This window comes from Pan troglodytes, chromosome 8 (assembly GCF_028858775.2).
Source record: "Pan troglodytes isolate AG18354 chromosome 8, NHGRI_mPanTro3-v2.0_pri, whole genome shotgun sequence".
In the NCBI taxonomy this organism is placed as follows: Eukaryota; Metazoa; Chordata; class Mammalia; order Primates; family Hominidae; genus Pan; species Pan troglodytes.
Window position 1 is genome coordinate 55119069 of NC_072406.2, and position 128432 is coordinate 55247500.

Here is a 128432-nt window from a genome sequence, read left to right on the forward strand (position 1 = left end):
TTATAAATCATGCTGCTATAAAGACACATGCACACGTATGTTTATTGCGGCACTATTCACAATAGCAAACACTTGGAACCAACCCAAATGTCCAACAATGATAGACTGGATTAAGAAAATGTGGCACATATACACCATGGAATACTATGCAGCCATAAAAAAGGATGAGTTCATGTCCTTTGTAGGGACATGGATGAAATTGGAAATCATCATTCTCAGTAAACTATCACAAGGACAAAAAACCAAACACCATATGTTCTCACTCATAGGTGGGAATTGAACAATGAGAACACATGGACACAGGAAGGGGAACATCACACTCTGGGGACTGTTGTGGGGTGGGGGGAGGGGGGAGGGATAGCATTAGGAGATATACCTAATGCTAAATGACGAGTTAATGGGTGCAGCACACCAGCATGGCACATGTATACATATGTAACTAACCTGAACATTGTGCACATGTACCCTAAAACTTAAAGTATAATAATAATAAAATAAAATAAGATTGTCTTGAAAACAGGGATCTGAAATTCACTCATGCAAAGCAGAAATTACCAAAACACATCCTACAAAGGAAGAAAATGAAACATTTAGGGTAAATTAGGAATTCTATATTGAAGTTATCCTCAACCAAGAAGACCGGGTTTCTGTAGTTCTCTAACATCACATCGTTATACAAATTCTGCTGAGCAGCATCCAGGTATTGATACTCCTCCGGACAGAATTCTATGTGGCTACATCCCTGAATATCAGCAGTCCCTGAAAACACACACACACACTTCAAGTGGCCATGGGCAGAATTCTTAAATTGTCTCAAGATTAAATGAGTGAAGAGAACCGATTCTGACTTATACTACTGAAATTGTCCTATAAAATAATTCCCAACGAAGAAATATTCTGTGTTGTATTCTCTATCTCTGAGAAAAGAGAGCATAAGATTCACAACACCAGTGTAGTGTATTGATGATATTTTTTGAATGATAAAGTACAAAATTAACAACAGGAACATAGACATGTACATTTTTGAGTGCTCAATTTAATCATACAGTATAAGTTGTATATTTCTCAGATTAAAACGTCTGGCTTAGTTATAAAGTACCTCTCAAATTTTAATGTGTACAACAATAAACTGGAGATCTTTTTATGCAGATTTTGTTTCAAGAAACCTGAGGTAAAACCTGAGTTTCTGAATTTCTAACAAGCTCACAAGTAACACCAATCTTTCTGGCCCAAGATAAATCTTTTGTCACACATTCATTAAGTGGCAGAGCCTGGGTTTTTATGACCAGTAAACAAAGATGAGAGACTTCACTTTTTAAAGAAAGATATATGCAAAGAGAATCTAAGAAGAGAGCTTCCAGATTACATGTGATGCTTTATGCACATCAGCTGGTAAATGTCCCCAAGGTACTCAATAATAAAGAGAAAAATAACTCTACAGTGGAAAAAAATTCTCAGAGAACTATTTAACTAAGCAAATCAAATTAACACCATTGTAACAGAACAAATTTTCATCATGCGCTGATGCTCACAGAAGGACGCAATATCACTGCTGTGATACTGGTCCCCGCCAAAGAAGCAAATTATAATTCAAATTTGATCATAAAGAAACAAGTTTTATGCAAAATGCAAGCTACAGTAATCGCTCATGTTGTGTAATCTCTAATAGAGTATTTAGGCAGACCTTCCTTAGCATTCTAGAAAGCGAGTATCTCATTATTTTTTTCAAAACTTTCTGAATTATTCTGGGTAATAAATGCCATCCTGTTCAAATGTGCATATTTTAATCCTGTTCCGCATGGAGTTGATGGAGCACACAGACAGAACTTCAACATTACATATTCCCCTTTTTCATGAATATCTAAGAACCCCACCTCTTCCCCAGTAGGAATCTTGGGTATCCATACCTTTCCATGTGCACCAGCACCAGCAACAAAGGGTATTTTTCTTTTTTTTTTTTTCCTTTGGAGATGGAGTCTCTCTCTGTTGCCCAGGCTGGAGTGCAGTGGCACGATGTCGGCTCACTGCAACCTCTGCAACCTCCACCTCCTGGGTTCAAGTGATTCTCTTGCCTCAGCCTCCCTAGTAGCTGGGATTACAGGCACCTGCCACTACACCCAGCTGTTTTTTGTATTTTTAGTAGTGACAGAGTTTCACCATGTTGGCCAGGCTGGTCTCGAACTCCTGACCTCAGGTCATCCACCCACATCGGTCTCCCAAAGTGCTGGGATAATAGGCATGAACCACCGTGCCCAGCCAAAGGGAATATTTTTAATATTACGAGTCGTAAATTAATGATGAGAATTCTTCATGGCGGAGAAGAAGCCAAGATGAAGAGAATGTCGAGAAGGCTCTAGTATATAGAAAAAAAATATTTTTTCAGAGTTCCTTGACTATCATGAGAAGAAAAAATGTTTAAACAAACATATAGGGAGAAACAGCATAAAGTCAAGAAGTACAGGTTTGTAAGTTCTAAACATACAGCATTCCAGGAGGCAGGGTGAACACAGCGCCTGATCTGAGACACAGTCACCTGAGAAAGAGCCATTTTTCTCTTCATCATCCTCCTCTAGGATTTCTTCTCAGGTGATATTCTCTGGACAAGTCACACCTGCATCTTGGGAATATGCCTTTAAAGGAATCAGCACAATCCCTTCACCTGCTACCACCACAAACACAAGCAGAAAGATCCAGGCATGCAGAAAATGTCCACCCATTTATGTTGTTTATAACAGGTGAGATTCAAGGACAGTGAACTCCTCCACGAAGATCAAAATTTATCTTTCTCTTTTCCTGCCCTCAGGTGCTCTCCCCTGCCACAGATACTGCAATTTCTGCTACAGCAATGGGAATATGGGCCACACTAACTTGTCCCTACCAAATCCAACCATAGCAGGCCCTGTGACCTCCCTTTGGAATAAAGTTTGAACTCAACTCTCATGAATGTATTTTGAATTCCTCATATTTGGCCCTGGCCTCAACCTGGAGTCACGTGAGGCACTTAATTATATCAACAAGGATGCTTCCACCCAGAACAATATACAGAGCCTGCGGTAAGGGCACAAGTGAAAAGATTTCTGCAACCTGGCCATGGAATCTTAATTAGAAGCCTGGGCCAAGAACCACTTAGCTAAGTATTGCCTCTCAAGCTTCAACGTGCATATAAATCATCTGGTAACCCTGGCCCCACACTATGTAATGTGATTCTGCAGGTTTTAAGAGGGTCCATGAAAGTGCATTTTAAACACATCTCCTGTCAATGCTGATGTAGCTTCCCCAGACCCATCATTAGTAGCATTTAGCTAGAAAAAAACAGGCATGGAACAGACTCATATACTCATCACTTACCACAACACAAATACTTCTGATCAAATAAACAATCAATCTCTATCCTGAAAGACCACATTCTTTGCTAGCTCTTTAAAGTTTACAGAGACAGGAGAAGGCAGCAATGTCTGCGTAAGTCTGCATTGAAAAACAACATGTACACATATACTTATGCAATGCTTATTAAGCAGATACTACGTGCTCAGGAGTCTGTTACAGAGCACTCTGCTGGGAACATCACATTATGTGATTTAATGTTCGTAACAACTTGAGGGTTGGGTACTAAGTGTTCAATAATTCTCAGAATTTAGATGAAGGGGCCAGCATTGTTTTCTTCTCCTGTTTATCTTTTTTGAAATGGAGTTTCTCTCTTGTTGCCCAGGCTGGAAGTGCAATGGCACGATCTCAGCTCACCACAACCTCCACCTCCTGGGTTCAAGCGATTCTCCTGCCTCAGCCTCCCGAGTAGTTGGGATTACAGGCACGCACCATGACACTGAGCTAAGTTTGTATTTTTAGTAGAGACGGGGTTTCTCCATGTTGGTCAGGCTGGTCTCGAACTCCCGACCTCAAGTGATCTGCCCACCTGGGCCTCCCAAAGTACTAGGATTACAGGCATGAGCCACAGAGCCCGGCCTCTCACTGATTTTTTTAAAAATGTATAGCATAAGAGATAAATATAGACAGATGGGAGGGATACAGAAAGGAAAGGGTTAAGTGTAGTTCAGAGGGATTTTTTATTGTGTTTCTATTTACTTTCTTGTGACTAGTGGAGTAACTACTGGAATGGAATGTCTCTACAAGCATTGGTTTTAATTAAAAAGAAAGAAGTTAAGACCTCAAAATATATAGTTTATTGCTCTAATTTATCTGCTTTTGGGTTGAATACTGTGAGCGTAAGTTCTGGAAAGGCAGCAGGAGCCACCTCCCAAATCTCTGGTCTCCTCTAATGAGTTCTGTGAGGACAGACTCCAGGGTGGGACCAGACCTGAATGAGGCTCAGAAAAGGGTGAATCTGGACAGAGCTGGGGTGGAGAAATGGTCCTATGTTGAATTATGATCTCTATGCTGCTGGAGTACTTCTTGTTATGTCTTTCCTAAGCCTGTCCAAGAGAAACTTAAGAGTTTGTATAATTTTAATCCATTTAGCCACTACTGTATTTTATAACATATAATAACAAACAATTTAACCAAATTTTTTAGGGCTTTCTAAGATAATTTTATTAGAAAATACGTATTCTTAGCAAGGTAAAAGCAATAGAAATACAAATAGCACTCCTGTTTGAGAATAGCTCTTCAGGTGGTGACATCACAAGTCACAACAACATAAGAGCCATCGCCCAAGTCCCCTTAACACCCCACTGTATTGTACTGACTATATGATGCTTAATTAAACCATTTATCCAGTTGCTCTACACTGAAAGTTTTTGAATGACAGGGACCATGACTGCTTCATCTATTTTTCTAAAGACCATATGAAATGGAGGCAATTTGTTTATCAGTCTGAGTCTCCAGAACTCCTGAATTTTTTGCCAAGGAAACTGGAGAAACTCTCATCTGGGTACCAACCAAGGAGAATCTTTCTACAAAAGAAGGAACAGACACTGAATGACTCATTTCCCTTCCTCTAACATGGAAGCAGAATTAGACACTCCTGCCAGCCTGACCCAAGTCTGCACAGGACATCCTGAAATGTCTTAAAGATTCCCGGGTGACTGTGAGAGGATTCCTAGTGACCATGGACTGATGACCCTATGTTGATCCAGGCAGGAAAGACTCAAGCTGATTCTAAATAGAAAATGGAACTGCCCTGGTAGAGCTCCAGAACCTGGATCTACGTGTGATATCACCTGTTCTGTTTAGCTAGCTCTTAGGTAAGAGAAAGGACAAGAATACTCTATTCCAGTATCACATTTTACAAATAGGTAAACTTATGTCATTGCTCTGGGTATTTTGTGGCTTTGATCTCTCCTTGCTGACATGCATGTTTACACTTACAGATTGTGCAACCAGATTCTATTTACACCAGCAGCCTCTCACTTAACCATAGCAGGTCACTGGAAAAGATCTGGAAAGCTCAAAGGGATACACTCTGAAAGAAGGGCTTTAAGATTTCTATGCTGACATCTCACAGATCAGAAAATGTCTCCTATGGGTTTTCTGTACATTCTCAAACCAAAATCTGGCTCTCTCCTGTGAATCCCAGGCAGAGCTCAGCTCTTACATGCAGATTACAGGTAAGATCAACCTGACTCTTCATTCTTTGGTGTTACAGCAAGGAGAGTTAAAAAAAAAAAAAAAAGTTTCCATCATAAAGTCTCCTCTAGCACATGATATGTCAGCCTAAAAAGAAAAGGCTAAGGCAACACTCATTTAAGTAGAGAGTTTATTTGGGCCAAGCCTGAGGATTGAAACCTGGGAGCATAGATTCAAGTTGCCTTGAATGTACACTTTAATTAGCAGCAGTTACAAGTGCATTTACAAAGGCAAAAGAGAGGGACGGGGAGTGGACTGAAACAAAGTTGTTTGTCAGAAATTCTTCTTGTTCTACAGAAATAACATTGATGACTAATTGGCTATATAATTTAAGCTATAAGGTATTGCTTATAACATCTAGTGTGGCATTATTAGGTTAATTTATATCTACTTGTAGCAATAGCAAACAGTTTCAAGAGGTAAAAACGTAGCTCAAAGGAGGCAGAAGAACATAATTATGTTCTCATTTTTATGTCTCTCCGGGCCTGATAAAACTAAAAGGACTTGCACTCCTCAGATCAAAGTTATTCTTTTTCCTCTAATCTCAAGACCGAGATTCAGAATTTGGTACTGTAGATTTAGGTCCTGGATGGGTGGAGAAATGGCAGGTGTTAACTGCACATTTATGGGAACTTTGGGAGGAGGAGAAAGAAGAACGTTGAGATACTCACATTTACTCAATGCACACGTCACCCTAATTGTTCTTCTGGGCCTAACAGTCTCCAACTCAGTTTCAGGTCTGAAGACACTATGGTCACTGAAAGAGGTGAAATGGCTGATTACTGTCCTGTGAATTTTGTCAACCACTTGTAGAAAGGCTTGACCTCTCTACAAGTGGTTGTAGAGGACTATAGATGTGAAATAGGCAGAGACACAACTCTGCCTGCATACTCTGGGGGCAGTGTGCACTTTGAAGCAAAACTGACTGGGTTGACTGGAAGCCTGAGAGGGAAAGCCTTCTCTAAAGTGAAGATTGGTGGGCACCTTATACGTATATACGATGTCTGGTAATTGTGGACAGTGTTTGACAAATATAATTAAAAGGAAAAGACAGAAAATAAAAAGAAAGAATAAAAAAGAAAAAGAAAACCTTTGCCAAATCAAAAGCAAAAGCAAAATAATGGTTCTCAGGTCCTAGACAAAGACAATCTGGTAGGGAATGAGACAGAAAAAGCATTTATTTCTATGTAAAATAATTAAGCCTCTTATTCCTAAATTGTATTTTCTTGTACAACAGCCAGAACTATAGGCATGGTTTTGAACTTTTGGACATCTGAATTTTAGTATGCACTGGATTTAGGCACCTAAGGGGTGGTTCTGAACACACTGTGTGCACATGAAAGAAACACTATGGGGCAAAAAGTAGAAGAGAGAGGCCGGGAGTAGCGGCTCACACCTGTAATCCCAGCACTTTGGGAGGCTGAGTCGGGTGCGTCGCCTGACATGGGGAGTTGGAGACCAGCCTGACCAACATGGAGAAACCCCGTCTCTACTAAAAATACAAAATTAGCCTCATTACACATTACTGAGGCAGGAGAATCACTTGAACCTGGGAGGCGGAGGTTGCGGTGAGCTGAGATTGCACCATTGCACTCCAGCCTGGGCAACAAGAGTGAAATTCCGTCTAGAAAAAAAAAAAGTAGACGAGAGAAAGGAGCTTCCAAAAATTTATGAGTCGGGGAAGAATAAAAGATAGCTGGAAGGACTGGTTTGAATTAAAGTTGTGGCCCAGGAGGGACTGTACTATGAATTTTTTGTGTTCATGCAGGCAGGTGAGATTATGAACAGGTAGTCCAGAATCCTAGGTTGATGGAGAGAATGGGTTGCTGCTGCAGATTCAGTGTCTGAGGGCAGAAATAAGCTAGGAGTCCTATAGGTACTTGTGTAGGTTTCTGGCAAGAAACTCTAGCAGCAAAGGCACTGTGATGGAATTCCTGAGGTTGGTGCCTAGTCCTGGGAGGCGCATGGCCACATTAATACCCCCTAGTGGGTATGTTCATGAGTAGGTAAAAACCAAGTGATGGCAGCTGTAGGGGAAGAAGGTTTGTTCTGAGAACTCCTTTTCTCTAAGTTTCCATTCCCCTCTCACCCTGGGAGAACTGGAATCACAGGAGAATGTGCAGTGTGACGGCTCATGTGCAGGAGAACACACAGGGTCTGATCCCTAGCCCCTGTGATGTCTTTCTTCTGACATCGCATGGCTCAGGCCCTGTGACGTCTTTCTTCTGACACCTAATTTGTAGAATTTCCTGAATATCAAGCAATTCTCCAACATCAACCAGTGGTTTAACATTTTATCTCACACTACTCAAAATCAGTACAGATCCCACAAGTCCAGAGTTTAGTCCCACAATACTGTCCTTACTGCAGATGCCCGTCACAAGTCCCAGGTGCTCATCTGTACTTCTGAGTGACTGTCTAGAGCAGCTACTTTAAATGGTCAAATTATTGAACCCCTCCTGGAGTTGAATAATGTGATTAAACTACTCACAGAACTCGGCAAAACATTATACTTGTGTTCACCAGTTTGTTCTATAAGATACAATGCAGGAACAGTCAAATGGAAGAGGTGTATAGAAAAAAGGAAAGTGGTGTGAAAAGATGGGGGCACACAGACAATTTTGGTAAATAACTGTGATTAATAAAAATTTCTCATCTATTGTGTTCTCCAAGAGCAGCTTAATGAAAATAAACAACTTTCCCATTGTGACTTAGATGATGCTTGCTTTTTTCACCTATCACATAGCCAGACACAGACTCTACAAATTTTCATCATTTTCCCATAAAGAATCAGCTGAACAATTGTCTTTAGTGATCATAACAACATACTTTTTAATCCAACTTTGCTTAAGTTTCTCTCCTTCCCCAGACTCCTGAACTTTGACCCAATCTCAGTCTGAGCAAACATACAACCTCATGTTATGTCCCTGCTAAAAAGATACTGACTTCAGGGTAAAATATTCTCTGATCTAGAGTCTGATTTTGCCACCCTTCATCCTGCCCTCCCCTCCCACCTCCTTTCTAATCTTGTTTGCTTCTCCCTAGGAAAGAAAGCCCTTGTATGCCTAACCTTTGAGGTCCTCAAAGATCTTATAGTCTGTACTACCCCCTCTTGTAATACTCCTTTGGAAATTCAAAACTTTTTACTTAAATTTGACTTTTTTTATTTGACAGAGTCTAGAAACAACCCCAGGACAATAAAAATTTCATCCTCAGAAAGACCCTCCCAATGTCCTTCCATTCCAACCCCAGCTGCATCTGCCTATGGATCCCCAGCTCGCCTGGGCTCTGTAGCTTCTCTCAGTAGAAAGGCTTCTTCCATGGCTGGGGTGAGCAGGCTGGGACACCTGCAGGAAAGGCTCCTCAGGAAGAAATAACTGGACCTTCAATAACCCTTTTTTGCAGTCTCAATATTGGCCTTAGCTTGGAGTCACTGGGCTCAGGCTTCAATTCCCAGTCAGAGTTATTCACTTGGCTTTTTAATACTAAGTGTTTGAAAAATTCAGCAAAATTGCTCAAACACAGAGTTTATATAAGGGAAGAAAATTTTAGGCCGGGCATGGTGGCTCATGCCTGTAATCCCAGCACTTTGGGTGGCCAAGGCAGGTGGATCACGAGGTCAGGAGTTCCAGACCAGCCTGACCAACATGGTGAAACCCCGTCTCTAATAAAAATACAAAAATTAACCAGACATGGTGGTGCACACCTGTAATCCCAGCTACTCAGGAGGCTGAGGCAGGAGAATTGCTTGAGCCCAGGAGGCAGAGGTTGCAGTGAGCCTAGATCATGCCACTGCACTCCAGCCTGGAAGACAGAGCGAGACTCCGTCTCAAAAAAAAAAGAAAAAAAAAAAAAGAAAATTTTAAAGTGCTTACTTACATACCATGACTTAACAAAAAAAGCAAAACTATCCCTTTCAGACAATAAACATGTCATTAAATTATTTTATAACAAATCATTTAGTAAACAATTAGTCACTTGGGAACACTGCTAGGAGGTGGCAAGTCCCATCTCATAAAATTTAGCATTTAAACTCAAAAATCAAGATAACAGGATATAGAGCAGAGATAGCCACTGTCACAATTCACCCTACAAAAATCGGAACTGTTTTGATGAATCTACACATTTCACCAACTGACCTATCATATTTTCTTGTAGAAATATATTCATTATCTATAGCCATAATGGAATAAACATTTTTTCCTATTCTTTTTCCCAGTAGCACTCCCAAAGCTAAGCCCTGGGATTTTGTTTGAATCTTCCCCCTCTTAAAAAAAAAAAAAACAAAAACAAAACACTTGACAACCTTTCTACACTCACTCTGGGGAACAAAAAGGCAAATAAGAATTTTTAACAAATGGAATGTATGACTAAATATTTAATTTTTTCCTGAAACCTACCTTTTTCATGTCCTTTGTATATTTTCTTAACCTTTCAAACTCTACTGATAAAATGTAATTTACAGTTAAAAAACTAATACGTGAACAAATATCTTCGAGGTGAAAAACCTAGAAATTCAAATGCTCATTGGAATACAGATGTGTTTGATTCATGTGTCAAGTCAGGCCGTCCAACAAATGTGAGATCCTCCCACCCTCATCCTGATCACTTAAGTGCTCAATGACCATGCTCCAGGAGAAACTATGCTATGCCCCAGTGAGGGCCTCAAGTGCATTTTACTTTGCAGGTTCTTGCACCATCTCACTGGGTTGGGTAGTTTTTGTTTTTTGGACTATTTTCTTTCCTTCACAAATCTGAAAGAATCAAGGGCAAAAATTATTTCTCTCTTTTAACCTCAGTACCAGCATCTGATTAGCTGAGCAGCAATATGTCTCCAAGAAATGGAAGCTGGGTTGGATGAAGGCAAACTTAATGTCTCAAGGGGTTAGCTTTTTAGAGGAAGGGTACACCAGGAGATGTCTCTCTGACCCAGGGCATCCACCTGCTCCCTTGAGAGGCTACACTCTTTAACTCAGGTTGTCTTCTGGAAGGAAAATGACTCAGAACCTGATATTCACTGGACACTCTAGCAGACATGGCCACGGTGAGTATTTTGGGTTATCCCTAGACAGTATGAAACCCAGGACCAGGATAAAACTGGATCATATCTGAGGACACATCACCTTGTAAAGCTTCCAAAGGCAACCCCAACTCAAAGACATTCTGGGCCAGGCGTGGTGGCTCACGCCTATAATCCCAGCACTTTGGGAGGCTGAGGTGGGTGGATCACTTAAGGTAAGGAGTTCGAGAACAGCCTGACCAATATGGTGAAACCTGGTCTCTACTAAAAATACAAAAATTAGCCAGGCATGGTAGCACAGGCCTGTAATCCCAGCTGCTCCGGAGGCTGAGGCAAGAAAATCATTTGAACCTGGGAGATGAGGATGCAGTGGGCCAAGATCACACCACTGCACTCCAGCCTGGGCGACAGAGTGAGACTCTGTCACAAAAGAAAAAAAAAAAAGACATTCTGATAAGATATCTGTGCCTAGGGAAGATAAAAGGAGGCACGAAGGTTTTTTTTGTATTTTTTTTTTGTATACTTTAAGTTCTAGGGTACATGTGCACAACGTGCAGATTTGTTACATATGTATACATGTGCCATGTTGGTGTGCTGCACCCATTAACTCGTCATTTACATTAGGTATATCTCCTAATGCTATTCCTCTCCCCTCCCCACAACTCAGGACAGGCCCGGGTGTGTGATGTTCCCCTTCCTGTGTCCAAGTGTTCTCATTGTTCAATTCCCACCTATGAGTAGAGAACATAAGAGGCACAAAGGTTTTTTACAATTAAGTATCAGAAGACAACTGTGCTTTTTTCTCACGTGAAATGGTTACGAACAGAAAACAAATCTTTCTAAAAGTGTTATCCAATGCTTTGTGAAAAAATGATTAATTAAAATACTGTGTCTGAAATGTACAGTAAAGTAGAAATAACGGTAATGTTGTGAACCATGGAGGGGAAGTTAGCATTTGAGAATGTCAGAAAGAACTGGAAAGTTAGTATTTTACTACAAGAGAGGGTTAGGCTGGAGGAACGGTGACGGGGAGGTAGACTTAAGACCCTGCTTGAGCCACATTTGGAAAATGCAGGGGAAAACTAGTACCCAGTGGAGTGTGAAGATAATTAGATAGCAGGCAATTAGACCAAGGTGGCTCTGGTGCCCTGAGTTCCTAAGTTTAAAAAAATTTAACTCAAAGGCACTTCTAGTAAATTTCTGCCTTGAGGTAAACAAAATTCAGGCTTAAGCAACCACAAACCTCCAATAAACCTCTGATTACATAACCAAAACTTTCCCACCTGCATCGTACAAATAAGGCGACTACATTACTGTATCCAACCAATTATTGAATTCGATTTGCTTCCTCACTGCCTCTCGTAAAAGCGTTTCCTTCGGGCGGGCGCAGTGGCTCACTCCTGCAATCCCAGCACTTTGGGAGGCTGAGGCGAGTGGGTCACCTGAGGTCAGGAGTTCGAGACCAGCCTGGCTAACCTGGTGAAACCCTCCATTAAAAATACAAAAAAATTAGCCGGGCATGGTGGCGGGCGCCTGTAATCCCAGCTACTCGGGAGGCTGAGGCAGGAGAATCACATGAACCCGGGAAGCGGAGGTTGCAGTGAGCCGAGATTGCACCATTGCACTCCAGCCTGGGCGACAGAGCGAGACTCTGTCTCCAAAAAAAAAAAAAAAAAAAAAAAAACCGCATTTCCTTCAAGCCCCTCACAATGGACAACTACAAACAATAGTTGGGTGCTCAGAGAGACTTAAGCACAGTCACATAATGGAAGAAGATTAATGGTCAGAAAGACACAGTGACATACAGAAAACAGAAGTGAAGTACAGAAACAACCAGATTATTACAGACTGGGATTTGCCTTATTTGAACATGGTTTGAATAGCTGACCCCCTTTGATTGGCCAAAACAGTGACTGACCCAAGAGTGGGTTACAGTCTGTTTACACATTCAATTAGGTTTTAGTTTACCATGTACAGAGAAAATTTTGACCAAAATTAAACATGTAGGAAGGCAGATTTAGGCTAAACTCAATTTAACAATTCCTCCCTTTTGGTCATTCTCTCAAATTTGAAAGATAGAGCAAAATTTTAGATATTAGTATTACCCTGCCCCAGTGATAAATGCACTTCTTTGGTCTCAAATCCTACTGTGAAATAGCAGAACTGTGGGTTTTGTAAAATGGAAACAATGACTTTGGGTTATTATTTTTTAAGAGTTGGAGTAGAGGGGAACTCCTTGTGTTGAAACCTTCTGTTTACAGAAGAAAAACGAAACCTGGTATGTTTTAGAATTAATCCTTGTTTTAAGTTTCAGTTCAATTATGTTGCATTTAGCATGAGTGACTCCATTTCACCTTGGCTTGGTATGTTGGGGCTCAGTGCATGAGCTTAGTTCAAAACAATGGTGTCCACCAAGTCTGTTTAAAAACCCCCCATTTTGGCTGGGTGCTGTGGCTCACACCTGTAATCCCAGCACTTTGGGAGGCCGTGGTGGGCAGATCACGAGGTCAGGAGATCGAGACTATCCTGGCCAACGTGGTGAAATCCCTTCTTCACTAAAAATACAAAAATTAGCTGGGCGTGGTGGCACATGCCTGTAATCCCAGCTACTCAGGAGGCTGAGGCAGGAGAATTGCTTGAACCAGGGAGTCAGAGGTTGTGGTGAGCCAAGATCGCACCTGGGTGACAGAGCAAGATTCCTTCTCAAAAAAAAAAAAAAAAAAAAACCTCCTTTTAAATTTTATTTTATTTTATTTTTGAGACGGAGTCTCTCTCTGTCGCCCAGGCTGGAGTGCATTGGCACGATCTCGGCTCACTGCAAGCTCCACCTCCTGGGTTCAAGTGATTCTGCTGCCTCAGCCTCCCGTGTGGCTGGGACTACAGGCGCCCGCCATCGTGCCCGACTAATTTTTTTCTTTTTTTTTTTTTTTTTTTTTGAGACAGAGTCTCGCAATTTTTTTATATTTTTAGTAGAGACAGGGTTTTACCATGGTCTTGATCTCCTGACCTCGTGATCCGCCCACCACGGCCTCCCAAAGTGCTGGGATTACAGATGTGAGCCACCGCGCCCGGCCAAAACCCACCTTTTTTTAAATCAGGTTCTTACTTCAGTGAGAGTGTGGTCAAAACTCAGGGCCTTAGCGCCACTCTCAGTTACCATGGTTTTGGGTTTCCAGTCTCATCACATCATTCACAGGTTACTGTGTCCTCATGGTTACATATTTCTTTGAATTTGTGATTCCAGTTAAAAAGGAACTATTTGACATTCGAGAGATGGCTGCATGCAAACATTTATAGCTTTTGAGAGAATACAGTGCACCAGGGAGACTACCAAGTGAAAAATAACAAGGGTTTGGAGTATGGATTTTGGCCAGGGATCACATGAAACGAACCAACTAAAATTAAATAGATCAAAGAATGAGCTAAATAAAGGGGTTACTACTGATTTTGACCAAGTAGTTTGTTTATTAATTCCAGACAACCGAATCTCTGTAATATCCAAAGTATTCCTTTATGTGCAACTACAAGTATCAGTAACTGCACAGATACTTCTCTGTTCGTCCAGTAAGTAATCTAGAGTAATTCTATACTTAGCACAATGTTCACAACAGAATTTAAAGTCTGTTGTGTAGCCTTTACAGTAGAATATGCTACAGAGCCTATTATGGGGGTTAAATTATTAATCATTGCGTTATTTACTCTAAACCATGAAAAAAGAAATCTAACAATTGATACCCATCCAGGAGAGTGAAGGCCTTCTGGCAATGCCCTTTATACTGAAAAATTTCTAGTTAACCTATGAAGTAAGTAGGTTAAGAGCAGTGGGCCAATGTTCCTTTTCTGATATTATAAGGAAAAAAATGTCCCATTAATATTTCTCACCCACATTGGCCCTTCATCTTTCATCTCTCAAGGCATAAGTTTGTCCATGTATAAAGTTGGCTGCAAAATCCTCTGCATAGATAGTATACTCCATGAGGGGACAAAAGACTGCTTTTTTATTTCTATTGTTTGTAGGGCCATAAGCAGGAAAAAACAGAGCTAAGAGTCTCATGACAGCAGAGAAGTTTTGATTCATAATCTTGAGAAAATGCTGTGTTAAGAATGTCGTCTGCTTCTGAGGACAAATTTATCTGGTTAGCTTTACCTAAAGGTCTCTGATGTATATAAAATTCTGGCAGGGTTTAGTGGCTCATGCCTGTAATCCCAGCACTTTGGGAAGCTGAGGTGGGCGGATCATGAGGTCAAGAGATCGAGACCATCCTGGCCAACGTTGTGAAACCCCTCTCTACTAAAAATACAAAAATTAGCTGGGCATGGTGGTGCGTGCCTGTAATCCCAGCTACTCAGGAGGCTGAGGCAGGAGAATCACTTGAACCAGGGAGATCACGTCATTGCACTCCAGCCTGGCGACAAAGTGAGACTCTGTCTCAAAAATAAATTAATTAATTGATTAAGTTAAATAAAATTCCAAGAATCTGGAGAGGACCTTCTGAAATGTAAGATTATAAACCCAGGGGTTCAAGGTCCCAAAGTTCTGCTGCAATGTGGATAAAAAGGAGATATTCAGTATCTTGGTTATAGATTATAATGGGATTATTGTCCTTCAGTTGGTGGACCATTAAAAGCTTTCTTTACCTGGAAAAAATATGCCTTGACATAATGCATTAAAGCCTTGCTGCATTAAACCACATCAGAATTTAGTAACAGAAAATACATGCAGTTCTATTATTAAGTGAATGGACCTTCCAATGAGTATTTCTTAAGGGTCAACTGATGTTGTCCACACTAAGTGGATCAGATTGTCATCAATCTGCAATACATTTGACCAAGGTAATCCAGTCAATTCAGTTATCCTTGCTGAATGCTGTAGCATCTGTAATAATTCATTTTACAGTTTTACAACTTTTCCAGTGAAATAAGTACTTCTATCATTGAAGGTTTTATCAGAAATGTCCAATGAAAAAACATATTTTCTAATAACATTTTAGTTACTGTTGTAAAATCAGCCTTCTTACATGGGAAAGTTTTTATACAACCAGAAAACATGCACGGAAAATGACAATTGAATAAAACCTGTGTACAAATGTTTAAATGACCCATCAGGTTTCAAAAATATACATGAAGTTTTAATTGCCTTCCTAGAATTATAGATTTGATAAACCAAACAATGATTATAAACTATGTTAGCAATTTAAAACAATCACCATACATACATGACACACACACACACATTTAATTTATTTAATTTGGATTATTTTTTCTCTTCCATGAGTCATGAAATGCAGAGCTTTTAATAATAAAGCCTTGAAGACTCAGGAAAAACCAGGTAGCTGTCTAGCTTCTCCACAAGTTCATGTTTAACAGTGGATTCATGTCCTTTTAAATACCAGGTTTGTTTCTCCAATTTAGATGCATAGCACTAATAACTGATGGCTTATCATAGGGAATTTGACTTGAACCACAGAGTTCATTCAAATTGCATATCTAAACAATCTCAGCACTGGCTAGTTTAGTATGAAAATCTGGCAAAACATTTTCTTGGTATTCAATTAATTTTTGTCTCGCTTTGATTAGGAGTTTTATAAGTCATTCCCTTCATTAGAGTTCTGAGGGTTGTTACCCAGTCCAAATGATACAATCCTAAAGTTATCTAAAACCTGTATGCAACATGTCTGGGTTCTTACCACTCTTTTCATGACCTCCTTAAAGACATAACACTCTTATATTTTGTGTGCTTGTGAAGTTTTTAGAAACTGCATCAGAATTAAGTCAGTTAACTATAGATATGACTTAAAATGGTCATACTTAAATATACAGTTGGTGGCTGGGCGCAGTGGCTTATGCCTGTAATCCCAGCATTTTGGGAGGCTGAGGTGGGTGGATCATTTGAGGTCAGGAGTTCAAAACCAGCCTGGCCAACATGGTGAAATCCCGTCTCTACTAAAAGTACAAAAATTAGCTGGGCATGGTGATAGGCGCCTGTGGTCCCAGCTACTCGGGAGGGTGAGGCAGGAGAATCACTTGAGCTCGGGAGGCAGAGGCTGCAGTGAGCCGAGATCGCACCACTGTATTCCAGCCTGGGAGACACAGAGAGACTCAAAACAAACAAATAAACAAAAAAGATACAGCTGTCAGGGAAATTTGGTTATATCTGTGGCCTACAGTAATTTATCAAAATAACCACAATTATAACGGATAGTGTACATTCAGATATATTAGAACTTTAGAAACTCCACATAATTTTGGAACAAACATTAATAACATATTTATTAAAAGATAACTTGAGGCCTGGCATGATGGCTCACTCCTGCAATCCCAGCACTTTGGGAGGCTGAGGCGGTGGATCACGAAGTCAGGGGTTTGACACAAGCATGGCCAACATGGTGAAACCCCATCTTTATTAAAAATACAAAAATTAGCCAGGTGTGGTGGCACCCACCTGCAGTCCCAGCTACTCAGGAGGCTGAGGCAGAAGAATCGTTTGAACTGAGGACGTGGAGGTTGCAGTGAGCTGAGATCAGGCCACTGCACTCCAGCCTGGGCAATAGAGCAAGACTCCATCTCAAAACAAAAACAAACAAATATATATAAGTATGTATACACATATACATATATATGTATATGTACGTAGATACACATATACATATATATGTATATGTACGTAGATACACATATACATATATATGTATATGTACGTATATACACATATATATGTGTGTATATACGTACATATACATGTATATGTGTATATACGTACATATACATGTATATGTGTATATACATATATACATATATGTGTATATACGTATATACACATATACATATATATGTGTATATATATATAACTTGAAGAAAGTTAAACATCATTATTCATTTGACAATAATTTCCATGTAGTTTAACATATTTTATAATCCCATTTACCTCTTTTTTGGATGCTGTGGGGTCCCTCTGTAACATCCCAAAGTTGAGTAAAAGAAAAGACAATTTTGGAGCTCAAATTTGATGTTGGGAAGCCTGTCAAATATGTCAAAGGTTTAAAACATTTGACTAACATAGGATCAAAGGTCATCACAAAATAACAGTCATTCATGTAGCCGAAGGAATAATTAAAAGAATTTAGGGCTGAGCATGGTAACTTATGACTGTAATCCCAGCATTTTGGGAGGCTGAATAAGGAAATCTGGCTGTCCTGGTTTGAGCCCAGGAGTTTAAGACCAGCCTGACAAAACCCCATCAGTAAAATATATATATCTTTTCCTATATATAAAAAATATATAATATTATATAATATATATGAACATAATATATATAAATATATAAATATTACTATGTATATAAATATATATATATGGGTGTGTATATATATGTGTATGTGTGTGTATTTTATATATATATATAAATTAGCTGGGCACGGTGGTGTGTGTCTGTGGTCCCAGTTACAGAGGAGGCTGAGACGAGATAATTGTTTGAGCCTGGGAGATCAAGGCTGCAGTGAGACATGATTGTGTCACTGCACTCCAGCCTGGGTGACAGAGCAAGATCCTGTCTCAAAAAATGTTTTCAAAAAACAGAACACTTTACTCTTTGATAGAGGAGACTCAGTTTTCCAATAAACAGACTTGAGAAAAACAGCATGAAATAAAGTCTGTCTTTTCTCTACTCTCTTTTTCATTTACTCAAAAGGTGAACAAAAATATTTGCTTTCTTTTATTCATAATGCATATCAATACAATTTTGTTCAAAAATCAAATTTTACTTTTATATTAGTTTATCAATACTAAAGCTATTTTTAAATAAGAACTTATAAATAAATCTATCAAATCTGTCATCTTTTGACCACACTAGATTTCCATACATTTTTATAATTTCTTGTAATTAAATTTCTTAAACTTTTTATATTTTAGTTTTATCTGCATCCTTTTTGTGCTTTTAATTTGAAACAATCTTTTGGTAACTTTAAACTGTTACCAGATGATCCAGACCCCAAAAGAGGGTTCTTGGATCTCATGCAAGAAAGAATTAGAGGCAAATCCATAGAGTAAATTGAAAGCAAGTTTATTAGGAAAGTAAAGGAATAAAGAATGGCTATTCCATAGGCAGAGCAGTGGCATTGGGCTCTGGTTGCCCATTTTATGATAATTTATTAATTATATGCTAAACAAAGGGTGGATTATTCATGAGTTTCATGGGAAAGTAGTGGGCAATTCCTGGAGCTGAGGGTTCCTCCTGTTTTTAGACCATATAGGGTAACCTCCTGATGTTGCCATGGCATTTGTAAACTGTCGTGGTGCTGATATGAGTGTCTCTTAGCATGCTAATGCATTATAACTATCAATCATATAATGAGCAGTGAGGATGACCAGGGGTTACTCTCATCACCATCTTGGTTTTGGTGGGATTTGGCCAGCTTCTTTAACACATCTTATTTTATCAGCAAGGTCTTCGTGACCTCTGTGTCATGCAGACCTCCTATCTCATGCTGTGACTTAGAATGCCTAACCTCCTTAGAATCCAGCCGAATAGGTCTCAGCCTTAAAAACCGAGTCTGTGGTGCCTCCTTTGTTTTTCCTATGGATTTCCAGGCTGTTAGAGCTTAAATAGCCACTTTTCTTTAAGCTTTTAACCATAGTGCTCTTTAAAAAAAATCATTTTAATTTTTTTTTTTTTGAGATGAAGTTTCTCTCTTGTTGCCCAGGCTGGAGTCCAGTGGTATGATCTAGGCTCACTGCAACCTCCGCCTCCCGGGTTCAAGCGATTCTCCTGCCTCAGCCTCCCAAGTAGCTGGGATTACAGGCATATGTGACCACGCCCAGCTAATTTTGTGTTTTTAGTAGAGATGGGGTTTCTCCATGTTGGTCAGGCTGGTCTTGAACTCCCAACCTCAGGTGATCTGCCTGCCTTGGCCTCCCGAAGTGCTGGCAAAGTGCTCCCGAAGTGCTGGCAAAGTGCTCCCAAAGTGCTTGCATAGGAAAGAGCCACCACGCTTGTAGCAGCACAAGACGCAGACAAAACCTCTCAGACACCGAGTTGTAGAAGGAAGGGCTTTATTCAGCTTGGAGCATCGGCAAGCTACTGCCTTAAAATCCGAGCTCCCCGGGTGCACAATTTCTGTCCCTTTTAAGGGCTCACAACACTAAAGATTTCACATGAAAGGGTCGTGATTGATTTGAGCAAGCAAAGGATACGTGACAGGGGCTGCATGCACCGGTGGTCAGGGAGGAACAGAACAGGGAAGGGAGTTTCACAATGTTCTTCTATACAATGTAAGGAATCTATGAATAACATCAGCTTCTAAATCATAAGTTGATTTTTAACTACTGGGTTTAGGCCAGCCGGGCCTAGGCCTCGTTTCGGGCCTGGCACCCGGCTGCCTGTCTTTGGTTTTACTTCCTTGTTCTTTTTACTGAATATGAAACAATATAAAACAATGCAAGAGGGTCTTTTTCTCCTCTCACTCCCAGCACATTTAAAATCTTTTATCACCCGACTTTAGCCAGGCCAAATGGTCAATATTTCTGTGCTCAGTGAAAGGAAAATTCAAGATCATTGGTGGAGGGAAAGAGAATCAACAAATGATAAAGGTCATGCAGATGTCAAACTAGGAAGAGGTCACTCAAACCAGAAAGGAGTCATTCCCTAAGCTGGGAATCAAACCGAGCCCACCATTGTAAAACAGCAAAGCCTTCACTGCTAAGCTACAGCACTAGGTGGTTTCCATTGCTCTTCCCAGAAGGAGTCTAGAGTAGCAAATTTTGAGCTTTTAAAGGCTTTTCACTGCTCAAGATAATTTTTAGACTTAACTATGACATGAACCCCTGAATTCCTGTTCCCTGGAAGGAGGAGACCAAGAGAAAGTACTGCCACATGGTTACAAGGTCAAGTTCCCAAGGACATAACTGACCAGTTTGCTGGGGTGTCTTGAACAGTGGACTTATGGGGCCCCAAGCTCATGTTCTATCCTAAGGTACCCATCTTTCTGACAGAAAGATACAGAAAGACATAATCATAGCACAAAGTACAGCAGATCGGCTACAGCTTAACTAGCCTCACAAATCCTTCTTCTGATTAATCAACACTTTACAGAGGAGATAAACAGTGATGCTTACCATTCATTCAATCGGTTTGCACAGAGAGATAAAGGAAAGGGAAGGGAGAAAAGCATTGCCTGTGGTGGGGTGGGGAAGGCAAGAAGCTCAGGGGGGCCAGAGAGAGATTCATTCACTGCAGCAACACTGAATCAAAAGTTCAGGCAGCCACTTGTCAGTGTTGAAAAGATCTTTTCCAGCAGTTCCATCAGCTCTCAAGTTTCTCCCTTTTGGGGAGGTAAAAGCTCACCATGTTCCACAATCCTGTACATGCCTAATCCTGTCACCCACAACCATCAGCAGAGAGTGCAAGGCAGATTAATCTAAAGAAAATAGCAGTTAACATCCCATAGTGTCAAACCCATTCTTAGCCAAGAGGGACTTTACTGAAAGGGTGGCCTCTAACCCCCTAAATCGTAGGAAGGACGTTAACCTTCCTAAGTTGGGCCTCAAACCCAAGGCTGGTCAAGCATCCTTGCCTTTTTTTAAGAGAGGCCTTTAACACTCTGTGTCTTAGGAGAGATTCTAACTCCCCTAAGTTGGGCTTCTAACCCAATCCCATCCTTTACCTGGGTAAATGCACCTCACTTACAAAGTCAGCCAATCAGTGGTACAGTCTACTTTCTTTGGGTCAGGGGTCTCCTCATTATCATCCCTTTGTGGTTCACCAGAAAAATGTTACCAGAAACGGGTCTTAATCTAGACCCTAAAAGAGGGTTCTTGCATCTTGCACAAGAAAGAATTTGAGGTAAATCCATAGAGTAAAATAAAAGCAAGTTTATCAGGAAAGTAAAGGAATAAAAAATGGCTACTCCATAGGCAGAGCAGCAGCATGGGCCACTGGTAGCCCATTTTTATGGTTATTTCTTCATTACATGCTAAACAGGGGGTGGAAAGTTTCCCAGGAAAGGGGTGGGCAATCCCTGGAGCTAAGGAGTCTTCCCCTTTTTAGACCATATATGGTAACTCACTGATATTGCCATGGCATTTGTAAACTATCATGGTGCTGGTGGACGTGTCTCTTAGCGTGCTAATGTATTATAATTAGCATATGAGCAGTGAGGAGGACCAGAGGTCACTCTCATTGCCATCTTGGTTTTGGTGGGATTCGACCAGCTCCTTTACCATATGCAGTTTTATCAGCAAGGTTTTTATTACCTGTATCTCGTGCAGACCTGTCTCATCCTGTGACTTGGAATGCCTAACCACCCTTGGAATGCAGCCCAGAAGGTCTCAGCCTTATTTTACCCAGCCCTTATATGAGATAAATTTGTTCTGGTTCAAACACATCTGACAAAACTGAAAAATTTTTTTAAACACACATTTTAATGCCTTTATAACTTTCCTCATCAAAAGCACATCTTGCTTGTTTGCAAATTATGCAGAATTGTTTGTCTTACACATTACAGATGTACTTATATTTATAATTAATTCCATTAACTCTTAGTAATTCTCATTTTTAGCGAAATCCCTAGAAAGTAATTTTGAATAGTTTTGTATCCATATTTGTATATAAAATTATTTTATAATTGTTTAAAGAAATGTGTCCTCAATGTTCCTTTTACTAACAGATCTAAATATACCCAGCTTTTCTATATCACGTAAAAATAAGATACCAAAGCATATAAACTTAAGGTGATATTTAATAATTAATGTTTTAGTATTTTAATGTACAAATGACTCTGATTTTATAAACATTATTAAATTAACATAACATGTCTTTAAGATCTTAAATTATTGAAAAGGATTTTGAAACTATGACCTGGGTACATTCTCTAATGTCTTTCTCAGTCATCCTGGTGAAAGAAGAGAAAGGCCAGGGCGCGGTGACTCAACGCCTGTAATCCCAGCACTTTGGGAGGCTGAGGTGGGTGGATTGCCTGAGCTCAGGAGTTCGTGACCAGCCTGGGCAACATTGTGAAACCCCATCTCTATTAAAACACAAAAAATTAGCTGGGCGTGGCAGTGTGTGCCTGTAGTCCCAGCTACTTGGGAGGCTGAGGCAGGAGGACTGCTTGAACCTGGGAGGTGGAGGTTGCAGTGAGCCGAGATTGCACCACTGCACTCCGGCCTGGGCAACAGTACAAGACTGTGTCTCAAAAAAAAAAAAAAAAAGGGCTGGGTGCGGTGGCTCACGCCTGTAATCCCAGCACTTCGGGAGGCCAAGGTGGGTGGATCACGAGGTCAGGAGATCGAGACCATCCTGGCTAACATGGTGAAACCCCGTCTCCACTAAAATAAAAAAATTAGCCGGGCATGGTGGCGGGTTCCTGTGGTCCCAGGTACTCGGGAGGCTGAGGCAGGAGAATGGCGTGAACCCAGAAGGCAGAGCTTGCAGTAAGCCAAGATTGCACCACTGTACTCCAGCCTGGGCGAGAGTGAGACTCCGTCTCGAAAAAAAAAAAAAAAGAAGAAGAAGAAGAAGAGAAAGGAACCAATTAAGCAGATATTTAGAACAAAGTCCTCAGAAAAATTCCTTTTATAACAAGAGAATTGCCTGAAAGATCAGGCTGCAAAACAGATAAGTAAGTAAGGTCCAACATAAAAAAAAAATGCCTTCTGTGTAATCAGCAAGTTTCACATATATATGGTGGGCCTCAGTGAACACATTCCTTTCCTTTTGAGGACATACTTAGATAAGGGAACTTGCACAGTCAGGGGGCTTGCTTGGAACATGCCTGTAGTTGCACAGATAAGAGGAACCAGGCACATCCACAATGGAAAATTCTGTCACCTAACATATCCACAGTTAAGGAAAGTTAAACAACATGGAATAACTTAGACTAAGAGTTCATGTGCATACTAGAAGGACAGGGTGAAGCTGTCAGGAATTCGTGCCTTATGCAAATAAAATATATACTTCTAACCGGTTTTTTGCACCTTATGTAAATAAAACATCCTGCCCCACTATCTTGTCCATAAAAGTCTTTGTATTCGGCTGGGCGCCGTGGCTCACACCTGTAATCCCAGCACTTTGGGAGGCCAAGGTGGGCGGATCACAAGGTCAGGAGTTCAAGACCAGCCTGGCCAACATAGTGAAACCCCATCTCTACTAAAAATACAAAAATTAGCCAGGCATGTTGGTGCACGCCTGTAGTCCCAGCTACTTGGCAGGCTGAGGTAGAAGAATCCTTTGAACCCAGGAGACAGAGGTTGTGGTGAGCCGAGATTACACCACTGCACTCTGGCCTGGGCAACAGATCAAGACTCCATCACACACAAACACACACACACAAACACATACACACAAAAGCCTTTGTATTCAACTGTGAAATGGCAACCCTCTTTTGGGCCCCCTCTCCATGGCAGAGAGCTTTCTTCTTTTGCTTATTAAACTTTTGCTCCCATCTCACCCTTGCTGTCTGTGCTTCTTAATTTTCCTAGTCATGAGACAAAGAACTTCTGGTGATACCTCAGACAATGAGGCCATTTCACTGGGTCTCAAATAGCCACTGGCATACAAAATGGCTACGAAGGACAGGGCCTGATTGAATCCTAAATTGAAATAACAGGTATGAAGTTCAGCACAGGAGAGGGATCCCACATTTTCCAGAACTGTCAGGAGGCAAAGCTAGGCCAGAAAAGGGGTCATATTGCACTTGATGCTGCCTTCAGCTGCTGGTCTAGGCAATGAGTGCTTGTCCCCAGGCCTCACCATGTTCACCTATCCAGACCCCTGAATCCACAGACTCAAAACCAAAATTGTAAGACAACAGTCACATCAAGCAAGTATCAAAGTATATCTAACTGATAATTTTGAAGCCAGTTCTATTTACCAGGAATTTTAAAACATGTTTTATTTACAACATATTGTCACATACACATAGCACAAACACACAGACAGAAGCAGATTTTACAGCTTTCATTTAAAAATTCTCATTTGCTGACTTTTAAATACTTCTAATTTCCCTATTCAACATTATCAATCTTCCAATTTCCTGCTTCTTTGCCCTAAATGATTGTTAGCTAGGCAACTAATTTGCATGTCTAAAGGAACAACTCTTGGGTGAAACAAAACAAGAACACTTATATTTTTAAAGTACAAAGCTAACACTTTAGGGAAAAATATTGGTTTTGTATTTGCTTTTTTTCCCAATCCTTACAATCTGTGAAAGGCAAAAATATTGTATCATTAACTCAAACCAAGAAAAGTATGGTGTAAGTAAAAGTTTAGTTAAGACAAAATAGAAAGCACCTTAAACAAAGGTATAATGTGTGAGTTTTAAAATAATAAGAGTTTCTAACGTACACAGGCAGACACCTTACAAATGGAGATTTTCTTAACAGATGTAAATTTCTTTTACAAAATGTTTTCAAAACAACCAGTTAAACTCCAAGAAGAGTTGTTTTAGTTTAATATGTGGTCTTTTTAACTTAGCTCCTCTTTCCTAACTAAAATCACCGAGTTTAGGGTGGAGCCCATTAAAGAACAGGGCAAAGAAAGCATTCTCTTATGGCTGGAGTCAGGAAGGATAAATCTGAAAAAGGTGTGAGCCTATTTTAGCTGAGGGTCTACCTTTTTTTTTTTTTTTTTTTTTTTTGAGACTGAGGGCGGCTGGAGTGCTGTGGCGCGATCTCGACTCACTGCAACTTCCACTACCCGGGTTCCAGCAATTCTCTTTCCTCAGCTTCCCAAGTAGCTGGGACTACTGATGTGCACCACCACACCCAGCTAATTTCTGTATTTTTAGTAGAGACGGGGTTTCACCACGTTGGCCAGGATGGTCTCGATCTTTTGACCTCATGATCCGCCCACCTCGGCTTCCTAAAGTGCTGGGATTACAGGCTTGAGCCACCGTGCCCAGCCGGGCCTACCTTTTATAAACACTTTATCTAGGATAACTTTTTTCTCACCTTCAGGAAGGGCATAGTTTAAAAGTGTAGCATAGTTAATTGTCTTACCAGTGATTCACTTAAGCCTTTTCCTTTGCCTCTTATTGTCTTTTTAAAAAACAATATTGAAATCTTTTTATAAGCTTGTGCACATCAACAGTCATTCCTAGATAAGACTAATTAGAAAAACCTCATTTTCAAATATACCTCTTAAAATGCAGTATTGTTTATTTGGAACATTCCATTGTAATTTCAAATTACCTTTAGTATGTTTTTGCCATTTCTTTAAGAATTTGCTGCTTCTGGGGTCTAATACTTATACATGTAAATGTAGCCATAGCTAGGAGGTGGATTATTCAGTTCTTAAGAAATTAAGAATCCCATTTTTACCTTGAATCTTGGCTTTGGCACTGTTCTTCTTGATCAATTTAGCCAACAATGTTTCCCTGCCTAAGGTCATAAGAAAAAGAAACAAAAGCACTAAAACATAAAAAAACTCTGTCAATTTCCAAAAACCAAAGTTTATATGCCCTGTAATATTGTCATTTACTATTGGTTGATATCTGACCTATTCAGAGAAAAGGGACCTCTAACTGGATTCCATCCAGTTAATTATCAAATCCAATGGGATCCTGAACACAGTCATATTTCTGTCATAAATTTCTAACCAAGTTTGGATTAGAAATTTGCTCAAACAAACTTGGAGAGCTCAAAACACAAATCCATAATGCTTTGTGTAAGAGTTAAAGAAAGAGAAAAGAAACACAAAATGCGGCTCAACAGTTAGAGACAGATTTATTTTTGAGAAAATATAACTGTGGGGCTTCTGGCCAATTTTGGTCAGGAGCACTTTCTCTTACAGACTAAGAGTATATATTGGTTTTAGGGTGAGGGTGCCTATCACAAGCTTGGAATTCTTCTGTGTGAGGGAGAAGTTTTATGGAGGGATTGAAATGTCTCTGGGTGGAGGGGAGGTTATCTTGGGGATAACATCTTTCTGGCCAGAGAGGGGTTATCACAAGGCTGGCGTCTTTCTGGCCCGAGGGAGGTTATCTTGGGGCTAGCATGTCTCTGGTCTTTGAGGAGTTTGGAATGTTTCTGTTTGGAGATGTTATTTGTGGTTTATGGTTGTGCTGACCTTAGCCATTAGGCTGACGCCCTTTGGATTTAGGCAGTTTTTGATCAAGGTGAACTTTAGAATGAGGGGCTTGTCCAAGATGGCGACGCTCCTACTCTGTCAATCCAGACACCATAGTTATAACAAAGATGAGGGGTAGCATGTTCTTTCTGGCTACTTCTTGCTGATGAGGGGACAGAGAGTTTTCTGGTCTCAGGTTGACTATAGGAGCAATGCCGTCTGTAGGTGTTTTTGCATAGTTGTCTGTGGAATGGCCACGATCCTGCCATTCCACAAAGAGGGGAATGGGTTGGGCTTCTAACCCAATCCCATCCTTTACCTGGGTAAATGCACCTCACTTACAAAGTCAGCCAATCAGTGGTACAGTCTACTTTCTTTGGGTCAGGAGTCTCCTCATTATCATCCCTTTGTGGTTCACCAGAAAAATGTTACCAGAAACGGGTCTTAATCTAGACCCTAAAAGAGGGTTCTTGCATCTTGCACAAGAAAGAATTTGAGGTAAATCCATAGAGTAAAATAAAAGCAAGTTTATCAGGAAAATACAAAAACAAAATTAGCAGGGAGTGGTGGTGGGCACCTGTAGTCCCAGCTACTCGGGAGGCTGAGGTGAGAGAATGGTGTGAACCTGGGAGATGGAGCTTGCAGTAAGCAGAGATTGTGCCACTGCACTTCAACCTGGGTAACAGAGCGAGACTCTGTCTCTCCATTGGTAGAGAGACAAAGATATGTGTTGGTGCCACACAAAAAGTACAGGCCTTGTCGTGTATACAGGCAGAGATATGGAAGGGGAATAAGTGAACTAAAGATGGAGTGTTTTTCCTTTCCTGTCATTCATTACTCCAGATGGACAAAGAGGAGGCCACAAAGACACCTATTATAGTAGAAACATAGGAAGAGTTATTTTTTACACACTTAATTTGATCAGATGTTGCACCATTGATATTGAGCCATGGAAAAAGGTGGGCACAAGGGACAGCACAAGTTATGCAGGAGGTATTGGTTAAGGGAGAGGCCATAAAATGAGCCGGACAGAGAAATGCTCCATATGCTTCAAGTGATATTTGGTAGTTAACTTGGTTAGTTTGATGGTCAGGGAGTATTTAAAAATGATAGTATGGTTGCACTGGTTAGGTGTTAAGGATCCTACAGGGAGATTTCCCTCAGAGGCTGAAAAGCAAAGTGAGGCATGTTGTAAAAGGTGGGTGTGTTTAGTTATAGGCCCTTTAATGGGAGGGCCTTGGGGCTTGAGGCATTGCAAGGAGTTGTAATAGATTTGAAATAATTTGATAGCCTGATTGGCCCTGGAAGTAGGATAATCATCAACAAGGGTGTCAGCTCTTTCAGAAAAGGAAGCTCCTTTTTGGAATTTATAAATTAGGGTTATGCTCCCTCCTGAAAGGTCATGAAGGGGTGCAGGAAGGGCTGTGTAGGCTGAGGAAAACAGCGATAAGCACGTCCAGCATTCCAGAGCAAAGGAAGAGTTAGCTTGCAGCAAGAAGGACTGTGTAAGGTTTATAGAGTGTTCAAGCTTGAGAGCAGTGAGGAGTGGTTGTATTGGTGAGGTTGATGTACTTAGGGAATTTATACTGAAGAAAACAAGCAAAAAGAGAAAAAGGTTATTTGGGTAGGAGTAAAGTCCTGGAAAGTTCCTTGAAGCCATAGGCCCCATGGAACAGCAAGGAGGTGGGCTGGGCTCGGTGGCTCCTGCCTGTAATTCCAGCACTTTGGGAGGCCAAGATGGGTAGATCAGCTGAGGTCAGGAGTTCGAGACCAGCCTAGCCAACATGGTGAAACCTTGTCTCTACTAAAAAGTACAAAAATTAGCTGGGCATGGTGGCTGGCACCTGTAATCCCAGCTACTCGGGAGGCTGAGGCAGAAGAATAGCTTGAACCCAGGAGGTGGAGGTTGCAGTGAGCTGAGATCATGCCACTGCACTCCAGCCTGGGAGAAAAGAGCAAGACTCCATTTCAAAAATAAAAATAAAAAATAAAATAAAAGAACAGTTAAGAAGCTGATCAGGTTATATAATGGGAGTTTTGTAGGGGTACCACTGAAAGTCTGTAACATGGTTTGTTAGGAAGTGATGAAAGTTTGGGAGAGAAAGACACATAAGTGGTTTATGTGGATTTTTGGGGAGACAGACAGGTCCTGGGGAGACACAAGAGAAGGCTGAAGGGGTTTTATATTTGGTTGGTTGGGTATGTGGTGAAGGGAATTCTGTTTTCTTGAGAGCAGTATAATGAATCCAGTTAGGGAGTACCTGGAGTTTTGCTGCCGTGGGTGTGGTAAGAATGATTTGGTAAGGTCTCTTTCATTTAGGTGTGAGGGAGGAATTGGGGGTAGGGCTGGGATCTTTTACCAGGACCAATCTCCTGGCTGTAGGAAGGGATTAGAAGAGTTGGTGACGAGTTGTGGCAGGTATTTGTCAGCATATTTCCAAATGAAATGGCGTATGGTATGTAGAAGAGGGGAAACAAGGGGAGTTGGTAGAGGTGGCACTTGACCCACAGATGGAACAAATGGGGCAAGTGGTCTCCCATACATGAGTTCAAAGGGGCTGAGCATTAAGGGTTTATGTGGGAGAGCCCAAATTTTTAGAAGGGCCAAAGGTAAAAGTGTAACTCAGCCTTTATGTGTTTGGAGTGAGTACCTGGTGAGTTGTTTTTTAGAGTGCCATTCATTTTCTCACCCTTTCCTGAAGATTGAGGTCAAGAGGGGATGCATAGCTTACAGGCAATTTGTAGGTCTTGTGCAAGTGTTTGAGTAATTTGAGAGATGAATTCAGGGCCACTGTCAGATTGAAAAGAAAGAGGCACGCCGAACATGGAGATGATTTCTGTTGTTAATTTGGAGGTGACAGTAGAAGCCCATTTGTTGGTTGTGGAAAAAGCCTCGAGTCATCCTGAAAAGGTATCGACCAGAACTGAAAGAAATCAAATCCTTTTTACTGGGAGCATATGGGTAAAATCAATTTGCCAATCCTGTCCTAGAAGGCGTCCCCTGGCTTGGGAAAGAAGGAGGTTTAGTGTTGGAGTGGGGTGAAGCATTTCAGCAAATAGAACATTGATGGGAAATGGCTTTTAGCTGTTCCTTTATATCTGGGCTTATGCGTATATGGGATCTTAAGAAATATTGTAAGATAAGATCCCCATACAATAGTAGTTTTTCAGGGTCAGGTAGGACTAATTTGTTTTTTGTTTGTTTGTTTTTCTTTTGTTTTGTTTTGAGACAGAGTCTCACTTTATTGCTGAGGCTGGAATGCAATGGCATGATCTTGGCTCATTGCAACCTCTGCCTCCCAGATTCAAGTGATTCTCCTGCCTCAGCCTCCCGAGTAGCTGGGATTACTGGCGCGTACCACCAGGCCTGGCTAATTTTTGTATTTTTAGTAGAAATGGGGTTTCACCATGTTGGCCAGGCTGGCCTTGAACTACTGACCTCGTGATCTGCCCACCTTGACCTCCCAAAGTGCTGTGATTACAGGCGTAAGCCACTGCACCCAGTCAACTAATTTGTTTTGTATGAACCAGTATGGGGGCTTGAATTGTGCCCCCGCTGTGACTAGTTGTTGTATTTGGTGTTCTGGATAAAAGAAGGGATATGTTGTATAAAGGGAAATAGGTATTGGGGGATTGGATGATTGGTTGAGGCTTGTTTTGCCCAATAGTTAGCCTCATGATTTCCTAACGAAATGTTTTTATCTGATTGAAGTCCTTTGCAATGGATAACTAAAGACTTTTCTGGAAGCAAATGATGGATTAGTTTTCCACTAATGATAGGAGTTCCCTTAGCCATAAGATAGCCCCACTCACTCCAAATTTGGGCATTGGAATAGATGATGTTGTAGGCATATTTAGAACTGGTGTATGTATTAACTTGTGTGCTTTTTGCTAGGGCTCTTATTGGGGCAACTAATTCTGCTTGCTGGGAGAAGGAGGATGTGCCCAAAGGCAAGGGGGCAGCCTCTATGACTCTTCTAGGTGGGAGAGAGTGAGTATCATCATGATATCCCTCAATGATGGCATATCCTGCTTGGAGGGGAGGGTTTTTTGATGTGCTGCCATCTAGAAACCAATCTGTGGCTCCATTTATGTGAGTGGAAGTAAGGTAGTGAAACATGGTGAGACAACTTTTCTTTTATTTTCTTTCTTTTTTTGAGATGGAGTCTCACTCTGTAGCCCAAACTGGAGTGCAGTGGCGTGATCTTGGCTCACTGCAACCTCCACCTCCAGGGCTCAAGCGACTCTCATGCCTCAGCCTCTTGAGTAGCTGGGACTAAAGGAACTTGCCACCACACCCAGCTAATTTTCTGTATTTTTAGTAGGGATGGGGTTTCACCATGTTGCCCAGGGTGGTCTGTCTCAAACTTCTGAGCTCAGGCAATCCACTGGCCTTGGCCTCCCAAAATGCTGGGATTACAGGCATAAGCCACTGCAACTGGCCAAGAACTTTCAATTAAATCAGAGCATGAGTGGTGGTTGGGGTCTAAAATTCGTGCTGAAGGCAAAAGAGTGGCGGAACTAATGGGGAGCATCTATGAAGAGAGATAGACAGTTGAAGGAGAGTTGCATGTAAGGCCTGCATGAGAGAGGATGAGATGGAAGTGATCACATTATGGCTGAGCATGTCTTGCAGACTGTAAGAAGAAAATACCTGAAGGGGTTCATAGAATGTGAATTTTTGTGCCTTAGGGATAATTAGAGAGGGTATGGACAAAATTTTTAAGCAAAGAGGCCAGCCTTTCTAAATGGGGTCTAGTTGTTTTGAAAAATATGCTACCAGTTGGAGGGAATCTCCCACGGGCTGTTCTAATAGTCCAAGGGCCTGATTATAAGAACTGTGTAAATATAGATGTAAGGGTTTCAAGGGGTTTGGAAGGCCTAGGGCAGGGACCTGTAATAAGGCATGTTTCAGTGAGAGACAGCATGATAACGGTCTGGGGTGGGAGTGAGTGTTTGGTCAAGCTTTCCTTTTGTGTGTTCATACAAGGGTTTAGCAATAATGGCAAAATTTGCTGTCTATAATTGGAAATACCCAGATAATCCAAGGAAATAAAGTAAGTCCCTTTTTGTTTTAGAAAAAGGGATTTGTTGAATGCCTTGCTTTCGTGCTGGTGGAATTAATCGAGTATTTGGAGTTATGATTAATCCTAGGTATGATACTTTTGGAGAGGTTAATTGGGCCTTCCTTCTGGACACCCAGTACCCACATTTAGCCAAAAAACTTAAAAGCCTGGTAGTATGTTGATTACAATGTTCTAGAGAGGGGCTGCAAATTAAGTAAATCATCCACATACTGAAGCAAGATGCTAGGTTGTAGAGGTAGCTGGGAGAGGTCTAATTGAAGTGCCTGACCAAAATAGTGAGGGCTGTCCCTAAACCCCTGGTGGAGCACAGTCCAGGTGAGTTGTTAAGAGTAGCCTGTGTCAGGGTCAGTCCAAGTGAAAGCAAAAGGTTTTGAGAGGAGGGATGTAGAATAATAATAAAAAGGCATCCTTGAGGTTCAATACCAAGAAATGGCTAGTGTTGGGAGGAATTCACTATAGGAGGGTGTAGGGGTTTCGGACAACAGGATAAAAAGGAGCAAGAGCAGAGTTGATTTGTCACAAATCCTGAACCAGTCTATAGGAGCCATCCAGTTTTTTGATTGGGAGAATAGGAGTTTTGTGGGGCAAATGGGTAGGAATTAAAATACTGGCAGTCTTGGGAGGCTGAGGCAGGTGGATTACTTGAGGTCAAGAGTTTGAGACCGGCCTGGCCAACACGGTGAAACCCCATCTCTACTAAAATACAACAATTAGCCAGGCATGGTGGTGTGCACCTGTAATCCCAGCTACTCGGGAGGCTGAGGCAGGAGAATTGCTTTAACCTGGAAGGCAGAAGTTGCAGCGAGCCAACTTTGTGCCACTGCACTCCAGCCTGGGTGACAGAGTGAGACCCTATCTCAAAGAAAAAAAATACTTGCAACCAAAACTTGGAATATGATGGGCTTGAGTCCCGATAATCCATTAGGTTTGAGGTGATATTGTGGGGCCACTGTGTAGCACTTAAGATCCTTCAATGAAATTTAATTGGAGAATGATGGACAGCTATTATGGGGGAGTTGGCGTTCCATACTATGGGATTTACCTGGCTGATGAATTTGGGTTTTAAGACTTTTTGATGTGGAGTGTCTGAGGAGGGGTTTTGTTTTTGACATAATAAGTTAGGGTGGCTTTGATGTAGGGCCAATAAATGAATGATTCCCCCTAGTTTGTGTAGGATGTCCCTTCCTAGTAAAGGAGTGGGACAGTGAGGAATGACCAAGAAAGAGTGAGGGTGGTTCCCTGAAATAAGCAGTATGGGGCGTGGGGTTTTGCGTGGGGTTTCTTGTATGCCCTTTATGCCAACAACAGAAATGGATGAACATTCTAATGGGCCTTGATATTTGGTTAATACTGATAGGCTCACCCCAGTATCCAGGAGAGAGGAAATAATCTTACTGGATACTGTACCAATTACCCTGAGTTCTGTGGACTCACTGGACATGGGAGCTAAGGATCCTGGTCCTCAGTGGACATGGGGGCCAAGGATCTTCCATTGTCAGCACTAGCAGTGAAGACATTTCCTCCTGTGACAGTCAGGGGGCCTGATTATGAGCCGCATCCAAATGGGGAGGGTGTCCCCGTTGGGGGCAGTCCATTTTCCAGTGTCCCCAAAGACTGCAAGTTGGGCACGGTTTGTTGGAGGCCAGGGGTTAGAACAAGACTTTGTTTTAACATCTTTGTTGCCACATACAAAACAGACTCCTGGAGAGGTGAGGGAGTTTCCCTTGGGGTTATCGGGGGGCTTTTGTGTAACTGACTTTTGGACAGCAGAAGCGAGCATCTGGTATTTTAACCAGAGATGTTTGTCTTTTTTAATTTTTTGTTCCTCATCTCTGTTGTTAAAGACATGGAAGGCCACATTTAGGAGGTCCCACTGAGATGTTTGGGGACCCTCCCCTAATTTTTGTAATATTTTCTGGATATCTGGGGCAGACTGGGAAATAAATTGGAGGTGGAGAAGTTTGCCCTTCTCTAGATTCTGGATCCAGACTGATATATTTTAGCATGGCTTCAGTGAGGCATGATAAGAAAATGGCAGGATTCTCCTGGGGCTCCTGTGTAATTTCTCTGAGTTTTTCGTAATTAACTGCCTTATGGGCATTTTTGTTCATCCCTGAGAGGAGACAGGTAATCATGTCGTCCCTTCACCTGATGCCATTGTCTCCCTGTTGGTAAGTCCAATCTGGGTCTCTATGGATGATTGCATCATTGGCCACTGGATTTTGTATAGCGGCTTTGTTATGGAGTTCATCTGTGTGGGCTTCAGCTGAACACCAGATATGCTCTTTTTCATCAGGAGTGAGGGTGGAGGTTAGAATTATATAAATATCATGCCAAGTTAAATTAAAGGATTGGGTTATGTGCAGGAATTCCCTGTGATCATGGGAGGGGTTTTCAGAGAAAGATCCTAGATGCTGTTTGAGCTGCGACAAATCAGATATGGAGAAAGGGATGTGAACATGAGCAATGCTTTCAACCCCAGCCAGTTATTGGAGAGGAAGAATGGCAGAGGCGGTTTGAGTGGTAGTTTTTGAACAGGTAACAGGTGGAGGAGGAGGAGTGGGGTCTGGGGCTGAAGGCTTGGGGGCAGGAGGGGCCACTGGGGCAGAGGGTTCAGACAGTCAAGGAGCAGATGCAGGGGATGGGAATATGGGGGGAGTTCATCCGCCAGGTCAAAAGGGGTTTCAGAAGAAGGGGTTTTGATGGAAGGGGTTTTAGAGGAAGGGGTTTTCAGAGGAGGGAGAGACCCGGGGAGGGTTTTAATTGAAAAGAAGGATTTTATGAGGGGTGCAAACTTGACATAGGGAGGGTCAGGATCTAAAGTAGAAGAAAGCCTGAATATAGAGAACCTCTTGCCATTTGCTATTCCTGGTTATAAAGCTGTCAAGGTCCCTGAGAATTTGAAAGTCAAAAGTGCCATTTTTGGGCCATCAGCTGTCATTATCTAATTTTTATTGGGGCCAGGCCATGTTGCAATGCTTTGGCTAAAGACTAAATGCTTTGGCTTTATGCTTCCCCAGAAGCCAACTTTGGCAAGGTTGTGAAGGAGACAGCCCAGTGGAGAGGATGTAGGAATGTGGGATTGTTTGGCACCCATGTGGACTGGTGAGAAGAAGCCGAGGGTGTCTGTTTTTGTTCTAGGCATCCCCAGATGAAAGACAGAGACCTGGAGTCCTCTTTCTAAAGAGAATGGTCAACCTGAGAAGAAACTGGGTGTCCCCAAGATTTCTTCTAGCTTAGTCCCGCTGGTCCTCCAAGGACCAGGATAGCAGATCTGACTTTCCCAGTTACCGCAAGAAAGCCAGGGGAGGACAGATCTTACCCATCAGCTGGATGACTATCTGATGTTGGATGTTCTGGTTGGAATAGGCAAAGGGCCTCTTTGACTGGAGCTGCACAAGGAAGACAGACAGAGAGAAGGGAGGATGAGGGAGGAAGAGGAGGGAAGAGAGCAAAATACCCATTGTGGCCAGTCAGAGGTTGATTCCGGAGACCTGAGGGTTTAGAGAACTTCCTGGGGAATAGCCCCAGCCAGAGCCTTGCAGTCCCCTTCAGGTTAGTTGTCCTCCTCTTGCAAATCGGTCAAAAAGTGAAATGACAGAAAAGATGGGGTGTGTGGCCAGAAACCCTCAGGATCCAGGAATTAACTCAGGATGAGCTGCCACTGCCCACTGCTTCCTGGGTTGCAAGAGACTCTCTGTCCCCAGAACCCCTCCTGGGTTTCCGCACCAAATGTAAGAGTTAAAGACAGAGGAAAGAAACATGAAATGTAGCTCAACAGTTAAAGACAGATTTATTTTAGAGAAATAAACCTGAGAGGGGCTTCTGGACGATTTCAGTCAGATGCATTCTCTTTTACAGACTAAGAGTATATATTGGTTTTAGGGTAAGGGGGCTTATCACAAGCTTAATGTTTCTTTGTGGGGGATAAGTTTTATGGCAGGGTTGGAATGTCTCTGGGTGGAAAGGAGGTTATCTTGAGGCTGACATCTTCTGGCCACAAGGGGGTTATCTTGGGGCTGGCATCTTCCCAGCCAGAGGGGGCTTACCTCGGGGCTGGCATGTCTCTGGTTGGGGAGGGGTTTGGAATGTTTCTGGTCAGGGATGGTATTTGTGGTTTATGGTAATGCTGACCTTAGGCATTAGGCTGATGCCCTTTGGATTCAGGAGGTTTTTGATCAAGGTGAACTTTAGAATGAGGGGCTTGTCCAAGAAGGTGATGCTCCCGCTCTGTCAAATCTCACACTGACATAGCTAATATTGTCTGGTGATTTTCCAGATGACAACCGCTCTCCTAAAAAATCTACCAAAGGAACATAATGATCTCAGTTTGGATAAATGGCTGACAAAGAGACACCATATTGAAAATGAAATATAATGCTATCATGAAATAACAGCTTTACAATAAAAATTTGACAATGATAGAGAAAGCACAAATAAGTTCCACAAAACTGAAAGGGACTTAAGCCCCTACCTTTGTTGGTCATTCATGCATAATGAAAGATAATTCTGATTAGATTGCTCTTCTCTAGAAAAAAAGCACATGGCTAGTTACTGTTAGTAAGTTTTGTCATCAAATACAGTATGAATCGTGGGCATCATCTTTCCACATATGAAGAACACTACAAATATTCTAAGGGTCTAAATTATAAGAAAATACAAATAGACTAATAACTCCATGAAATAATCATAATAATGCAGCAATGTTGCATTCACTAAGTAACCATTTTTGAGATCAAGATGTTACTCTTTCATTATAGATATGGGAATGCAGCACTGTCAGTGGAGATGTATTCCTGTAAGAAATACAAGATATATAATAAAATATATTTGTAGAAATTCTAATATATTTAACTTTAATTTTAGTCACCCATAGTTTTAATCAAGTAAAACAGATGCCAGGAGATGAATAATTATTTACCTTTGTCAACATAACTATAAAAGGAATACTAATTCTCACTAATTTCCTATTTGCTCCATTATATTTGAACATTGGATAATGTTTGATACTCTGTGTCCTACTCATTTTCTTAAATTTTATTTAAAACTTTTTTTGTTTTGAGACAGAGTTTCACTCTTGTCACCCAGGCTGGAATGCAGTGGCATGGTCTTGGCTCACTGCAATGTCCACCTCCTGGGTTCAAGCGATTCTCCTGCCTCAGTCTCCCAAGTAGATGGGATTACTAGGTGCCCGCCACCACTCCTGTCTAATTTTTTGTATTTTTAGTAGAGACAGGGTTTCGCCATGTTGGGCAAGCTGGTCTTGAACTCCTGACCTCGTGATCTGCTTGCCTTGGCCTCCCAAGGTGCTGGGATTACATGCATGAGCCACTGAGCCCAGCCTATTTAACTTTAAAAGCTATTAAGTTATTAAATTGGTTTACAAAATATCTCAACACAATTGCAATTTATTGTGTATCTCATGTTTCAAAATCCTTCCCTTAGAAAGACATCAAAATTATTTAAAATCAAAATGTTTCACAAAATATGCCAACACAAAGTATTGAATAATTGACTCTGTAATAAACCTAATAATGAATGAGTAAATTACAAAAATTTTATCCCTAGCTAGTGGTGACTTCTAAAGGGGCAATTTCAGTAAAAATTTTAAGTTCAAAAAAATAGTATCTTTAAAAATACAAGGAAGACATGAAACTTGGAACTTCTAAGTTAAAAAAACTGTTGAGACAACATTTTTCAGACCAGAACATAAAATGGTTTCTTTGATTTTTTATTCCCTCACAATCATGGAGAATCAAACCAAAAATAAATATAGAAATTATTCAAGAATGTCAGATCTTTTTGAAATTATTTTTATAAGGTAGATGTAAACAAATAAAATATTTGTTTTTGTAAAGGGGGTTACACAAGTTTTCTTTAGACTATAAATAACAAGAAAGCAGGAACCATTTTCTACATATGTTCCAAATAATAAGTGCTATTAAGTGCTCAATCAATATTTCTTCAATAAAAAGCCAGCATTAGTATCAAGTGCTAGAAATAAAAACAACATTAAAATTATTTCAATGAATCATCTTGAAATAAAATTTAAAGAACTATCTTTTTTGGCTGTGCGTGGTAGCTCATGGCTATAATCCCAGCACTTTTGGGAGGCCGAGGCAGGCAGATCACCTGAGGTCAGGAGTTTGAGACCAGCCTGGCCAACATGGTGAAACCTGTTTCTACTAAAAATACTAAAATTAGCTGGGCGTGGTGGCACATACCTGTAATCCCAGCTACTTGGGAGGCTGAGGCAGGAGAATAGCTTGAAACTGGAAGGTAGAGGTTGTAGTGAGCTGAGATCTCACCACTGCACTCCAGCCTGGGCGACAGAGCAAGACTCCATCTCAAAATAAATAAATAAATAAAAACCAAAAACAAACAAACAAAAACAACTACCTTTTTTTGCTGTGGTGATTCTTTATCAGGTAATGCATGATGAGGCATAAATGACCAACATAAAACATTCCAGACTGGAAAAATTCAATTAAGGGAAACATTTTTTTCCTTTTAAAGATGTTGTAGGACTTTTCCTTAGTTCAGCTAAAGACGGGATCCTTGTCACACGGTCATGAAATATTCGGCTCATAGACACTTTGAAGGGTGAGAAAAATGGAATTTATTAAGGATAAAGAGGAACCAGGGCCCCTCAGCAGTACAAGAGTCCTGCTAGCATAGGCTTCCTGCTTCACAGATTGAATTCCAGGTTCCACTCAGGAAGGGAAGGGGCCAGGCTCCCCCCACCGCGAGCTTCCCAAGGCTCCACCCCAGTGCACACCCCTCCCAGTGTGCAGGCCGGTGGGAGGTTCTCTGATGGCCCCTTTTTACTCAGCTGCCTCATTCCTCCCTCTAAGGAAGTACATCTAACTACCGTTAGAATAAGGATACTGCTTCCTGCTATCAGGAGCAGTTTGGGGACTCAACTGTCCCCTCAGAGGCCTATCTAAGGGTCCCTGGCAGAAGGGGCCAATGTCCAAGGCTCCAGCTACCTGACCATTCAAAGTCTGATGGCCGAAGGGGGGAACAGACACAGCAGGTTATTAGAAAACATGCATCAAAACGAAACAAGAGGAGGGGTAAGGACAGCTCAAAAGTCCCAAGGCTTTTCACCAGTTTGCACACGGAGAGGGAAGCCAAAAGCCCAACTGGTAAAACAACAACAACAACAACAACAGCAACAACAAAACTTGAACTTTTTGCCAGCATATTGGGCTTCTGGGTTCCCTTCCCCTGAGCCCAGTGCTACGCCAACCAGTTTAAGGTTTGGGAAATTAACTTTTTCCAGTATGGAGAATGCATCTGAGGAAAGTGTCCCATAGTATGGAGACACAACTACCTATCTGTGAAGAGAGGACAGAGGAGGAGAAAGGAAAATATGTTTTTATCAAAGGAGTCCCAGTGTTTCAGGATGCATTTGAAAGGGTCACAGACTGAAGATGAATGGCTACCCATTTAGAAAAAAGGGAGCAGGCGTGCCTGGTTCCCTTCTCTTCCTAGCAGATATACCTGTGGTATGTGAGGGAGAGAAGGAAGAGTGTCCCCTTTCCCACTTCCATGCTTGGATCCCTGAGTGCTGGCAACTTTGGCAGATGCCACCCATAGGTGCCAAAGCAGCTTGCACCCATGAAGCAGGGAGGACCTAGAGAATAAGAATTATCTACTCTCACCCATGTCTCTAACCCACCTACTCTCAGTAGCCTTGGCATTCCCTAGACCTCATTTATGCCATGGATACTACTCATCCATGAAAAGGAACAAAATAATGGCATTCATAGCAACGTGGATGAAACTGAAGACCATTATTCTAAGTGAAGTAACTGAGGAACAGAAAATCAAACATCATGTGTTCTCACTGATAAGTGGGAGGTAAGCTATGAGGATGCGAAGGCGTTAAGAATGATACAATGGACTTTGGGGACTTCGGGGAAAGGGTAGGAAGCGGGCGAAAGACAAAATACAACACATTGGTCAATGTACAGTGCTCAGATGATGGGTACACCAGAATCTCAGAAATCACTACTAAAGAACTTATCCATGTAACCAAACACCACCTGTTCCCCAAAAACCCATTTAAATAAAAAACAAAAATAAAGAGACAAAAAAATTTAAAAGTCTAGGATAGGAAAAAAAAGAGGTCTTATGAATCTATAAGACATACTTCTGTCAGCGTGCCTAATAGGTTTACGTATTTATGTGTTGTGTGCACAATGTTTCTCTACTATAAACAGAGAGCTCTAATTCGTTGTCTTAAAGAAAAATACAAGTGCATAAATCAACCATTTTATCAATAAAAAAGACTAGTCAAATAGTTTTTCAAGTTCATGTGACTTAAGTAAATTTTTTTATAAATAAGCTGGCTTTCAAGTTATTGGCAAAATAATATTAGAAATGTTGTAAGAATTATTAGCATTTTTGTTTGCATTTGTTGATCAAGTGATTTCATGATTATTCCTGAAGAATACTGGAAGATTTGCCATAAGGGTTATAAAAGTATAAAACCCAGCCCAAGACAGAATGATCTTTGCTTGTGTAATTTTTGATAAATAGGACATGGAATATCTTGGTTTAATGAAAACAGCTAAATTCTGAGTTATTGGTAAAAATACCCTTATATTTAACCTTAAGAGTCTCACTTAAATAAACATCTGAAATTCACAGCTATAAAAATGATTAACAGGGAATTCAATTTAAATAATGACTATCAAAGTTTTCATAAATAATCTAGGTAAAGCGGGGGCAAGGTGGCTAATGTCTGTAATCCCAGCACTATGGGAGGCTGAGGCAGGCAGATCACCTGAGGTCAGGAGTTCGAGACCAGGCTGGCCAACATGGTGAAACCCCATCTCTACTAAAAATACCAAAATTAACTGGGCACGGTGGCCGGGCACCTGTAATCCCAGCTACTCAGGAGGCTGGAGCAGGAGAATCGCTTGAACTGGGGTGGCGGAGGTTGCAGTGAGCCAAGATCATGCCATTGAACTCTGGCCTGGGCATCAAGAGTGAAACTAACTCAAAAAAAAAAAACCTAGGTAAAATATTAAATCATCTGGTAAGTGTAATGGACTAAATGCTTGTAAAGAGACTTGCCATATGATTAGGGATCTAAGATTATTAATAGATATTAAGTAGGTAATTTCCAACTTAAAAACACAGGAAAACATTTTTTAAATGTTCTTATTAAAAGGTAAATATCTCTGTTTAATTCAAAGCTTCTTTAAAAGTTATGTATAAAACAAGGTAAAAGAAACCAGGAAATAAGAGATGTAAGAAAGTTAAAGCTATAAAGAGGCATTTTTGGTAAAGGTGAAAAGGAAACAATTTTACATAAGAAGACATTTTGTGTGGTAAATTTTTTGTCCTAAAATGACTAGGTTGTTCAAGAAAGAAATATTTAGGCAAAACAGAAAGTTTAAGCACGTTGTGCATCATCTACATAGGTTGTAGAAAGGTTAGTTAACAGAAACTTTGTGTTTTTTTTAGAAAATGAGGTTGTATACTTCAGTTGGGTGTGATTAAGAATTATAATGGTCTTTCTAGAGGTGGGTCTTTGATATTAACAAAATTACATGAATACAAAAAATAATTGGTTAAAACAAGATTTTATTTAAAATATTTATTTTTTATGAGACAGAGTCTCACTCTGTCACCCTGGAGTGCAATGGTGTGATCTCAGCTCACTGCAACCTTTGCCTCCTGGGTTCCAGGAATTCCGTCTATATTTCTGAGCAACTGTCCATAAATCATGGACTTCCATAACCCCCTTGCTCAAGTTTAATAATTCGATAAAACTACTCACAGAACTTAGCAGAGAAACTTTACCTATGTTTATCAGGTTATTATATAGGATACGACTCAGGAAAACCAAATGGAAAAAAAAATGTATAGGACAAAGTAAGGCGGGGAAAAAATGGGGTGGGTAGTAAATCTTGATAAACAGGCATGATTAAGAACCCTCCATCCTTTGTGTTCTGTAGGAACAGCTTACTGAAAATAAATACCCTTTTCATTATGACTTAGATGATGCTTCCTCTTTTAGATATCATAAATTCACAGACTCTCTAAATTCTCATTTTTCTTTCATAAACAAATAATTTTGTCTTCAGTGTTCAGAACAAAATACTTGTTAAACAAACTTTGCTTAAGTTTCTCTCCTTTCCTCAGGCTCCCAGACTCTGGTCCACCTTCAGTCTGAGCTAACATATACCCCACCTTTATGCCCCTCCTAAGAAAAGGCTGACTTTAGGGTGGAACATTCTCTACCCTTCAATCTGATTTTGCCATTCTCCATTCTCCTCTCTTTCTCCCACCTTCCTTCTAATCTTGTTTGCTCCTCCATATGAAACACAGTCCTTTTCTCTCTTGAGATGATTGTAGATGTGATGCTTGGTGCTTTCCCCATTGCAATACTCTTTTCGAATAAAGTCACTTCTTACCTACATCTGAATTTATTTGACAGTATCAAGAAACAGCCTCAGGATAATAACAATTACACCCTCACAGAGGACATCACAACCCGCCTCCCATCTCAACTCTCACGATGTCTGCCTGTGGATTCCCAGCTTTCCAGGGCTCTGTAGCTTCACTCAGTATAAAGGCTCCTTCAATGGCTGCTCTGAGCAGGCTGGGATAGCTCCAGGGGAAGCTCCCCAGGAAGAAATGACTGTGCTATTCATGAACTCCTTTGACAGGTCAAGATTGGCCTTAGCCTGCAGTCAATGGGCTCATGTCTCTGATTTCCAGTCAACGTTATTCATTTAGTTTTTCTTTGTTTGTTTTGTTTTTTGAGACAGAGTTTCACTCTTGTTGCCCAGGCTGGAGTGCAATGGTGTGATCTCGGCTTACCACAACCTCCGCCTCCCGGGTTCAAGCTATTCTCCTGCCTCAGCCTCCCGAGTAGCTGGGATTACAGGTGTGTGCCATCACGCCTGGCTAATATTGTATTTTTAGTAGAGACGGGGTTTCTCCATGTTGGTCAGGCTAGTCTCGAGCTCCCAACCCCAGGTGATCCACCCGCCTCGGCCTCCCAAAGCACTGGGATTACAGGTGTGAGCCACCGCACCCACCTACAGAATAGATTTATCCACTGTCACAAATACTCCACTGTACAAAAAGAGAAACTAATTTTTTTTTTGTAAATCACCAATTGACCTACCACAATTTCTTGTGGAACTATATTAATTTCTCTGCAGGTATAAAGGAAAAGAATTTTTCCTTCTCACCCAGTAATATCCCTAAAACTAAGCTCTGAGATTCTGCTTGAAACCACCCCCGGAAGGTACAGACCTCAGATATTTATTACACATTCTCAGGAGAAGAACAAATAAAAATAAGAATTTTTAACAAATTAAATATATCATTCGATTTTTTGTGATAGTCACTTTTTTTTGAGAATATTTTCCTATCTTTCAAGATCTGTCAATAAAATGCATTGAATACTTAATAAAAATGCAAGTTGAAATAAGAAAACAAGTCTTTTCAAGATGACACACTCAGGGTGTGGCAGTACTGGCTGGAATATTAATACGCCTGAGTCTAGTGTCAAGTCATGATATCCTATCATATGGATCCTCCCACCTCTATTCTGCTCACTGAAGTACTCAGTGACCACCCTCTGGAGAGCCTCTTCACTGTGGCCCTGAGTGTGCCTGGAGTGCATTTTTCTTTGCAGGTCATTGCATCATCTTGCTAGAATGGATTTTCATTGTCTTTGGGGATAGTTTTTCTCCCTTCCCAATTCTGAAAAAATCCAGATGGTAGGAATTATTTCTGTCTTTCCCCTAAGTATCACCACTCAATTGGCTGACCAGCAATGTGTCTCCAAGTAATGGAAACTGGGGTTGGAAAAAGAAAATTTTTATGCCACAATGAGTTAGCTTTTTAGATAAAGGGTAAAGCAGATTTATAATCATCTACCAGTAATAATTTGAAGATTCAAGTTGATTATCTACAAATAAAATATCACAGGCTCTGATGTGTAAGTTCTGGATTTAACATGACAGTGCATACACTGCATGGGACAGGTACTATACATATCTGGACACCACAAAGAGTATTTAACGCCTGCATTTAAACTACTGAATTAGCATGTACCTCACTTGGCTCAGTAATCCACCTGCACCAAACTCATATCAAAAGTCACTAAATCTCTCGTCTACATTATATATATTCTGTAGATACACAACTACAAAATGTACATACTATACAAATAGTTTGAATCAACATGAAGTCCCATTGTTTTTGACAATGTACCACAGATAGACATTATCATGGCTAAAGTCTATATAATATAGATGAGATTATAAATCTAAGGTTTTAACACTAACAAAAGAAAACCCAGAGCATCTTGGTAAGTCTTGTTTTTATTTTCTTCCTGAGAGTCAGTAGAATGGCAGCTGTATTTTGTTATGTTAGTCCCATATATTTCTGTTAACTTTATTATTTGCAAAAAAAGTTTTGCTTGTATTTGTAGAAAGGTAAAATGGTTTTTTTTGTTAAAGATGGAGATTAGTTATGTATGATAAAAAGAAATGTGCTTTTGTTTCTTTGTTCCCAATTAATGTACATTAATTTTAAAATGCATTAAAGCAATAGCAAAGAAAATAAAGAGATGCCATAGAAATCTCTTTCTCTTCATGTTTGCATGCAGAGATACACTGCTTCCTAAGGATATGTAAGGAGAGATGTGGATTTTAATTTTAGAATCAGATTTTTCAAATGTACTTAAAATATAAGCAGCAAAAATTTTATTAATCTTAAACTCAAGCAAATTCCAATCACAGAGGCAGAACTAATTAAAACATGTTTTAATTGAATATACTTTCTAGGTTTCTCCTAGCAATCCTGTTATTGTTTCATGATCCACTTGAAGAAATGAAGATATGTGGAAAAATAGTCATTGCCCGAGATTGCCCTCCATTTTATAAATGCTCCATTTATGCTGAAACAATCTGAATAGACACGGTGCTTTTTGTGCATCTGGTTGGAGGACAGAAACTCCCCAAACTTTTCTATTCAGCTGTTGGATCCACAACTTGCTGCTGAGCTGTAAATCCACATCAGGAAGCCCAGGTACAAACTGAGAGTTGGCTTCTCCCTGGTAATCTAAACAGATGCTTACTGAGCCTGAAATGCTATTTTCCCACCACCTTCTGCTGACTGCTGCTTTGGCAAAATAAAGATTGGCCACGAATCTACCAACACCACCTCACTTTAAGGCCTGGTATGTCAGCATTCTCCATCATACTCTGAGACATAGCCTGTGGGAGACATGACTCTGTAATTAGGAGCTTAAAGTGTTTCAGGGAGACCACGTAAATCTAGTGAGAAGTGAATTAGCAATATACGAGAGCAAGTAATTTCATGTTAAGGCGGGTGCTGTGAACTTGATTACATTAGTATGTAAGTTAAAGCAGCTGAGAGAGGCAGACCAGAAAATATAGTTGTTGAGCTGAGTCCTGAGAGAAGGGCAACTGCACCTTCCACCTTCCGCGTGCAGGACTGTCATCAGCACATCTTCCCCATGCTTTCCCATTGCTCATATTCCTCCAGTGGAAAAGAAGGGGGCCAGACACGTTGGCTCATGCCTGTAATCCCAGCGTGGCGGCTCACGCCTATAATCCCAGCACTTTGGGAGGCCGAGGTGGGCGGATCACGAGGTCAGGAGATCGAGACCATCCTGGCTAATATAGTGAAACCCTGTCTCTACTAAAAATGCAAAAAAAAAAAAAAATCAGCTGGGCATGGTGGCGGGCGCCTGTAGTCCCAGCTACCGGGGAAGCTGAGGCGGGAGAATGGTGTGAACCTGGGAGGCGGAGCTTGCAGTGAGCCCAGATCGCACCACTTCACTCCAGCCTGGGCAACAGAGTGAGACTCCATCTCAAAAAAAGCAAAAACAAAAAAACAAAACAAATAAAGAAAGAAAGGAAAGGGCAAAGTTCACATGCTGAAGCAAGAGGGACTGCTGGACTTAGAAAGGTGGAGAAATAGGTGGGCCCAGGATAATATTGGTGAGAAGGCTGCTTTTGGTTGATTTAGTTACAGAGCTTTTGAGCTCATCATGAACAGAAATAGGGTTAATGCAGAGCGACTATAAGCATAGACTTGGGAGCCAGGCTGATTGGGAATATAAGTCCCAGCTTCACCTTTTATGAGCTCTATGATCCTGGACACTTCACCTCTTACTATTCAGTTTTCTCATCTGGGAAAAACAGATAACAGTATTTAAATCCTAGGATTCAGAAGAGTTCAAGGATTAACTCAGGTTAAGTAAGTGAAACAAGGGAGAAGCAACTGTTCAGACAAGAAATAAAAGGAAATTGACAAGACAAGGATTTCAATTTGAATCTAAGAATCATTTAGGGTATCTGTTAACAATTTTAGATTCCCAGGCCTCAGCCCCAGGAATTGAGATTCATTAGTTCTGGGGCCCAAAAGGCTGTTTTATAAAAAGAAACTTAGAAAAAGTCACCAAAATAACTCAGTTTCTGTATGCCCTTACCAGTTCCCCACTAATGTGAACATCTCGTGTTGACATGGTACATTTGTTAAAACTAAAAAGTCAAGGTTGACACATTACTACTAACTCCAGACTTCATCAGGTTTTCCACTCATGTTCTTTACCTGTCCCAGGATCAAATCCAGGATACCATACTGCATTTAGAGAAGCTGCATTTTTCACAAGCTCTTTCAGCTGCTAAGAGGGAGGTGGGTGGGGATCACATCTTGAAAAACACTGGGACCTTTACAGGAATGACGCAAAATTGCTGCATCCCCAAGTTGGGGAGGTGAAATGCAATTTTGAAGAGAATTGGTGGAGGAGATGAATATAGAAGGCTGATTTTAGAGGTAGAGATGGAATCCTCTCCATTAGATGAGAGGGTGTTACCTTCAGAACAAGGCATTAATGCCACAGAAAATAGGTTTTGGAAGGAAGGGGTACAACCTCATACTCAGGCTAGATTGAGAATACACGAGTAGGGTTGTGAGTAGGTCAGAATCAGCAAGTGCAGCAAACTGGGAACAGGTGTTTCAGAGAACGCACACAGAGGGCTCACATAAGGGAATTACAAGGGGTCAGTTAGCTCGTGAGCTACATACAACCTGCATGTTCCAGAACCTGGTGCTAATGCTTTGGCAGTGGGTCACGATGACAAATATCAAGCACTGCCACATTGGAAAGTAGCAGAAAAGGTAAGGGTGAGGCTGGGATAATCAATTTTATTTAAGGAGGGTTCTAAGGGTCTTGGGTGAAACAGGGGCTGGAAGAAGAGGTGTATAAAACACTTGAAGCTCTGCTTGTGAGTCAGTTGTCACACTGAGGAGACACAGGAGTCACCAGCTTGAGGTGACAGGTAAAGGTTTGTAGAATTGAGAAGGTGAAGATGAAGCAATATATTTTTTTAAGAAGCAAGCAGCCTATTTTGGGAATCCATGGAGGTCTTTTGTAGTAGATACTACTCATATTTTACTAAAGACCTTGGGTTCTGGGACTATCACTGAGTTTTCCTAATCACAGTCCAATTGCTCAGCTTCCTAACACCAGTTATAAAAGTCACCTAACCTGTTCTTTTTTAGACAATGTTAACCATTTTCCAATGGACTCAAGATTCTTATAATGTCTATACCATTTTTCTTTCCCAGTTAGTTGTTCTTTCTGTACCCTAGAAATCCTAAACCACAAGCTGATATTCTTTAAATTTCGCATTAAGTACATGTTCTGTCACTTGCCAAATGCATTTAAAAGAGTTCAACAGACGCAAGGCGCAGTGGCTCATGCCTGTAATTCCAGCACTTTGGGAGGCCGAGGTGGGTGGATAACAGGGTCAGGAGTTCGAGACCAGCCTGTAGTGGGCACCTGTAGTCCCAGCTACTCGGGAGACTGAGACAGGAGAATCGCTTGAACCCGGGAGGCAGAGGTTGTAGTGAGCTGAGATTGCGCCACTGCACTCCAGCCTGGGCGACAGAGCTAGACTCCATCTAAAAAAAAAAAAAAAAAAAAGATAGACTTCAGTAGAAATTGCCTTAGAAACCTGTGTCCTATGGGGCAGGCTTCAATGAAGGGCTCCTAGATCTTTTGCGTTGCTCGCTGGCACATTGTTGGGCCCAACTGGGTAATAAGTGTCTGGCCATTAGACTTAAGGTCATCTAATCCTTAACTTGATAGATTCTAGGTGTTCTCTACAAATTTGCATAGAAACTAGCACTTACCTGGGAGATTTCTCTGCCAGCTGTCAAAAATGTAGTTCCATATTCAACGGTCCTGTGTGAGGAAATAATGAAGCCACAGAAATCTTAAATGTGGTTAGGGAAAGGGCTGGGTGATGAAGATTCTAGCTAACCAGCACACTGCAGCAAAATTAGTTTCCAGAAACACTGCATAACCTGAATACAGAATCAAGAGTAATTTGGCTTTTGGTTAAGATTGGCTTTGGCATTTTTTTTTTTTTTTTTTCCGAGACGGAGTTTCTCTCGTTGCCCAGGCTGGAGTGCGATGGCGCGATCTCGGCTCACCACAACCTCCACCTCCCAGGTTCAAGCAATTTTCCTGCCTCAGCCTCCTGAATACTGGGATTACAGGCATGCACCACCATGCCTGGCTAATTTTAAATTTTTAATAGAGACGGGGTTTCTTCACGTTGAGGCTGGTCTCAAACTCCTGACCTCAGGTGATCCACCTGCCTCGGCCTCCCAAATTGCTGGGATTACAGACGTGAGCCACCGCGCCCAGCTGGCATGTTTTTTTTAAACCAAGGAATAGTGTATTTGGAAATGTGGGAAAACTACATCAAAAAACTGAACCTTGAGTTGTAATAAAATCAGGATTTAGTGTTGCTTGATTTCAGTGATATATGGGTATCTAGGTTACAATAAAAGAAATGTGAATAAAAGACCAGAATAAAATTTCTCTAGAAACATTGAGCCCTAAGATTAGATAGTTCATCTTGGAATAAACTATATAAAACTGCCAATAGGCAACTGCTTTTGTGCTACAAAAATGGCCATTTCACTTGGCTCAAATACATATTTCAGATTTTTGTCTTTTCCTTGTAATGAAGATGTAAAAGTTTTAGTTCACACTATACCAGAGTAAAATTTCACCGGGGTCTGTATTACAAATGTTAAAATAACCCAAAAAGTCAAAGTAAATTTGAGCTTTGGTACTCAGATAATCGTTTTCATAGTCTTATGTTAAAGAACTTATCTTTCCCAGGTATCAAACTCTAAGAAAACTGCTATAGTTACCACCTACTAGCAACTTAGTTTCCTTGCCCCATAACATTTGTCAGAGAACCTGCCCAGTTTCAGTGACATATATATTCTTATTCTAAGTTGACCCAATTTTTCATTTATCTAAATGATTGTATTCCCTTCTAGAATTCAAGCCAAAGGACAGAACAATGTTAGTGTTCCTTATTCTATTGATTTACTCTTTTGTTGAGACAAAGTCTTGCTGTGTCGCCCCAGGCTGGAGTGCAGGCATGATCATGGCTCACTGCAACCTCTGCCTCCCAGGTTCAAGCAATTCTCATGCCTCAGTCTCCCGAGGAGCTAGGACCATAAGCAGTTGCCACCATGCTTGGCTAATTTTTGTATTTTTAGTAGAGAGGGGGTTTTGCCATGTTGGCCAGGCTGGTCTTCAACTGCTGAGTTCAAGTGATCTGCCTGCGTCAGCCTCCTAAACTGCTGGGATTACAGGCGTGAGCCAGTGCACCCAGCCCTGACTTACTCTTGAAGTCATGAATTTATGTCCAGTGTCCCTCTGTCAAACTGGTTTTTAAATCTTTGACCACTCATATATGTCAGGACTTCTACTTAGTTAATGGCATATTATAAGGTGCAAACCATCTTATAAACAAGGATTCATCATACGTTTTTTCTTCTAAGTTTAACACAGATCATTGATTCTAGTTTGCAATTTATCAAGATAAGGTGAGAAGTTGAAGATTTTGCCTTAGGTACTAAATAATTAAAATGGATAAAAATACAGCAATATTATCAGGATTTAGTGAGGATCACTGAAGCTGAGTGGCTAGAATTTTAATTCTAAAAAAAAACCAACAGTGATTTATTTTTAACTAAAATGTAAACTTGAAAACAGTGTGCTAAAGTCAAATTATGTGGTTTAAGTCACCCTCTGCACAGCAACTTTAAATCTACTTTCTGTACTTCCATTTTGTTTCTGTGTAACTGAAAACTTCACTCTCATTCTAATTCTACACTATTCCTGGAAATCCTTTCTCTTTGGTATATTTATCTAATTTCATATTCTAATGTGTTTTTCCTTTCAGACACAACAATCAACTATTCAAAGATGCTATCTAATGCACTATGCCACTAAGTATTGTGGCCAGAGAGTTATTTTAAGTGTAATAAATTATCTTAAAATTGAGGGCCAGGCATAGTGGCTCATGCCTGTAATCCCAGCACTTTGGGAGGCCGAGGCGGGTGAATTGCCTGAGGTCAGGAGTTCGAGACCAGCCTGGGCCACACAGTGAAACCCAGTCTCTACTAAAATACAAAAAATCAGCTGGCAGTGGCGGCGTGCGCCTGTAGTCCCAGCCACTCGGGAGGCTGAGACAGGAGAATTGCTTGAACCCGGCAGGCAGAAGTTGCAGTGAGCCGAGATCGCGCCACTGCACTCCAGCCTGGGCGACAGAGCTAGACTCCATCTCAAAAAAAAAAAAAAAAAAGAGAAAACAAATATTACATCTTAAATACAGGCATGAATTAAACCAACTTGTGTATGGTCAAGGCAACTTACAAAAATGCTTTAAGACATATCAAGACTGATATAAACCATTTAAGTTAGGCAGAGATGCAACACTATGTGAATAGAAGTGTTATAAACACACTAGCCACATTTTAATTAGTTTACTAGGTTTTCTTTTAATATAAACATGAGAAATGAAAACCACATCAATTGTAGCATTTATTTTGAAAATAAAACTGCAATCAATACTCCAATCTCTAAGCTCTGCATTCCATAAATGATACTTTTTCAGGAGGTAGGATTCCTAAGGTTTATGGAAGTTCTTTTTAAATAGCAGGACATGAAATATGATACCTGCATCCAGGCTAACATGTGGGATAATAAAATGTATTGCATCACCTACTACTATTAGGGTCCAATTCCTTCTAATTTGTTACATGTGAATTAACATGGATCCTCCTCTTTATCGCATCTAGGGAAAATAATCTGAGGTGATCAATGCAGATAAAAGCCTTGCAAAGAGCTACTTTACAAGAGAAAAGGGCACTTTATAAAAACACAAGAATTCCAAAAGTCTTAGTGAAATTTTAAGCTTTGATACTTGTAGAAGTAACAATGCTACAAACATTTACAAAACATCATTGAAAAGCTTGTTGTATTTCTTTTACATTTATTTAGTTTTGCCATTTTTTAAAGTGACAGTGTCTCACTATGTTGCCAAGTCTGGAGTGCAATAGCTATTTACAGGCACAATCACAGTGCACTGCAGCCTCCAAGGCTAGGCCTCAAGTGATCCTCCATTTAAGCCTCATGAGTAGCTGGGACTACAAGCATGCCTAGCTCCTGAGTATTAAGCTTTTAATTTATTGTTTCAGTCCTTCTTGAAGATAGCAGATATTGACTGAAACAAAAGGTTAAAAGTTTAACATTCAAATTCTGCAAAATAAAGCCAGAGGCGGTGGTACACACCCATGGTCCCAGCTACTTGGTAGGCTGACATGGGAACATTGCTTGAGGCCAGGATTTTCAGGCTGTCGTGTGCTATGATTGTGTCTCTGATTAATCATTGCACTGTAGCTTGGGCAATATAGTGAGGCATCATCTATTAAAAATAAAAAGAAGAAATACAATTACACTTTCAAATGATATTTTGTAAAGATTTACAGCATGTATACATATGCTGCAGTCCTCTGGAGGGCCCAGGCACACTATATTAAAGCTAAAAACTGCCCTGAAACTTTCAGGACACCTTGTATTTTATTATTTTTATATAACCACTGGACCACCACGTTGCTTGGCACTATGAAAACATCTTTGAATACATTTACTTAATAAGAAAATTTATCAGCAAATGAGAACCATTATAGTTCATAAGAAATACACCATAGAGCTTCATAAAAGTAGATAATCAATAACCAATACTTTCTCTTTTTATGACCCCCAAACATGCTAAACTGCTAATAAGAAGGGCTTACAAAGGATATGAATGGCAAATGTTATTTGGCAGCTTTTGCTTGATGATCGCCAGTAACTGTAGCTTCCATGGTAAAAGTAGGAAGAAAGAGCCCTTCCATACCTGACAATGCTGGGACTGCTCCTAGTGGCTTTAGGAGTTGTTAGACTCCCATGTTTTAACAGTGATACTGCACTGATTCCAAATGCATATGCAGGAATATTGGGGAAAAGAAAAAAACATAAAAGAAACAGAAAAGTTATCTTTAAAATCTAAAAAGTTAAACTATTGTTTTAAAAGCCTTACATAGTTCACAGCTATCAGCCCACACACTAAGCAAATATCTGTACGTGGGCAGGAGTCTTCACTTTGAAGTGGTTTTTATAACTCTGTTTACATTAAACAGGACAGAAGAGTGTAAGAGTGTGTTGTTGCCCTGACAAGGTCCCATTCTTTACTACGAAGTGCAATCTTAGTTGTCCTTGAGTTAACTTGAATTGAGGTGTTTCTTCTTTTGAAAATACCAACTTTTCTAGTTCTTTAGCAGGAGAGGTGATATTTTCCTGTCTTTTTTGATGAGGGGTTCAGATGTTACATTACTCCTCATTTCTTCCTTCAGAAGAGGATGGCCTTAGCACGCTGAAGATGAATTAAATCATCTGCACTCAGAGACCCATTCTTGGCAGCACTGTAGAAAACTTTGTCTTGTTCCATCCTTGAAAAAGCCTAAGAATGTCAAATAGAAAAGAGGTACAATTTTAAAAAGGTTTCCAATCTTTTAACAATCACCACTGATGATAAGCCACACATGCAGACTCCTTTAGATAGTTCAGTTACAGCTACTTTTTGTTTTTGTTTTGGTTTTTTTTTTTTGAGAAGGAGTCCCAGGCTGGAGTGCAATGGCACAATCTCGGCTCACTGCAACCTCTGCCTCCCAGGTTCAAGCAATTCTCTGCCTCAGCCTCCTGAGTAGCTGGGATTACAGGCGCCTGCTAACATGCCCAGCTAATTTTCATATTTTTAGTAGTGACGGGGTTTCACCATCTTGGCCAGGCTGATCTTGAACTCCTGACCTTGTGATCCACCCACCTCAGCCTCCCAAAGTGCTGGAATTATACGAATGAGCCACCGCACCCGGCCCAGTTATAGCTACTTTGGCTGAGGTTTACACTGCCAAGTTTTGTCAACTCATTAAGGTAATCTCAGGGCTAGAATTAGATTGCTGGAGCAAAGGGGAACTTGTTTTATTAAGTTACTTAAAAATTGGGCTCCCAAAGATGTCACAGTATTGTGACAGGCTTCTAAGAGCAGTATCATGTTACCTGTGCACTTGTTCCTTAAACATAATGAATGTACACTTTTGCAAAAAGTTAGTTTATTAATCTACTTAAACTCTACCCAATCTACAGTAGTTATTATATACTTTAAGCAAATTTTAACGATGCAGGCATGTGCTGGATTGTATTGAAACATCAAAGAAGTCTAATGACTCAAGCATCAAAAGGCACTACTTCACTTGTACATTAATTATGATAGAAAATGTATTATTTTAAAATACTTCCAAGGTACCACAAAACGTGCCTATTTTAAATGTTCATCCTTGTCAGCTGTAACTCTGCTGTGTACTTACCAAAAGTCACAAACCATAAATATTACTTTGTCTCATAAAAGTTATCATTTCCAGTAAAATCCCATGTATTTCCTGCATCCAGTATTTGAGATGCGCACACCTTATACAGTCTAAGTGCAGGTCTCTTGGCTTAGGCACTAATGCTTTGTCTAACAAACCCATGGGACTGACTGCACTGTGGTATATACAGTAGGAAATGACATAAATTTGCAAACTGAGTAATAAAAAATAGTCAAGAGTGGTAAGTGCATTATGTATGTAGACATTGCTTGGAATACAATAACAAGAAATCATTTATATATGATGATTTGAAAGGGTAAAAGTTCAAAAGGGAAAGATTACAAATGAATTAAATTTGACTAAAATATTCTGAATTATGCTCACAAAAGAGAAGATAATATCTATAATTTCAAATAATGTGGATCTTTGTAAAAATCATAAAAGATACAGGAAACAGAATGCCAAAAAGGTAATAAGCTCTTCAGTATGTTAGTTAATTTTGAAGCTTTCCATTTTTCTAATCACTACTTAATATGACCTAGTCACAGATGTTGGCATTGGTGTTTGACTGAAAACCCACCTTAGTAACTTCGTAGCCTTACCTCCGGCTTCCAAGCTCTTTCTCTGTCAAGAAGATAAATTGGTGAATACAGGCCGTTGTTGTGTGCCAAGGTGCGAAGATCGAAGTAGAATCTGCTATAAACACTGTTAGTAACGCTGTTATTATAATTAATTAGCTTCAAGAATTGCCTTTCCAACTCATTCCTGGGGAAGGAGAAACACAACAAAACCAACACAGGACAATGTTAGTTCAAAAACATTATTCTCGTGTAAGAAATGTGGTAAAGTCATCATGTGCTCTAGTTTATTAGAACACATGAAAGAACTCACACTGTACAGAACCCTATTGATCTAAGAAATACAAGAAAGCATGCAACTTTCCCAGTTCTCTTTGAAAACTTAGAAAAACAAAAACAACATGAATGTAAAAACTGGGTTAATAACTCGATTATCTCACGTGCTTTCAAAGACATATTTGAATTTAATATGGGGAAAAACGACTTAATCTTAAGAAACATGGTAAAGCCTTCAGCTTTTTCATTTCTTTGAAAACATGAAAGGATTCAATGGAGAAAACCCTTATAAATACAAACATCCAAGGTAAGGCCTTCAGTTGTTCCAGTTCCACATGAAGAACAGAACTCATTTCTGAAATAAAACCTGTGAATGTATAGAATGTGGAAATGCCTTCATGTACATGATATTTGCTCCAAGACCCATGATAACACACACTGTAGACAGACCTTACAAATATAAGAAATCACACTGGATTGGAACCCTAGTAGATTACCAAATTCAGAAAAGTTTTCAGTTTTAACAATTTCTTCAACATTTATATGAAAATTTCCCCTACAGGGAAATCCTCTCAGTGTTTCGAAATTGGAGAGCCTGATGCAAACTGATTATGGCATAATCTTTAAAAAGGTGCATAAGTAAATGTTATACTACTTATAAATATTTTGTTTCTCAGTGATTCTTCATTTGAAAGGGTCTCTGTCCTTACTTCTACTTCTTTTGCAAGAAAACACTGAGGTCAAAATTTTGTAGATACTCCTTAAACAATATTAAATGAATTTAATAGGCAGTGTTTTTTTGTTAAGTCAGTTAATAAAATTTTTCTCTGTTTATTTAAGAATATCACACTGAGCTACTAGAATAGCTCCAAATTCTTTTTTAAAACAAATACAGGCTATGCAGGTGGATTCCTACACTAATGTCCAAACAGGGCACAGCTGCTTGCAGTCCATTCTGCATCCAGCACCCCAAGTTTGGGATGAGGAGAAAGGGGACAGCCTTCTCTGCACTCGTGCAGCTGACTCAGGGCTCATTCTTGAGGGTTCCATTGCACAACTCAGATTCCATGGTCACTCCCAAGGCACCACAATAGTGATCAGATGACAGAAATGATGGATGCCATTTATTAGCTGTCACTATTACGGGGCAGGAATACTCTTTACACTTCAGACGGTAGAAAGATCAAAGAGAAACACCTTGGCTAGACTAAACCCATTTTATGACAAGCCTTTTGGTAGGGTGCTGGCCTTACACAGTGTTTCTCCTAAGTTGGAAATGAAACCCAAGGTGCTCAGCACCTGTCACCCCTGGCCAGAACAGAGTGTGGGGATGAACTGAATGCAGTGAGAAGGGAACAGGCTGGGAGCAGCCCTCTGCCAAATGATTGTTCAGCTGTCCCGGCCGAAGATTTTTGTTTGTTTGTTTGTTTTGAGACAGGGTCTTGCTCTGTCGCTCAGGCTAAAGTTCAGTGGCATGATCCTAGCCTTTCAAGTAGCTGGGACTACAGGTTCATGCCACTTAGCTGGGCTCTTTTTTTAAAATTATTTTTGTAGAGACAGGCTGTCACTTGTTGCCCAGGCTGGTGTTAAACTCCTGTGATTAAGTGATACTCCCACCTTGGCCTCCCAAAGTGCTGGTATTACAGACATGAGCCACTGTATCCAGCACTTTGTCAAATGTTTAAATAAATATAAAACTAGAGTAATCTTACCACTTTCATAGTAATCCCCATAAAGACTTAACTGTATAAAAGCAATTAATACCTCAACAACATATTTGGTTTCTTGGTTTTAAAGTTTTATCCATTGGCTAAGTCAACAAATGTTCTCCGGTATGGAAAGCAGTTAGGATATAAGCAGATATATGGCTTTCTCATTTGTTTAACTGAAAACCCCACTGAAACTACTTCTAACATTAGTTTCCTATTCATATAACCATAAGACTATAGGAATGTAAATCAGATAATGCTTTAATAATCAGCTAATCAGGAGTTAATTTACTATAGGAATCTATGCACTTTATAATCTCTTACGTTTTTCCACAAACATATTTTAAATGTGTAAAATACAGTATTTTATATAATTAACATGTTTATTAATAGAAGCTTAGTTATTGAAGAAAACCATTATGCCTACAGGATATGTATCTTCTTAGTTTTTTGTTGTTTTTTAAATGGCTAATAGCATACCCTTTACCGGCGCAGCAAATTTTCTGAATAGGAGCTGCTCAGTTTAACTTATATGTATGTATGTATGTATGTGTGTATGTGTGTGTGTGTGTGTATATATATATGTGTGTGTGTATATATATATGTATGTATATATACATATATATATACATATAAAATCCTCATAGCTTAGCTCCCACCTATAAGTGAGAACGTACGATATTTGGTTTTCCATTCTTGAGTTACTTCACTTAGAATAATGGCATCTAGCTCCAACTAAGTTGTTGCAAAGGCCATTATTTCATTCTGTTTTATGGCTCAGCAGTATTCCATGGTGTATATATTCCACACTTTCTTTATCTGTCCATTCATTGATGGGCATTCCATATTTTTGCAATTGCAAATTGTGCTGCTATCAACATGCATGTGCATGTGTCTTTTTCATATGACTTCTTTCGCTTTGGGTAGATACCTAGTGTGAGATTGCTGGATTGAATGGCAATACTGTTTTCCATAGTGGTTGTACTAGTTTACATTCCTATCAGCAGTGTAAGTGTTCCCTTTTCACCAAATCCATACCAACATGTACGATTTTTCAATTTTTAAATTATGGCCATTCTTGCAGGAGTAAGGTGGTATCACACTGTGGTTTTCATTTGCATTTCCCTGATAATTAGTGATGTTTCTGAAGGAAAATATATTCTAAGAAGACAAACAGATGTTGAAAAGTTTTAAGAAAAATCTGATAAACACTAATTTTTAAATGGTTCAATTTACAGTCCAAAAGAGATCTTTACAATCAACAGTAGAGGGACAAGATAAATGTACATTACACACTTTGTTGCAATGTTTTACATTTTCTAAAAATTGTGAACATAGCTCCTGTTCAGAGCATAGATCAGGGTGCTTCTGCATTCACAAACAGCATTGTGTAGAACTGGAGCTGGCTTCTGCCACCACTGCTTCTGGAGCTCACATCTGTGGAAACCTGCACATTTCTCTGGATATTCTCTGACCTTGTAACTAGAACTAGAGCCCCACCGGATTAGCTGCAGGTTTTGAGAACAATTTAGCTGCCATTATAGTGGAGCTAAGTGTTCATAATTACAAATTTTGCTGCCTTCAAGAAACCAGTTTACAGATTGATGACAGTAGTGATTAAGAGCACTTTAGCTTCTGCAACTTTCAAAGTACTTCTATTTGTTTCAAATTCATTTTCTGTTACATCCTTTGCTAAAATGGCTACTAGCAATATCACCGTGACAACTCAGTTTCTACTACTAGCAAGGCAGTAATTTAGCAGCCATTTCAAAACCAACTGACCATCACTAGTGAGTCTCTTCTTAGTCACAAGAATCCTCAATTCACTGGTAAATATACAGTGTAGTAATTCTGAATGAAAGTCTTTAAAAATGTTTTTGGGGTATATTATAAGTGTATATATTTATGTGGTATATAAAATATTTTGATGACTATGACGTGTAATAATCACATCAGGGTAAATGAAGTGTCCATCATGCCTCAAGCATACCTTTGTTTTACAAATAATTCAATTACACTCTTTTAGTTACTATAAAATGTACAATTAAATAATTCTTGAGTGTTGTCACCCTGTTGTGCTATCAAATACTAGATCTTGTTTATTCTTTCTAACTATATGTGTGTACCTATTAACCATTACCCCTTACTCCTCATCCCCCATACTACTTTTACCAGCCCTGGCTAACAGTTCTCCTACTCTATATCTTCATGAGGTAAATTGTTTGAGGCCTGGCGCAGTGGCTCACACCTGTAATCCCAGCACTTTGGGAGGCCGAGGTGGGTGGATCACGAGGTCAGGAGTTCGAGACCAGCCTGGCCAGCATGGTGAAACCCCATCACTACTAAAAATACAAAAATTATCCAGGCATGGTGGCATGAGCCTGTAATCCCAGCTACTCGGGAGGCAGAGGTAGAAGAATCGCTTGACCCCAGGAGGTGGAGGTTGCAGTGAGCTGACATAGCACCACTGCACTCCAGCCTGGGTGACAGAGCAAGACTCCATCTCAAAAAACAAACAAACAAACAAAAAAACTGTCTTAATTTTTACTTCCCACAAATAAGTGAGAACATGTGAAGTTTGCTTTTCCGTGCCTGGCTTATTTCATTCAACCTTTCCATCCATGTTCTTGCAAATAATAAGATCTCATTCTCTTTTACGGTTGAATAGTACTTCACTGTGTATATGTACCATATTTTCTTTAGCCACTTATCTGTTGATGGACACTCAGAATGCTTCCAAATCTTGGCTGTTGTGAACAGTGCTGCAGTATACATGAGAGTGCAGGTATCTCTCTGATATACTGATTTCCTTTCTTTTGGGTATATACCCAGAAGTAGGATTGCTGGATCATACGGTAGCTCTATTTTTAGTTTTGAGGAACTCCAAACGTTTCTCCATGGTGGCTGTACTTAAATTACATTCCCACTAACCATGTATGAGTGTTACCTTTTCTCTGTATCCTCACCAGCATTTGTTATTGGCTGTCTTTAGAATAAAAGCCATTTTAAGTGGGGTGAGATGATCTCTCATTGTAATTTTGATTTGCATTTCTCTGAAGATCAATTATATTGATGTTGAGTATCTTTTCATATACCTATCTGCTATTTGTATGCCTTTCTTAGTTTTGAAACAGGGTCTCACTTTGTCACTCAGGTTGGAGTGCAGTGGCACAATCACAGCTCACTGCAGCCTCAACCTCCCAGGCTCAGGTAATTTTTGCACCTAAGCTTCCCCAACACCTGAAACCACAGGCACGTGTCATCATGCCTGGCTAATGTGTCCTCTTTTGAGAAATGCCTATTCAGATATTTTGCCCATTTTAAAAATCAGATTAGATTTTTTTCTATGGAGTTCTTTGAGCTTCTTAAATATTCTGGTAATTAATCCCTTGTCAGATAGTTTTCAAATATCTTCCCCCATTCTGTGTGTTGTCTCTTCACTTAGTTGATTGTTTCCTTTGCTGTGCAAAAGCTTTTTAACTTGATGTGACCTAATTTGACCATTTTTGCTTTGGCTGCCTGTGCTTATGAAATATTCAAGAAATATTTGCTGAGTCCAGTATCCCAGAGAGTTTTCCCAATGTTTTGTTTCATATTTCAGGTCTTAGATTTAAATTTTTTTAATTTTTAATGTTTTAAAAAATAGAGACAGAATCTCACTGGTTTGCCCAGGCTGGTATTGAACTACCGGGCTCAAGCAATTCTTCTATCTCGGCCTACCAAAGTGCTGGGATTACAGCCATGAGCCACCGCACCCAGCTGAGATTTAAATCTTTAATCCATTTTGATTTGATTTTTGTATAAGGTGAGAAATAGAGGTCTAGTTTCATTCCTCTGCATATGAATATCCAGTTTTCCCAGCACCACTTATTGACGAGACTGTCATTTCCCTATCGTATGTGCTTGGCACCTTCACTGACAATGAGTTCACTGTAGATGTATAAACTGGTTTCTGGGTTTTCTATTCTGTTCCATTGGTTTATGTGTCTGTTTTTATGCCAGTGTCATGCTGTTCTGGTTACTATAGCTATAGAGTATAATTTGAAATCAGATAATGTGATTCCTCCAGTTTTGTTTGTTTTTTGCTCAGGATAGCTTCGGATATTCTGAGTCTTTTGTGGTTACATATAAATTTTAGAATTCATTTTTTATTTCTATTTCTGTAAAGAATGTCATTTTTTTTTTTTTTTTTTTTTTTTTGCAGACTTGTGGAGGTACCACATTGGTGGTCTGAGATCAGACCTGAAGGAATTCTCTGGGTTAGCAGACAGGGACTCACTTCTTCTCTTACTTTCCCACAAATGAAGTCTCTCTCTCTGTGCTAGGCTGCCTGGGGCTCAGAGAGGAGCAATGCAAGCACCCCTGTGGCCACCACCTCTGTGACAGCACTAGGTCTGAAGCTGGCACAGCACTGTGGCGGGCCAAGGCCCACTGTAACACCTACCCGCTGCCACCTATTTCACTCAAGGCCCAGGGGCTCTACAATTAGCAGGTAGTGAAGCCAGCCAGGCTTCTGTCCTTCCCTTAAGTGCAGTAAGTTCTCCTGGTCCCTGGATGGGTTCAGAGGTGCTGTCTGGGAGCCAGGGCTGGAGTCATAAACCTTAGACATCTACCTGGTGCTCTGCTCTACCATGGCTGAGCTGGCACTGAATCCACCAGGCAAATCCATTCCCACTCTTCCCTCCCCTTTCCCCAGGCAGAGTAGTCTGTCCCCACATATATCGTCAACACAGTCCCATGGGGATTACTGTCAGGTCACCACTGATTCTCACTCAATGCTCAAGTGCTCTCAGTCAGCCTGTGGTGAATGCTGCCTGGCCTGAAACTCACTCTTCAGGGCAGTGGGCTCCCCTCTGGACCAGGGTAGGTCCAGATATGCCATCCAAGAGCCAAGGCCTGAACTGGGGACTCCAACAGTCCACCTGGTGCTCTTCTCCACTGTAGCTGAGCTGGTATCTAAGCTCAAGAAAAATCCTCTTAACTCTTCCCTCAGCTTTTCTCAAGCAGAGGGAGTCTCTCCTCACAGCCACCACAGCTGGGAATGTGCTGGGCCACACCTGCAGCCAGCACATCTCTGAGTCTCACTCAAGGCCCATGGCATGTACTACCTGGTCACCACTGATGATTCTTCAGGGCCCAAGGGCTCTTTCATCAGAAAGTGATGAATCCTGCCATTACTGAGTCCCTTTAAGGCATCAAATTCCCTTCTGGCCCAAGGTTTGTCTAGATATGCTATCCTGAAGCTGGGACCTGAAATGGGGGTCTCATGACTCTGACCAGTGCCCTCTCCTACTGTGGCTGAGCTAGTATCCAAGTTGCAAAACAAAGTCCTCTTTCCTCCCCTCAAGCAGAAGAAAGAGGTCTCTGTCAGACCTGTGAGCTGCACTGTCTAGGGTTGGAGGCGGGGTGGGCAAGCACTCCCTAGCTGCCCCAGTTGCTGTCTCTGTAGGTCACATGCCCCTAAATACACTGGCTTCAAGGGCAGCACAGCAGTCCTTGTGGCCTAGACAGACTTTCAGGTTTATTAAGGACCCCAGAGTATTTTATCCCACAGTAGCCAGTAGCCTTTCACAACTCAAGTTCCAACCAGTGGCATGAACAATTCCTCCCTGGCTAGGGCTAGTCTAAATGCTTCCTCCGTGGGTGGGCATTGGATGAGCGCAGCCTTGTTTTGCTTTCTGCTATGACAAGGCAGCGCTGAATTTAGTGCAAAGTCCCACAGTTGCTGTGCTCTCCCTCCCCCAAGCATGTAGCCCCTCTTCTCACCACAGGTCCACTGCTAGGACATGGGGGAGGAGTGGCATCAGCAATTCAAGACTGTCTTTTCTACACTATTCAGTGCTTCTTTCAGTGATATGAAGTTAAAACAAGGTACTATGAATGCTTACCTGATTTTTAGTTCCTATGCAGGTGCTTTTTTTATTTAGACAGTTGCTAAATTTGCTATTCCTGCGGGGAGCACAATTGGCAGAGACTGCTATTCAGCCATCAGGCTCCACCTCTGTGAATGCATACATTCTGAAAGACAGTCTTAACTGGAGTAACAGGAAAATGTAAAAAAAAAAAAAAAAAGAAAAACAAAAACCCAAAACCTCTTGCCACTGCCTGTCATGATCTTGATCTTCATATGGTGCTCAATGTCATCAAGAGGTATTCCTTCAGATTTCCCTAAATGTCACCCACAAAGCCATTCTCGCTGTCTAGTGGACACTGTGACAGCCTCTGCTGGAAATGCCTCCCTGGCTCACTCTGCCTACCAGCTCCAAGGCCCTTCCCTTTACAACAGTCATGAGGCCAGACTGGAAGAAAGACCCCATGAAGCTTCTGTTTCAGCATCATGTTGGTGCCATCTGTGAGCAACCCCATGACTCAGCAAGATTTATTGCACTCTCACAGGTAACTCGGGGCCCCCAAAGTGCTGCTGTGGTTTTATGAGTGCCCCAGGAACCTCCTGAGTGTGGTGAGCACTGGGTGATGCTCCAGCAATATTTCTCAGACTGCCTGAGTGGAACACTGGAACTTCTAACTCATCAGCCCAATTTCTAAACACATGCAACACTCCTACTGGGATGGGACAGGGGCACAGGGATCTGTGGCTATTCTGTATCTTGAGGTTTCTATAAAACAGAACTTCAGTTAAAGCAGGGGGAACACCAGCAAAGGCAAATTCACAATGTGTAACTCAGGGTGAAACTACACAGTTTTCACAGTCCAGAGGCCTTAGACCTGTCACTGGCCAAATAATTATTTCCAAGGCCACACATGTGCTCCTTACAAACAGACTGGAACTTGCACACAGCTTTGAAAAAGCCATAAGATATTTACTGTACTATTATGTTCTGGTAGTACACTGGTAAGATAATGCCAAAAATATTCACCAGAAAAATACTTTTCAATTTATGAGCAGATTATTAAAACATCAATTTACCAAGACCTACCAGCAAACAATGAAAAATATGAACTATTGTTCTAAAGCTGGATGGAAAAATATGTGGTGTTTAGGCCCATTTTCATTATCTGCACAACGTAACCTTTAAAAGTATTTCTTAAAGTATTTAAGTTTATGGGACCACATAAAGTACTGAAAAATGGTTACAAAGTTCACAAAAACCATACAAACTCACATTTCTTCAACTGTAATGTTCTTAAAGAGCTTGCAGTAGTCCTCATTCCACACAGCCATATCACTCCAAACCTTGGAGGCAAGAAGAATGGCTCCCAAGACAATCCTCTTCCAGTTAGTTGGACAAATGTCGATATCAGCATAACTTACAAGTCTTTCTATGTAAATCTGCAAAACAGAGCACTGGCCTTTGATTTAGCACAGTTTAAGTGCTGTGTTAAGAATTCTTATGAATGACAGATTTCTTCTGGTTTTGACCAGAAAGTAAGTGCTTATGTTCTACAGAGATTTGCTTGATCAGACCAAACAAGTGGCCATATCACAATTGTAGGTCAGATACTTCTGCTACCTACTCTGCCCATAGAAATTCACAGCCCAATTTTGGTCACAAGAATGACCGTATATCTCAGCCAAGGGCATCATGAAGCCAGGCAGTGCTGTCACCTTCACACTCATAAAAGACAGCAGACATACAGGCCCAGTGTGGAATAAAGTCATTCAATAAATCCTTAAGTGCCTACATATGTAATGTCTCACACGGAGCTGGTAGGTAGATGGGAATTTTACAAGTACGTCAAGCTTGAATATGTAAAACCCATGTAATAGTGAGCAAATGTTAACCTTCTTCTCACAAAAACTCACCCTTCTGTGGCACTAGCTTTAAAAACTGCTGATCAAGAGAGCCTCCCAGCAGCTGCTGTGTAGAGCAGCATGGCAGGAGCAGGTCTGTGGGGTTGTAAAACATTCCCCATATTCAGTTGCTCACTTGGTAAGAAACACATGTGTATAAAGGATGGTCCTTCTCACAGCCCCTATTTTGCACATCTTCATGATCACTTCAAAAAATTTATTCTGTCTTACATCATCTGCAACTTAGACAATTCTGTTGGTTTTAAGGTGGAAACAGCTGCCAGTCTCTGTATCCCTGGGATTCTTCTACACCTGCCAGGCAGTTGGTGAGACAATCCCCTGAATTACTTTACATCTATCAAACATCTGTCCTACAAAGAATTGAGCAAAGTGAATAGCTGAGTAAATATTAAAGGTGAGCTGTAAGGTGTTGTTACCTCAGAGGGTGCTCTGCAGAACAGTATGTCTGTGAGCTACTTGAACTGTTTACATCGAAACAAAAGGAAAAAACTTTATATAAATAAGCAAGTTTATTTCTTGTCTGAAGGGTATCAGGTTGCAGAACACTGCCAGATCTGATACTGATCTGAACACTGCCAAACTCAAGTATGTTTTCAAAAACAAATGGCTATTGAACATGACATTTTACAGATTCCACTCCCTTTCTCCCAAACTCTGCACTCTCAAGTATTTCAAGAGTGAACCTCCCTCCCAGGGTTCAACTGCGTAGGAATCAGAGACCTCTGAAACAACATGGCAAGCCCTCTACTTACTGTCCCCTTTCCTGCTAAGCTGCTGACCTGCTGACACTCATCCATGCCACGTGCCCTTCTGGGTGAGTTTGAGAATTCTTTATTCCCACTGATGCCAACTCTTCCCTCAGTGCAGTTGATCCCATCTCACTTTTGCAGCACACTGTTCCCACAATCACCTCTTTCTGAAGATTTTCTTCCTCTCTACCAGAAATTTCCTCCAAATTGTGTTTCCTTTGTCCCCATCTCACTCCCCACTCCTCTCCAACTGTGTCCTCTCACTGATGCTCACAGCACCATACCCTCATACCAGCTCCTCATCTTCCATCTCTCCTTCAGCTACACTGCCTGCCCCTGCTGACATGACTCTCCCAAGGCTCCTCTTGCCAACAGGCACTTGTCTCTTGTGTCTTCACGCTGACAAACTAAAGCTCTGCATACATTGCCATTTGCCTAGGTGTTGGGGCCAAATACCTGCATTTCAGTTCCCCTGCTCCAATCTGTGTGCAATGCCTCTTACGTCTACCTTCACTGGTGGTCTGCATGGTTTGATGGTGACCCACAGTCTATCACTGCTCACCTGTATTACCCTAGTTGCTTCTTAACCCTCTTCACTGCCTCCACTCTGCCTCCCAAATATAGCTTACTGTCCCCAAAGCAGCCAGCATAACCTCTTCATTTAGAGCATGGCACTCCCCTGCTCAAGATCTCCCCACGAGCTTCCCATCAAACTGGAGTAAAACCTTAACTTCTTCCTACAGCCTACAAGCCAAAAGGCCCTGTGAGCTATGGTACTGCCTGAGGGGCCTCATCTCCACTCTTTCCCTCATTCTTCACTCTCACTATGCTGGTCACCTTGCTGTTTGTTCCTCAAACACACATGAAACGCATTTCTGTCTGTCTTGGCAGTCATCCTGCTGCCTGTAATGTCAGCACTCTTTCCCGTCGCGCCTTCAGTCAGGTCACTGTTCTAATGTCAGCTCTCTAGAGAGGCTCTTCCTTATCTGTCTACCTAAAATAGCCCCCAATCACTCTGTATCCCTTTATCCTGCTTCCTCTTCCTGCTGTTTCATACACTTAAGTTCCATCTTCCTAGAATATAAGCTCATAAAAGCAAGAACTGTGTTCCACCTGTCCCCTCCTCTACCCCCGCACTTAGAAGAGCGGCACAGGGTCAGCATCCAGTGAGTGTTCACGAATCAGTCACTGCTTGGCAGCATTCAGCACTGTGACTACAGCTTCTCCTATCTTGAACTCTTTCTCCTTTTATTATCCTCTTCTGCTTTTCCTCTTCCCACTCTAGTAGACACTCCTCTGGGGGCTTGTCCCTTAAATGATAATAGTCTTTACCAACCTATATTCTGTCCATTTTATCTGTTTTTGAGATAGGGTCTCACTCAGTTGCTCAGGCTAGAGTGTAGCCTCCACCTCCTGGGCTCAAGTGAACTTCCTGCCTCAGCCTGCCATGTGCCTGGTGCCACAGGCATGTACCATCATGTCCAGCTAATTTCTTAATTTTTTTTTTTTTTGTAGAAATGGGTCTCACTTTATTGCCCAGTCTGGTCTTGAACTCCTACACTTGAGCAATCCTCTCAACTTGGCCTCCCAAAGTGCTGGCATTACAGGCATGAGATACCGTACCTGGCCTTACTTTTTGTTTTCTTAAGATGCAGGGTCTCGGCTGGGCGCAGTGGCTTACACCTGTAATCCCAGTACTTTGGGAGGCTGAGGCGGGCAGATCAGGAGGTTAGGAGATCGAGACCATCCTGGCTAACATGGTGAAATCCCGTCTCTACTAAAAATACAAAAAATTAGCCGGGCGTTGTGGCGGGTGCCTGTAGTCCCAGCTACTCGGGAGGCTGAGGCAGGAGAATGGCGTAAACCTGGGAGGTGGAGCTTGCAGTGAGCCGAGATTGCGCCACTGCACGCTCCAGCCTGGGCAACAGAGTGAGGCTCCGTCTAGAGAAAAAAAAAAAAAAATACAGGGTCTCATCATCTGGCCCAGGCTGGACTTAAACTGCTGGGCTCAAGTAATTCCCCCACCTCAGCCTCCCAAGTAGCTAGGACTAAAGGCATGAAACCACCATGCCCGGCTTGTCCAATTTCATTCTACACACTTTCTTGGTATTTAAACAGCTGCCGTTGCTCTTCATTCTGTAGCTCTATGTCCAATTCATGCTCTAGTCCTGTATATCCAAATGATGACTAGACTGTGCTACTCTGCTCTCTCAAAGGCACACCAAGCTTAGCCTATGTACAAAACTCTCCCTTTTCCAATCCAGCTTTCCCTCCTGCATCACCTATCTCTACATCTGGAAACACCACTCCTGCTTCCCTCTAGCATGTGCTAACAGTTCCAAATGACTTGCAGCTTCTCGAGAGGACTGTATCTGGTCCAGTGCCCTTTGAGGGCTTTGATTCAGGTGCACAGCAGTAGCCTTCTCCCCTAGAATCTAACTGGTTGCTAAAGAAGTATTGACCTAAGTATTTTTTCATTCCTGGCCATGCAGTTGACTTTCCTCTATAGGTTTGTTGTGGGGAGGAGTAAGACTATTTTTAACAATTTGAGCAGAATTTATTATTTAAAATGATAGGTTTACAAAAGGGATTTGTAGGGATAATGTAAATGTAACGACACAGCTATGGTTTGGTAGACCAACTGGAACCACATTCCTGGGCAACTTCATGAGCAAGCACAGGTGATCAGCAGGGATAGATAAACACACATCATCCAAGGAACAAAGAATTGAGGTCAGCAGCTGTCAATGACAACATGCATCAGAATTGCCTGGGGATATACCCTGGGACTCAGCTTAGACCTACACTGGCATCCCTTCCTGCCCATCAGCCAGATGGTTTTGTTACTGCTCCCCATTCCAAGCTGTCCACATGCCCTGGATGTGTGTGCACTGTGTGTGCATGTGTTTATTGATGTGTTGGGGGAGAAATCAGAAATCCCTCCTGCTGCCTTTAATAGCAATTGTTCTGTGATGAGAAAAGCAACTGTGACATTTTAAGCCATAATGATGATTCAACTAAAATGTGTGTATTTGCTTTCAAAAGTTTCTCTTAAAATTCTGAGATAACTTCAGAAACCTACTGTATTAAAAAACAGGACCATACCACCCTGTTTACAAGAAGAATTTCTAAAGCTGCTTTATAAATAGAAAATATCTTACCAAACTTACGATTGCAAACTCAGCTGTTAGCCTCATGGCTTTAAACAGAGTACGAACAAATCTGAAAATCAATTTGTGTTCAGGATCATACTTAAAATATTCCTCCAAAACCTCTTTTCGCTGAAAGAAGAAAGGATGCAATGTAAGTATCCATTGAAGAAAAAACCTGAGGTGCTCTTAAGACAGCAGTGTTCACATTTGTGCCCATGTGTCACTTACGATAATTTTGATTGGTGAGATGTCTTTTAGTTTTTTACAATATGAACAGCAGGATCCTGAAATACCATAATGATTTAATACTCATCCACATTCACTTAAAAATAATATGAGCTTAAGCTCAGAAAATGTTTATATTCTTTTTTACCCTTTCCCTCACATAATTCCATCCAAATGTAAGCTACTCCATCCAAATGTAAGCTTTAATGTCTTACTGACTGTATGTCATACTTCTCTGCAATAAACTTTGAAAAAATATAGTTACCTGTAACCATGAGGCTCTAAGCCTGTGCTGATAAATACAATAGTCACTAGCCACATGTGGCTATTATGTACCTAAGGAAGTACATTTTTAAATTTTTACACCATGTAAGTTGATATAAACTTAAATTCTTTTTTTGTTTGTTTGTTTGATTTTTTGAGACAGATTTTCGCTCTTGTTGCCCAGGCTGGAGTGCAATGATGTGATCTTGGTGCACTGCAACCTCCGACTCCTGGGTTCAGGCGATTCTTCTATCTCAGCCTCCTGAGTAGCTGGGTTTACAGGCACATGCTACCATGCCCGGCTAATTTTTATATTTTTAGTAGAGACAGGGTTTCATCATATTGGTCAGGCTGGTCTCAAACTCCTGACCTCCGGTGATCCGCCCGCCTCAGCCTCCCAAAGTGCTGCAATTACAAAGGTGTGAGCCACCACAACCAGCGAACTTAAATTATTTTTAACCCTCTTCATAAAAATCATGCTTCTTTGTTAAAAGTATTTACATATACTTATATTGCTTGATACTATTAACAATTATCTTTTAAAAAGATATGTTTTCTGTTATTCGGATAGTATATTTACTCACATTAGCTCACTAATTAAACATACCTGCAGATCAGTTCTTATTCCAGCACGTTCTTTTTACAACACTTTTAAAATAAGATGACTAGATGCCACATGAAACGGGGAACAAGACTTAAAGAAAGATGCCTTTGACTGCGGGCATGAAACAGATACAAATCTATGATGAAAATACAGACTCAGGCTGGGCGTGGTGGCTCACCCCTGTAATCTCAGCATTTTGGGAGGCCAAGGTGGGTGGATCATGAGGTCAGGAGATTGAGATCATCCTGGATAACATGGTGAAACCCTGTCTCTACTAAAAATACAAAAAATTAGCTGGGTGTTGTGGCAGGCACCTGTAGTCCTAGTTACTCGGGAGGCTGAGGCAGGAGAATGGCATGAACCCAGGAGGCAGAGCTTGCAGTTAGCCGAGATTGCGCCACTGCACTCCAGCCTGGGCAACAGAGTGAGACTCCATCTCAAAAAAAAAAAAAAAAAACAAGAAAGAAAATACAAACTCAATAAAAGTGACACTTACTGGGCCGGGTGCGGTGGCTCACGCCTGTAATCCCAGCACTTTGGGAGGCCGAGGTCAGGAATTCAAAACCAGCCTGGCTAACATGGTGAAACCCCATCTCTACTAAAAATACAAAATTAGCCGGACGTGGTGGCGGGCACCTGTAATCCTAGCTACTTGGGAGCCTGAGGCAGGAGAATCGCTTCAACCTGGGAAGCAGAGGTTCCAGTGAGCCAAGATGGCAGCATTGCACTCCAGCCTGGGCAACAAGATTGAAACTGCATCTCAAAAAAAAAAAAAAAAAAAAAAAAAGTGACACTGTAAGTGGGTGTAACCGTTCATCAAATATGCCCAAAGATCTATCTGCATCTCTATAAAATAAGAATGTGTATTACTTCAAAAACTGTTAATATCTTAGTATAATATCTGTTTAGTAAAATAATGCTTCCTATGTGCCTATGTGCTTTGGTGTTTACTTCACCAAAGCAAACAGTTTTTACAAATTCTCCTTGATACTGACTTGCGGAGGGTTTCCTGACCTCTTCTTCCTCAGCATAGCATGTCCTGTACTGTGAAGTCTTTTATACCATAATCAGTCAGAACTGCCTGTAAGTATTGACCCTCCCTAACAGGCAATGGCAATAAACCAAACACATTTTCACTCCTTGAACCACACACTGAAACACAAGAACGTTTTACAAAGCAGTAGTGGTGGGCAATAATCTCTTTAGAACTTTAATAAATGTAAATGTGATTCAGATTTGCTAGCTTCCTTTAATTTAAACTACTAAAAATAATAAATACATCATGAGAATATACTACAGAGAACTAAAGAGAAACATCAGTTTCATTTAAAAATACAACCGGGCCAGCGCAGTGGCTCACACCTGTAAAATCCCAGCACTTTGGGAGGCCAAAACAGGCAGATCACTTGAGCTCCTTTAGGAGTTCGAGACCAGCCTGGGCAACATGACAAAACCCTGTCTCTACCAAAAATACAAAAAAATTATCCAGGCATGCTGACACACATCTGTGGTCCCAGCTACTCAGGAGCCTGAGGTGAGAGGATTGCTTGAGCTGAGATCATGCCAATGGACTCTAGCCAAGTGACAGAGTGAAACTCGGTCTAAAAAAAAGGTACAACTATCATTCTCAAAAATAAATGAAGCTGTCACTCATTCACAAGGAAATGTGTCACTCATGTCACAAGGAAAATAAGTATTTGTTTCCAGTGATAGAATTTAAGCTTTCCTGAGGACTTTGAAAAACTTGTTCCTTCTACTGTAAGCTTGACAGCTTCTCAATACTTAAGGACGTTTTAAAATAAAATTGGTGGTTAAATTAAAAAAGTCCTTTTTGATACAATAAAACATAAACCAATATTTTCCAAATAACTAATGCATAATATCATAAATGCAAGTATGTGGGGAAAGAACCATTTATTGTGCAAGAAAGATCGGTGAGTACTGAGAATACATTTGCTAATATGTAAAATGCCACTGTAACTAATTTAAGAAACTAGCACTTGTGAAGTTTTGATTTAGTATTAAAGAATACCCACAACTGTCTTAAAGCTTTAAAAATACACCTTTCACCAACTACATATTTGCATGAGGCTAGGTCATCTTATTGCTTCTTTAAAGCAAACTGCAAAGAAAGAGCTAGAGAATCCAGCTGCCTTCTATTAAGCGCAACACTACAGATTATCAATAATATAGATACATGACACACTTTTTACTCAACTTTTCATCATAGAAAAGTTATATTTTCTTTTAAAATTTTATGTTAACAATATTGTTCTCAAGGAATATTTTCTATTGTCACAACCTGGGTCATGGGTTACTACTGACATCTAGTGGGTAAAGGCCATCAATGTTGCTAAATTTTCTGTAATGCACAGGACAGTCTTCACAACAAAGCATTATCTAGCTCATAATATCAATAGTGTTAAGACTGTGAAATCTAAACTAAAAATAGATTTTGAAAAAAATCTCAAGTTTATATTTCTATCAGAGTAAATATCAATATAATCAATATAAAATCATACTCATTGGGATACTTAATCATTTAAGAATTTAAAAAGTCTCAAGGACCAAAGAAAACACAAATAATTTGCTTCGATATTTTAGTAGGCACAATACAACTTATGATGTCTAGAGCTATGATCTAACGCTGAGCTTAATATCATGCAAAGTAATTAGCCAGAATAACAAGACAGGTTTTAAAAAAGCTCACCTTTGCTTGATATGATAATATATTGCCAAGGTCACACTGTGGAAGGAAAAAAAATATTCATAACAATAAATGTTATCATTTGTTAGGCTTGAAGACATTTTTTAAGAGGGGGGCAGAGGAAACTCTCCTAGCGGCTCTGAAATTCAAATCTTATAGTTCAGAACAGTACCATAAGGGCACTTTCTTATTTTCATTTCTTGGCTTTTAGCAAAAATATGAGAACCAAAATGCAAGGCAGTATGCTTTTAGAAGACATGTTTCTGTTGTGATTATAATATATAAATAACAACATATTTCCCTGTTATATGCTCTTCTACCCACAAAACCTTTCATCCCATGCAATTTATTTTATGCATTTATCTATTTTTTGACCCAGAGTCTCACTCTGTCACCCAGACTGGAGTGCAGTGGCACGATCTTGGCTCACCAAAACTTCCACTTCCCAGGTACAAGGGATTCTCATGCCTCAGCCTCCCAAGTAGCTGGAACTACAGGTTTGCACCACTATGCCCAGCTAATTTTTCTATTTTTAGTAGGGACAGGGTCTCGCCATGATGGCCAGGTTGGTCTCAGACTCCTGGCCTCAAGTGATTCACCTGCCTCGGAACTCCCAAAGTGCTGGGATTACAGGCATGAGCCACCGCACACAGCTTCATGCAGTTTACATCTATGTGTCCCTATGTTTAAGCCATACGGTAGTGTTTTCTTTTTAAGATGTTAGGCCCTGCATTTTAGTTTAGTTCACTATCTCCTACCACCCATTTTTAATTATTTCCCTAAAAATACATAATGAAAGTGCTTTATAAAAAAATTATTTGAAATCACTTTTGCATAATTATTAAAAAATATATTAGTAAACATACGCACACAGGAAATCAATGATAGGTGCAGTGATCCCAAAATATGCAGTGCTGACAAGGCAGTATACCATGACACAGTGTAATATGAATGGCAGGTACCTTCAATTAGTTTAACTGAAATATTTATGAACAGATACACCTCTTCAGATACATGTAACTATATTCCTAAGTTACTCACAGATGCTGTGTATCACAAAACAAGAGGTTCTCTTACATAAGTTATGTGCTTCCATTTGCTCTCAGCATCTAGAATGAGACTCAAAATAACTGAGGGAAGGAAAATCCCTCAGTTAATAATAGGTCTATACAATATTAGCACTTTTTAAAAAGCCTATAACATTAGCATTTAAGATGGATATGTCTATAGTGCTTCAAGTAGTTTTCACCTCTAAAATCATTTTAAAATCACAGAATTTGAAGTTACATGCTGGAAAGGACCAATGACCTTACATGACATTTAATCCAACACTCATTTTACAGATCAGGGAAACAAACCTTAAAACTGACTTGCCCAAGGTCCCACCAAATAGGAGCAGTTTCTCATCCTAAACTCAAATTAAGCAGTGCTCTCAAACTTTGCTTTACATTAAAATCAACTGAGGAGCTTTAATAACTGCCTCATTTTCAACATGAGACTTTTTAGTTTAATTAATTAGCATTGGGTAGGACTTTAGGCATTAGGGTTGTTGTTAAAAATTTCCCTGGTGACTTCAAAGTGCAGCAAAGTTTGGAGTGATTGAGTTGGGGTGAAAATCAGAATCTTCTGGGATGCTTTTCTTCACAAGAAGATGCCTCACATCGATTCCTATTTTCCTAAAGGGCTTCTCAGTGCCTAGAGACAGAGGGAAGGTTGAGGTGGGAAGATACAAATGTTTGCAGACATGCATTTTGAAAAAAAAAACCTTGCAAAAGTGATCCCAATAAGTTCCATCTACCCCATTGACAACAGTGTACTACTAACCCATAATAAACATTTTTCAAAATCTTTTCTTGAAGCGAATTTGCCCTATTAATTTGCTCAATAAACCTTTATTTCACTAATAGTGAATATATCAAATGATAATTTCTCAAACTTGTTGATGGGAAATTAAAACTTACTTTACTTTCAAAAGTAGACTTCTAAAAATTAGAATAATGAGGAAAAAAGCGTGAAATTTGTTTGAACAAGATTAATGTTTAAAACTACTTTTAAATTGTATGCTAACACATCAAAACTTTTGAATTCAAAAGAAGCCAGGGATACAAACCAGAGTGATTTTTTCTTTTTTTGCTCAAGGATTTAGAGGCTTGGCTGAATACAGACCTTTAGTGATTACGCAATAGGTCCCAAAGCGCAGGACTTGAGACAGGGTTTGAATCCAGTTTTCACTGAAACACAATTTCATCTCTACTACTGTGATAAGGGAGAGAGGAAGTGACATTATTATGAGCGTAAACTTGCCTCTTTGTTGTTGTAATTATTAGTTTTAGAAACGGAGTTTCATTCTCGTTGCCCAGGCTAGAGTGCAATGGTGCGATCTCGGCTCACTGCAACCTCTGCTTCCTGGGTTCAAGCCATTCTCCTGCCTCAGCCTCCCAAGTAGCTGGAATTACAGGTGCCTGCCATCACGCCCAGCTAATTTTTGTATTCTTAGTAGAGACAGGGTTTTGTCGTGTTAGCCAGGCTGGTCTCGAACTCCTGATCTCAGGTGTTTAGCCTGCCTTGGCCTCCCGAAGTGTTGGGATTACAAGCATGAGCCACCATGCCTGGCCGCCATGTTTTTTTTAAATTATACTTTAAGTTCTGGGATACATGTGCAGAACGTGAAGGTTTGTTACATATGTATACATGTGCCATGGTGGTTTGCTGCACCCACCAACCCGGTATTTCTCCTAATGCTATCCTTCCCCTTGCCTCCGATTCCCCACAGGCCCTGGTGTTTGATATTCCCCTTCCTGTGTCCATGTGCTCTCATTGTTCAACACCCACTTATGAGTGAGAACATGTGGTGTTTGATTTTCTGTTCCCGTGTTAGTTTGCTGAGAATGATGGTTTCCAGCTTCATCCATGTCCCTACAAAGGACATGAACTCATTCTTTCTTATGGCTGCATAGTATTCCATTGTGTATATGTGGCACATTTTCTTTATTCAGTCTATCATTGATGGGCATTTGGGTTGGTTCCAAGTCTTTGCTATTGTAAATAGTGCAGCAAAAAACATACATGTGCATGCGTCTTTATAGCAGAATGACTTAAAATCCTTTGGGTATATACTCAGTAATGGGATTGCTGGGTAAAATGGTATTTCTGGTTCTAGATCCTTGAGGAATCACCACACTGTCTCCACAATGGTTGAACTAATTTACACTCCCACCAGCAGTGTAAAAGCATTTCTATTTCTCCACATCCTCTCCAGCATCTGTTGTTTCCTGACTTTTTAATGCTCACCATTATTACTGGCATGAGATGGTATCTCATCGTGGTTTTGATTTGCATTTCTCTAATGACCAGTGATAATGAGCTTTTTTTCATATATTTGTTGGCCGCATAAATGTCTTCTTTTGAGAAGTGTCTGTTCATATCCTTCACCCACTTTTTGATGGGTTTGTTTTTTTCTTGTAAATTTGTTTAAGTTCCTTGTAGACTCCGGATACTAGGCCTTCATCAGAAGACATTAATATTCTAAATTAGCACTTTCCAAACTGTGTTCTAAAAATCAATACTCATAATCCAAGGAAGTGATAATGATGTACACTGGACAAACCCAATGGAGCTTGTGGTGGTGTTGGTTGTTGTTCCTTTTAAAATAAACTTCATCTCAGGGTGCTCTCAAAGAGCATCTTTGTGGCCCATGAGGTTCTCATGCACAATGGGAGAAAATCAAATGCAGATACACTGTGGTGCCAGTAGAGAAAAAGCTGTTCCTTCTTCCAAGACTAATGTCCAAAGAAGTACGCATTGATTTAGGCCTGCAATGCACTGAAAAACTAATATTTCACAAAAATCATTCAATAAAGGGAACCTATCCTTCTCATTGAGTTCAGCATTGTCTTAAGGCATAAAGGCATCAAACAAATAGCTGCACTTTTTCTGGGATTGCTTATTTGCTGATTTTTCCTTCCACCATGATGTCTAAGATTAAAAGAGAAACTGATACTTAATATTTAAAATCTGGATATCAATATATAGTTGACTCCAATTTCTTAAAATGATTGCTGAAGAGGACAACCAAATGGCTGAAATAATTTTTGAATGAAGGAGTCTATCCCTTGGCATTATAGTTGTACTCACGATTTTAGTGTCATTGTAAGATGAGGCTGGCTGGCTGTGCTGTCATCAAGGAATATTGTCGAACATGAACTGTATTGTTGAGTAAAATGCTCAGTAGATACCTGAAGGGGAAGGGAAGTATAAGATAAACTTATCAAAGTATACTTTTTCATTGGTTAAAATGTCAAAATTTTCAAAGCACTAGGATATTTCTTACACTCCATGAATGCCTGAGTGTGGTATCATGAGCACTCTATAGAAAACCCATCAGAGGCTCTTAACTTCCACAGAGGATGTTTGAGATACAGGTTATAAAATGCTGCCCTTAATGTGGTACCTATCATCAAAACTAACAAGGATTTCATGAATTCCCTTTGTAAAAAATGAGAAAAGTTTAAAATAAGATTTCATTTTTTATAGTGACATAAAACAGCTGAGAATTTCTATTTCTGTTATTTATTTGCTACAGTAAAATGTAATGTATTGAATAATATTGGTATAAGACCATTTTACTGCAATGAATACAAGACTAAGACTAACACATTTACTAAGTTACTAATCCTAAATGTATTATTTCAGGCGATATTGTGACAAAACAAGTGTTTCAGATTCAGAGGCTCGTGTACCAGGGCTGCTAGGCCACCAACAAGTGAGGAAGACATAGGTTTCTCTAGTCCTGTTTTCTTATGTGGAGGATAAAAAGAGTATCACTTAAGTATTCTCTCACACCCTGAAAACAGATGACAACTTAAAAAATTTAACTTTCACTTCATGTTTAAATAAGACTGCCATGACATGACTCAAATGAGACCCTCAGAGAATACTTTCTGTTCATTTCAAAATTTGATTAATTTTATTCTATACATCATTTGACCTGCACCTAGGCATTTTCCTGCTCTACCCCTGTTCTCTGTCTGGAATAATGCTTTTCTCCTTCCTTGTTTCAACAAGCTTGACTCCATCTACCCTCTTGGATCTCTTTGCCAGTAGCCTCAGCCTCACATGTTTTGTTTTTTTGTACACTAACTGATTACAAGATACTAATTCTAGCAGAGTATTCCCCTCATGAGAAAGTACGCCTCTCCATAAGAGTAAGGGAGAGCCCTAACTGTTCCTACCTCTAGCTGCTCAGCATAAAATTTTGAATAAATCAAAAAGTTCAAGTGTTTGACAAATTAATTCAGTTATAATTTGGAAGGTAAGTCTTACTACATTTAATTACAGCAAAAACACTATTAACAGTTTACTGTTTATAGGTATTATTTAAGGTAGTCACAAAATAGAAACAAATCTAACTTCAGTCAGCATAAATCACAGAGTATGAAATTTTACAATGTTTAACAAGAAATGGAAGGGTTTACTTAGTGGTTTTAAGGTTTTATGACAAAAACTAGAAAATAATCATACCTCATATTTTAGTAAGTCAAAACCAAAGGCTTTACCATCAAAGGTCCAGTACCTGTTGGACACCAATGCCCAACCACTGACTTCTTCCGCTGTAACTGCTGCCTCTCATTTTAACCCATTAAAAACACTAAAGCTGTTTTCCTTGTAGAGGTCTTTCACCTCCTTGCTTAGTTAGATTCCTAAGCTGGTTTTTTGTTTGTTTGTTTTGCAGCTGTTGTAAAGGGGTTGAGTTCTTGGTTTGATTCTCAGCTTGGTCGCTGTTGGGGTATAACAGCTACTGATTTGTGTACATTAATTTTATATCCTGAAACTTTTCTGAATTCATTTATCAGTTCTAGGAGTTTTATTGGAGGAGTCTTTGGGGTTGTCTAGGTATACGATCATATCATCAGCAAACAGTGACAGTTTGACTTCCTAGTTACTGATCTGGATGCCCTTTATTTCTTTCTCTTGAGTGATTGCTCTGGCTGGCTAGGTCTTCCAGTACTATATTGAATTGGAGTGGTGAGAGTGGGCATCCTTGCCTTGTTCCTGTTCTCAGGGGGAATGCTTTCAACTTTTGCCATTCAATATTATGTTGGCTGTGGGTTTGAAATGGATGGCTTTTATTATATTGAGGTATGTCCCTTGTATGCTAATTTTGCTGAGGGTTTTAATCACAAAAGGATGCTGGATTAGGTCAAATGCTTTTTCTGCATCTATTGAGATGATCATGTGATTTTTGTTTTGAATTCTGTTTCTGGGGAGGAGCGAAGATGGCCAAATAGGAACAGCTCCGGTCTACAGCTCCCAGCGTGAGCGACGCAGAAGATGGGTGATTTCTGCATTTCCATCTGAGGTACCGGGTTCATCTCACTAGGGAGTGCCAGACAGTGGACGCAGGTCAGTGGGTGCGTGCACTGTGCATGAGCCGAAGCAGGGTGAGGCATTGCCTCACTTGGGAAGCGCAAGGGGTCAGGGAGTTCCCTTTCTGAGTCAAAGAAAGGGGTGATGGACGGCACCTGGAAAATCGGGTCACTCCCACCCGAATACTGCGCTTTTCCGACGGGCTTAAAAAATGGCGCACCAGGAGATTATATCCCGCACATGGCTTGGAGGGTCCTACGCCCACAAAGTCTCACTGATTGCTAGCACAGCAGTCTGAGATCAAACTGCAAGGCGGCAGCGAGGCTGGGGGAGGGGCGCCCGCCATTGCCCAAGCTTCCTTAGGTAAACAAAGCAGCCAGGAAGCTCGAACTGGGTGGAGCCCACCACAGCTCAAGGAGGCCTGCCTGCCTCTGTAGGCTCCACCTCTGGCGGCAGGGCACAGACAAGCAAAAAGACAGCAGTAACCTCTGCAGACTTAAATGTCCCTGTCTGACAGCTTTGAAGAGAGCAGTGGTTCTCCCACCACGCAGCTGGAGATCTGAGAACGGGCAGACTGCCTCCTCAAGTGGGTCCCTGACCCCTGACCCCCGGGCAGCCTAACTGGGAGGCACCCCCCAGCAGGGGCACACTGACACCTCACACAGCAGGGTATTCCAACAGACCTGCAGTTGAGGGTCCTCTCTGTTAGAAGGAAAACTAACAAACAGAAAGGACATCCACACCAAAAACCCATCTGTACATCACCATCATCAAAGAACAAAAGTAGATAAAACCACAAAGATGGGGGAAAAAACAGAACAGAAAAACTGGAAACTCTAAAAAGCAGAGCGCCTCTCCTCCTCCAAAGGAACGCAGTTGCTCACCAGCAATGGAACAAAGCTGGATGGAGAATGACTTTGACGAGCTGAGAGAAGAAGGCTTCACATGATCAAATTACTCTGAGCTATGGGAGGACATTCAAACCAAAGGCAAAGAAGTTGAAAACTTTGAAAAAAATTTAGAAGAATGTATAACTAGAATAACCAATACAGAGAAGTGCTTAAAGGAGCTGATGGAGCTGGAAACCAAGCCTGGGGAACTACGTGAAGAATGCAGAAGCCTCAGGAGCCGATGCGATCAACTGGAAGACAGGGTATCAGCGATGGAAGATGAAATGAATGAAATGAAGTGAGAAGGGAAGTTTAGAGGAAAAAGAATAAAAAGAAATGAGCAAAGCCTCCGAGAAATATGGGACTATGTGAAAAGACCAAATATACGTCTGATTGGTGTACCTGAAAGTGATGGGGAGAATGGAACCAAGTTGGAAAACACTCTGCAGGATATTATCCAGGAGAACTTCCCCAATCTAGCAAGGCAGGCCAATGTTCAGATTCAGGAAATACAGAGAACGCCACAAAGATACTCCTCGAGAAGAGCAACTCCAAGACACATAATTGTCAGATTCACCAAAGTTGAAATGAAGGAAAAAATGTTAAGGGCAGCCAGAGAGAAAGGTCGGGTTACCCTCAAAGGGAAGCCCATCAGACTAACAGCGGATCTCTCGGCAGAAACCCAACAAGCCAGAAGAGAGTGGGGGCCAATATTCAACATTCTTAAAGAAAAGAATTTTCAACCCAGAATTTCATATCCAGCCAAACTAAGCTTCATAAGTGAAGGAGAAATAAAATCCTTTACAGAAAAGCAAATGCTGAGAGATTTTGTCACCACCAGGCCTGCCCTAAAAGAGCTCCTGAAGGAAGCACTAAACATGGAAAGGAACAACCAGTACCAGCCGCTGCAAAATCATGCCAAAATGTAAAGACCATCGAGACTAGGAAGAAACTGCATCAACTAACAAGGAACATAACCAGCTAACATCATAATGACAGGATCAAAATCAAACATAACAATATTAACTTTAAATGTAAATGGACTAAATGCTCCAATTAAAAGACACAGACTGGCAAATTGGATAAAGAGTCAAGACCCATCAGTGTGCTGTATTCAGGAAACCCATCTCATGTGCAGAGACACACATAGGCTCAAAATAAAAGGATGGAGGAAGATCTACCAAGCCAATGGAAAACAAAAAAAGGCAGGGGTTGCAATCCTAGTCTCTGATAAAACACACTTTAAACCAACAAAGATCAAAAGAGACACAGAAGGCCATTACATAATGGTAAAGGGATCAATTCAACAAGAAGAGCTAACTATCCTAAATATATATGCACCCAATACAGGAGCACCAAGATTCATAAAGCAAGTCCTGAATGACCTACAAAGAGACTTAGACTCCCACACATTAATAATGGGAGACTTTAACACCCCACTGTCAACATTAGACAGATCAACGAGACAGAAAGTCAACAAGGATACCCAGGAATTGAACTCAGCTCTGCACCAAGCGGACCTAATAGACATCTACAGAACTCTCCACCTCAAATCAACAGAATATATATTTTTTTTCAGCACCACACCACACCTATTCCAAAATTAACCACATACTGGGAAGTAAAGCTCTCCTCAGCAAATGTAAAAGAACAGAAATTATAACAAACTATCTCTCAGACCACAGTGCAATCAAACTAGAACTCAGGATTAAGAATCTCACTCAAAACCGCTCAACTACATGGAAACTGAACAACCTGCTCCTGAATGACTACTGGGTACATAACAAAATGAAGGCAGAAATAAAGATGTTCTTTGAAACCAACGAGAACAAAGACACCACACACCAGAATCTCTGGACACATTCAAAGCAGTGTGTAGAGGGAAATTTATAGCACTACATGCCCACGAGAGAAAGCAGGAAAGATCCAAAATTGACACCCTAACATCACAATTAAAAGAACTAGGAAAGCAAGAGCAAATACATTCAAAAGCTAGCAGAAGGCAAGAAATAACTAAAATCAGAGCAGAACTGAAGGAAATAGAGACACAAAAAACCCTTCAAAACATTCATGAATCCAGGAACTGGTTTTTTGAAACAATCAACAAAATTGATAGACCACTACCAAGACTAATAAAGAACAAAAGAGAGAAGAATCAAATAGACGCAATAAAAAATGATAAAGGGGATATCACCACCAATCCCACAGAAATACAAACTACCATCAGAAAATACTACAAACACCTCTACACAAATAAACTAGAAAATCTAGAAGAAATGGATAAATTCCTGGACACATACACTCTCCCAAGACTAAACCAGGAAGAAGTTGAATCTCTGAATAGACCAATAACAGGAGCTGAAATTGTGGCAATAATCAATAGCTTACCAACCAAAAAAAGTCCAGGACCAGATGGATTCACAGCCGAATTCTAACAGAGGTACAAGGAGGAACTGGTACCATTCCTTCTGAAACTATTCCAATCAATTGAAAAAGAGGGAATCCTCCCTAACTCATTTTATGAGGCCAGCATCATTCTGATACCAAAGCCAGTCAGAGACACAACCAAAAAAGACAATTTTAGACCAATATCCTTGATGAACATTGAAGCAAAAATCCTCAATAAAATACTGGCAAACCGAATCCAGCAGCACATCAAAAAGCTTATCCACCATGATCAAGTGGGCTTCATCCCTGGGATGCAAGGCTGGTTCAATATATGCAAATCAATAAATGTAATCCAGCATATAAACAGAGCCAACGACAAAAACCACATGATTATCTCAATACATGCAGAAAAAGCCTTTGACAAAATTCAACAACCCTTCATGCTAAAAACTCTCAATAAATTAGGTATTCATGGGATGTATTTCAAAATAATAAGAGCTATCTATGACAAACCCACAGCCAATATCATACTGAATGGGCAAAAACTGGAAGCATTCCCTTTGAAAACTGGCACAACACAGGGATGCCCTCACCACTCCTATTCAACATAGTGTTGGAAGTTCTGGCCAGGGCAATTAGGCAGAAGAAGGAAATAAAGGGTATTCAATTAGGAAAAGAGGAAGTCAAACTGTCCCTGTTTGCAGATGACATGATTGTATATCTAGAAAACCCCACTGTCTCAGCCCAAAATATCCTTAAGCTGATAAGCAACTTCAGCAAAGTCTCAGGATACAAAATCAATGTACAAAAGTCACAAGCATTCCTATACACCAACAACAGACAAACAGAGAGCCAAATCATGAGTGAACTCCCATTCACAATTGCTTCAAAGAGAATAAAATACCTAGGAATCCAACTTACAAGGGATGTGAAGGACCTCTTCAAGGAGAACTACAAACCACTGTTCAATGAAATAAAACAGGATACAAACAAATGGAAGAACATTCCATGCTCATGGGTAGGAAGAATCAATATCGTGAAAATGGCCATACTGCCAAGGTAATTTACAGATTCAATGCCATCCCCATCAAGCTACCAATGACTTTCTTCACAGAATTGGAAAAAACTACTTTAAAGTTCATATGGAACCAAAAAAGAGCCCACATCGCCAAGTCAATCCTAAGCCAAAAGAACAAAGCTGGAGGCATCACACTACCTGACTTCAAACTATACTGCAAGGCTACAGTAACCAAAACAGCATGGTACTGGTACCAAAACAGAGATATAGATCAATGGAACAGAACAAAGCCCTCAGAAATAATGCCGCATAACTACAACTATCTGATCTTTGACAAACCTGAGAAAAACAAGCAATGGGGAAAGGATTCCCTATTTAATAAATGGTGCTGGGAAAACTGGCTAGCCATATGTAGAAAGCTGAAACTGGATCCCTTCCTTACACCTTATACAAAAATCAATTCAAGATGGATTAAAGACTTAAACGTTAGACCTAAAACCATAAAAACCCTAGAAGAAAACCTAGGCATTACCATTCAGGACATGGGCATGGGCAAGGACTTCATGTCTAAAACACCAAAAGCAATGGCAACAAAAGCCAAAATTGACAAATGGGATCTAATTAAACTCAAGAGCTTCTGCACAGCAAAAGAAACTACCATCAGAGTGAACAGGCAACCTACAAAATGGGAGAAAATTTTCACAACCTACTCATCTGACAAAGGGCTAATATCCAGAATCTACAATGAACTCAAACAAATTTACAAGAAAAAAACAAACAACCCTATCAAAAAGTGGGCGAAGGACATGAACAGACACTTCTCAAAAGAAGACACTTATGCAGCCAAAAAACACATGAAAAAATGCTCATCATCACTGGCCATCAGAGAAATGCAAATCAAAACCACAATGAGATTCCATCTCACACCAGTTAGAATGGCAATCATTAAAAAGTCAGGAAACAACAGGTGCTGGAGAGGATGTGGAGAAATAGGAACACTTTTACACTGTTGGTGGGACTGTCAACTAGTTCAACCATTGTGGAAGTCAGTGTGGCGATTCCTCAGGGATCTAGAACTGGAAATACCATTTGACCCAGCCATCCCATTACTGGGTATATACCCAAAGGACTATAAATCATGCTGCTATAAAGACACATGCACACGTATGTTTATTGCGGCATTATTCACAATAGCAAAGACTTGGAACCAACCCAAATGTCCAACAATGATAGACTGGATTAAGAAAATGTGGCCCATATACACCATGGAATACTATGCAGCCATAAAAAATGATGAGTTCATGTCCTTTGTAGGGACATGGATGAAATTGGAAATCATCATTCTCAGTAAACTATCACAAGAACAAATAACCAAACACCGCATATTCTCACTCATAGGTGGGAATTGAACAATGAGATCACATGGACACAGAAAGGGGAATATCACACCCTGGGGACTATTGTGGGGTGGGGGTAGCGGGGAGGGATAGCATTGGGAGATATACCTAATGCTAGATGACAAGTTAGTGGGTGCAGCGCACCAGCATGGCACATGTATACATAGGTAACTAACCTGCACAATGTGCACATGTACCCTAAAACTTAAAGTATAATTAAAAAAAAAAAAAGAATTCTGTTTCTGTGATGTATCACATTTATTGACTTGCATATGTTAAACAATCCCTGCATCCCTGGTATGAAACCCACTTGATCATGGTGGATTATCTTTTTGATATGCCACTGGGAACTACAAAACATTACTGAATGAAATTATGGATGACACAAACAAATGGAAAGATATCCCATGCTCATAAATGGGTAGAATCAATATTGTGAAAATGACCATACTGCCAAAAGCAATCTACAAATTCAATGCAATTCCTATCAAAATACCATCATCATTTTTCACAGAACTAGAAAAAACAATTCTAAAATATGGTACCAAACAAGACCCCACATAGCCAAAACAAAACTAAGCAAAAACAACAAAACTGGAGCCATCACATTATCTGACTTCAAACTATACAGTGAGGCCATTGTCACCAAAACAGCATGGTACTGGTATAAAAATAGGCACATACACCAATGGAACAGAATAGAAAACCCAGAAATAAACCCAAATACCTACAGCCAGCTTATCTTCAACAAAGCCAACTAAAACATAAAGTGAAGAAGGTAAACCCTATTCAACAAATGGTGCCAGGATAATTGGCAAAGCCACGTGCAGGAGAATGAAACTGGATCCTCAACTCTCACCTTATACAAAAATCAACTCAAGATGGATCAAGGACATAAATCTACAACCTGAAACCATAAAAACTGTAGAAGATAATATCAGAAGAACCTTCTAGACATTGGCTTAGGCAAAGACTTCATAACCAAGAACCCAAAAGCAAATGCAATGAAAACAAGATAAACAGGTGAGACTTAACTAAAGAGCTTCTGCACAGGAAAAGGAACAATCAGCAGAGTAAACAGACAACCCACAAAATGGGAGAAAATCTTCAAAATCTATACATCTGATAAAGGACTAATATACAGAATCTACAAGGAACTCAAACAAATGGGCAAGAGAAAAAACAAACAATCCCATCAAAAAGTGGGCTAAGGAGATAAATACACAATTCTCAAAAGAAGATATACCACTGGGCAACAAACATATGAAAAAATGCTCAGCATCACTAATGATCAGGAAAATGAAAATCAAAACCACAATGCCATACCACCTTACTCCTGCAAGAATGGCCATAATCAAAAAATCAAAAAATAATAGATGTTGGTGTGGAAAAGGTGAAAACACTTCTCTACAATGCTGGTAAAAATGGAAACTAGTACAACCACTATGGAAAGCAATGTGGAGATTCCTTAGAAAACTAAAAGTAGGCCCACCATTCAATCCAGCAAGCCCACTACTGGGTATCTACCCAGAGGAAAAGAAATCATTATACAAAAAAGATACTTGCACATGTATGTTCACAGCAGCACAACTTGTAATTATAAAAATATGGAATCAGCCCAAATGCCCATCAATCAACAAATGGATTAAGAAATACCATTCAGCCATAATAAGGAATAAATTAATTGCATTCCCAGCAACCTAGATGGAATTGGAGACTATTATTCCAAGTGAAGTAACTCAGGAATTGAAAACTAAAGATCTTATGTTTTCATTCATATGGGGGAGCTAAGCTATAAGGATGCAAATACATAGAATGATACAATGGACTTTGGGGACACAAGGAAAAGGGTGGGACGGGGGTGAGGGATAAAAAACTACAAATTGGGTTCACTGGATACTGCTCAAGTGACAGGTACACCAAAATCTCACAAATCATCACAAAGAATTTACTCATGTAACCAAATACCACCTGTTTCCCCCAAAACCTATGGAAATAAAAATATATAAATAAATAAACTACGGCATTCCTCTCAGCAAATATAAAATAAAATGAAAACTCAAGTTTACGTTTTCCTCTCTCCTTTTTGGCAGGACAAATTTTAGAAATGTTTTTAAATAATAACTTTTTTCTTTTTCTGAGACAGGGTCTCCCTTTGTTGCCTAGGCTGGAGTGCAGTGTGCAATTATAGTTAACTGCAGCCTCAAACTCCTGAGCTCAAGCGATCGTCTGCCTCAGCCTCCTGAGTAGGTAAAACTAAAGGCACATGCTACCAAGCCTGGCTAATTTGTTATTTAACTTTTTTTTTTAATTTTATTATTATTATACTTTAAGTTTTAGGGTACATGTTTTTGTAGAGATGAGCTCTTGCTATGTTGACCAGGCTAAAAATAAACAAATTTTAATTAACTTAAATATTTCTAACACTTTGGGCATTCATGAAAACAGCTCCATCTATGTTGTGAGGTATTGGGATAATATGGCAGTGAAAGTTTGAATAAAAATATTAAATAAGGCCTTAGGAGAAAAGTATAATATGCTTATTATAGATACATCACTAAAAAAATTGTCTGGGTTAATACCATTAATTATATTGAAATTAAACTTTGATTCACATGTAAATATAGGTCCCAAATTTGGATTAAGTATAATAGATTGGCCACAAATTTATTTCCTCTGCCTCTGGAAGTCTCGTTAGTCATACATAAAATACAGGTTACACACAGGATCAAGAGAGAAGGTTGACAGAGATGATTTTTAATAAATGCTGGGACATAAAAAGTAGATAAAGGAGTGGTAAATAACACAGAAGCACAACTTTGGTCCCTACAGAAAGTGACTGGAAGAGAAGCAAGCCAGTTTGTCTTGTAGAACTAAAGGCAGGCTGTGAATTTACAGGCAAATGGAACTTTGGAAAGTAGGGTAAAACATAAAACAAAAGCCAGCAAGGTCAGAAAATCTGTGGTTAGAACCCCAAGGCCACCTGTCGACCCATCTGATAAGAAACTTAGATGTGTGTTCTCTGGATATACCAAACCTGAGAATTTCTAGGTTCAGAAATACCACGGCGTAAACCTGAGATATAAAGAAAACTGCACACCAAAAATAGAACTCCAACTTGCTTCCCTAATTCTGCTTTTGGAAAGCAAGTAGCCATTCTTTTACTTCCCAGGCAGAAAAATTGGGAGATCCTTTCTCAGAAGAAACTGAACTGGCTCGAATAAAGATCCTCAGATAATACACTGAAGTCCCACAAATGAAAAGCTAGTTTGGCTTCCAAAACCTCACACTGAGTGCCACCAGTTAACAGAAGTCCTGCTTCCAAATAAAGCCAGGGACCACCACACATTGGAGGGAAGCCTCCAACAAGAGACATCAAAACAACAGAAAAAAGGGATTCATGGGACCAGTCAAAATCAGGAGCAAAACTTACAAAAAAAATCTGAAAACACTCTGAAAAAGATATAAAATTCAATAGAAATGTTAGAGTAAAAAGTCACAGAAACTGAAAAATCGAAGGGGAAAAATTAAAAACCACTGCAGGTATACTGGTCTAAGCAGCTGAGTGTCTGAATAACAAGACTATCAGAAAAAAAGGAACAGAGAAAATAAAAAAATTCTCAAGAAGAGATAGTCTTCAGACTTAGTAGCCTCAATAAAATGAAAAGATTCCCACCAAGCTGTTATGAAATTTCAGAATCTCAGTGAGAGAGAAGCTGCTAAAAAGCTTCCACAGAGACATAAAACCTGGTTACAAATAATGTATCTCACAATGGCAACAGAGTCAAGAACAACACTGTAATGAGAGCACAATTGCAAAACATCTTCAGAACCATAAAGTTTAGATTCAACCTAGAAGTTTACTCTGTATGAAAAAGGAGGAATTTTAAGACTGGCCAGATCCCTAAACATCTCTGCCCAGGAAAATGTGCTCAAGTACAACTAGTGAGGATAACAGGACAGAAGGAAACAGAATCTAGGACTCAGGTGATCCCACACAAGATGGCAGTTATGTGAGATCCCAAAAGACTTCAAGGAGCTAGCACAGAAAAGCAGACATTGAGCATATCTAGGGAAAGCCACTCTGTATTGAACTAGGATGACAAAATGCCAAAGAAAGTTACCCCCCACCCCTGGCAAAAAAAAAAAAAGGAATATATGTGTTTTAGCAGATGGAAAGTATCTCTGAAAGGCATGTGATAAATGTTGCAACACTTGGGGGGAAAACAGCTGTTAGAAAACAGGCAAATGAATATAGTCAGAAAATTAGCTTCAGGCTAAAAAAAAAAATGGATGTGAAAGCAAACAGACCAGCCAGGGGCTACTTATTGCATTTGGCTGGGTAAAGTAACATAGGCTAGGGAAAAAGAGATGATCCAGAAAAAGTGCAGAAATGCTCAGATTTCAGAACTGTTTCAGAGAAAGAATGAAGGATATATAATGCAGAGGCACAGTGAAAACATCATATGACTTAGCAGTGAATAGAATTTGCATAGTGATAATCATGTAAATATTACTGATTTAATTAAAAAGTGTGCTACAATTGGAAGAAACAGAGGGAGAAAAATAAGGTCATGGTGTAGTGAGGAAGGAATGCTTTCACCCGCTACGACAAAGTCAATAGACAGTGCTGATAGCTATTCTATTTTTGTTATTTGTTACTCTGTATTTGTTATTTTGTTATTTGTTAATTCTTAGCTATTCTATTTTTGTTATTTGATTAAGAATATGATTAAATATTTAAGGCAGATCTTTATACCACAACCAGAGTATTGAAATTTAACTTAAATGTCAGAAATTCTTAAAATTTCTAAGCTGAAGACTTCTCTGAATAAATTTTATACTTAGGAAAATACAAAAAGAGGTCCATGCTATCACCACAGGGTCCCCACTATAATTTCAAGGAATCAAGAGAGACATATTTTTATATCAAACTATCAATTTCTTAACCTTTTGACTGTTTACATACATGCTTTGCATAGTTGCTTTTTCTTTTTTCTTGTACTAAGAATGAAAAAGAAAATGGTCACTTCTGATAAAAATACCATAAAATAAGAGTAGTAGTTAATGTCTTACTAATTACTCCTAAATGAGGAAAAATTCCATTTAAAAAAATTACTTTCAACAATTTATATTTAAATTATCTGGCATGATAAATCTCATAGAGTAAAATCTAATAACTTAGTTTTACTTTTTGACCTAGTTTACTTTTTGTTTCTGTTACATACAAATGAAAGAATCCTTGTGCACAAAAGAAAAGGGCAAAAAAAAAAAATGAGGACAGATGAAAAAGTTAGCTAATAAAAAATTTAACTGTTGCATATATGAGCCGTGAGTATTTTCTCATTCTGCATTTACACATAGCTTACTTTATTTGCCAGAATCTGAGAGTTAACAGCTCTAAGAACTACTTTCTGGCCAGGCACCTATCTCTGGATGCACCAGAATTCCTGTAAGCATCTCGAACCACACTTAGTGATCATCTACTAATACGTCACTAAAAACAAAACAACTGGAAAGTAACTTATCTTAAATTTAAATTTTAAAATGACTATACAAACCTGATTGGACATGGTGTCTGCAGCACAAAAAATCATTTTTTTCTAAAAAAAAAAAAAAGGCCAGCATAATAAAAGCTCCAAGAGGACTTGGGCCATGCTTTGTTTCCTACACCGCCTCCACCTTTGATGCTGGAAGGGCCTTGCAGGCAAACATTCCTACCACTGAAGAGTGAGGGACATGAAATAGCTTTTGTTTTACCTCTTCTATGCTCTCTATGTGTGAGAAGCCCATAGCTCTGGAAGGAACTGGGAAAAACAACTCTGACATGGCTTGGATATTTTCCCCCCTCCAAATCTCATGTTAAAATATGACCCTTAATGTTGGAGAAAGGGCATAGTGGGAGGTGTTTAGGTAATGGTGGTGGATTCCTTATGAATGGCTTGGTGCCATCCCCATGGTAAGAAGCAAATTCTCATTCTGGTAGTTTAAGAGAGAAAGGGAAGTAAAGCTCTCCTCAGCAAATGTAAAAGAACAGAAATTATAACAAACTATCTCTCAGACCACAGTGCAATCAAACCAGAACTTAGGATTAAGAATCTCACTCAAAACCGCTCAACTACATGGAAACTGAACAACCTGCTCCTGAATGACTACTGGGTACATAACGAAATGAAGGCAGAAATAAAGATGTTCTTTGAAACCAACGAGAACAAAGACACAACACACCAGAATCTCTGGGACACATTCAAAGCAGTGTGTAGAGGGAAATTTATGGCACTACATGCCCACAAGAGAAAGCAGGAAAGATCCAAAATTGACACCCTAACATCACAATTAAAAGAACTAGGAAAGCAAGAGCAAACACATTCAAAAGCTAGCAGAAGGCAAGAAATAACTAAAATCAGAGCAGAACTGAAGGAAATAGAGACACAAAAAACCCTTCAAAAAATTAATGAATCCAGGAACTTGTTTTTTGAAAGGATCAACAAAATTGATAGACCGCTAGCAAGACTAATAAAGAAAAAAAGAGAGAAGAATCAAATAGATGCAATAAAAAATGATAAAGGGGATATCACCACCAATCCCACAGAAATACAAACTACCATCAAAGAATACTACAAACACCTCTACGCAAATAATCTAGAAAATCTAGAAGAAATGGATAAATTCCTCGACACATACACTTTCCCAAGACTAAACCAGGAAGAAGTTGAATCTCTGAATAGACCAATAACAGGAGCTGAAATTGTGGCAATAATCAATAGCTTACCAATCAAAAAGAGTCCAGGACCAGATGGATTCACAGCCGAATTCTAACAGAGGTACAAGGAAGAACTAGTACCATTCCTTCTGAAGCTATTCCAATCAATTGAAAAAGAGGGAATCCTCCCTAACTCATTTTATGAGGCCAGCATCATCCTGATACCAAAGCCGGGCAGAGACACAACCAAAAAAGACAATTTTAGACCAATATCCTTGATGAACATTGATGCAAAAATCCTCAATAAAATACTGGCAAACCGAATCCAGCAGCACATCAAAAAGCTTATCCACCAGGATCAAGTGGGCTTCATCCCTGGGATGCAAGGCTGGTTCAATATATGCAAATCAATAAATGTAATCCAGCATATAAACAGAACCAAAGACAAAAACCACATGATTATCTCAATAGATGCACAAAAGGCCTTTGACAAAATCCAACAACACTTCATGCTAAAAACTCTCAATAAATTAGGTATTCATGGGATGTATTTCAAAATAATAAGAGCTATCTATGACAAACCCACAGCCAATATCATACTGAATGGGCAAAAACTGGAAGCATTCCCTTTGAAAACTGGCACAACACAGGGATGCCCTCTCTCACCACTCCTATTCAACATAGTGTTGGAAGTTCTGGCCAGGGCAATTAGGCAGGAGAAGGAAATAAAGGGTATTCAATTAGGAAAAGAGGAAGTCAAATTGTCCCTGCTTGCAGACGACATGATTGTATATCTAGAAAACCCCACTGTCTCAGCCCAAAATATCCTTAAGCTGATAAGCAACTTCAGCAAAGTCTCAGGATACAAAATCAATGTACAAAAATCACAAGCATTCTTATACACCAACAACAGACAAACAGAGAGCCAAATCATGAGTGAACTCCCATTCACAATTGCTTCAAAGAGAATAAAATACCTAGGAATCCAACTTACAAGGGATGTGAAGGACCTCTTCAAGGAGAACTACAAACCACTGCTCAGTGAAATAAAACAGGATACAAACAAATGGAAGAACATTCCATGCTCATGGGTAGGAAGAATCAATATCGTGAAAATGGCCATACTGCCAAGGTAATTTACAGATTCAATGCCATCCCCATCAAGCTACCAATGACTTTCTTCACAGAATTGGAAAAAACTACTTTAAAGTTCATATGGAACCAAAAAAGAGCCCACATCGCCAAGTCAATCCTAAGCCAAAAGAACAAAGCTGGAGGCATCACACTACCTGACTTCAAACTATACTGCAAGGCTACAGTAAACAAAACAGCATGGTACTGGTACCAAAACAGAGACATAGATCAATGGAACAGAACAGAGCCCTCAGAAAAACGCTGCATATCTACAACTATCTGATCTTTGACAAACCTGAGAAAAACAAGCAATGGGGAAAGGATTCCCTATTTAATAAATGGTGCTGGGAAAACTGGCTAGCCATATGTAGAAAGCTGAAACTGGATCCCTTCCTTACACCTTATACAAAAATCAATTCAAGATGGATTAAAGACTTAAACGTTAGACTTAAAACCATAAAAACCCTAGAAGAAAACCTAGGCATTATCATTCAGGACATGGGCATGGGCAAGGACTTCATGTCTAAAACACCAAAAGCAATGGCAACAAAAGCCAAAATTGACAAATGGGATCTAATTAAACTCAAGAGCTTCTGCACAGCAAAAGAAACTACCATCAGAGTGAACAGGCAACCTACAAAATGGGAGAAAATTTTCACAACCTACTCATCTGACAAAGGGCTAATATCCAGAATCTACACAGAACTCAAAACAAATTTACAAGAAAAAAACAACCCCATCAAAAAGTGGGTGAAGGATATGAATAGACACTTCTCAAAAGAAGTGCCAAAAGACACATGCAGCCAAAAGACACATGAAAAAATGCTCACCATCACTGGCCATCAGAGAAATGCAAATCAAAACCACAATGAGATACCATCTCACACCAGTTAGAATGGCAATCATTAAAAAGTCAGGAAACAACAGGTGCTGGAGAGGATGTGGAGAAATAGGAACACTTTTACACTGTTGGCGGGACTGTAAACTAGTTCAACTATTGTGGAAGTCAGTGTGGTGATTCCTCAGGGATCTAGAACTAGAAATACCATTTGACCCAGCCATCCCGTTACTGGGTATATACGCAAAGGATTATAAATCATGCTGCTATAAAGACACATGCACACGTATGTTTATTGCGGCATTATTCACAATAGCAAAGACTTGGAACCAACCCAAATGTCCAACAATGATAGACTGGATTAAGAAAATGTGGCCCATATACACCATGGAATACTATGCAGCCATAAAAAATGATGAGTTCATGTCCTTTGTAGGGACATGGATGAAATTGGAAATCATCATTCTCAGTAAACTATCACAAGGACAAAAAACCAAACACTGCATATTCTCACTCATAGGTGGGAATTGAACAATGAGAACACATGGACACAGGAAGGGGAACATCACACTCTGGGGACTGTTGTGGGTTGGGGGGAGGGGGGAGGGATAGCATTGGGAGATATACCTAATGCTAGATGACGAGTTAGTGGGTGCAGCGCACCAGCATGGCACATGTATACATATGTAACTAACTTGCACATTGTGCACATGTACCCTAAAACTTAGTATAATAATAATAAATAAAAAATTTAAAAAAAAGAGAGTGTGACACCTTCCCTCTACCTGCCTCTCCCTCCCTTCTCACTGTGTGGAACCACCTGCTTCCCCTTTGCCTTCCATCATGACTGTAAGCTTGCTGAGGCTCTCACCAGAAGCAGATGCTGAAGCCATGCTTGTACAGCCTGAAGATCTATGAGCCAATTAAACCTCTTTTTGTTATAAATTACCCAGCCTTAGGTATCTCTTTATAGTAACACAAAAATGAACACAAATTCTAACCAGAAATAACTTACTCAAGACAGGCAAAGTCTACTCAAAACTACAAAAAAAAAGTTATAAACTCCCATAATTTACTGCACTGCATTACTTCCCATATTAATATAGATCCTCACTTGTATTCTTGTTGCTTAAATCAACTGAAAAACTTGGCTGTGTATGGCTTTTTAGCAAACAAACAAGGATTTAACATAACATTAAGGAAAATAAGCAGAAGTAGGGCATGTTTAAATTTACATCAGATGAAAAGGTTAATAACTTAAAAGTTCCGAGAAGTATAAACTTGGATGTGATAAATGCATGTGATCAGAGGACTGTGCGAGAGGAGGCCAAAATCACAGATTCAATCTCTGTTGATGAACAACAGTTTTTTTTTTTTTTATTTGTTTAAATGGAAACCAAGCTGAAGCCTAAGTTCTATCTTTAAAATGCACCCTTAGGAGCAAGGAAAAAGGGGCAAAGAATTATAAATAAAGATAAATCTATGACTCCTCCATCACATGACAAATTGTGTTGATAAAAAGATGGCAAAATGTATAAATAAAAAATGTACATGATTTCACTAACACAGTAACAACTAAAAAAAGTATATCACATATTAAAATAAGACAAGCGAATATGTGAAAATTTCAAAAAATTAAACCAATATGAGTTTTTCTAAATACTTTCTATAATACATCTGATCAAACAACAAGAGTTTTCTATCTTTTTCTTGGCAGAAAAAACAATGTTGTCTCACCATCTGTTTGAGATTTTCTCAGGAATATTGTGCTTGCCTTTGGATGGTCAGAAGGGTTGGGCTCCAAAGGTATATCTATAGAGGGAGAGAAGAAAAAAAGATGTGATCATTTATAAAAATTTATCAACTCATTTATTTGACTGCTGCATTTAGGCTATTTCACTACCTCTACTTTTATTCTTATCCGTTGAAATGAATGTATAGACATAAGATAGAGCCAGGCAAGATGGCACAGGCCTGTAGTCCAAGCTCCTCAGGAGGCGGAGATGGGAAAATCACTTGAGCCCAGGTCAGGAATTTGAGGCCAGCATGAGTAACATGGTGAGAACCTCCTTCATTTAAAAAAAAAAAAAAAAAGGTAAATTTGCCTTTAAGTTGTGTAAAATCAACTGCATAGAATAAAACAAGATGGCAATATGTTTTAAAAGACAGGTCTATTTTATAGGCAAAATATAAGATGTAATCTGGAGTTTTTTAAATTTTTAAAAAGTAAATTCAGCATATCTATCTCTTCCATGTCATTCTGAGGACACAGAACCTTAGTTCTGTTGAGTAGCTGTCTTCCATAGTCACATGAGATCTCTAAGTCCTCATTTCTTCATTAGCAAAATGTAGGGAGAACACATATAGGCCTTTATTTGTATTGCAAAGAGCCAAATGAGACATACATAAACTGTGCTGTAATCCTAAAGAATGACAATAAAGAGCCTTTTTTGGGCTCTCATCCAACACTACCCATCTATTAACTGGTGTGTAAAATCACTCAGAGGCTTTCCTTACACCACCAAGTGGAGTATGTTTACACAAGTACTTACATGCTTTGTGTATAAAAGTATAATGAATTAATTCACATATTTGTTTAAATTCTTTAATATCTTGAAAAGCGAGTACAGTACTCCAAGTTACAAAGTCACACATCATGAGTCTTAATTATTCTACCTCTGAAAAAAATAAAAGCCCAACCAAAGTTGTTTTTTTTTTTGTTTTTTTTCTTTTGTTTTTTTTTTCACTTTAAGTTCTGGGATACATGTGCAGAACATGCAGGTTTGTTACATAAGTATACATGTCCCATGGTGGTTTGCTGCAACTATTAACCCATAATCGAGGTTTTAAGCCTCACATGCATGAGGCATTTGTCCTAATGCTCTCCCTCCCTTTGCCCCCTACCCCCGATGGGCCCCAGTGTGTGATGTTCCTTTCCTTGTGTCCATGTGTTCTCATTGTTCTTTTTGCTTAGGATTGTCTTGGCTACACGAAGCCCAATCAAAGTTTAAATAGAAGAGCTATAAGACATTTCCTCTACAGTAATAAATCTCTGGCATTTAAATGAAACCAAAGAGCCAGTGGATTTAATATCTTTATGATACAATGTTTTCTATTTGGAAAAATTTAGTTTTTATTCAAGAACCATATTGTTACTCAGAATTCTTTTTACTTAGATTCACCTCTTTGCAAAATTTTAGAGGCAAACCAACTAAGAGTTTTCTCTTTTCTACCCCCTCCCATCCCCCGCCTCTCCCAGCAGTGTAGAGACTGAAAAACTCTTACGTTTCTTATCTTTGAACAAGATGTTATTGTCAGGAGGGGGAAGGACAAAGGGGAAGCCATGGCAACAAACACTCTTACACAGGCAAGGTCTGACATTTTAACCTTCAATCTTTATATTACACATTCAAAGTCTACGTTTACGTTTTATGTCTTTTGAAAGTTTTGACCACGAATCATCCCCACCTCTCTTTTAGAACGAGGAGGTAAATAATGTCTGTTAAGTCGCCAGAATAAATCTGCAGACACATTTTGTGTTAAAGTAAGAATTTTAAAGTAATCAGAGCCTCATAGGTACACTCCTTTGGGGGAACCCCCCCACACCCATTTTTCTGGAGCCCTGGCCATGACATTTCACACCTTTCCCAATTATTTTAAGCACCCTCCATTTTCTTTCCTTCTGTGTTCAACTTAGGTAGAAGAAACTAAGCAGCTTCTATCAAGGTGACTTAAAGCAACCCATATAGTCTCTCCTATGGCAACCTGCATTCTGATTTTAAATAAGAAATCCCCAAATATTTCAGTATGAATTGTCCTGAGATTTGGCTACTTTAACAAAGGAAACAATTAGGCACTTACCTGGTTCCTTCACTTAGGTACCACCTGGATAGGTATAAAGAGAATGAGATGGGTACTGGAAAGTTGGGATATTTGAGTTTTTATTGAGAAAAGGGAGAGAATATTCCAAAGAAGCCTCAACAAAGTCCCACAGGATACTAAATAGAGCTACAGACAAGAACAGCCATAAACAAATGGTCCCATGCCAGAAGGGGAGAATGAGATGAGGGAGCAAGAACTGGGAGTTTTGGAGGGAAGGAAAAAATAAACTAACTGGAGTCTGTGGGGAAAGACTAAGGGGTGGGAACGCAAGGCAAGCCAGGTTTTGTTCCTGGACAGGCCTAGGATAGCTGGCTACAGGCAGAAAGGAGCCTGAGGTGGGGGATGCCTCCCAGAGGACCCTGGGGACAGCAGCAGCCAGAAGTGTGCTGAGGGCAGAAGGCACCTGTCACCTCCTTACCTTCAGGCATCTCCCGTTCACAGATGTGGTGCATGTGGAGGCCCTCACCAGCTTCAAAAGTCACCTCACCAGGCTCTACAGCAGCAGCCACAGGCACTCCTGCTATCAGGTCCCCAGCTGCTGCCTCATAGATCTCAGACTCACAGTGACACACCGACCCCTGGTGCTGGTGCAACCCAGGGCTGGCCCTGGGGCACACACAACAGGTCAGTATGTTTCCCATGGGGTGCCTCTACTCCTGTCACCATCTGTGCCTTTGCTCACAGCTTGGGCCACACACTCCCACTGCCCTAGGCTGAGGCTATGCTGCACTTGCAGAGATGGTCTTGCCTGCTGCTCGCCTGCCCACTTCACAGCCCAGGCATGGCCCCAGCTGGGGCTGCGGGCCAAGGCCCGTGCCCTGCTGACTCCCTGAGTTGACTTGTCTGGGAGGGTGAAGACCAGCCGGCTTATTTAATAGGTTGTGAACCCAACAAGCGCTGAGAGACACAACAACTGCCTGAAGAGAGAACAGATGGAGCTCCTCCTCCTTCTGTAGTCACCTACAGACTGAAGCCCACTGGCCCAGGTGGGAGCCCAGGCTTGTGGCTCACAATGCCCCGCCCCACACTTCACAATGCCCTCCCTGACAGCTCACAATGCCCCACCCTGGCTGCCACCCCTCCCCCAAAGCTCAAAATGTCCCTGCCTGGGCTGCCCCACCCTGTGACTTATGCTGCTGCTGCTCTCCTGGCCCCTCATGCAGTGCCAGTGGGACTAAGATTTTCACTCATCACCAGCTTCCTGAGCTTTTTAGTCCTAAGAAAAGCATAAGGTGTTTCCTTACTTGAAGCCATCTTCCTCTATGAGTTCTATACAAACCCTCAGTTAGTAGAGTGGGTCCCATTAGCAACCAAGTTGAACAACTTTTATTTGCTGACTTAATGTAGACACACCTGAATTGTTGACTGCTTTTGTAACTAAATATTCCTCTCCTGTCTTCCAATGAGTGGTAGTTTTTGTCTGCAACTTGACCATAGCGGTCCCTGGGGCCCTAGCTCTACTCTCAATAAAGAATTATGGCTGTGTGTCTTGAATCACACCTTAGGACCCATCCTGCCTCCACCTCCTTCTCCATAAAATAGAAACCTAACTTGTCCCTCCAAGTTCTGAAATGCTGAAACTTACCAACTCCCTTTTCTACCCTGTTTCTTCCTTCCATGGCAAGGACTTTCAGATTTTCTCTCTTTTACTAAAAAGCATTAAGCATGATTTTGTCATACAAAATAGAGAGCTGTAAAGTGGGGTACCACAGTCCTAATTCAATAAAGATGAATATTCAATATCTGGCAATCAGTATGTGCCTGACAGTGTTCTAACTATGCTATGCTCATTTAAACCTCAGAACAATCTCATTTTACAGGTTTTACAGAAGACATTGAAATGGAGAGGTAAGTTATCTCCCCAAGGTCACACGACTGCTCAGGCTGGGGCCATGATTTGATCCCAGGTAGTATGAATTCTCCAATTACTCAAGTGTGATTATCAGAAAGTGTATTGGTCCATTTTCACCCTGCTATAAAGAAATACCTAAGGTTGAGTAATTTATAAAGGAAAGAGGCTTCATTGACTCTTGTTCTACATGGCTGGGGAGGCCTCAGGAAACTTACGATCACAGTGGAAAAGGAAGCAGGCACTTCTTACATGGTGGCAGGCCAGAGAGCGTGAGCGTGTGAAGGAGCAACTGTCAAACACGTATAAAATCATCAGATCTCATGAGAACTCACTCACTATTATGAGAACAGCGTGGGGAAAACTGTCCCCATGATCCAGTCATCTCCCACTGGGTCCCTCCCTCAACACGTGGGGATTATGGGATTACAATTCAAGATGAGATTTGGGTGGGGACATGCCCAAACCATATCAGAAAGCAAAGGTAGAAGTCAAGCTTGGAGGGAAAGTGACATAGTAGATTAGTACATTTTTAAAAGAAAAACATTTTTTTGATGTGGATTTTAAAATGCCTCCCCTTCATTCAACATTGATTAAGTCCCTTCTACATGCCAGGCACTGTATGTGTGAAACAGTCCTTTCACATCTTTTCTTTTTTTTTTAGACGAAGTCTTGCTCTGTCACCCAGGCTGGAGTGCAGTGGCATGATCTAGGCTCACTGCAAGCTCCGCCTCCCAGGTTCACGCCATTCTCCTTTCTCAGCCTCCTGAGTAGCTGGGACTACAGGTGCCTGCCACCACACTGGGCTATTTTTTCTATTTTTAGTAGAGACGCGATTTCACCGTGTTAGCCAGGATGGTCTCGATCTCCTAACCTTGTGATCCGCCTGCTTCAGCCTCCCAAAGTGCTGGGATTACAGGCATGAGCCACCGCGCCAGACCAAAACAGTCCTAACTCTTAATGCTCATAGGCAGATACAAAAACAAAGGCTTAAGGAGTTCAGTTGTCTGAGACCACACTGCTGGACAGGGTATAAACCTGGGATACAGACTCACCTCTATTTGACCCCAGATTTGATGCTGGGATGGTTTTAATTTTATTCTGAAAATTTGAGTCACTGAACCATACAAAGGTGAAGAGTCTCTGTCAGATGTGTGTATGGTGGTCTGTATAATAAGAAAGGACTGAAGGAAGTAACAAGACCAATTAAGAGACTTTATCTAAAAGAAGAATAATGATAAAGGCAGTGGCAGTGACAAAAGTCGAGGAAAAATTTTCCGTTCATTTCAGAGATGGAATAGGAAGTGTGTGGTCAAGAGATGTGAAAGAAGAGGGGAAGTAGAGGGAAAACAGAGCTGCTCAGGCTCTGCTGGGGAAGACTGGGTATGTAGCAGTGCCTTCCTCCTGGCAGGGAATGTAGGAAGTGAAATAGGTAAGGAGGAAAAGATAGTTTTTTATTCTCAGTGTCACATAAAATGGAATTCTATGGTCAAAAGTTGAATATAAATCTCTGTAGGCTAAGTTCATTTGTGACATCCCAACATATGTTTTCAAAAATAACACACATACTAAATCAAACCATTAAGAGTAACTGGGGAAATTTTCTAAAATTTGCATGCTAATAATATCACCATTTTTCATTTATTACTTTCATGGAGCAATTCTGAATCTATGGTTATAGCAAATGAGGCACCTTGTATAAAATAAAGCTACTACATGAAACAAAACATTTAAAATTCTATTGTCCTCAGAGAACAGAGAATGCAACTGAAGCCATGGGCATGGAAGTGATTACCTTGAGAAGTTGTGTACAGTAAGAAGAATTGGGAGGAAAAAAAACCTGGAGAATGGGGTGATTTCCACGGCATTAAGTGAAGCTTGCCAAAGTGAGCACTGGGAGTCAAGAGACCTGCATATAAATCAGGAATGGCTGCCTCTGTAAGTCATTAGAAAGGAGATGATGTCTGCTTTTCATTTCTATAACAGCAGCACCTAACACAGTGCCTGGTCAATAGGTACTCAACATGTATTATCTCAATGCGCAGAGTCAAATGTTGCCAGGAGGGCAGGAAAGCTACAAATTGGCTATGATAACTTAGTGATTGGGCTTGTGTGTGTGTGAGTGAGCTGGATGTCAGGTAATGGGTAAAGTATTGAACTGGAGGTGAGAAAACAATGACACAAACTGAGGGCTTCTCTTTCCAAGTATGTGGCTGAGAAGAGAGATGTAGGTAGTAGTTAAAGGGTAAATATGGTAAAGAAAGTCTTTTATTCCAAGATTCAACAAAAAGGATGAGTATACTTCTATGTTAAAGGGAAAGAGTCAACAGAGAAAATACATTTTTGAGTTTAGAAGAGAAGGAAGAACAAATGCAGAAGGGCCCCCAAAAGGCACAAGTGCATGCAATCTGGATCAGGGCAGATTAGCTTTGGATTTCTACAAAAGCAAGATGGGAGAAAGGACCATGTCATTCCAGAGATATTTCTGGTAGAGGAAAGGTTTAGGAAGAGATCTTTTGATGACCTCTATTTTAATAGACTTTTCAAAAAACTACTGTGGGAAAAAGGATACTATGTATAGGAAAGTCTACAATTCTTGATACATCTAACAACAACAACAACAAAAAAGCTTGATACACTAAACAAAACCCAAATAATGTCTTCCCTAAAAGTGGATAACTGGAAAAGCAATTTGAGCATAAACCAAGGAGTTCAATTACCAATAAGTATATCAAAAAAGTGAAACATGGGTTTAATTTTTCCCACAAAGAGTTAAAAGAAGTAACAACAACTTTCGGGGAAGAGGAAAAAAGAAGAAGAAAATTATATGCAATTCCAAAATGTGTGAATATTTACAAACTCTAACATAAGTTCACTACAAAAAGGACTAGAAGAATCATCATCATAGGAAGCAATGGGTAATTTCAAAAATCAGGGAAGAAGGGATGATTCATATGTAATTTAATTTTCTTGAAAATATTCAAGTTCGAGGACAAAAATAGGTGATACGTTGAAATGTGGGAAACCACAGTGGCAAAAAAAAGAATTCAAGAAAGTTCAGTTTCAGTAACCAATATCTAGTAAAACCCTCAGGGCCTAGTGGCTACAATCTGCGTTAATAGCATCTGAAGACTTAGAAATATCATTAGATACCATTTTGGATAATTTTTGTTGACTTGAGATGATGTCTATTTAAAGTTACAAAATAGTGCCTGCACTTAACAACAGACACACTCAAAAACAGGTATCCATGACTTTACTTTTACTTTTTATTTTTTTGAGACAATCTCACTCTGTCCCCTAGGCTGGAGTGCAGTGGCACAATCTTGGCTCACTGCAACCTCTGCCTCCTGGGTTCAAGCGATTCTCCTGCCCTCAGCCTCCTGAGTAGCTGGGATTACAGGCGCACATCACCATGTCCAGCTAATCTTTGTATTTTTAGTAGAGACGGGGTTTCACCATGTTGGTCAGGCTGGTCTTGAGCTCCTGACCTCGTGATCTGCCCACCTCGACCTCCCAAAGTGCTGGGATTTCAGGCGTGAGCCACTGCACCCGGCCCACAGATATCCATGACTTTAAAAAGGAAGAATTTTAAACTCTCTAAACAGGAAAATATTGGGAAGCATTGTTATGAAAATAGATTTTAAAACATTTTGGTTGAAGACAATATTGAAGTACATTAAGAAAAATCCTATCCTACCATGACATTGGCAAGTCTGAGAGAGCAAAGAGAAATAAGTTGGAGTACTGTGATTTGAATTAATCAGGAGCTTGATTCTGTGAAATGAGCTGAGACCTTGTTTCTTTATGGCTCAAAGTAAACTAATTCATCCATTCATTCAATACCTATTTAGTACCTGAGCCCTTAGCAAACATGCCGCACACTGTATGTAAGTTCTGGGGCTATTGCTTGGACCAACATAAACAAGGTTCTTATTCTTGTAAAACTTATCTTCCAGTAAGGGAGTTAACAGACCATGTTGCCTGCTTTACCTAGGATGGCTACTGATCTCCAGCTATTCGATCTTCATTCCAGACAACAGGGTAGAGGGAGTAAAGAAGAAGGAAGGTTTTTTAGAAGGTACTCATAGCACAGTGCTTACAAATTATTGGCTTAAAACTTAGTCACAAGACCACACCTAGCTGCAGGGGAGGTTCAAAAGACATAATCATATAGCTAGGGTAATGAATACAGAAGAAACAATTGGATATGGAAAGGAAACTAGCATGCCATTCCACAATCTCTAAAGAAAGATTAGGGAAGTTTTGGCTTAAAGCAAGAATAATCACAATAAAATTTTACAATCCTTTGCAAGCATATATGAAAACATACAAAAAAGTTTGTAATGATCTTTTCTTAAGCTGAGAGGACAGAAAAAATGAGAAAAATTAAATTATTAAGTGAAACTTCGGTTTAGAGGTAAGAAACATTTGATGACAGTCAAGAGATCAGGGTTGTACAGTATATTATGTGAATGTTGTGACTCACTGGTTTCATCTTGGATATCATAACTTGACATTTTGTAAAAGTCGTTTTTCATGAGAATTTTTCCAGGTGCCCTATAAAGTCCTGTCCCATCAGAAGTGAATAATAATCTTCCATATTCATGAGATATCTTAATGGCATCTTCTACAGTCTTCCATTGTTTAGTTTAGGTAAACCTGGGAATCACTTTTGGGTATTGTCTTATCCAACTTCTGTTACCCATCCGCAGCATAAGTCATGAAGGTCTTGGATATTTTGTGCTCTAGCAATTAATTCATCATGAATCCTGGAGTTATTTTCTATTCCAATCATTTGTCCTACTTTGCTTCCCTTAAGCATAATGAATTTACCACCATTAACTTCTAAACCATATGGAATTTGTACATGTGATTTGACTTTGTGAGCAAAAATTCTATGGATGTCTTGAAATTTGTGCCTAGTATAAAACTTATTTTCAGTAGAGATTATATTTCTGCACTCAGGCAGCTATGTAACTTTCACTGTTATTGCTGGTCGGGCTTTCCAGACATGATGATAACCTCCTAGGTTCTCTGGAAGAGGGACATATTCTTCAGGATGACATTATAATATTTTGTTAGGTAAAATCTTTTATCTATCTAAATTGATAGTTCCTAATGTCTTGAGTAACAAGACTAGTACTTTTTATTTTTGTTAGCTCTGTGAGTTAATGTGACCAATGCCTGAGGTTGAGTAATCAGGCCAGTATCAGACTGGTCTTTGCCAGAACTTTTTGCCTAATACGTTTCTCTATTGTTTTCTACAGGTCACAGGATGTTAACACGGGTTCTAGAATGCAATTTTTAAAAATGTTTTGTGGGCCGGGCGCGGTGGCTCACGCCTGTAATCCCAGCACTTTGGGAGGCCGAGGCGGGCGGATCACGAGGTCAGGAGATCGAGACCATCCTGGCTAACACGGTGAAACCCCGTCTCTACTAAAAATACAAAAAAATTAGCCGGGCGTGGTAGCGGGCGCCTGTAGTCCCAGCTACTCGGGAGGCTGAGGCAAGAGAATGGCGTGAACCCGGGAGGCGGAGCTTGCAGTGAGCCGAGATCGCGCCACTGCACTCCAGCCTGGGCGACAGAGCGAGACTCCGTCTCAAAAAAAAAAAAAAAAAAAAAAAAAAAAAAAAGTTTTGTGAATGACTAGCAACATGGTAATTTAATTTTCAAATATAATTTACAAGTGAAATGTGTAGGACTCCAACAAGGCACAATGACCTAGATCCTGAGTATGATTCCATCGGAAGAAGCAAATACTGAGTTGAACAAGCTCACTCATGTCTGCTTACACCAGTCACTTTTGAATGCTCAATGGCAGGCAGGGGGAATGACCTGTGTTTGGCAGATGTCCACTCAGTATGACCCTGGATTGGACATATAGTTACCTTGGGTCAGGCCAGCCATGTGTTGTTGGACTATTCCTTGGAGATACACTCTTAGTGACTGTCAAAGTTCCTGAGTCATTAGGTGCCTGCAGACTATGCCCACTGATATTTGCATTAGATGCAGGCTGCCTAGCTGTGCTGACACTGAGTGAAGCTGTGAGGTTTCACAATGACATGGCAGCCAATTACATATGCTCAGATGTACCATGTATCAAGAGTTATTCACATAATCAATTAGGCAATATCATTCTACACACAGGCAGTAATAAAGGGAGTAAAAAACCACAACAATGACTCGGGAGACCAATGTACCTCCAGAAGAGTCCAGTGGGTCCAGAAGCCCTTTAGATACTGGTCAGAGGTTCCTTTTGGGCAGAGATCACAGCAGCAGCCACCAGGTATGGAGAAGTCCTTAGAGTTCTCATGGACAAAGCTTCTGAAGGCATCTTGGACAAGACCTTATCTTTGCTGGCTTCATGATCCTATGCAGATGGGTCCATTCTCATTTTCTCAGCCAACTTTCACTTCCTATCAGTTCATTTCAGGTCTCTCATGATCCCAGGCAGCAGTAGTTGTTATCGTCTCAGTCCAATCATATATGTTTATCTCTTTGGGGATGAGGGGACAACTTCATTGTGGACTTAATTCTACTGGAGATGAGTGACCCCATTTTAAGACATCGGGATCACAAATTATTATCACATGTCATCAGGGCAGACAATAGCTACAACCTGGAGCTGAAAGCAGATAACTCCATTTATTCTAGAAACATTCTGTCTTGATTATGGTGCCAGTTACTGTGAGGGACTTCCTTTTCTCCACCTATTTTTTACAAGGTTTGAGTCTGAACTGCTAATATTCTACTGATTTATGGATGAAGGGACTGACTGCACCATTCCAGCCTGTCACAGCACTTGCACCAATACTTCCACTTTAAGAGTTTTCCACCTTGTCCAGAACTACAGTCCATTAATCCCCTCATTTTCTCTCTTAAGAGAATAAACAACACATCTCATGTACACACCCACACCCCTCTTCTCCCAAATACCAAATACACAAAAATCCAATCTCTCTCCTACCTAAGCAATTTTAGATAGTCACTTTCTCTTAATTACTTTAAGCTCCCTGACTCAATGCTTGTCTTTTCTCTGGCAAAATCTCATCCCTGGATGAGCACCACTTTGTGTTGGCTCAATGACACCACTCAGCTGAACCAGAAAAATATCAAAAAGTGGTCAGAGGTGTCATCATAAATTCAAATTACTTACATAACAAATTGGCCCTAAATATTTCCAAAAATCAATAAAAGTTTTGTTTCTCCAATGACATCATTTCTTCAGAAACCCAACATGTATAACCAATCTTTTCTATGTTCCTCTAACTTTTATTCTACTTCTTTCACCTGAATATCTTGCCATATCATTCAAGGAGATAATATATCCCATTAGGCAAGAGCCGATCATCTTCCCATCACCTAAGAAAATAATATGCACAGGATGCAACCACCTCATCTTTCTCTGATTCATCATGTCAGAAAAAGCACCTCTCCTTTTCTCACAAGGGAAATCTGAGATAAAAGGTTAGATGGCCTGTAATTCTAGCACCTGGGGAGACCAATGCAGGCAGACTACTTCAGCCCACAATTTTGAAACAAGCCTAAGCACCTTAGGGAAACCCATCTCTAAAACAAATACAAACAAATAAGTAGCTGAGCATGGTGGTGTGGTGGCACATGCCTGTAGTCCCAGCCACTCAGGGTGGGGAGCACTGAGGTGGGAGGATCACCTGAGCCTGGAAGGTTGAGGCTGTAGTGAGCCGTGATCACACCACCACACTCCAGGTGGGGCAACAGATATTTTTAAAAGGATCTTCTCTGTTAAAAATGATCAAATAAACAGATGGCTATGAGGCTGAGGTGGCTCCAGTATGCTCAGTTCCTCCTTCAACAAACCAAAACTTGACTCAATTAAATAATAAAAGGAAACTTAAGCTTAACCAATCAAGCCACCAACTATCATCTAACCAGAGACTTTCCACCGTAATGTTCCAAATGAGGCCACTGCTGCACTTTACCCAATCAAGTATTTTCTTTTTCTTCCATATTCACCATATAAAAGCCTTCCCCCACCCTCCCTAAGCCTCTCTGTTGGAGCTCTGGGATGTTTGCAGTCTCGGGCTGCTTGGTTTATACATTTCTGAATGCTCAAATATACTTCCTAATGTTTCAAAGAGCCTAATTGTATCTTTTAACAGCTCTCATGGTTATGTCATTGTTTCTGGATTTTCAAGTTCTACCTCCTTCATGGGACTGATTCTCAGTATGTGAACACGTTCTCTTCTACCATTCTAAAGACTCTCCTAATATGGGCAGTTTCTTACAAAACTATAACACACTCTTACTATGTGATCCAGCAGTTGCACTCCCTAGGTCTTTATCCAAATGACCAGAAAGCTTATGTCTACACGAAAACCTGCACACAGATGTTTATAGCAGCTATTAAAATAGCTGCCAAAAGTTAGGAGGAACCAAGATGTCCTTAAGTAGCTTAATGATAAATACAAATGTGATATATTTAGAAAATGAAATATTAATCACCTCTGAAAAGAAATGAGCTATTACTGTGTATTACACACTAAATGCATATTACTAACTGAAAGAAGCCAATCTGGAAAGTTATCTACACTATGATTCCAAGTATATAACATTCAGAAAAATGCAAAACTATGGAGAATGAAAAGATTGGTGGTTTCCAATGGTTAGGAAAAGAAAGGATAAATAGAGCACAAGATTATTACAGTAATGAAAATACACTGCAGGATATCATAACAGCTATAATGATACATTCATTATACATTTCATTCTCATTATACATTTCTCCAAACCCTTAGAATGTGTGCCACCAAGAGTATTGCTCTGGGTGATGATGATGTGTCAATGTAAGTTCACTGACTATAATAAATAGTCTACTCTGGTGTAGGAGGTCATTGGTGGAGTGACCCAAGAGTGTACAGGAATCGAGGGCATATGGGAACTCTGGACTCTGCACTCCATTTTGCTGTACACTCAAATCTACTCTAAAATAATAATGTATCTTTAAAAATCTATTACTATCACATAGCCCTTTTCAAGTCTCCAACTGGTCTGAGCCAGTTCTATTAAATCTCAGAAAACACTGGTTAATAAGCTAGCTCTGACCCAACTGGCAAGAAGAGGCAGAAAAGACCCAGGCCAGGGGAGTATATTGCACATGCATGCACCAGGAAACTGGAGGAAGCTTGGAGGCTCTTTAGCCTAGTCCTGAGCCTGTTGAAACTGCAGTTACAGGCACAGGTGCCTGGGGCACCAATCTGAATTTGCCAACATCCAAGGCCACATGAACACAAATGCACAGAGTCTCCTCTGCAATTGGTAGCTAAGGATGTTAGGCCATGATTGGACTACCATGGGAGATGATCTGGGGACAATAGATTCTGTAGACTTTTGTTGTCTCTTCCCTGCCCCAAGCATTTCACTCTTTACTCTTGCCACAGGCAGCAGGGAAGCTCCCTATGTACATCATCCCCACAGCCTATAGCTTTGTCACCCTCAGTCTCATACCCTCCTATGGCACAGTCAGTCAGGACATCCAACCCTCAAACTCAAGGGTGCAAACACGGCCAAGATAATGGGGTGAGCAGAACCCTCACCTTTGATCTGCAGACAAATGCCCCCTACCTTCTGGGCCTCTACCAGCAACGGGAGGCTCTGGAAATTTCCAGACACACACCAGTGTTCTGAACTGCAGGCTGCTGCCCCATCCTATGGCAGAGTAGACATTTTCTCCACCAGATTGCCCTGTTATCCAGTTGAATGAAATGTCTTTTTAACATAGAAACAGGGCACAGAAACTAGTGTTCTTTGGCCCTGAACCCCATCACACTGTCTGTAGGTATACACCCATCCTTAGCAAATACCACAGATTTGAGGACTCAGTCCCTGGAGTGTGGTCATTGGCTCTGCTTTCAGAAAACATCAAGGTACTTTTGGCAACTCTGCAGATTTCATGAAGAAAAGCAAAAACATAAACAAAACCAAGTGATGAACACACACACACACACACACACACACACACACACACACACACACACCCCAAAGTGACAGGATGTCCCTCCAGGACATTTGCAGAGAGGGGAGCAGAAAACATCCCAGGGGCCTTTCACAGCTACTTCCTTGAGCCCATTTTCAGACAATGCTGTCTAGACCTGTCTCAGCCCAAGCACCGCCACCCTGATATGCAGGAGCTGGCTTTGCTACCTGAAATTCAACATCAAGAAATGATCTCTTGGCCAGGCGTGGTGGCTCATGCCTATAATCCCAGCACTTTGGGAGGCTGAGGCAGGTGGACTGCCTGAGGTCAGGAGTTCGAGACCAGCCTGACTGACATGGTGAAACCTTGTCTCTACTAAAAATTTAAAAAGTAGCTGGGCGTGGGGTTGTGCCCCTGTAATCCCAGCTACTTGGGAGGCTGAGGCAGGAGAATCGCTTGAAACTGGGAGGCAGAGGTTGCAGTGAGCCGAGACCGGGCCATTGCTCTCTAGCCTAGGTAACAAGAGCAAAATTCCTTCTCAAAAAAAAAAAAAAAGAAAAGAAAAGAAACCATCTCTTCTACTTAACATTAACAGGAATGTCCTCAAGCAGTGTCCTCATTGGCAGGGGTGGAGTGGGGGAGTTTCTTAAAAAGTGAGGTCTCTGCCCACCACCTAGAGAACCTGGAAATTTCCATCAATGCCACAAAGTCCAAATCACTGGATAGTGCTCCAATGTATGGCAGATTAGACCATCTCTCCATTAGATCTGGGTTTCTATTCCATTAAATGAAATGGCTTTTCTATTACAGGGTCAGGATAAGGGATCAAAAGGGTCTTACAACTGAACTCTAGTGTACAGTCTGCACAGACACTAGGCTTGTGCAAATATGCCACGGCGAGGCCCCAGGACCCTTGAGCCAGCTGAATGCACTGAGTTTCAGCAAACAATGAGATACATTCAGCAAAAAAGTGGGCTTTGTGCTGAAAGAAATCAAGCCAAGAACACACACATCACTCTGACACACACACACAAAGACACACACACACATGCAAACACATATGCAGACACCCTAGTGGCCAATAGGTCCTTTCACCAGGAACCTGCAGACAGGAGAGCAGAAAGCCTCCCAGGGTTCCATCACTGCACTTTCTGGAGCCCCTTATCAGACAGCCAGCCCCAGGACAGCACTGTTTTATCCTGGTCCAGCCCAAACTGCAATCTCCCTCTGATGTGGGAGCTGGCCTCCTCACGAGAACCTCTCTGTCAGACAAATTTCTTTTTAAAATGGTGAGAGAGAACCTTCAGACAGTGTTCTGATCAGGGTGGGTGGAGAGGGGGGCTTCCTAGGAAGTCAGCCAGGGCAGGGTGGAAGCCCTCTAGGTTAGCTGTGGGCTTTTGATATAAAGGCAGATAAGACTGGACAGGTAGGGGGTTAGTGAGGGGATGGACTGGGGTGTGCTGAAGAACTCCAGTTGGGAGTGTTCTGTTGCTATAACTGAGTTCCTGAACCTAGGTAACTCATAAAGAACAGAAATTTATTCTCTCACAGTTCTGCAGGCTGGGAAGTCTGAAATCAAGAGGCCTCTGGAGAGGGCATTCCTACTACATCCTCACATGGAGGCAGGTGAAAGGGAGAGAGGATGGATGTGATGTGCTCACATGACAGAAGAGTGACAAAAAGTAAACTGATTCCTTCAAGCTCTTTTTATACTTATATAAGACGTAACTATTTTGTATGTATATAAAAAGTAACATCCCCCTCATCTACTACAGGGTAGTAGATACCACCCACATATGGGAAATGCAGAATAGATAAATAATTTATTCTCTCCTTTATCAGTTTTCCAAATAACATGTAGCTTTTTTACCTAAACACCTCCATTAGGCTGCAGCTCCCAACACTGCTGTCTTAGGGATTAGAGTTCTGACAGATACATTTTGAGGGATACATTAAGACCATAGCAATTGTAAAACCAAAGAGTATCCCAGCCAGGTCTCAATCAATGTAGTAGTTTATTTTGCCAAGGTTAAGAACATGCCCAGAAGAAATAAACACAGAATCGCAGACACAGTCTGTGGTCTCTGATTTTCTCCAAAGATGATTTTGAGGGCTTCAATATTTAAAAAGGAAAAGTGACCTAGAGAGGAAATAGGAAGTGTGTGGTGATCCTCACGTTGCAAGAGAAAAGGAGCAGGTAGGGAAATAGTCAATTATGTACTGATCTTATGCTCAATAAATCAGCACTTAATTAGAAAAGATGAACGGGGTAGCTACCTGTGGAAATGTTTAAACTTTTATCTGTAACTGCTTACAAAGGCAAGGAAAGGTGGCTTCTTGCATGACTCAGCTTTCAGGTTACCTTTTTTTCTTTTGGCATAGTAAATTGGGTCCCCAGTTTTTATTGTCCTTTCATACAATGATCAATCCCTAGATCTATTATTTCACTAGGAGTTGCAAAATAGTAATATTCTAATGCTATCATTACACCTTCATTTATTAGCTGAAATACTTACATAAAAAGTAACTTCCCCTTGATCTGTTAGTTATCCAGTGACATCACCCACACAGGAAATGCAGAATAGATGAATTATTCCCTTATCAGCTTTCCAAATAATAAATTGGATCACTCGCAGCCTTTTTCTTGCTTGTAAACTTATTTATTATAATTACAAATCCATGCACTTATTGCTGTTACTATACCAATTGAAATTCCAATTGTCCTGTTTTTGGACAGTAGGAGCATCGTGTCATCTCCTAGGCCCTCTGATATACCCTAGTTATGTTTCATAGCATCCTTATTTGATGATATGTCAGATTGATCCAGAATCATCTCATACATCTTCTGTCCAGACCTAAATTCAGGTATTTCTCCAAGGAACTCTGATCTCTTTCTATAAAAAAATTGTTATTTCCAGAATACAGCCTGGATATGAGAAATGCTGCCTTACTAAGTTGGTCCTTGATTCGTGCCTTTTTCTGTGAATACATACAGGAGTGCTCCTTCCTTCTGGGTTCTTTTTTTGAGAGTTAAAACATATCATGACACGAATCAAGTTAAATTATGCCTCTGAGTTTCAGTTTCCTTTTCAGACTATTTATTTTGATGATTACATGAGTTAGTACACAGAAAATGTACAGCAGGTTTTGTGATATACTTTAGGTGATCAGTAAATTCTCAGTGCAAAATGTGCAAAGGGTGAAGGGGGGAACTCCCATCAGTCCTACCTAACTGGATAGCAAGCTCCTTAAAGCCAGGATCGTAGTTCTAAACCTCTGTGTATCCACCATAACTCCTAGCACAATGCTTTGCATCAATCATGAGCTCAAGAAATTATTACTGATGACCAATAACCATCATATTAGCTGCATGAAAGTGCAATAACATATGCACTTTCAAACCAAATAACAAGAAGAAAATCTATAAATAGCAACCTGTATCAAATATTTCTGTGTATTGTTGTAGGTCTGTGAAACCACAACACACTGATATATTGAAAGACATGGACTAAATCCAGTCCTAAAGCAATTCAAAATTTCCACAATATAACTTAAATTCATTAAATTTTCAGATTTCTGAATTCATTCAAGTTCTAAAGTTATCATTCTGGGACAGTTCAATGTCTTTAAGCTTTTAATCTTCTCCATTCTAATTTCCTGCTATAAAATCAATAAAGTGTAGGTTGTAAAGAAAAAACAATCATGAATCCATGATGACTTGTCCTATCCAAATTGAGGACTATAAAGTAGTTGTTTATTACTTTGTAACTTCTATCTGTATCCCCTTTCTCCTATACTAAGAATCCTAGGTCCTCAATGACACCAGGAATGACAGAATTAAAGTATTATTTCTCCTCATCTCCTTCATCCTATAATGCCGATCTACAAATTGAAGATGAACAATGCCAACAACAAACAGTTTTAGGGTCCTTGTTTGGCAATTCATTTTTTTCCTTAGGATGTATTTCCTTTTGGTTGTACAAATTGCAATGCTTTAAAGCGTCTTGAAACAGTTATTTTTGGTACGTTTAGAACCCTCAACTAGTGTTTTAAGACATATTTATGTTTAGGTATTTTATATTCATTTTTTATTTACTGTACTTTCATTTATTAAGATTTTATTATGAATAATATTAATATTGGCTGGATATGGTGGAACGATTCATTCAGATTGGTTGGGACTTGGGTGCTCACTTCGGCAGAACATATACTAAAACTGGTTGGGACTTGGGCCATACCAGTGTTTAAGTATTTCTCTATCCCCCTACCTTGATGGACCCTGCCCTGCCATGAAAAATTGACTAAAGTAGGTTTAATTCACTAAAATGTGATTTTAATATGCCTACTTCTCTTGAAAGACATTTGCCAAGGTTCTAAACTGAATTCTGGATAAAAACAGGTAATGAATTCTATTATCTGTTCAAGGAATGAATTCCTTGCATTCACAGAAGCAAGAATGGATGACAAAACTTTGTATCTCAAATGAAGATGAAGTGGCCAGGTGTGGTGGCTCACGCCTGTAATCCCAACACTTTGGGAGGCCAAGGTGGGCAGATCATCTGAGGTCAGGAGTTCGAGACCAGCCTGCCCAACATGGTGAAACCCCGTCTCTACTAAAAATACCCAAAAAATAGCTGGGCATGGCGGCAGCTGCCCAGCAACTCAGGAGGCTGTGGCAGGGAGAATTGCTCGAACCTGGGAGGCAGAGGTGGCAGTGAGCTGAGATTGTGCCACTACACTCCAGTCTGGGCAATAGAGCAAGACTCCGTCTCAAAAAAAAAAAAAAAAAAAAGATGAAGTATGCAGAGAAGAAAGAGTTTTCACTTACTTGCATGAAGTACTGAAGATGTGACCTCAATTTCACTTGATGCTTGATCAGACTGAAAGGCTGAGACATTGTTGGTGCCAAGCTCACTAGCACTAGTAAATCTCTCTGGGCTCTGGGTATGCATGGAGCTGGCACTGGTGTCATCACCTCCATGATGTAGATCTTGCTTATCAAACACTGCAACCAGCTAGAAATGAAACACAAATGTGCATTTATAAATAAAGACATTTAAATTACTACCAAAAATTTATACTACTTTAACATAAGTCTACAGTGGGAAAATACCTGAGTGACCCCAGAATGTTAAGTTTTAAGAAGCAAAACCTTGGCTGGGCGTGGTGGCTCATGCCTGTAATCCCAGCACTTTGGGAGGGCAAGGTGGGTGGATGACCTGAGGTCAGAAGTTCGAGACCAGCCTGGCCAACATGGTGAAATTCTGTCTCTACTAAAAATACAAAAATTAGCCAGGTGTGGTGGCACATGCCTGTAGTCCCAGCTACTCAGGGAAGCTGAGGCAGGAGAATTGCTTGAACCCAGGAGGCAGAGGTTGCAGTGAGTGGAGATCGCGCCAATGCACTCCAGTCTGGGCGACAGCATGAGACTCCATCTCAAAAAAAAAAAAGAAAAGAAAAAAAAGAAAAACCTTAAAAAGACAATGTCTCTGTTAATGTTGATGCTTTACTTCTACATTTCTGAAGTGAATATTTTATAGACAAAATTCTGTGGCTGAAAAATAATGAAACTGTTTGCTATCACAGCATGCTAAGATGAAAGTAAGTTTAAATATGTTCTAAAATATAGGCTATATTGTTAAGTGGAAAGAAAAAATGCAAAACACAGAGCAAGAATATGTGTGTGTATATATATATATACACACACACGTGGTATAAGCTACACTTCATATAATGAGAAGGGGATATTAAAAATTATACATGTTATCTGCTCATTTGTGCATAAGATATATAAAAAGGAACCTAATGAAATGGGAATCTAATAAAAGGAAATCTAATAATATGAGCATGCAGAAAGAGGTGGGGAAGAACATAACTAGCCTAATAACTTTGGAAAACTATTTTCATTGTTGAAAGCTAAAGACAAAAAAAAGTCCCACAAATACTATTTTCTAATTAGTAAATTCATTTCTCAACAAGCATACAGTTTCACAATTCTCAATCTACTATACACACACATAAACACACACACACACACACACACACACACACACACCAGGAACAAACAAACAAGTGAACATATTTTGGAAAATAAAAGCCAATGTTCTCACTGTTAGAAGTTACAAAGAAGGAAAAGCTAGAATAAACTCAGTGGTGTTAGAGTGGAATCAAAGGCAACAGTAAGAACTCACAGTTTTTATAAGTAGGTAGGTACACAGTCAGATAGGTATAGACAAATGTCAATGCATGTGTGAGTACACCAACATAGAGTTCTTAGCTCTGTCAATGGAGAGATCCTAGAGTAAATGACATTCCAGTGCTAATGAGCACACCTAGTGCTCAGATCATGGTTTCTAGTACCATTCTCCAGTTAATGATGAACCAGGGCTCCCTAGAAATAGGGTTAATTTCAGGGCTGAGGTCAGGGAAGATGCATGATAAGCCTGGAACACTTTGTGATGCCAAAAATAAGGAAGAACTCAAAAATGATGAAGGCATATCAAAAGGAAACAGGTGCCAACCTGAAGGGGCTCTCAATGGCCAATGTTGAGTGTTGGGAGAAAAGCTGAGGGTTGGGAGAGAAGCTGAGGCAGGGCTTGGAACATGTCCAGGGTCCAGGATTAAAACCCCTCGTGGCCTTTGGAATGTGTCTAGACTTGCTGGCTCCTTGCTTCTAGCACTCCCTTTATCTCAAGTAGCCATATGTTTCAAAGAAAATGCTAAACCGTCACAGCTGTAGCTCATTCACTTGATACACCACTTCCTTTCAACCCCCACATCTTCACTACCTGTTTCTTTGTTTGATCATCAATAAATAGTGTGGGCTCCCAGAGCTCAGGGCCTTTGCAGCCTCCACACTAGCATTGGCTGCATGGTCCCACTTTCTCTTTTAACTTGTCTTTTCTCATTCCTTTGACTCCGCCAGACTTAGTAGCCCCCATGGCCAGGTGTTGGGTCTGATCACCCCAACAGTTGAGACAACCTGAAAACAAAATAAATAATATTAGCATTGGATCATAATCCAAAGAATACACTAAACAGCCATGAGTCCATAATAATATAAATAATTGAATAAATAAGTGGTGTAGAAGCAACAGCTGTTTCCTACTAGAACATTCCAAATAAATGCAGAAGGAATGATGGAAAGAAATCATTAGGCAACCTCCACCGTAATAACTGCTATAGGTAAAAATCTACTCATGGGTCCTAGGACTAATGGGGGAGAATACAATATCAAACAGGATATTTGTATATCTCTAAATGTCTCCCCGTAAGATACATTTCAGCTAAAAAGGGAAAAATACTTGGCAGCCACCACTGTACCAAGATTAACATCACCAGTAATGGCAACATCACTTACCATCTGATAAAATGCCCTGAGAAGTATGTAACATTACTTCTGTGACATTCCTGCCACATGAATCGTATTTATTTCATAGACTGTACCTTCATTTGGGTTTGTCTGATGTTTCCTCATGATTAGATGGAAGGTTACTTCATGACGAAACATTCCACAAACCCAAATGGAGGTGCAGTCTACAAAATATTTACAAAATAAATATAATTCTTAAAAAGTATCAAGGCCATGAATACAAAAGAAATAATGAGAAAATTATGCAAACTGGAGGAGGCTGACGAAAAATGAGAACTACATGCAATGAGGACAGAAAACGGGTACTGGAGGGAGAATTCAGATGCGCTCTGAAGATTAGTTGACTGTACTGACTCAGTATGAGTTTTTCACCTTTAATAATTGTTCTATGATTATGCTAAACATTAACATTAGGGATAGATGAAGGGTATGCAGAAATACTGTTAATATTATTTTAATTTTTCTGAAGTATATAATTATTTCAAATTGAAACGTTTTAAAATAAAAATTGATTCTATTTCTTCTTATAACTAATACAGCTCTTAAAATGTTAGTACACTTATTAAAAATCCCATTGAGAATAAGGTCTAAGGATCAACAATGACTGTCACCTTGGGATATTCATCCTACAGCCCCATGCCTAGAGGAACTAACCTTAGGATTCTGATGAGAAAACCATGCCTGAAGCCAAAATCCACCCCTTTTCTGCCTCCAATCCAAGGACAGAAATATACATGTACAGAATTCAAATAGCACACATAATTACAATCCTCATTTTATAAATAGTTTTGTCACTTGGAACAAATGCTATTTCCATGAATATGTACATTTTACATATCATCAATCCATTTATGAAACAACAAAGAGGGTCATAGAGACATGTAAACAAACAAGAAGCTCAGAACCCTGCTGAGGTGTAATATAAAAACACCTGATTAAATAATCTGGAAGGAGGGTAAATGGTATGAAGAAATCAAAACAAGATGAATAGTTGAGCCACTCAAAGTTACAGGGAGCAAACTAAGTGGGAAAATAAATCGTTAACAGTTACAAAAACTGGAAATGTGCTTGTATATATGAGACAAATTGTCCATAAAATCAACTTGTTTATCTGACATTGGCTGGCAAGGATCTCCCTGTACTAGTAACACAGACATTCAACTATATTAGGAGTCATCCAGCAAACTTTTCCTGAAAATGGCAAAACAGTAAACATGTTTGGAGCTGTGATCCACGTCATCTGTTCCATATTCTACTCGACCTCTGCAGCATGAGAGCAGCCATAGACAACACATAAACAAGTAAACAGGGTTACGTTTAAACAAAACTTTAAGTATAAAAGCAGTACTGATAGGGTTTTTGCATATGTTACTTTAATTATGACTTTAATTGCTTAAAGTATTTCCTGAAAACACTAAGTTGTTAACAAGTGTTAGTTATTTTTGTTTGAGAGAATTTCAAGAGATTGAAATTATCAACAGAGGAATGTGAAAGTCGTTGGGCATTAAGCTAAGCCATAAAAACTTTATCCTGAAAATCGTGGGGGTGTCCTTGAATGCCCACGAGTTTAATTTCCATTTTCTGCCTGAGGTTTTAAGGAGTATGCAGGATTAGGAGGGTAAACACTCATAGCTCATTAGTCTAACAGTGAAGAAACCACCAGGGCCTAGAGTAATGGAAAGGCAATGAAGTGAAAAGACAGTTAAAATGTGTAATTTTCCAAATACAGATCTGAGATATTTAAAAGGATTGTATGTGGTGGTTGGGTGCCATTACAAAGGAGGTGGATGAATTTTAGGCGTCTAGGTTTGTGGTGCTGATGGTTGGGCAGGGGACAAGCACACAGGGAAACAAGGAAAAAAGATGTATGCAGGTTTAGGTAAAAATATCACATGCTCAGTATCCAATTCCTGTTAAACACCTGGAGATGGGAGTCTGTGGTGCAAAGGGAGTTCGAGTTTAACTATACACGATTGGGTGATGCTGGCATGCAAGGAGAGATGAAGCCACGGATTTCATTAAGGACCCCAATCTGAATGTGGACCGCACACAAGAATCAGAACCAAAACCTGGACAAAGCCAAGACTGCAGGTTTCTCTTCCCTTGCTCCAAATCCACTTTCAGAAGAATTAGAGAATAATTGACTAAAGAATGTAAGTAAACTCCAGGAAACAGGGTTCCACAGAAGCTGGGGAAAGGTCAGTACGTGGAAGAGAGAGATCAGTAGTACCTGCTCGCTACAAGGAGGCGCTTCCAAATGTCAATGCCTATTTTCAACAAGTGGGACCCAAAGTGATTCATGCCAGTGCTCTAAAATACACCTGACCCTCGAACAATGTGGGGGATATGGATGCTAACCTCCCACAGTCAAAAATCCAAGTTTAACTCTCAACTCCCCCAAAGCATAACTCCTAGCGGCCTGCGGTTGACCGGAAGTCTTTGTCACTAATAATACAAAAAATTAAGACCTATTTTGCCTGTTATTCACATTACACACTGAATATGCTGCTCCCAGCGGAGGCCGAGACTCCTGCCCGGGCGCCCCCTCACAGCCCCCACTCCAGCCTCCCCAGACTCACCCTCGGCGGGGCCACCTTCTTCTCATTTCAGTCTGGGGCCACATTCTCCGGGCCTGCGGGGCATGGCAGGAGGCAAAGCCAAAGGCAAAGTGGCCACAAAGCCATCTCCCCTGTGCGCCCACAGCTTCCGATTCTGGTGGGGGCGCTGGCTCCTGCCCCACCCCAGCATCTATACCCTGGTTCTGATAGGACGAGAAGGAACATTTCAGCCAGCCCTGATTGGGTCATATTATCCAATCAGAGTTGTTTTGTTCAGTGGCTCTCATCCAATCCGAACATGCCTTACAGGATATCTAGTTAAATAAGAGTCATTATAAATAGCTGCTCCTCGGGCTTTCCTCATTTCACCCTGCTCCAGGCAGCGTGGTCAGTATGGCTCCGCCCTGGGCAGGAGGAGAAAGAAGAGGGCCAGGCACCACGTGCCTTCACTCTCCCTGGATGCTGGAGGCTGCTCCGCCGTGGGCAGGAGGAGAAGGAAGAGAACTGGGTGCCGCCTGCCTGCACTCTCTCCGGATGCTGGAGGCTGGAGGCAGTGAGGCAGCAACAGCGCGAGGCGACTTTGGAGCTGCCTCATACAGCGACCTCGCCTTCCGCTGCGCCTCCTCCCAGAACCCAAGAAGCCTGGAACCTGTGGCGTCCAGCCCTGAAAGGAGACGGCAACCCAGCCGCGCGTGAGTCCGGGAGTCTGGGATACCCGCGGCAGAGGAAGGACAGGCAGGAGTCTCGGCCTCCCGGGGAGCGACGTGCCGGGAAAGGCAGGAGGGCCCCAGCGGTGGGGGCGGGGGTTGCGCGCCGGGGAGGGCGGCCTCAGGCTGGGAGCCTGGCATACCGTCTGACTCTCCCCGAGCCCCATCCCAGGCCGAGCCAGGACCCCTCTGAAGCACAGGCGTCTCAGAAGCCCGTTTCTTTCTTGAATCCGGGGCCCAGTGCGGCTTGAACCTAGCCCCCGACCTCCTCCTCGCCCTCTCAGAGTCCGCTGGGGTGGGCGCTGGAGGAGCCCGGGTCGGAGAGGAGCCCTCCCCTTCTCTCCTGCGTGGAAGCCCTGCAGCCTCCGTTTCTTTTGGGACTGGGGTCCGGGGACTTCTGCCTGACCCGGGGTGAGAAAGGGAGCCCTGATCAGGACCCGGTGAGAGGGCGCTGGAGCCCGGGAGCGGCAGGAGCCTTGAGCGGCAGCCCGGGAAGAGGATGGGGTCACCTTCTGCCCCAGGTCCCCCACTGCCAGGATCTCTATCACCTTCTGGGGGTCCTGTCCCCTGGGGTCCCACCCTCCGGGCTGCCTGTGGGTATCTCTCATCTGGAACTGGAAATAACCCTCTTCATAGTACAGCTTAGCAAATATTTATTCGCCCATGCACCCCCCTTTTTTTTCCTTCATAGTGTTCTTTTTGTCTTGGGTCATTTGTGTTTTTCCTACATTGATGTGAAGCATTTTTAAAGACACTTTAGAGATTAGTCCTTTATTGGTTCATTTCTATTGTAGGTTGTTGTTTCCTACTCTGGTCTTTGTTGTTTAATTTCATTTTTAATTTCTTGCTTGGTTTAGTTCATGTAACAATATTTTTCTTAGAATATTTGTATCTGTGAAACAGAACATCTATTATTTCTGGGTTTTTTATTGTCTGATCAGATTGTGTATTAATGTAATGCTGGCTTCACGAAACAAATTGAAAAACCATCCCTTTCTTCTTTCTCTTTGAGAGAGAGTGAGCAGTGTCAATATTTTTTTCTTCCTTAAATATTTGGAACATTTTCAAAGTCTGATCCTGGTGTTTTCCTTGTGGAGCATTATTGTTGATTTGTTGGATTTTTAAAATTAGTTGGTTAATTTTGTTTAATATATATAGGAGTGTTCTTATTTTATGCTATTTTTGTGCCAGTTTTAGTAAGTTGGGTTTTCAGCATCTGTTGCGATCTCTGTTGTCAGACTTTTGATCATATGTATTTCACAAAATTCTCTGATTATCTTGTTATAATACTGTTATGTAGAGTTGTTGTTTTGATTCTGATACTGGTCACTTGTGTTCTTTCATCTTTTTTCCTTAATCAGTTTTGCCTGCACTCTCCCTGGATGCTGGAGGCTCGAGGCAGTGAGGCAGCAACAGCGCGAGGCGACTTTGGAGCGGCCTCATATAGCGACCTCGCCTTCCGCTGCGCGTCCTCCCAGAGCCTAAGAAGCCCGGAACCTGTGGCATCCATCTCTGAAAGGAGGAGACGGCAACCCAGCCGAGGGTGGACCGGGAGTCTGGGGTGCCGGCGGCGGAGGAAGGACAAGCAGGAGTCTCGGCCTCCCGGGGAGAATTTCACAAAATTCTCTGATTATCGTTATAACACTGTTACGTAGGCTGTTGTTTTGATTCTGATACTGGTCTCTTGTGTTCTTTAATCTTTTTTCCTTAATCAGTTTTGCTAGTGGTTTATTAACTATGTTGTTTATAAAAACAACTTTTAGCCTTGGTTTATTTGTGTTATTTTTTTTTCCATTTCATTGATGTTTGTTATCTTTATTATTGCCTTCATCCTGCATTCTTTGCACTTGATTTTTCTTTCTTGATTCTTGAGAAAGAAGTTGAGGTGCCGGGCACGTTGGCTTACGCCTGTAATCCCAACACTTTCGGATGCCAAGGTGGGTGGTCAGGAGTTCCAGACCAGCCTGGCCAACATAGTGAAACCCCCATCTATACTAAAAATACAAAAATTAACAGGGCGTGGTGGCAGACACCTGTAATCCCAGCTACTCGGGAGGCTGAGGCATGAGAATCGCTTGAACCTGGGAGGTAGAGGTTGCAGTGAGCCGAGATCGCCCCATTGCACTCCAGCCTGGGCAACCGAACAAAACTTCTTCTCAAGAAAAAAAAAAGAAGAAGTTGAGGTGATTGATTTTCAGTGTTTCTGGACTCCTGCCCTGCAGAGATCCTCTTGCTGTAACCTGTTTCATGTGAGGTAGAGTTTAGAAAATATTTATTGGCCTCTGTGCCTTACTTTTCTTCATATACTCTTCTTATTTTGTTGATTTATCTTTAGGGATTTTTTTCCTTATGTTAAATTGAAGGACTTATTGTTAAAATCTGTAAGTTAGCCCTTTATTGGCTTATTTTTGTCATAGGTTCTTGTTCTCTAGTTTGATTTTTGTTGTTTCATTTCTTTGTGTTCATAGTTGTATATAGTAATCTGGTTGATAATGATCTTGTATGCAGTAGCTTTGCTTAATTTATTTATTAATTGTAACACTTTATGTCATGTTAGGCTGTGCTGAGTGCTTCTGGGAGCAGCCAGGTTTCCATGAACTCCCAGTTTACTCTAAATACTCTAGCAGCCCACATGTGCACACACTGGATAATGTCATGCATGTAGAGCAATGATGCTGGGGAGGCACCGACTCTGTCATTCTGTGAATCCACCGCACAATCACAAACATTAGCATTAAAATAAAATGGACTGTTAGGCAACTGCAAAGGACTAATGCACCTATGTGGCACAAATGTGTCTTTCCGTATTCAAAGTACTTGTAAGAGCTTCAAGTTCCTCATACTCAGCCACTGACCGCAGGGTTCTTGGTACACAGGCATACATGCACAGACACACATACAGGCACACATATACACATGAATGCACATATGTGCACACATATTCACAGGCACATGCAGATGTGCACACACAGACCTGGGTGAGAAAGTCAGATGTACATGGAACAGCCCCTGCTTTGTAAGCTGTCTGGCTTTGTAGGGAGAAAGAGGTGAAACAACACACTTGTTATCTTGGAAGAGGAGATGAAGGGAGCAGAGCTGGATATGTCCAGTGGGGAGAAAGCTAGGAGCCACTCCACCGAAAATCGAGGTCTCCACGTGGATGATACCCACAAAACATTGGCAGGAAGGACACAGCCAGCACCACATCAGTGGTGACTTTCATGAGTGTCAACTGTGGCCATCCAAATTAAAGGCCTGGCAAGGATAAGTTAGCAACTGAACTTTCTGTATGTTACCTTATTAACTTTCTGTATATTAGCTTATTAACTTTCTGCAATCAAATGCTGATTAAGCATTTTCTGAGCCAAAAGCTTTGTGTAATTTGAATCTAGTGAAAAAATGTTATGCGTTTAACACTATAACTTGAGATCTAAAAACAAAAAAACAATTGCATAAGAATTGGTCAGATACCTTGTCTTTGAAACATACTGAAGTCTTCAAAATTAATCTGATAGCTCTGCGGTTGGTATGTGGCATAAGAAAATATTTGGCATGAAGGGGAGTAACACACCACATGTATCTAAGTAACAATGGAAAAAATGTTAACTCTAGACTTTGAATAATTACTCTGGAATTCATGTGTACAGAAATTCATTATGAATATATGTGGGCAAATTATTAACAACCCTCCCAAAAGCAGAAAGCTCAGACTCAGGAAGATCCATTTAAATGGAATGATTTGGGAGATGATTTCAAGCGCAACTCTGCATTGACTCAGCATTTATTAAGTCATACAGCAGGCTACTGGAGGCCTCACTGCAGCCTGGGCTGGTATTCAGTGTCCTCCTCCTTCCTTCTCAGTAGACTTCCTTGGCCTTGATAATAATACGTGTTAACAAACAGAAATCTCAAAATACACATAATGTTTCTTCCCCCACAAGCCAGGGTATCAGCTCTGCAAATCTGATGACCCCAAGGTCAGTGGGGTTGACCAGGGACACTGTTCTGCATTCCTCCTCAGCTTCCAGATCCTGAGGAGCTCTGGGGCCTTCCTTCTGGACAGGGAACATGTCTGCCTGGCTTCCTCAGCCAGGTACGGGAGGCTTTGGGGACCTGTGTCTGTCTCTGGGAAGGAGGAAGGAGCCTGTGGCATCTTCCCTAAGCAAAAGCACATCCAGCCCATGGCCAAACTTCAGAGTGGGGCGAGGGGCCCAGCACAGCTCCTCCGTTCCTGCAGCAGAGCCCAGAAAACACATCTGATGTTGTGGCTGCCTCAAACCTACAAACACCATGGGTTTGAAGTGTCCTGTTGACATGGCCATGGCCACTTTCCCCGTGGACCGTGGCAAGTTTTTGTTTTTGGTTTTTGTTGTTTGTTTGAGACAAGGTCTCACTTTGTGGCCCAGGCTAGAGTGCAGTGGTGCAAACTTGGCTCATTACAGCCTCCACCTCCTGGGCTCAAGCAATCCTTCCACCTCAGCCTCCCAAAGTGCTAGAATTCCAGGCTTGAGCCACCGTGCCAGGCCTTGTGTAGAAGTATTATACATTATCTTTAAAACGTAGTTTAGTGCTAATAATCTAAAATTGTGTTGCCATTTACTATTAATATGCCCTTTGTGGTGCATCTAATAAAATGCTTTGCTTCATAACCTGAAACAAAAAAACTTTCACTATATTTACTTGATCAGATCAACAACTATAGAAGTCTTAGAATAATGATATTCTCACTCAAAAGAAAAGCAACAACTCATCTTTAATGAAACTGTTTCTGTGTTTTATTAGTGGTTGAGAAATAACACATTCCTTCAGCAGTGGCAGCCGTCAGATACCATATGAATTTTTTATTTTTTTTTACTTTGATAAATCCTGAGGCTCTGTTGAGGAAGAAGCTTCCACAGTAGGCCCTAGGAGAGCTGCAGCCACCATGTCCACACTGTGTTATGCACAAATGGGAATGTAGTTTCCCAGAGAAAACAACTTCTGTGGGTAGATTTGTGATCGAAGTTTGTGAATAGCTTTAAAAATCCTTATGAAGGCCAGACACAGTGGCTCACGCCTGTAATCCCAGCACTTTGGGAGGCTGAGGCAGGCAGATCACCTGAGGTCAGTTCGAGACCAGCTTGACCAACATGGAGAAACCCCATCTCTACTAAAAATACAAAAATTAACCAGGCATAGTGGCACATGCCTGGAATCCCAGCTACTTGGGAGGCAGAGGCAGGAGAATTGCTTGAACCTGGGAGGCAGAGGTTGCAGTGAGCTGAGATCGCACCATTGCACACAAGCCTGGGCAACAACAGTGAAACTCTTATCTTAAAAAAGAAAAGAAAAGAAAAGAAAAAAAAAGACTGGGCATGATGACTCATGCCTGTAATCCCAGCACTTTGGGAGGCTGAAGCGGGCAGATCACCTGAGGTTGGGAGTTCAAGACCAGCCTGATCAACGTGGAGAAACCCCGTCTCTACTAAAAATACAAACAATTAGTTGGGCGGCGTGGCACATGCCTGTAATCCCAGCTACTCAGGAGGCTGAGGCACGAGAATCTCTTGAATCCGGCAGGCGGAAGTTGCGGTGAGCCAAGATCGCGTTACTGCGCTCCAGCCTGGGCAACAAAAGTGAAACTCCATCTCAAAAAAAAAAAAAAAATCCTCAGGAAGATTATTTACTTATAATCTCCTCCTTCCTTAATTAGCAGTCTCAGCATTTCTGCAATAACCAAGTCTCAGCATCCAGTGAAGCAGCCTGCAACATGCGGGAGCTCAGGGCATTGCCACTGCACATGGGGCACCTGGTGGGACTTTGGCAAGGATTTTGTCATTAACACTGAGCAAAACTCTACGAAGACAGAGGCATTCTTTTAGATTAAAAACTAACAACATAAGGCGGGACATGGTGGCTCACGCTTGTAATCCCAACACTTCGGGAGGTCAAGGGGGACAGATGACTTGAGCTGAGGAGCTCAACACCATCCTGGACAACATGGCGAAACCTGTCTCTACTAAAAATACAAAAATTAGCTGAGCGTCATGGTGCACACCTATAATCCCAGCTATTCAGGAGGCTGAGGTGGGAGAATCGCTTGAACCCAAGAGCAGAGGTAGCAGTGAGCTGAGATTGTGCCACCACACTCCAGCCTGGGCAACAGAGTGAGACGCCATCTAAAAAAAAAAAAAAAAGTTTTTTACAGAAAATCTTTAATTTCTATAGAAAATCTTCAGTCTTCTATAGAAGAAAATTAAATATTACAAAATTGAAGATTAGAAAATTACATAGAGAGCCGGGCATGGTGGCTCACACCTGTATTCCCAGCACTTTGGGAGGCCAGGGTGGGTGGATCACTCAAGGTCAGGCATTCGTGACCAGCCTGGCCAACATGGTGAAGCCCCATCTCTATTAAAAATACAAAAAATTAGCCAGGTGTAGTGGCGGGCGCCTGTAATCCCAGCTACTCGGGAGACTGAGGCAGGAGAATCACTTGAACCCAGGACGCGGAGGTTGCAGAGAGCAGAGATTGCGCCACTGCACTCCAGGCTGGGTGACAAGAGCTAAACTCTGTCTCAAAATTAGAGAGAAAGAGAGAGACAGAGAGAAAGAAAAGAAAAGAAAAAGAAAGAAAAGAAAAAAGAAAAGAATGATTGATTCCATAGAGAAACAGGTATTTATCAATCTTCTTGATTCTGGTGCTCATGACAAGGCTGCAAGTTACTCAGTTCCACCGTCTTTTGCATCTGTGGTTGTGGTTGAAAGGAATGGCCTGAATCATGCACCTCATAACTCACAGAGTGGCCCCATGCCTTCCAGTTTTCTTTTTTTTCCACTTAGGTTCTGAATTACCCATGTAGTTGAAGGAGTTTTGTTGTTCTTCACAATTCTATCTGTGGCTAATCTTATGTCCATGGGATTCATTTGAGTCTGGAACATGTCCCAGATGGCAAGATGCAGCATGCCATGATATTTTCAAAATCCATGAACATGGTTGTTTGGCAGTTCCACAGTAAATATGTATTTGGAGTCTTAAGCTATGTCTTTCATGATATATGCCCAGGTACTGATAGCGACACTGTTGAATTCTACTTGAGCCCTGAGGCACTGGGAAACTGTGATGGTTAAAGAAATCCCCACCTTGTGTTCCTGCCTTACCGCAAAGAATTCCCCTTCCCCGTTGACTTAGCTAAGACTCACGGATCCCCCTCAAAGGATGTCCCACCTATGACAAGGTCAGACACAGACCCCCCAAATGCTGTCCTTGTTTCATGAAAGTTTAGCTGAACTGCTTGTCCCCACAGATTCATCAGGATATAATGCTAATTAACTCGGCTTTGATATGGGCTTTACCATGTCCTTCAGGACCTGCTCATTAGTTAGAGACCCCTTGGACTGCATAACTTCTTCAAAGACATTTTATTTTATGCTTAATCATATAGAAATATAATGATTTGATAGATTAACCAATGTGGTTTTCCTCCCTTGTTCTCCAGTTTCCCACTATTTCTCTCCCATTTAGTCTAAACCTTGGCATCTCCTCTTTCAAAGGGGAAGTTTTAACAAAAGGACAAAGAGAAAGAAAAGAGTAGACACTCACATTTTGAATTTTAATAAACTTGGAAGAATGATGACACAAGAGTGAGTTTGTACCATCCCAGAGCAGATGAGGAGCTTCTGAATGAGAGTGGGGGAAGGGATTGTGCTGTTGACACTCGATGGCAATTACACTGATGCAGACAGGGACCTTGAGTGGTGGGGGGCTGAGGGGGCTGAGTGCACCTCCCCGGGCAGACAAGAAGAAACTTGCAAGTGCAGGCACAAGATGAGGAATCACAGTGAAACTTACCACAACATTCAGCCTCTATTCAGGAGATACTTCACAACACTTGCCAGGTACTTTTCTAGGCACTGGACATAACACAAATAATAAAGCCATAAAAAAATTATGTCCCTGTGGAACTTGCAATTTTGTGCAGAAGAGCAAATAGTTCACTAAAGAACTAAGCACAACTGGCCACGCATGGTGGCTCACACCTGTAATCCCAGCACTTAGGGAGGCTGAATTGGGTGAATCATGAGGTCAGTAGATCAAGACCATCCTGGCTAACATGGTGAAACCCCGTCTCTACTAAAAAATACAAAAAAATTAGCTGGGCGTGGTGGCGGGCACATGTAGTCCCAGCTACTCAGGAGGCTGAGGCAGGAGAACGGCGTGAACCTGGGAGGCAGAGCTTGCAGTGAGCCGAGATCACAACACTGCACTCCAGCCTGGGCGACAGAGTGAGACTTTGTCCAAAAAAAAAAAAAAAAAAATAGAAAAGCACAACCATACAATGTTGGAAGGTGTCAAAAGTTATGGAACAAAATGAAGGAAAGGGGATAGGGACTGCTGAGGGGTGGGCTACAATCTGAATTGGGGGTTAGGAGGGGATGGAGTGAGAATGTTCTATTTGATCACAGCCTTGATGCATGTGAGAGATCCTGGAGGAGAGAGTGGGCAAAAGCCGCCCAAGTGGCTGTAGCAGGCTGGGTGCTGCATTACATAGGGCACATTAAGTGAAATGTGATGGCTATTTTATGTAATCCTTTAAAATCCCAATAGAAATAGGACTTTGTGGGAGGACTACATTTTGAAATAATTATTTTCAAAAATAGTTATTTCAAAAAAAGCACAGCAGTTGCATCCTATTGAATAGTGGGAACATTGGATGATAAGTTAAAGTATCATTTTGTGTTAAAATATTGAAGCAAATATGGCTTGGTGTGGTGGCTCACACCTGTAATCCCAGCACTTTGGGAGGCCAAGGAGGGTGGATCACTTGAGGTCAGGAGTTTGAGATCAGCCTGGCCAATATGGTGGAATCCCGTCTCTACTAAAAGTACAAAAATTAGCCAGTTTTGTTGGTGAGTGCCTGTAATCCAAGCTACTGAGGAGGCTGAGGCAAGAGAATTGCTTGAACCCAGGAGGCAGAGGCTGCAGTGAGCTGGGATTGTGCCATTGCACTCCAGCCTGGGTGACAGAGCAAGACTCCATTAAAAAAAATAATAATAATATTAAAGCTACCCATTAAAAAAAATTGAAAGTCCCAGAAGTGTGGCAAGACAACCCTATTAATGGCCCTAATGAAGCCCTATAGATTTCTCAGAGGAGCCTCCATGTGTTAGAACCATACCTAGGGTTGCAGCTGGCTAAGACATTCTCCATCAGCCTCTGGGATCAAAGGCGGGGTGTGGAGGTTGTCTGGATGGGGCCATGAGCCTCCCTCTCAGTAAAACACAAGCACAAGGGCGACATCCCTCTTGGTTTTTTGTAATGTAGGAACACAGGCAGAGCTTAGTGTTCTCAGAGCCTCTGAGATCCCGGGCAAAGCATTTGGTAAGATGCTGCAGATATTTCCTTCTAAAAATAAAAACTCCCCTGGTAAATGCTCAGGCATCTCAATGGCCACACCAGCCCTCATATGTGTACCCAACTCCCTTCATTTGCCTCTGTTCCCACTGAAATTTTCCATGTGAAATCTGGGAGGGGATGGGACAGCTTGCATAACTTAGTTGATGACTCTCCCACAATCTTATAGACTTCACTAATCTTTGAGGCTCTTCACTGACTCATGTGACAAAGTCACTTAATTCTGTAAATTTGGGCCAGTTCATTTTGCTAGCTCTCAGTTTGCTCATCTGTATGCAAGAAGTTTAGTGTAGGTAAACCAAGGACGCCAATATGCCTGTGTCTCCAGAAGGTCAGTAACAGAAAATCTGAGCTGGGGGGTGCAGTTCCAAGTCCCAATTCCATGCCTCCAAGATCA

The 128432-nt window shown here is 40.7% G+C and overlaps 1 protein-coding gene and 1 pseudogene across 1 annotated transcript; one reads left to right on the plus strand and one right to left on the minus strand.

Moving 5' to 3' along the window:
• Positions 1 to 52275: 52275 nt before the first annotated feature.
• Positions 52276 to 97165, minus strand: LOC739971 (cyclin-Y-like protein 2). Its single transcript, XM_009458357.5, has 10 exons — positions 96615 to 97165; positions 94052 to 94126; positions 88609 to 88643; positions 75715 to 75815; positions 71584 to 71619; positions 69668 to 69719; positions 67790 to 67909; positions 63230 to 63396; positions 54145 to 54307; positions 52276 to 52638 (listed from the first exon to the last, which is right to left on the minus strand). The coding sequence occupies exons 1-10, from the start codon at positions 96835 to 96837 to the stop codon at positions 52528 to 52530; spliced, it is 1083 nt and encodes a 360-aa protein (XP_009456632.1). The 5' UTR covers positions 96838 to 97165; the 3' UTR covers positions 52276 to 52527.
• Positions 97166 to 118258: 21093 nt separating this feature from the next.
• Positions 118259 to 120409, plus strand: LOC450410 (uncharacterized; annotated as a pseudogene).
• Positions 120410 to 128432: the final 8023 nt, after the last annotated feature.

Bases quoted from the DNA above. Each gene is read 5' to 3' on its own strand.
- LOC739971 (XM_009458357.5), bottom strand. From the start codon at position 96,837: ATGGGAAACATACTGACCTGTTGTGTGTGCCCCAGGGCCAGCCCTGGG. The intron at 94,127-96,614 runs GTAAGGAGGTGA...CTCCCTCTATAG, and splicing joins TGAACGGGAGATGCCTGAAG to ATATACCTTTGGAGCCCAAC. The intron at 67,910-69,667 runs GTGTCACTTTTT...TTCTTCTTTCAG, and splicing joins AACGGTTACACCCACTTACA to CGAAAAGAGGTTTTGGAGGA.